The 122,376-nt window shown below is 38.9% G+C and overlaps 5 protein-coding genes and 3 long non-coding RNA genes across 10 annotated transcripts; 5 read left to right on the top strand and 3 right to left on the bottom strand.

Annotated features, from left to right (window-relative positions):
• Positions 1-7,654: 7,654 nt before the first annotated feature.
• On the top strand, positions 7,655-18,103 carry LOC139131230 (DOMON domain-containing protein FRRS1L-like). The gene is made up of 6 exons (XM_070697204.1): positions 7,655-7,975; positions 13,101-13,383; positions 14,085-14,186; positions 14,994-15,141; positions 16,141-16,410; positions 17,075-18,103. Exons 2-6 carry the CDS (start codon positions 13,123-13,125, stop codon positions 17,116-17,118), a joined length of 825 nt encoding a protein of 274 aa, XP_070553305.1. The 5' UTR covers positions 7,655-7,975; positions 13,101-13,122; the 3' UTR covers positions 17,119-18,103.
• Positions 18,104-23,907: 5,804 nt separating this feature from the next.
• Positions 23,908-57,072, top strand: LOC139131229 (DOMON domain-containing protein FRRS1L-like). Of its 3 annotated transcripts, none has more exons than XM_070697201.1 (6): positions 23,908-24,076; positions 30,910-31,188; positions 31,590-31,685; positions 35,642-35,789; positions 55,307-55,576; positions 56,225-57,071. In XM_070697201.1, exons 2-6 carry the CDS (start codon positions 30,931-30,933, stop codon positions 56,266-56,268), a joined length of 816 nt encoding a protein of 271 aa, XP_070553302.1. In that variant the 5' UTR covers positions 23,908-24,076; positions 30,910-30,930; the 3' UTR covers positions 56,269-57,071. The 3 variants fall into 3 exon arrangements, with proteins under 3 accessions (XP_070553302.1, XP_070553304.1, XP_070553303.1); XM_070697203.1 differs by lacking the exons at positions 55,307-55,576; positions 56,225-57,071 and adding exons at positions 36,738-36,908; positions 40,911-41,619 and having other exon boundaries at positions 23,928-24,076; XM_070697202.1 differs by lacking the exon at positions 23,908-24,076 and adding an exon at positions 24,277-24,374 and having other exon boundaries at positions 56,225-57,072.
• Positions 47,602-47,901, bottom strand: LOC139130459 (uncharacterized). The gene is made up of 2 exons (XR_011551860.1): positions 47,786-47,901; positions 47,602-47,669 (listed from the first exon to the last, which is right to left on the bottom strand). It is a non-coding gene; the product is annotated as an uncharacterized lncRNA (long non-coding RNA).
• Positions 57,073-65,121: 8,049 nt separating the features above from the next.
• On the bottom strand, positions 65,122-73,156 carry LOC139131227 (uncharacterized). The gene is made up of 4 exons (XR_011552082.1): positions 73,079-73,156; positions 72,261-72,440; positions 68,877-68,958; positions 65,122-68,250 (listed from the first exon to the last, which is right to left on the bottom strand). It is a non-coding gene; the product is annotated as an uncharacterized lncRNA (long non-coding RNA).
• Positions 73,157-77,377: 4,221 nt separating this feature from the next.
• On the top strand, positions 77,378-77,758 carry LOC139130458 (uncharacterized). The gene is made up of 2 exons (XR_011551859.1): positions 77,378-77,520; positions 77,687-77,758. It is a non-coding gene; the product is annotated as an uncharacterized lncRNA (long non-coding RNA).
• A 12,395-nt stretch (positions 77,759-90,153) lies between these two features.
• LOC139131228 (DOMON domain-containing protein FRRS1L-like) lies at positions 90,154-100,510 on the top strand. The gene is made up of 6 exons (XM_070697200.1): positions 90,154-90,173; positions 91,650-91,928; positions 92,296-92,391; positions 95,733-95,880; positions 99,413-99,562; positions 100,333-100,510. Exons 2-6 carry the CDS (start codon positions 91,671-91,673, stop codon positions 100,374-100,376), a joined length of 696 nt encoding a protein of 231 aa, XP_070553301.1. The 5' UTR covers positions 90,154-90,173; positions 91,650-91,670; the 3' UTR covers positions 100,377-100,510.
• Positions 100,511-104,864: 4,354 nt separating this feature from the next.
• On the top strand, positions 104,865-115,728 carry LOC139131225 (putative ferric-chelate reductase 1). Its single transcript, XM_070697199.1, has 6 exons — positions 104,865-105,083; positions 111,454-111,757; positions 112,307-112,405; positions 112,962-113,118; positions 113,805-113,972; positions 114,972-115,728. The coding sequence occupies exons 2-6, from the start codon at positions 111,491-111,493 to the stop codon at positions 115,025-115,027; spliced, it is 747 nt and encodes a 248-aa protein (XP_070553300.1). The 5' UTR covers positions 104,865-105,083; positions 111,454-111,490; the 3' UTR covers positions 115,028-115,728.
• On the bottom strand, positions 115,700-121,321 carry LOC139132170 (uncharacterized). The gene is made up of 5 exons (XM_070698560.1): positions 121,264-121,321; positions 119,942-119,989; positions 118,207-119,358; positions 117,982-118,017; positions 115,700-116,999 (listed from the first exon to the last, which is right to left on the bottom strand). Exons 1-5 carry the CDS (start codon positions 121,319-121,321, stop codon positions 115,813-115,815), a joined length of 2,481 nt encoding a protein of 826 aa, XP_070554661.1. The 3' UTR covers positions 115,700-115,812.
• Between the last annotated feature and the right edge of the window lie 1,055 nt (positions 121,322-122,376).

Below are 122,376 nucleotides of genomic sequence, written 5' to 3'. Positions count from 1 at the left end.
CCTACACACAATCTGGTAACTAACGTGTGCCACTGTGGCTTATATTCCATTTCACTTGTCAGTGTGTATTTCTTTTTTTGTTTAAAAAAAGGTCAAGAAAGAAGTACTTATTTATGATCCTTTGCATTCGGAAAATGTTATGCATCTCTGTACCAGATTTTTCAACTCAATTTTTAACAACATTTCTTATTTTATGACTGCAAAATCCATTTACTTCCGTTGTAGCACTTTACGGTCAAAGAGCATAGACAGCTCCCGCGATGGAGTATATTCATTTGCGTGTCCGCCGTTTGTTTGGGAATTAAACTATGTTAGGTATTTTATTTAATGTATCAAACAGGGTTAGAAAAACATGATGCTCGTGTCTCGAAGTGAGCGTATTTATTTGCTAAACAGATGTGACCTGAAAATGACCCCGTGTTTAAGTATGAGTTGCAGTTGTTGGAAAATTGACACCTTTTCCTGACCTTTTTGCCGAGGATTTGTAATTCATTAAAATTGTTATAATCAACATCAGGAAAGACATTCGTGTATTGCTTCAATTGAAAAAGTAATTACGTATGCAAATCAGTAATTAAGTGTAATTATAATGCTTAATTTCCTTCATTGCTGCCATACCATCACATCATAACTTTCTGTAGCAACTTTAAATTGCCTTTCGGACAAGCATTTCAAGTTTTATATGCCAAATTATCGTGTAGATATGGATATCATGAATTAGCTGATGTTAAAATGCAAAATGTCCTTCACTACTAGAATAACATTGACTTATCAATACACATAGTAATTTTCCACAAAGTTGGCCTGGTCCTCGTTAAAATTTTGGTTAAGGTCATTAAATACGTAAGTTAATAATTAGCTTTTTACCATTCCCTAACAGAATTGATTAATCAGATTTTATTCCGATTTGATGAGCCGTTCATGAGCTCTTGTGCCCATGCACGTACACACAAACACACAGACACACATACATTGGTACGGCATCAGTTCACGTGTTCGAACACGTGAGCTAAAAAGAATGAAGGTTGTGACACGTTAGTTGTTTTGAGACTTCATGTGCAGTAGTGAGAATAAACTAATTTAGAATTATTCTTTATTCTGGTGAAATAGAGGAAAGTGTAAAAATAAACCCAAACAAACAAAACTCAAAAGAAGGACGTCTACTGTGTCATATAGACTTGCTCCAAGTCTGTGGGGATGTAAGTATCAAAGCATATAATAAATTGAAGGACTAAACATCAGCAGACTGTCGCACTTATGGCTGGCTGTTCGTAGATCGTGGGGTGAACGCCTTGGCCAGCTAGTAACGCAGCTGCCGAGAAAAGCCAGGCGACTTGGGGCCAGTCTATCACGATAAAGTTTTCTCATTCTGAGTGCGTCTGGAAATCACGATGTATAAAGTGAACCTTCTCTCATTCTAATATTTCTTGTTGAATGTACATTTAACAAAGATAGAGGTGTTAGCTAGGGGCTGTTGTTTGTGGAACTACTGGATGGACCTCATCCCTGGTTTTTGCAAAATCGGTGAATAAACGAGCAATGGGAGCATGAGGAATATTAAAGATTTACAAAGAGCCCATGTTCAGAGGAACACAAATCCACTTCCAGGACAAGGTGCTCGCGTGCCACCTGTGCCAGATGTTGATAAACGCATGCATGCATTTCTGTCAATTGGTGTGGCCGTTTTAACTGAACATACAATAAATACATTCGACAAGAACTATGGTTTCGCCTCCAAACGACTTTTAAACATTCGTCGATATTATATGGTTAAAGAAGTCACCTGCTTCGTCCGAACTCTATGTCGACTCGTGATTCGGTCATTTACGTTCGCGTGGTAAGCATCAATTTTTGCACTTATAGATGAAAACATTTGGTTACTGGTCAACGTTTTTGGAAACTGTCAAGCGTTTACGGTTCCGAACAACTGTGGACTTGGCAAGCGTCTACACATCTACAACCTGCTTACCGGCACAACAGACGAACAAAAGTAGCCACATAATGACTGTAAACACATTGACCGGCGGTGATAGGGTCATGAAAGGCTGTCGGCCAAGGGGAACATACCTTTTGTGTTGACGCAAACGAATGCTAGTGACCAAATATCGAAAATTATTATTCTGAAATTCCTTTGGTATTAATGGTTAAAGGTCGCAGACGACACCGCCTATCTTCTTGTTAGTTTTCAAGAATGTACGCGCAGATTGCGCTTTCAAACTTACTTTAAGGTAAATACGATTGGAACTAATTTGGGATAATTGGATTTTCATATTTTGTGAATTTCTCAAAAGTGTTAGGTGCCATATAGCTGAATGTTTGCAATATCGCAAATTACTTATAGAAAAGTGTTTAATATAAAAAGAAAAGCAGATGAGATAACATTTGTAGATTAAATCGACATTACTTCACCATCCAATTATCCCAAATTAGTTCCAATCGTGTTGGTAAAAATTAACCAAACTGTAAACCGGCCGGTCAACAGTTTTGAAAACTGTCAATCGGTAACTAGCTATTTACATATACATGTATCTCCTCAAAAATTATGCATACCACGTGACCGTAAATTGACGAATGACGACAGATGTATTAGATGAGGTGTGTTACAACGTCTGTTATCTACTTACGATAGTAGCTCCTCTCATATATCGCAAACCAAGCGCAACTGAACTGAGTATTGTATAACACTGGATATTAGGTGTTGACGAGGTATTTAATGGGTAGATAGTCTATTGTACAGCGAAACTATTATTTTGTTCTCGTAAGCCTCGCGACCTCCTACAATTTGAGGTCACAGTTTATTTTAAGAAGGTAAAAAGATCACTTCCTTCCTGTAAAAGGATTATATTTTCAAGAAGGAAATCGGTTAAACATGGCAAAAATATAGCTAACAATTTGTCCTTCAGAGACCTCGGAATAAATCATAGCTAACAATTTGTCCTTCAGAGACCTTGGTGATATGTAACTTGAAAAAAGTCACACATTTGATGTTTGGCTTAGAGATGTGACACTTTCATACATTAAGTGTTCTGAATTGGAACTTCAGAAATGGATATATCCGGTAAAACTTGTCTTCTGTGTCGCTGCTGCTTTGCTGATATGTGCGGGGTTGTGCTGAAAGGAAATAGTGATTAATCGTGGTGGTGTCTATCTTCAGACGATAACTTTATCTCTGGTAGAAGCTTGTGCATTTGGAGGAAACCATCTGTATCATTGTATAGAACGAATCTTGATTTATGAGAGCACGACGAGCTTGCGAGTGTTTGCACGTATTATACGATATGACTGGGTACCAAGAATAAATATCGGTGGATTTACTGCTTCGCGTAAGCGTCATTTTGATGGTTTTGATAAACTCCATCACGCAGGCAAGAAGTTCATTTCAGAAGTAAAATCAAAGCTTCTTTGTAATTGGTTAATGTGTTAAACTATTGTATGGCAAACATTTTAGATATCAGCGAATACTCTAAAGGCTTTCATGGATGCCTGCACTCACCACTCTGTCCGACACACCTGAAACATGCACACACTAGCTAGTGGACTATTCTTTTCTGAAACAAATCATACTCTTGAAGAAAATACAGAATCGCAGACGATTTTACTTAAACTTTTGAAATATGAATATATGATCCAGATAATGTCATTCGTCTGTGTTGAGATTTATACTAGGCCTACACTTTTTAATTTTGAAGCAATACCTGCGTGATTAACCTAATCAAGACGGTTAAGTTTTTATGTACATATTTGTCGGTATCAGCTGTTCTGTTCTACTCAGAAAAGATTATTGTATGTGGAATTATGTATGAAAATAAATTCGTATTCTCGCGATGATTTCGACAGGGCAACTAAATCAGTCGTATAGTTTGTAGGATGTAATAAGTCACAGCGCCTGGCAGATCACAATCATGTATTTGGCATACGCTTGCGCTTAACAATAAGTGTTAGAAATAAGCTCTCTTAAAGAGGTGAGTCTTTCGCTCTATCTTGAAACTGCAGATATTCTCGGCTGAGCGTATCAGCTGTCAGTGTGATTCCACGGTTTTGAGGAACAGCAAGAAAAGAATGTTGCCATATAACTTGGGCCTTGTGCGAGGAACTTTGATTTGTAGGTTTGTATACAAGGTTTGATTGCTGACGTCTGCTTGGGTTGTAGAGTTCGATAAGTTGGCAGGTTATGTTGTATATATTTATTAAAGTGTCATGTCTGGACATATATATTGCCACTCCAAGCCCTAGGGCTTACAAGACACTGAAGTAATATAATTTTCGATAGACTTCGAACTCACAACGTACGGCAGCTAGTCACCTGGCGAAGACGCCACAGACAGAACGGCTCGGCCAAATTCCCACTCTTACAAAAGAGTGCACGTGGTTCAATAACCGAGCTAAGTGGTTAACACTTTTCTGACTGCGACCTCTTCGCACTGCTGTGGAGTTCATGGAGCACTCGCACTCACATACTCGGTATCACACATCGCACACAAACTTTATCGAAGCAATGAACACATTCGCTTAAACTGGGCGAAGGACAGCCTCGGGGACAATATTAATTATGTCCTCCGGCAGACCTTTAAGGTATGAATAGCGTATAATACTTGAACATTATACATACATTCCTTTCTTTTACAAAAGTCGTTTGTTGACGAAATTTGCTGGGTCTACTGGCATGGTTGTCATTAAAAATTCTAGATTTTCTTCAACGCCTCTCATGTCGAAGTGTGGGGATATTCCCTTGCATTCGAAAACAAAAACTCTTAAAATTCACAATATAATCCACAGTGAAAAAGAAAATGCACCTCATCTTCAACTGCATCTTAACAGAACTCGAATAATCTTTCCCAGAACTCGAATAATCTTTCCCACTCCCTATCCATATTTTAAATTTTTCAAAGTAGAATACTTAGTCTGATCTGAGCTAAAAGTGATATTTTATCACGTTACAAATTATATATTAAGTAATTTTCAAGACTGTAATGTATTTTGATTGTATCGTATGTTTTTAACTTCGTCGGCTTTTCTTTTACTTCAATTTCCCAGTTATTACTATAGAAGCTGCTCAGTTTTTCTTTGACTAGTGAAACATGACATGTCTCGACATCATGATAAATTCCTTGTCTGTAAATAATTTCAAAACATCCCGGAGCCCATTTTGTTTTGAATTCAGCCCATATTCCCCCATAAGAAAACTTGTTTAGTTTTCAGGTCATGTGATATTGAGAATAAACGGCTCCATTAATCTGACCGTATTAAGCTAGTGCCTTGATAGACAACAGTACCGGCCAAAGTGTCTATGAACGGCAAGTATCGGAGCGACTTTGTGAACATCGAGAAAATATCTATCTAATGGCTCGATTTTGGATGGTGTCACATTTCGTTTTTGATCTAGATCCGCAAATGGCAGGTATTCAGGATCATGGTTCATAAAGTATTTTGATCTGAATTCTTTACGGCCAAGGCAGGGGATCCAGTGGAGATTAATTCATAACAAGTATTAGCGTAATCTCTTTTCTGAGTTCGTGTGATGAGACGGGCCAGCTGAATTCTGGGGGTCCTTTGTGATAATTTGATCTATGAGTACTTAGCCGATATAACAACGGATTGTTCAGTCAAGTTTCGGCAGTGTTGAATACATGAGTCTAAACAAAGTTGCCGAATAAATAAACACACTCAGACAGACAAGTCTGAAATAATGTTCCACAAAAACAAGAACGTTATCACACATGAATCAAATGTAACAGTTATGAGCAGCGTCAAATAGTAAGATAATGCTTGATGTGTCTTGATTGATGTAAATGATCTTTGGTAACTGATCTAAGCGAGAATAAATCAGCATTTTGTTGTTTTCCATCGTTTAACTTTAGTTTGTAAAGAAATTGTTCATGTTTTGATATCTGCCGAGCAGTCTTTCATATGAATCGATCGTTGCCCTCGATGTTTTGAACTTTGGTTTTATACGCCAAACAAGGATTTAATAGCAAACTCGGTCCTTTTGCAGGAAGATACGTGATTGCGCTTTGCAAACAAACTGTCTCCCTGCTTTAAATTTATTGACCGCATTTAGCAACATCGGTTGGCAACGGGTCATGCCAAGGGCAGAGGAATAAAATCGGGAAAGAGATGACGTGGATGGCTTGTGTAAGGAACTACTTTAAACAATATAAGGGATGAAACGTGGAAATTCAGTTTTTCCATTTTATTTCGATCAAGTTCAATGGATGTATGTACCGACTAGAAACTGACTCCAAATGTGTGCATATCTTCAATGTATTGCTTTGGTTAAGTTTTTGGGCGACATACTGTGACGCTTACGTATATGCAAGTGCTTCATTATTCGACTGTATGTGGACGGGGTCGTGGTCATACAACAAGGCTCTGTTAATAGATCCACCATTTTTATGGGTGGGCATCTAGTCGAGCTACTTTGATTGCGATGTCTTCACTGGGTGGTGGATGCCTGACGTTGTGAATTTGAATCCGATAGACAATTTACTGACCTAGGAAAATGTTAGGTATGCGATTTATTCGTTGCACAGGGCACCGCAAATGCAACTTTAAATTGTCGTTTTATTAGAGAGATTAGTACTATCGCTGTCTAATCAATAAATTTAAAGAAAACTAGAGTACCATTGTCTTTCTTTTCTATTCTTTGTTTTAGTGCACAGTGCCTCTATAGAGGGATTGTCTTTAGTGTTATGATGTGAAACGTCTATAAGCTGTCAACAAATAGTGAATTGGATGAATATAGGGCATCAAAGCATACAATTTGTCATGCGGGGTAAGAATACATATGGCAAGTTTTGTCGTATACTATGATTCCCAAGACAGAACGAAGCCGAACAATGTACCCTCCAACCGCTTTGAAGATTTCCGTTCCTTTTGAATCAATTTAGGAATTACTTGAAATTCCGTAGGACCAATTACAGTGTAAAATATTCTTGAGTCAACGACATATTGCTTAGGTCAGTATGGAAAACTTCACAAAACTTGTGACGCTCATCGAAAATTGGAGCAATACTTTTTATAATACATACGAGCAATGACTCACCCTCACTGTAAATGTAGGCGGGTATAAATTCGATTTTGTTACAATTCGACCCAAATCTCGTGAATACCCGCCAAGGACTTCTTTCGACACAGACATAGGCTGTATTGACAAGACCAGCACAAGGCATTTCAACGTGACGCTTTTGGGAGCAAAAGAATATGTTGCATTTTACAGACCAAATAAACAAACAAACAAACAAACAAACAAACAAAAAACAAAACAAACTGAAACATAAATTTAGCTTTCAGGAAGTATACGCCTTGAAAGACTGAAGTATTTCGTCAAAATTTCCCGGCCCATGGGAAAGTTAAGTTTAAACCATTCTCTTTCGTAATTGAGCATAAAAATCAATGATCGCCGTGCAAATATTGGTATTAAAGTCAGAATGTAAAATTTACTGGTATTTGAAATTCAAAATGGCCGCTATTCCTTTGTTAACTCCGCGGAGAAGAATTGAATTTTCGAGTTTCACAAAAGCTTGTGTAAACTTGATTAACGCTATTATCCTCAAGTGACTCCACCTCACTTGGAATGACGGGATTGAGCCAGCTTTGCCAGAACCTCGCCCTTCCTCTACCAAGGGTGACGCAGTAGCTGACGGAAACTGATAACAAAATTCTGTGTCTCCGACTCCCTGGCCAAAATTCTGAGACCAAGAATTCATTATATTTCACTACCATGTTTAACATTGGTGTAGTATTACTGGACAAAAGTAAATGAACACGTAGATGCACTAGTAATCTGGAGACATAGCGATTCTATATTTTAATGCGACGCATCAGCGCTTGTCGAATCTATTTACGGGCGGCACTGGCAGATGTTTGGAGTGGCACCCCGTCTGAGGTGAAAGTACAAAACATAATTTTTCTACACTCGACGACCGATAGGACCGAATACATCGGTAAACTGTCCTGCCGGCGACTCCTGATCGAGGTGAGAAAATGTTTTCAACGGTTATATTCAAATTCATGTAGGTACGGGCAAGCGGACTTCCCAGTGGGTCAATTCTGCACACTGTCTTATTTAAGTGCGAGTTCCAAGACAAAGTGTTTTGTGGTAACATTGCATTACCGTAACGAAAACATCGTGAACAACTCTTACAAGCGAACCCGTCATTGAGAGTCAATCGTAATGTTTGTTCCGCGTTTAATTTCACAAATAATCAACATGTTATTTGGCCAATCTTAACTTCAAGTTGTTGGGTTATCACAAGCAAGTTTCAGGAACGTTTTGAGACTCAAATTTGAACATGACAAATGTTGATTACAGTGACAGATCTAGAGCGAGGGTGCAGTTGGTATGACCCTTGCAAACCCAAGTATTCGGAGTGTCTGAACTGTGCCTCATTTTATACCGCACAACGCTGGAGTGTGTTTGTATCAAGATGTTATATATCACTTTGATCATATATTCAATCATCCTTACATATTATCAACTACAATAAGTGCTGGTAAGCAAGAAACCAAACATGTAGTTGAGTTAAAGCTCAGTTCATGAATTTGCAACTGCTTTTGTTTCCAGCCTTGAGGGGCGATAAGGTATTAAAGTTTGCAAAATGGTTCAAACCAAATTTACTTCGCAAATGAGTCAATACACGTAGCATTGCATTATTGTAAAAAATTGAATGCTCTAAAATCTGTCCCCGAGGACTGGATACAGCATACTGGATACTGGATGAAGAGAATATCTCTCAAACCCTTTGCCTAAGGAGGACCCTGACCTTGCTTGTACTTTAAGCTATTGTGCAGCACCTAAATAAATCTTCCTCGCTATTTCACATGCCAAGCTGGATATGGTTGGCATTTCTCTCCATTAAAGACCACTAACCCGGACTGTTCATCGTCAATCCCACACCCTTTATCATTAGAAGTCGCATAATTTCAACTTTTGCTAAACTTTGAGTGGCCTTGGAGTAATATATCCAATCTCCAAAAGTTCACAGTAACATGCGCGTAATATAAATGTTGACTTCGGTTCACTCTAGCTATAAATTTCAGTTCCACAGGAGTCTACGCGCACACTTGACATTGCTCAACTCAAGATATAAAGCGAATGTTTGTGTCATAAGCTTCCCTTGATACTTCTGTTGTTCCATTAAGTTCTAAAGTGAGGTGGAATACGTTGAAGGGCAATTTTAACAAGAGGGAAGCCTCAACTGTCACTGTAACCAAGATTGTGGCTAACGTTGAGGCATGTTTGAGCAGGATGTTTAAGTTGGTGAGTTGAGAGTTACCGTTCAGATTTCGACTTAGTGGTATATTATTTGGGTTAGTGGTAAGTATATCGTGGCTGCCCGTTGCTCAGTGATAGTCATTGTTGTTGCTTTTTTGTTAGTGTCAGTTATTAGGGTTATTATTCGGTTAGTGGTAGTTATGAGGGTTGCTCTTCGGCTAGTTTTTTGTGGCCCAAAAGAAAAAATAATTACACGTCATGTAACAAGCTTGAAGGTTGCTGTACTTCATATATGTTAGGGCCTTCCATATATACGGTCCCTATGCGATTCTCCGAAATGTGACCCTCCCTCACCTTTCTACTTTTGGTCTTTAATGAGGGTACCAATGATGACTTTTTTTGAGAAGCACGGTTCCAAAAAAAAAAAGATTTTTGTTCCTGATCATTGTGCATGTTATTTCAAAACCTAGTATCATGTTTTCGTTTCTTCTTTGGCGTGTTTGAACATCATTTTAGGCATAGTATTGTTTTCTGAACAAAACAATTATGATGACAGAAGGATTAATGAATTCGTATCAGAAAAAGCTACTCACTCACATTTGGCTCTAAATGCACAAAGATTCCTTCTCTTTATACGCATAAAAATGCTAAAAAGAAAGAGTATTTTGCAGTCTGTGATAAACTAAATGTCAGCTTGATGTAATATCACACCAAAGTCATTCTGAAAAAAGGAAAAGTAACATCATAGAATCAGTGTTTCTTACATGTTATGTCAAGAACCAGAAAACATTAAGTTATTTTCTTTGCTTTAGTAACAAGCACACATAAACACACGAATAAAATGCACAGGTTAGGATTCTTGACATTTTGGTTAGGATATTCGACTTTTGAATAATGTTGGAAACTCTGAGTTGGCTATTAATGACCGTGTGATTACGGATAAAAGTGGTTTCCATGACGCTTGATATTTCGAGCCAAGTTCCCAGCAGCTGTTGTACGTGAGTAGGGTGTGGCTGACAGATCATGCTACCTACTAAAAACTGTAAAATGTCTGAACAAGACCAAGTTCCGATCCTACATAAAGGATCCACTGAACTGGCAACAATTGCAAGTTGTCAAGTCAAGACACAGTTTTCTTTTGGAAAATGTAGAGGGTATGTTGAGCACATAAAGACCGCATAACTGGTACTTGACTCGCAGGTACACGCAGGTCCCATATTCACATTGTGCTTATAATAACAAAACACTCATTGTGGAGTGTATGCGCCCCGAAATTGAAAGACTTAAACTTTTGCCAAAACTTTCCCCAATGAAACTTTCAACTGTACTTTTACCAAATTAAGAAAAAATATCAGGGATCATCATGCAAAGTTTACTACTAGAGAAATACATAACCTTACATTTACCGATATTTTGACATTCAAAATGGACGAACAACTATGACGGTGGAAAATTTTCTTACTCGAATAACTTTAAAATGAGCCCCTGCAAGTGGTAGATCCATCAGAAATTTTAGTCCGAATATATGTGCACGAATAAATAAATAAATAAATAAACCATAAATAAATAAATAAACAAACAAATAAATAAATAAATAAATAAATAAATGTGCATTTTTCGCAAAAACTCCACTCGGCCTTCACACACCGTGACGACAGCAAGCCGATCACCGGCCTGTTGGACATATCAATCATTGGGCGTTTGGGCGGTGAGTAAGCTTTCAGTTCTTAGGATGGGTGGACCGGAGGAATCGGGGGGTCCATCATCATGTAACCGGTGCCCTATTCCCTTTCCCATTATGTGACCCCTTCCCCGAATTGTTGAACAATATCCTCCCTTGCCTAAATCTAAAGTTGGAATATACCCTTATAGATGTGCTGACTGTATATGATCTGACAATCATGTATTTACTAGCTTCATCAATGATTTACCATTTACTTTACATAACTCTCAACTTGATATGTGCACTGATGACCAGACTCTTCTTACCTCAGGAATTTCTGTTCCGCATCTTAATGAATCCCTTCAAAATGATGCAATGTTGTCAAATAAGTGGATTCAAAGTAATGGAATGATGATAAATGAAGTCAGATCTCGTCAAAAAATAAAAGACATTAATATTTCTGGTGAACAATTGGACATCTCAATTAATAACAAACAAATTTCATTTGTCACATCTGGAAAGATTTCGGGACTAACATTAGATAATTTTTGCATGGGATAAACATATTGATAATTTGTGTCTTACTTTGAGCCGGAGAGTTGGATTACTTAGGCGCCTGTGTAATTTCATTCCTTTGCACCTTAGAAAGGTTTTGATATTACGGTTTGATTCAATCTGCCATTGATTACTGCTCTATTGTTTGGGGAAATACGACTTCTAAAAATATAGATAAGGTTTATAAAATGCAGAAGCGTGCCTTAAGAGTGATACTTAATGCTGATTTTGATACCCCAACTGAAGTACTTTTTGAAAGATTCAATGTTCTATCTATCAGACAACGTATTTTTTTATCTTACTTGTATTATGGTTTACAAATGTTTCAACAATACTGCTCCAAGTTATCTTATCGATACAATTATTACGCTTAATGACGTCCACGCTATGGAACACGAGGAGCCTCAACTTGCCAAATATTACTGCCTCCATTTCGTACTGAAACCGGTCAGAGGACTTTTGCCATGCGTGCAGCTCGAGCTTGGAATTCTTCGCCTGACATGATTAGATGCAGTACTAACTTGAATAATTTCAAATCCCAGTGGAACTTTTACATCAGAGACAATGTAAGCAGATAGACTACTTCCCATTTCAGCACTGTTTTTTATATTGTTTTATCTGTAGTCATCGTTTTGAGAGTTTAAGTGTTTTAAGAGTTTACCCGTATTGACTTTACTTTTTTATTTTACTAATTTTCATGTTGTAAACTTTAATATTTTTTTTAACTTTATGTAGGACCCAATGATAAATTACAACCTTATAGGAGACTTTACCCCTATTTGAGTCTGTAAATGGGAAATCCTCTAATGTGAAATAAATAAATAAATAAATAAATAAATAAATAAATACATGCATTTAATAGATGACTCGTGCATATTTCGCTTTCCATGCAACGACGCTGGCGATACTTCATAAACTAGCCTGTCGTGGAAATTTAGAAATAATGTGTCAAAAGCACGGAAATATAAATTAGATCTCCACATACCATGATAGTTGGATCGCTGAACCTACTGTAAAGGATTTCAGAGTCAACTGGAGTTAAGAGATCAAAGTCGAGTTTAAATGATTTCTCAGACCAAGCATGCAGTTACATGTAAAGAAATATTGGTATATCGCTGTGCTACCGTTGACGTTTGTTGTCGAAAATAGTTTGAACTACTATATTTATATACAACAGTCTAGTATTTCATGATTTGTAATGAAGCCTTCACCACTCAGAACATTGAAGGTATACAGTCACCTGTAATCTAAATATGCCCATATATGGTTAAAGGGACGTTCCTTGATATTCAAAATGCCAATTTGAGGGGGCTGTTTTTAAAAAGCGGCCATCCGCTTAAAACCTGTGATTGGTCAGATTTTTTTCCCAAGGTGACTGTGGCAAACTTGGAACAGGTGACAGTATACCTTTAAGTCATGGTAAATGACTTAATTTAACCGGGTTATGATCTATTACGTTTAAATCCGTATTCCCTTCAGTCCATAGGGTGGTCATCAAAATTTACTGGAAACAAAGTACAATCAGGAATTCTCTCGAAAATCTCATACAGACAGACAGACAGACAATCAGTCAACCAAAGCGTACAGTGCACGCCAGCAAATGAAAACCGTGGGATTTATTTCGGGCGCAAGTGAAGCTTGATCGTTTGTCATTTGTTTTCTCATCAGAACAGTAACAGCAACGTTGACCATGGGGTTTCGTCTGCCCGTTGTGTGCTTGCTGGCTTGCTATGCAGTGCTGGTAGACGGTACCGTGACCGGCACTGGTTGTGGAACCAGCAAGGCTTGCTACTCGGACCCGGAACACTGCGACCCGAGCGTAGACGAGTGCGAGTTCTTCCTCTCGTATAAGGAGAACGCAGCGGACGACACCGTTGACTTTGAGATCCTTGGAACATGGTCAGACGGCGAAGGTTGGATAGCTGTTGCGTTTTCTTACGACAAAAAGATGGTGAGAATTTGATTTTCCCAGTAATTGTAGCATTTATAGGAACTCAGCGTCTACGGAAAGTTTAAAATAGCTACCATATAAATATTGTCATTAAAATAGAAATTCCGCGTAACTCATCTTTAGTGAAAGCCTGCAGATACAGTGTAAGTTTAGGAAAAAGACAATTTTATGATTTTTCATAATCGTGCCCATTATCAATTCAACTTTAGTTAACAAATTATTCATGTTTTTTACTTGTTCAAGTTTGGGCCTGATTAATATTTGAACTTGTGTGTAATCTCGAAATAGGGTTATTTTTGACTTGAAGTACGCGCCTCGAAATTGAAAGTCTTAAACTTCTGCTTGACCTTTCCGCAAGGAAACTAACGACCACTTTTTTTTTTAACTCAAAAAATTAAAATTAGGGCGTCAACCTAAAAAGTTTGTTACTAGAGATTCTGAAACAAAGTATCTAATATCGATCTTCGAAATTCAAAATGGCCACCATTCATGCGTCAACTCTCTTGGGAATAATCAGAATTTTCGAGTTCAGAAAAATCAGCTGATGAAAATTTTATTTAGTTCACGAGCATCAAAATAAGCCCCCACAAGCTGTATACCAAAGAGTATTGTAAAAGTTATAGAATCCGAATATCTCCCGCCGAGGTGCATTCCACCTTCAAAGTTTTAGATATAAATTCTTTTTAATTTCTTGAATGCAGGGCAACGACAGTGGGGTTATGTGTATCAGCGATGGGTCGGGTATGTCCGGATCCGTTCGGACCTTTTACAACGACGGTCACGTCAGCATTCTTGGTGGTACGGTAAGTGAGCCGCCCTCTTAAAGAGGCAGGTTTTTTTACCAGCTTTATAATTAACTGGAGACAACTTTCGACGGAGAAGAAAGGACGAAAATCACGTACATGGTCAATGTCAGCAAGCACTGGTGCGAGAACCAGGGGTTGAGAACTGACGCTTAAACCGTAGATCCTCGAGGGTCTATGCTACACCCACTGCATACTCAGTATGACATTCGGTCATCGTGTGAAATCCTATACACTCATTGATGATCAGTAAGTTTGGCAAGCGCCAGCCACTGTATAGAGAGAGACAAGGTAGTGTCCACCAAGCCGTATCTAATTTGCATGCTGCTACCCCGGCATAAGCGTCTGAATGACTAATATCAATAGTTATCTACAGCAGTAGACTGCTGTACGCTGAGGGACTGTGGGACTGTGTCTACAGTGAACTAAACCCAGTCTACGCTTTACCTGATCACCTATTTGAATGACGGACAAATGTCCTCGTATTACAGCACCTTTTGGTATGAGGCATATTAATGACTTAAAAATAGACAGTCAAAACATATAAACAGATGATTAAAGGGAAAATACCTTTCAGTGAACAACGGTAGAATGAAGTAAAGCCGTGCTATTGTGCGCATTTGATATGATTTAAGATGATCCAAGCGGTACATGTACAACCCTCATCTCAAAATGTGACAGAGTCGTTTGACATATGCTATGCGTTAAGGTACATGTATGTCTTTACCTTGGTGTGTTTCTTGCCTTTAAAAACTCGCTCTTAATGATTGTACATTGACTCAGCGCGACTGTTTGTTTTGTTTGCAGGATGGATTGTCGGACGTTTCGTCCACTGTCGAAGATGAAACCATTTCGTGCTCCTTCACGCGCGACAAGTCTCTGCCGGGCGACCCTCGATTCTTCGACTTGGCTATGGACTTCTATTTGCTGATGGGAACCGGGCCCTGCAGCGGCGGTAATCATTTCCCATTTCGCTTCAGGTTTTAAAGTCACATATTACGTACATCACATGTCCTTGAATGTCCATACAGCCTGTTTGAACACCGAGCTAGCATATTACAATATGTGATTATCTAAGGCAAACGTTTTGATGCCTTTCTCTGCAATTCACGGTACTTCGAACCACTACTAAACCACCACAGAAATTGCAACAGCAACTAAGTAATATTCTTCAAACGTGACAGCCATCATCTGAAACGACGCGGCGCTATAGGAAAAAAAGATAAACAAATTCATTCACGGTAAAAAGTCGAACGGCGTTATTTCTACTGATGATTTTGTTTTCAGCGCCAATTTAGTTTATATACTTTAATAAGTGACTGATGCGGCATTTTCATTTAGTCCTCATGAGTTTAGAAATCTCATAATGACGGTACCAGGTTGATAATTTATCAATGGCTTGAATCTTCACCGGAGCACGTTCAAGATATAAGTTGCGCGCAACTTCTTTTGCAAATATGTTAGCGTTTGTGGTTTCGTTCTCGACTTTATTATGACCCGAACGCATCTTAGTTTGAACAGTTGTACGTATTACGACACCATCAAAACAGTAAAGCATCAGTAACGAATAGGAGAGCGAGAGCGCCAGCCGGTACCCGCGATGTGATCTTCACGGCGACGCTAAATGACGATATTGTTCGCCCTTTTCTATCAATATTGAGAGAGAGAGAGAGAGAGAGAGAGAGAGAGAGAGAGAGAGAGAGAGAGAGACTACTGCTATATCGACCAATCTTTTCAGTAGTGAACAATAAATGGCATGCCTGTGCAGTGACTGCAACGACACAAATCAAAATGTCATACCATGTAGTTTTATTTCTTTTGTATGAAAATATAACCAGTAATGCATGACTAATTACACATAGTCCTTAACATTTTGAGGAGCTACCTGTCAGGAAACCTTTTCCATAAGATTTGTTCAAAACAATATAAGACGAACTATTGTTTTTCACCACAGGAACATGCACTGAACACGCGGATCTGCCAAGGGCCTCAACAACAAAAGTTGATTTCAGCAGCACTGATGACATCATCGCCGGTGAACCAGACCAATCTTCGTCCGAGTCACACGAACATTCATCATCCGAGTCACACGAACATTCGTCGTCCGAGTCACACGAGTACGACCATTCGTCATCCGAGTCACACGAACGTTCGTCATCCGAGTCGCATGAAGATCAAGGCGTTGGCGCAGGCGCCACAATCAACGTATCTGATAAACTTTCAGGTAGGGATTATTGAAAAAAGCTTCATGGGTATATCTTTGCCGATTCTACAAGAAAAAAATAATCCTTGTTCACCGTCCCTCCAGGACGGTGCCTTGTTTTATATTTGAGGAGAAAGAAAATCGACGAAAGCGATCAGGTTTTTAAACCCGCACGCCGTACAGCTTCTGTGACCGTCACGAAGACTAAAGAGGGATCTTTTTGCCTCTGAGAAGAAATGACTAGTAACATGTGATTTCAGACCAGAAAGATAGAGAGAGAGAGAAACCAGTTACAAGAACAGGGCAAAAATGAAGAGTTTACTAAAAGAGAGAGAGAGAGAGAGAGAGAGAGAGAGAGAGAGAGAGAGAGAGAGAGAGAGAGAGAGAGAGAGAGAGAGAGAGGGTTAGTGCATAAATGCATTAATAAATATATTAAAGAATTAATGAATTCATGGATGTATAAATGAACGAATGTACACTGCACAAATAAGGCAACAATGTTACGGCACATATATACAACTGATTGAAAGTATGATAAGCATTTAGAATGGAGATTTTCGCTGCAAAGTTTTTGGTGCAAGGGCTTGAAGAAAACAAGGCTCATTGCGTTTCTAGAATTCTGAGGACCCATTTTTTTTAATCGTATCACTGATATCATTGATGTTATATTTTTTCTCGTCTGCAGTTTTGGTGGCGATCATGGTTTTGGCTGCAGTGGTAGGATTTTAACGGTAAAGGACTCGATAAACAGTTTACATTGACCGACCGGCTACCAGGAGCGTTAACATCTTCTACACCAGACGTTAGAGTCAAAGTAGCTCCTCCTATAACGAAACTCTCGCTCCAATGACTTTGACTTCAGTACGCTTATACTTAGCCGTTGAGGTCGCGTGGTGATTTTGATATTGTCATCAGTCAGATTGCTTGCGTATGTTATTCAAGTTAGGGCATTGGACTCCAATTGTTCTCTACGTGGAGGGTCATGTGCAAGCATAATCAGAATTCATAGTTAGTACCTGAAACAGTACGATCAAACTTTTACGTGCACGAACCCTCTTTCTATGCGCCATGTTTGGCACTATACGGTAGTTATTGATTAGATTTTCTGTGCCATGGTATGTTCTGATTTTGGAAAACATCATACGTCTGAACCTTTATCGAGCTGGCGAGAGGTGTGCCTCCAAGGCTGATTTTGCCCTGTGTGATACAGAACGCTATACTTTTATTCTTGAAACACTTTAACTAGGGGTCAATCTTGTCACTATTGCTAATACTGTTGGTACAGTGCACTGTGTGTTCGATATTATTGAAGATGTACTGTAGACCGCTCTAAAACTTTGTGTTTGCATTCATGATGTGATTCCCCTCTCTGTTCACATCATAGATTTATTCTCGATACGTACTGATACAGGTTTACTACATGTAACTAACGGTTCTAATAACCATATTGTGTATAACATCAGGAAAATAAAATAATGTACAATTACTGTTTGTTATGAGAAATCAAAGTTTTGTGAGTTGAATATGTGTTATTATACTACCTCTCTGAGCTCCCGTATTCGTATGAGGACACATGATGGCATTCACAACAAGATCTATCACTACTTGCCGCCAGAGGGCGTGTGACCGGAAAAAGAATCTTTATGGAAAAAAAACCCCGCAAATTTATAACTGTGTTCTGTTCTTGAAATAAACTACAGAAAAGGCACGTCTGAATGGTCGATGTTTAAGTTATCAATGTCCCAATGTCATTGTTGACGACTGATTTCCTGCCTAGAGGGTCCGGTTGAGTGTCCGGCAAGAAACGCACAATCTACGTACATAATGATTAATCTCGGTATGGCAATATACAAATTTCTTGAACCTATCGATCCAACACCTATACAGCTGGCTCCACTAAGAAAATCTCTAGACTACAAATACCTGGCAACTGATGCTATTTTTTTCGACTTCCAAAGAGACAAAATTTAGGAATAGTTTTTCTCTTAATCTGATTCGGACTGTAATTTGCCAAGAATAACATTACATATTGTAGATAATGAACTGTAAGGCATATGCGCCTCGAAAGTGAAAGTCCTGCTCTCTCAAACCCAGGTCGAATTCATCCCGCCTGAAATCGTCCACTATGTCCACCAATTCCTTTTGATAAAAATCTCGGAATGTCGGTCAGGAGATACGATGATAGGTATGTGACAAATTACACTGAAAGATCCGCCCTTTCAAGTTGAGGACAGACGCTCTGGCTCTACGAGCGCCCTCGAGCGACGGATCTTTCAGTCTAGTGACCGATGTATAAGTTGGACTCTTTGATGAAGTTATGTGAATAGTAAAGCCGGCATTGTGAAGATGTTCTTTCGTTCTTTTCTTGCTGGCACAATAATTGGGACGATAATAAATGTCTAGTTGCCATGATAACAAATTGCCATCGGTCAACGGTTAGAGCCAACACTGTATATGTTGTGCATGTGCAACTCTCATTTTTATCCGCTGTCCGGCAGTATTCTATTCAAACCTATATACCGGGAATACAATGACCAACTGCAGTATATAAGTCACTTTATGGCAAGGGGGCATTTGGCCTCTTCGGGGCGAGGGAGCGGCAATCGTAACTTAAAGGCAATAGAAAAAAGCAAATAAAAGTTTTGACAGGTTTATAAGGTACATCGGGTTTCAGTTCGGTGCCACAACTCTGTGTGAGACAGTTTTAGCTTCAGCAAAAATCATATCTCCTAACTCTGAGCCGAAATTTTTTACTATAAACAGCTACATTGTATGCAAGTGAAATAAACTATTTTGCTATCGGACAGAGTTGTCCAGTGCCGGCTTTCTGTGACTAATCAATGAGTCAGTGACTTTGAAATGTGTGGTGATACCTATAGACTGTCGAAAGTCCCTTGTGCCTTTTCTTTTCTTTCATTGGTATAGTCTCTCGTATACACGGGGTGGGGGATGCCGCAGGCATAACTGTGAGTCCGAAGGCACGAGGGACTGTTCTTAATTGCTTGGTGTGCCTTGATATTAATTATTCATGAGATATGACGTCTCAAACAGGGTGGAGATAAAAGAAAGAAATTTGCACAGGGTTCATAAGTGCAAGGGAGGTCATATAATATGTTGATTTCTCTTGAGTTTGAGAAAAGCGGATCGGGCTAGAGCTGTAAAATGCGCGCTGTATCCAGAAATGTATGCATTCAATCCAGTAACGACTTTTCAGCTTCTTTCAGACAAACACAGCGCCAGATCGCGCAGGTTCGAAAACGCGCTTATCCAAGCGACGGCAATTTACTTTCCGACTTTGACGTCAGTTGTTCTGGCCCTTACTTATAGGGCCGTTGTTTTGGCTGGCCCGTTTTTTCCAGCTGGCCATGCAATGACCGTCTGACCTACGACCCGATTCACCTGTCAATCATTTCCTCTGCTTCCGACATGCCGGGTTTTCCCTGATGTTGACGGCGAGGGCGCAGCGGCTTTGTGGAGCTTTGTCCTCTGATTTTCACCATGGTCCTTCCGTTGACCTGGATATATATACGGTATGTTACACATCAGAATGACAAAGTTGAGCAACACAATGGGCGTTGTTGTGGTACAATGGTGCAGGAGTGATATTTCGCTCTGAACAAATCGAACGGCACGATTGATTTAACTTCTCGTCGTGGGACTGTAATATCATTAAACGATGACAGCATATAATGTTCAGCATGATATCGGGGATGGATTTGACCTGACTTTTGTAAAACGGGGCGGGGCATTAAACCACCAGGCAACTTTTGTTGATCATTATATGGTTGACCTATTTACGGTAACACGATCAAGTATGACAACAGAGATGGCCTAACTATTGAAAGTTTGGTTAGGGCATGAGACAAACCAGTGAAGCAACTTATGCATTCCCTAGTTCAACTTTGACCTACATAGGGTGACACGTTCAGCCGGAAACATCTCCCAATCCGTTCGTTCCCTTCTGTTACACAGACGTTCGTTAATATTGTTGTGACCCCTTTATCGTGCATAGGACTGTTCATGGCAAGTTCAGTGAGTTCTGTGAGGATTGAGAGTTTGTTTGGATAAAGGAGAAAAAAGGGGATCTTTTTTACTTAGTTAGATCAGGACGTATCTCCATGGTTAGATACATGTATCAAACGTCATTGAGGCCATCAAAGGTCATCTGAGGCCATCATATGTACAATGCGATGACCTGATTTTGCAAGTTGTTTAGTAGTCGCACTGACATACTTGTCAGCATACGGTTTCGCTTGAAGTTGTAACTATAAACCAATCAACTTTACATTTGTTTCTGGTCTATGACATTTGGCAAAGGTTATGCGCTGATGTAATGTTCTTCTTTTCATTTTTTTCCGCCTAACTTTTTGAAAGGTTTTGTGTATACTGCACGTAGATGTCATGTAACACATATAATGGTTTGCAAAATTATTATTGCTGCATGGTAATCACCGGAAAATGAAAATTTGAAATAAAACGGCAAATGAGAGTATTCAAAGCTTTCTTCATTTCTAGGTTGACATTTTTCACTTAGCACATTGGAGAATACTTCATTTCTGTGGTCAATGTATGCCTTCAATGCATCGGGTGTACCCGAGTCGGGTCTGTATGCTTCGGCCTAACACCCATTGCGTGTAACTCCGTATCAGCCATGAAGTGAGAATAATGTGTAAAAAATTAACGGTAACATCAATTATAAAGTCGAATGGTGGAAATGTCAAGCTACCTGTATGATTCGTCGCTGTGCTGACACAGAAGCCGCAGAAACAACGGTGCTACTTTGAATTAGACCCATTCGACTTTATCATTGATGTTATACTGTGCCTTTTTCAGGCATATTGTTCTGCTCTGTACAGTTCACATCTTTGGAGTACATACACTGAGAAATGTATCAATGATCATAAGAGTTTCATGCAATAACGCTTTTAGAATATTGTTGGGTATTAGACACCGATTGAGTATATCAGAAACCTTTGTCAGTCACATTGCATCTTGATATTTCAAAGTAAACAACGGATGACCCGTTCTAATTTCTACGTTCGTTTGATGGAAAGCAAAAATTATCTGATCGAAGCAGCTTTTTCCTGTGATATAATTCGACACAGCAACTTTTGGCGCAAGATTTTTTCTGTACTTGTGTCCTGAGTGAAGATACTATGTCTAGCTTTTTTATTTTCTTGCCGAGCATGTTTTGTGTCTTGTTTATGTTTTCTCTGGTTTTATGAGCACGTTCTCGAATTAAAGAACAAATAAAAATAAAATTTACAGTTGTCCCTGTAAGGTATGCCCCAGTGCCATGAATAAATTAAAATCGATTTTCACAGCTCAGTGTGTTAAAAAGGCGCCCTTCTCAATCCCAGGTTCTCGCATTAGTGAAAGTGTAAACACCCCATTAACAGTTTGTCATTCTTTTGTTTTCCATTGAATATTTTATCAAGTAACTAATATTTATATTAGATAAATCTGATAATTGAGTGGGGCTTTAGCCCCACCAAAAAAAGGTGGTACGCAGACTTCCTTCATGGTGAGAATTAGTTACTTTGTAGATTTTTAACTGTAGTTCCACCAAATTTTTGATACCGTGCTTGTATTTCTAGATCACGTGCCACTGGTATCATAGCCCGAATCGAGTGGACAATAATGTTGCGAGAACCGTTGTAATTTTAGAAAGTGAAGAAACAATAGCAAGAAGGAAATATAGAAATATCACATGACAGTCCGTTCATCAGTAGGCGATGTCTCCGCTGAGACTGCGCCCACTATTCTCTTCGTCCTCTGTCTACAGCATGAAACACGTGGCCCCTACTTAACCTTACGGGTTCACTGCTTTCCTAATGATCAAAACCGTTTCAGAAATTTATTGCAAGCATGCAGACACACAAATCTTCAACTCTCTCTCGCTCTTAGCCTCGGCAGTTACACTGTCAAAACCACCATGCCTCACTGTGTCTATGACGTGAGTGTGTTAGTCTGTCGGCCCCATGTTCGTGTGTTTAATCTGTTTGTCTGTCTTTGTTCGGTCAGGTCCTGGACAGCAGAAGCGCTCCGACCGGTATGAACCAAATATTAAGTCCTTGTCTATACTTTTAAGTTGACTTGTGACAACATGACGAATTGTTACCCTTTGCGTACGACCACCATCTCTCTGCTTCAGGTCATGGACGGAATTTTATGGCGTCGGTTTGCAAATGGGCAGGTCATCAGGGCACAGGAATAAATCGTGAAAGAGCCTTTGTAGACAATGACACTTTAATGTCACTCCTTGAAATAGTAACCTCGACCATACGCGAATATTCATTTCGTAACATTTCGAACAGGTATACTAAAATATGCGTACCGTTAGAAACTGACCCGAAATATATGTAAATTTCAGAAGATGCAATAAAGAAAGCGCCTCCGGGACAGATATTCGGACTCTCAAACTTTCATTATATCTTTTTGGTATACCACTTGAAAGGGGGAGGGGGCTCATTTTGGAGTTCTTGGATTAAATTATGAAAATGAAAATCGAAAATTTAATTTTTCCCCAAAGAGTTAATACATGAATGGCGTCATTTCGAATTTCAAGGGTCGGGAAATATTAGATAATTAGATTTTTATTATTTGGTTTCCGAATAGAACGGTTTAGCGTTATCTTTACGGAAAGTTTGAGCGAAAGGTTAAGTATTTACATTTCGAGGCGCATACTATACTATACCTAATAGTCGTCGCACAGGGGCGACGCAAATGCAAAAATATTTTGCTTGGTGTTCTGGAAGAGGGGATAACGCTCAGTCCAGGTAACCAATGAATTTAGCGCGAGCATGTGGTGACTTAATTGTAAAACGCCCATTTGGTACCAATGAGTTTTATCAACGGGAATAAAAAGTAATAGCGCATGAAAAAATATCTTTCAAAGATTTTAAGTATTTCTGAAACCTTTGAATCTATTAAGGAATTTTTTAAAATTATATTTTCGATTTCTATTCAACTCATGTGTGTGGAGGGACTGAACCTATGAGAGCAACATGTAAAATTTTAATTAAAAGTCTGGCGCATAGAATAAATGCTCCTCGAAAAATTGATTGTGTGTGTTATTAGTGCATATACGCTGGACATCATCGCAAGGCTGTTTTTTCTTGTCTGTTCGTCTCACATAGGCGATGTAGCACCATCGCGTGTGGGCAAAATCCTCACAAACGCTCAGGGATGTTCATTGAAATGCCGAAGTCCGAGCCATTTGGAGATGTATGCACATATCTACAAATATGTATGATAGCTGTGGCTACTCCTTGACACGGTCGTTGATCCTCAGTGAAAACGACTAAATATACTTGTCTTTCTCAATCAACTCCACCCATACAGAAAACGGCATTGCTTGTGATCAGGCCATTGTGTATACAGGACAATCTCGGGGATGCCACAGTGCGTCGGTGGAAACCGTTTACAAAATTCTGAGTCTCCGACTCGCGTTCTGAAAGTTCTGATGATGAAAGGTATATCCTATCGTTATTCATCGTCTATAGACGAATCACAGAGAGATGTATTTGCACGTGGCAAATACATCTTTCAGCGTCGTTGAAAGAATCGATTTGGAGCGGTTCGGAGTGGCACCCCGTCTGAGGTGAAAGTACACAACATAATTTTTCCTGCACAAAAAGTTCCATAGAACATTGGTAAGCTCTGCTGCCGGCGACTTCTGATTGAGGTGAGATAATATTTTCAGTGGTGAAAAATTCACTTACATACCAGCACTCGAACCATCCAAGTGGACATACAGTACACTCGCATATTTCAAACTAGTGTAAGTTCAAGGATTTCAAAGTGTTTTGTCAGTGGTAGTTTTCTGCGACCAAATCGTTGTCCTCAACACTGATACGCTGACTGTCCTTGAAAGTGCATTTTAAGAGACCTTCCATTTTATTTTGTAAATTGCACGCAGAAATCAGCACTCGTTATGTTCAGTATGTTACGTTGTAGCTGAATGGTTTGGACAATATCGACAGGTAAGTACTCTTCGAGACCCATGATTGAAACTGACAGACCGTGTCCATTGATTGCACCGACAAAGAAAGGGTGCGATAGATGACCCCTGCGTACTCGAGCAACAGGATAGTCCTTCGCAACTATTCTACTGTGCCCAACTATGTCCATATCGTATTTGAGAGCACCGTAGTATGTTATGCACTGAATTTGGTTACGGTGTAGTTTCGATCACTGGCGAAAGAATGACCATACTGTAGCAACGTTTGACATATAAAAACGCAAGCGCTGCAGCGGACACTTTCAATTAGCATGGATAATTTTGTTTATGTTTCAAATCTCAAGGCGTGGCTAGGGGATTGGAGTTTGCATGCCTTTAGACTCAAAAACCCCGTCGCCATAACCGTTCGCGTACAAATGCAAATTATTGTTGTCAGTGTTAGGGATGTGTAGCTATAGACAGCTTAAAGGTGAATGGGTGTATTACAAAGCTTTCGTTGCTGAAAATAGTGTCCTTGTCGTAATGTTTTTCGACAGCTGATGATGTCACCATTCCGACGTCACGTGAAGACGTGACGGAATGTAAATTCTGCTTATACGAGCTCTCGAAAAACGTCGCCCCGTGCTTGAACGAGTAGTTATAAACAACGTTGAAAATTTGTCGATTCGCTTTGATCTTTACTGGTCGGCGATATTTACACTTGACATTGACATTGACATTGAGCGACGATGAACTTGCCGCCTTCAATTATAATCTTATTGTGAGACGACGTTTCAGAACGGATATGACATCATGTGGTACGTCTATGCCCTGACCTAACCCCTGTGCAGTTTTGTGACAATTTTGAGGACAGTCGGCTAGACTTACGCGAACAAAACAAACATTGTGTGGCAGAGCATTACATCATAGGTAAAACAAAAGCTTATACTCATTTAGATTCCTGTGGGCGCTCGAAACGCATGTAGGTTTACTTGTATAGCTATAGTGTTTCGTATTCACGGAGTCAACAATAAGACTAAGAGAATAACACCAAAGAAATGCACCGAGAGCTTTGAATTCAATGCAAGTGATGAGCGATCGGTACAGGTACGTACGGGGAGAGGGGGGGGGGAAGGGAGGGGGAGAGAATTATGGGCCTTAACCAAATACGGTTTCTCGGAGAATGTTTGTGGATCAAAACCATTTGATACCGACGATACTGCTACGGATATCCAATGCAAGCTTTATGAAAGACATAAACAAGCAACCAGCCGACGTTGCTGCAGTTTAAGATATTTGCCAGTTCCATAAGACCAAGACATATTTTGCTGGCAGTATAAATCTTCATTGGCAGTATCATACTCCAACGTATTAAAATAAGATAAACAATAACAGCAAGAAACCTGTGCTGGGACCACGACAACCCTCCCCCGCCCCCATCCCTGGGGACGGACATGTGAACTACCCCGTATGGTGTACCGAAAGACGGAGAATTCCTCTTGAGTTTTCATAGACATACGTCTATGGGGTAATGTTTGGGAAGTATCGTGATTTAAATCAGGTATGGTTTTAGAGTAACATAATTAGGTCACAGAACAAGCACTGCTGACTCCAATTAATCTTACTTTAGCTTTCATATCTACCGGATATCGTGAACATTTTCAATCAATTAAAGATCACATGTACACATACGTCTATACGGGGTACGAAATTTTATATGTGGAAAGTGTCACTTGATTTTAATCAGGCATGGTTTTAGAGTACCATTGCAAATAGGTTCACAGAATAAGCAATGCTGACTCAGACGGTTCACTCTTAACACCAGAAAAAAAATGAAGTCGGTACAGATGTGGTCTAAAGAGTTTTTGGCGCGTTGTGACCTTGAACTCGAGTTATTGTACGCAATGATGTCGCCATGAACTTCCCTCAATTCCTACATTGTTCCAAGGTTGGGTGAAATAATTCGTTGGGCCTTCAGAAACAATGATAGGGGAGACTCGAGGGATCAAAGTGTCATTGTAACGTACTCTAATTGTTTTTAATTATAATTTTTATTTTGTTGATGCTCATTATAATATGTCATGATTTTTCCCCTTACTTATTATTGTTTTAAATGTTATTGATTTTTCTGATATGTACAGCTATTTTATGAATTTTCAAGGAGCCTTTGGAAGATGACGGTCCAATTGGGAAACTTTCACTCAATTGGTGTCTGTAAATTGATTATTCTTTCATGTGAACAAATAAAATAAATACTCGTAGAGGTGTGGCGAGAATGTGATCGTTCGTGTTCAGGTGTTAGATGAGCTGTGGCAGTTTTATTGGTGTTCCTATGTATATTATTCCGTAAGATTGTTGTGGCTCAAAAACAATTTTGCGCACAGACGGACAACAAAAATACCGACCAGTCATGATGTAACAAGCTTGAAGTGAGTACAAGTGGGCAAGCATCGATAGTACCTGTGTTAGGATTCGGCAAAAACATGTTTCTGCTCATCGCAGCCATGTAACTTTAAAACATGCGCGTAATATCTTTTTCTAAGTGGCTGGAAAGGAAAGTACACATATTAAAACTGTTGGCCAGTTTTATTTTGAGTTTTCAATTTTCGAAAATTCTTCTTTTGCTGCCAGTGACCGTGTGATTACGGATAACTATGGTTCTCACCACGCATGATATGTCAGATAAATAGAACGAGGTCTCCATCGTCGGACTACTACATGCACGAAAGCGTGAAAATCATCTTGTTTCTAATGTGCCCACGAAACCAAATCCTGACTCTGTACATAAAGAATCAATGGACTGCGACCGAGGGGGCTGCAAAACCGGTACTTTGCTAGTAATAAATGGGCCCAACTATTTGTGAATGATGCGGCGGAGATAAAGGCGATGGTACGGTATACTTTAAAATCAGTCCGAACAAGAGTGGACATTCAACCAACTGCGCAGGGATCGATCCGTGCCGTACCCCATTGTGTACTATTCGCAAATTAAATTGAAAATCCGAAACTTTCTTTCGTAGAAAATGAACAGTTTTTACGGCGAAGACTCCCATCAAAATGTTGGAAATAGGTGTCTTAATTTTTATAATTCCGCCGATTTTGTCGTGTAGTCGATAACTCGGAGAAGTTTAGGGACCGTTCAGTTTTTACGGCCGGGGAGGGGCGGGCAAAATCCAACGGGTGTCATTGTAATTTGGAATCCGAAAAGGGGGGGGTCATCGCTTTTTCACTGGTAGGAAAGGGGGGGGGGGGTCACCACATTTTCAAAAACATAATACCTACAATAAAGTTCACTTTATGCCATGGCCATGATCAACCCTCTTTACCGGCGGGCCGCCTTCGGCGGCCCACTACAATAAATTGACTTTATGTAATGGCCCATGACCCTCTTAACGGGCGGACGCCTTTGGTGGCCCACTCCAATTAGGTTTACTTCATGCAATGGCCATGATCGACCCTCTTTACCGGCGGGCCGCCTTCGGCGGCCAACTACAATAAATAGGTTTACTTCATGCAATGGCCATGATCGACGTCGTGGCCCATGACCCTCTTTACTGGCAGGCCCAGACTTTCCCAATCAACTACATTAAGCAGCGGGCTGCCTTCGGCGGCCAACTCATATTACAGTAGTATCTGGTTAAGTGCCTATCTCATCTTTGAAAGACCATTTACATGCTCGCGACCCTGAATGGTAGCACTGAGACAAAAAGGGGGATTTGCATAAAAGTGTGATGGACATAAGTTGTCTATGGAAATGAAGTTAAAAATTGCCTTACAGTTGTCCTAATTAACAGACGTTTGCATGGATGTGGCTGAGAAGTTTGTGCACTGGCATCTCTGCTACACGGATAAAGTGCACCGCGCGCCGGAGTTCAAATCCAAACCGTGCGGGTAAATTTGACATATTTTGGTTATTTTCAGTCGGGGGGGGGGGGGTCATCAAATTTTTTTGTTTGACAAAGGGGGGTCATCTTTTAATCACGAAAAATGCAGGGGGGTCTATACTTTTTTGAACACCGGCGACAAGATTTTTCCGCCCCCCAGGCCTTAAAAACTGAACGGTCCCTTATTAGATGAACGTGCCGGAAATTTACACACGTCATTTGCCCATAATACATTGATGACAATATTTGTGTGTTGACAGAAAAAGTTCTAATTCTCAGGCATTCCAGACTTCAATGTTGCGGTAATTCTCCATCGTGACAACTTATATAGGGTTCATCATCAAACTAAAAAAATGATACTTTAAAATACAAGTTTATGGTCACATGTGAAATGGAAGGAAATAAAGTCGGTATGTTTTTCATTGGACTCGAACTCGCAACACACGGTACCAATGCAGCCTTGCAAAGTGGTCGGCGTCAGATTATCGAGGATCGCATGATTTACCGACACGCTACGCTAACTGAATTAGGACACGGTCCCTCCACGAGGGACTGTGATTAGGACAAAATCAACCGCGGTCGCTTTCTTAACATTCGGAAAGTAGGTGCAGTTACCTCGGCGCATCAATGACCCTTCGTATAACAGTAGTTCGTTAACCCCTTGTACCACACTATTTAACATGTCTCTACACAGTTAGCTTCTGTACAGCGACGCCTTTTGTTTAGTGAGTAAGGCGACATTATACTCTAGAAGGAACTATACGCTTTGAAAAACGAATTTTTAAACTCTTAAGTGGCTCAAACTTCTCCAACGAAACTTTAAATTAATTTCTTGTATGTATGTATGTATGTATGTATGTATGTATGTATGTATGTATGTATGTATGTATGTATGTATAATAATAATAATATTGGGTTCTTCTTTAGCGCACATATCCACAAGTACATGTGCTCAAGGCGCTTTACAATTATTATTACCCCTGGTCACTGGACCTAATATGATACCACTCAACTCCCTGGGGAGCAAACTACAGCTCACATGTGCAGCCAATAAGCGCAGCAGAGCTAAACACACACATTACAACCACTGTCCTACCAGGTACCCATCACTCCTCTGGTGGGGGAGGAGCAATGAGGAATAAAGTGCCTTGCTCAAGGACACAACACCATGGCCATGCCGGGGCTCGAACTCACCATCCTGTGATCGTGAGTCCACTGCTCTAGCCACTGGCCCATGATGCATGTATGTATGTATGTATGTATGTATGTATGTATGTATGTATGTATGTATGTATGTATGTATGTATGTATGTATGTATGTATGCATGCATGCATGCATGCATGCATGCATGCATGCATGCATGCATGCATGCATGCATGTATGTATGCATGTATGTATGTATGTATGTATGTATGTATGTATGTATGTATGTATGTATGTATGTATGTATGTATGTATGTATGTATGTATTTGTATGTATTTGTATGTATGTATGTATGTATGTATGTATGTATGTATGTATGTATGTATGTATGTATGTATGTATGTATGTATGTATGTATGTATGTATGTATGTATGTATGTATGTATGTATGTATGTATGTATGTATGTATGTATTTATGTATTTGTATGTATTTGTATGTATTTGTATGTATGTATGTATGTATGTATGTATGTATGTATGTATGTATGTATGTATGTATGTATGTATGTATGTATGTATGTATGTATGTATGTATGTATGTATGTATGTATGTATGTATGTATGTATGTATTGTATGTATGTATGTATGTATGTATGTATGTATGTATGTATGTATGTATGTATGTATGTATGTATGTATGTATGTATGTATGTATGTATGTATGTATGTATGTATGTATTTGTATGTATTTGTATGTATGTATGTATGTATGTATGTATGTATGTATGTATGTATGTATGTATGTATTTGTATGTATTTGTATGTATGTATTATGTATGTATGTATGTATGTATGTATGTATGTATGTATGTATGTATGTATGTATGTATGTATTTGTATGTATTGTATGTATGTATGTATGTATGTATGTATGTATGTATGTATGTATGTATGTATGTATGTATGTATGTATGTATGTATGTATGTATGTATGTATGTATGTATGTATGTATGTATGTATGTATGTATGTATGCAATGTTTTTGCTTTGTATATCTCACAATGTCGACATCTCTACCGTAAGGGCGGATTGCATTTAAAGGAAAGGGGTCGTCGGAACTTCACTTGTGTGGCTCTCTTGTTGACAACAATTATATACTTCTTCGTTGCACGATATCTAGATGCAAGTCAGCATAGCAGCGACATTTTACGATGCACATTATGGACATTAATTTGGCCATTGTGGATCCAAACGTACCTCAATTGCATACAGTGTTTAAATTGGTCATATGGGTCCACAAGACCTTTAAGCACAGTTCCGACTACATCTCCCTTTATAAGTATTAGTATACTGAAATAAAATTATAAATTTAAAAAATAGCCCCTGTTTCGAAACACCGTCGCTTGCTGATTACGAGACCATAATGTGCTTTGCTTTTCCTAGATTTGGACGCTGCTGTCCGGTGGCGAGCGTACAGTGCTCGTGACGATGGCAAAATTTCGGCTGCAAACTTGACGTGTGTGACGTGTCATTTGCTTTCTCAACAGAATCCAACAGCAGCGTCTACCATGGAGTCTAGTCTACAAAGTGTCTGCTTGATGATATGTTTTGCCGTGATGGCCAACGGCACTGCGATCAACAGGACTGGTTGTGGAACCAGCAAAGCATGCTACTCGGACCCGGAGCACTGCGACCCGAGCGCAGAAGCGTGCGACTTTTTCCTCTCGTACAAGGAGAATGGTGGCAACGTTGACTTTGAGATCGTTGGGGAACGAACAAATAGCGAAGGCTGGATAGCCGTCGCGTTTTCTTACGACAAAAAGATGGTGAGAGTTTGATCAGCCGCCCTGGAAATGAAAATCGTTCATCCGTTGAGATATTATTAAAGTGACAATTTGCACGATATCTGCATAACAAACCGAAAATTGACAGTAAGTCATACGTGTCAATCGCAAGCTTCAGTTTAGGAATTAGTCCGTGATAATTTAAAAATGAAATGCTGAATCATGCCCGTAACCACATATCATTATAATCAGTTCATGGTGCCTGCATGATCATGATATTGCAATTATCGTAATTGTGCATTTTTCTTGTTTAAATTTCCCTTACGCTAATACACAATTATGAGCTTATCACCTGCCGTATCGTCTCTGTAACACGTAGACTTGTTTGTCTGTGTCAAATAAAAGTACTTTTCTTTTGAAATGTCTTTCCATTTTTGACGCAGGGCACCGACAACGGGGTGATGTGTATCAATGATGGGTTCTCCACGTCCGTTAAGACGTTTTACAACCAAGGTAAAATGAACATGCCCGGTGACAGTGTAAGTGAACCGCTAGCTTATATAGAACTTCACGCATCTGACATATGTCCGAGATACAGTAACCTTCGAACTAGTCTGGTCCCCTGCTCCATTTCTACAGCTGGCTGCTCTGCTCACGAAAAAAGGCATTCGCCTGCATTTCTGAACTACTTCCATTCTAGTAGTATCTACTTGAACAGCATCACTTTACAAAAATGTCCCCATTTGTACAACTCAAACCAGCGCCCAGATTCGGTCCATGTCAAAACGTCGTGGTGGCAACAGTAGTGAGCGGTCGATCGACATCGGTTGATAATTTTTAACTGTTCAAAGCAAGTGTAAAATTAGAGCGTAAGTCGTGGTTATCGCCGTTTGTTTTGAAAAGATGAGGCATTGAGCTGAGTACGGTCATCATTCAATGCTACATGAGCAAAGCCATTAACCGTCGCACAGTTGGTACTGTATTTCGACAATGAAATGGTTACAAACTTTACCGAATGGTATCACCTTTGATGTCCATCTGCAAGCTCGGATCTTGCTGTCTGTTGAAGACTATATTATATGACATGCAGTTAGCCGCCTTACACTTTGATTTCAGCTTATTCTTTATAGTTCTACAGTTAAACCAATGACGTCATATCTAGATCAATCCATGGCCGGATGCGGATGCGTTTTAATATTTGAGAAAAAAAACCTGTTGCTTGAATCGTTATCTCAAAATCTCTGCAGGAAATTAATTTTAAACCCATGCAGCCATGATACGAGTTTTACGGAGCTCAGTCATGAGGCGTACTGGCCCGACCCTTGGGAGGGCCCTGCCGCTGTACGATCGATATCGGTCCGAAAAACTAATACCAGGGTCGTAACGATTAGGGAGCCTTCAGTAATTACAGGGGGGTGGGTCGGGGAAATTGGGGGAGGGTCACTTTTTAGAAACCTATCTTGGGGGGGGGGAGGGTCACTTTTGACAGAAGCTGATATTATGGCCAAAACTTTGATTGTCCGTGTGATATTTCCTGAATAGGAAATCACCAACAAAATACGCACACACTTATAGACGGCCATGCATAGTGAATTGACATTTGGTGAGATTCCAAAATTAAATTTCTTACACAACCATAGACTTGTAACAACTCTAGTCTAATCAAGAACAATAATCTTAATAATCAAGCATACATAAATGCACAGATTTATCTAATTTTGTACTGAAAAAAAAATTATTCATAGTTTCATCATAGACCCCAATGCATAGTGAATCGACATTTTGGTGAAATTCCAAAATCAAATTTCTTGCATACCATGGACTTGTAACCACTCTAGTCTTATCAATGTGAATAATCAGGCATGCATAAATGCACAGATTTATCTAATTTTTTACTGAAAAAAAATTATTCATAGTTTCATCATAAACACCATGGATAGTGAACCAACTTTTTAGATGAAATTCAGAAATAAATTTCTTTTACACAAATGCTCATTTTACTTCCCTATTCAAGCAAAGTACATTTAAATACATTATCAAACATATATAAAATACAGATATAGCATGTTTTGTAGGGGTAAATTGTCAATAATTTGCCTGATAGACTCCATGTATTATGATTTGATATTTTTGGATGAAGCACTAAATCAGCTACATCTTGCCTTCTTATAGTTGCACAAAATATGGTGACCCTCCCTAAACTATATGAAATACCATATCTCTTCAAAAATTCTTGCGTTATAAATTGCGACTGTCCCTCCAAAAACACCAGCCCTCCCCTCTGTAATTTGTCCCTAACATAACAATTGAACCAATTGTTATGTAAATTAGCTGATACTGTTTTAGTTATTCCCGGGGAGAATACCGCAGCGGGTGGGGGGAGGGTCAAGTTTTAGAATGTCGGACAAGGGGGAGGGTCACATTTTAGACAGGAGGATTGGGGGGAGGGTCACATTTTACGGTACAGGTGTTCGCGAAATTCCCCGGCCCACCCCCCTGTAATTACTGAAGGCTCCCTTACCGAAATTGCAGTTACAAGGAGACTATTCAATCAGTAAGACCCACAGTTGCGAGATTGTTTCGTGTCGCGTCTCGGCAGGCTGTCTCCTTGTCAGCACGCCACCTAGTGTCGACGTCCGATCAGTGGCAGTACACTGTGTTTACATTACACAATCTCAACACACGCTTACCCGCACCCCTCAATGAAAATAGCTACATTATCTTTGTTCGTATCGTAATCAGTGTTAATTTGGCAAGAGGCATATTAATGATAATGGGATGCCAAAAGACAAGACAAAAGTTTAAATCAACCATCATGTGCACTTGCAATAGCCTCCACGCTACAGCAGTACCTAATTATACATGTCCCTAAAAACATGTAACATGGTCACTTTACATATTCTAGGTGCACGTGTCAAGTTATGTTTATGTTTGTACTTGTGAATAAATTTGTTGCAGTTGGTAACATACAGTACATGCACCTACGGCCGATTTTTGCTCACGTGTTTACACACGTGAGCATATGTCGCAGCGATGTCTGTCTGTCTGTCTGTCCGTCTGTGTGTCTGTCTGTCTGTTAGTCCGATATCTCAAAAACGGCTTATCAGTATCAGAATCAAATCTGGTACATATATTCAGTTAGCAAATGGCAAGAACTGATTAGTTTTTGGTGGGTGTGGCTTGCACACTTTTTGCTCATTTGCATAATTAATGATTTTAGAAAAAACGGATATACATTAAAAACGACTACAAACAATTTGATGAGATTTGCTACAAATGTTGATCACACCAAGATATATCAGCAGTGGGAACCATTAAGGGGTGACATGAAAGATAAATGCTAATTTGCAAATTTAATGATTTGACTCGATCAAAATTAACCAAACTTGGTATGTATATTAAAGATACTATGATTTAACATTATTGAAGTCATTAGGCGTTTTAACTTCAGCCAATTCCTAATTTGCATATTTCATGAACTTTGTTAATTAGGGATATATATTTGAAATGACTGGACCAAAGTTGATGAAACTTGCTACATGTATTAAAGCCGCTATGATACAACGTTTTTGAAAGTCATTAAGCATTTTTACTTCAGCCAATTCCAAATTTGCATATTTAATGAACTTTCCCAATTAGGGATATAGATCTGAATTAACTTGATTGTAGTTGTTGAAATTTGCTATATACATCAAAGATACTGTGACATAACATTATTTAAAGTCAAAAGACATTTTTACTTCAGCCAAAACCTAATTTGAATATTAATTAGGGATATTTATCTGAATTGACTTGATCAAAACTGATGAAACTTGCTATGTACATTAAAGACACTATAATACAATATTATTGAACGTCATTAAGCATTTTCTCTTCAGCCAATTCCTAATTTGCATATTTAATGATCTTTCCTAATTAGAGATATATATCTGAATTTATGACCAAAGTTGACAAAATTTGCTACACATATTGCAGATACCATGATACAACATTAAGCATTTTTACTTAAGCCAATTCCTAATTTACATATTTAATGAACTTTGCTTATTAGGGACTCACCGGGATTTACTTGATCAATGTTGGCAAAACATGCTATGTACATTGATGATTATACCAGGTACTAGGTTAAAACAATATCGAAAGTCATTTCACATTTTCATGTCAGCTAATTTATAATTTGCATATCTAATGAGCTTTCACAGCTCGGCATATATGGCTTGGAAGACTTGGCCAACGTTAATTACACTTGCTATATAAAGTGATGATACAATAAGAGCAGTCAAATAACTTTAATATTTTTATTTCAGCTAATTACATATTTGTATACTTAATGACCTTTTCGAATTAATCGCCGGTGATTATTGTTCATTATGTTGATCATAATAATTTCAACGAAGTTTAATAAAAGTGGCAAAGGTTCAAATTTACACATAACTTCAATATATAATGAAGCACGTGAGCATTTTCAGTTCATATCTGGTCTCTTCATTTGCAGAATGGGCTGTCAGACATGTCGATCGCCGCCAACAATGGAATTATATCATGCTCGTTCTCGCGGAGCACGTCTCGGCCGAATGATTCTAAATTTTTCGACTTGACGATGGACTTCTACTTGCTGATGGGAACCGGGCCCTGCAGTGGCGGTAATCATTTCATCTTTATTACCAGTTCAAGTGTGAAGTGCATCGCATGTTCATGACTGTCCAGAGTGATCTACAGTCAGTGACTTAGCTGTGGAAACGCAGCTATCTGTTGGCGGGGTAGCGGGGATCGCTATGCGGGTCAAAGGTCAACCCAGTAACGCAGCTATCTGTTGGCGGGGTAGGGGGGATCGCTATGCCGGTCAAAGCTCAACTCCGCCACGGATAGCTGCGGGCCAACTGCCATCGAAAGTGGGTCTATTACGACGACACAACATGTATCGGAACTTTGAACGGCAAAATCAACAAAAGTGAGCGTAATTCAATAAAATGACCTATACCTGATATGCTAATAAGGATGTCGCTCGTTCGAACGTGAATAGCGTGACGGCCGGTCAGATCCTCATGAGCATATCAATAGAAGTCAAAGTTGCCTGCAGGAGTGAAAATCTTGAGTACTCCTTGGAAAATCAGTCGAATTACGTTTCACAAACGAACCAGAAATTTTGTTCACTAAAGGAGTTAGGGAATGAGCAATAGTCAGAGTTCAGGCAGGTATAGATCATTTTATTGAATTACGCTCACTTCGTATTTACGTTAAATTGGCACACTCCGTGTTCAAAATATCGTACGAAGCGCGAAGCGACATATTACCGCGCGCATGAAGTGCGCTGGCTAAAGTGACTCCCCAGGGTATTGCTAAAAAGAGTTTAGTCAGATAATCACGTTTTGTCAAATAAGCGCCGTACACTCCCCTCCTCTCAAAAGGGGGAGCGTAGAGAGCGCCCTCGAGCGACGGATCTTTCAGTCTGAGTATGTGCGTGTGTCTGCTATGAGTGCATGTAAAATACGTTGAACGTTTTGAGCAAAGCAAGTATTTGATACTGCTGCAAGAAATATATGTTTGTTTTGAAGAGTGAAATAAAGTCTTTACTATATTTTTCATCACAGGAAGATGCTCTCAACACGAAAGTTTGCCGAAAGCCTCTTTAATGAAAGTCGATTTCAGCAGTACCGATGACATCAATGCCGGTGACCCGGACCATTCGCATTCAAGTTCTTCGTCCGAATCGCACGAAACTAGCGACAGCGCCACCATCGACGTATCTAGTACATTTTCAGGTAGGGACCGTTTCTATTGATGCCGGCATTGCAGACTGCCAGTAGTTTAAGAAAAGTGCATGGGTGGGGGGAGCTCAAGACTTTTTTCACTCTTCAGGCCAGAATAGTCTTCCTCTTCGATACGTTAGGAGAGAAGTTCGATGCAAACAATTTGAAATCCACGTAGAGATTCTGTGACTGTGGACCCAACGCGATTCGTACACTGCGTACGACTGATTCCGTGTGAGTGCAGACGACAGGATGGGAGCGAAGGGGGAGGGGGAATACAGATAGGGGTAGATGGGTAATAACCGAATAAATGAACGAATGAATGTGTGGATGATATCGCTAGCACATCTCACTGATAAGTTGTTGGTGTTCGTCGAAACTTGAGCAGACCTGCGCGCGATAAAGGAGGCGTGTTCATCAGTCGACTGCAGCCAACTACTAGCACTGCTTGTCTGCAAGAGTATTTGTTTAACAAGATTAATATCCGTGTGAAATCTTTTAGAATTCTTGTGGATGATAATCATGTAAGTAAATTGTTAGTGCCTTCCCTCTGGCCTCAACATGTGTTGGCTCGACGTTATTTTGATTGAGTAGCTTCTAGTGTCTTTTTGTCTGTGCTCGATTACGTTTTCCTACTACAGTCATGATCGGAGGCCTTAATATTGCAAGTTTTAATTGTAAAAATGTGAAAACGTCTGTTAACGAAATCAATTTATTATGTAATTCTAATGATATTGTTTTACTTCAAGAGACTTGGTTAGCTGCCGATGAACTCAGTTTTCTTAGGAATATTAATGACTCTTTTTATGCTGATGGTATTTCAGCCATGCCTGTTGATAAAGAAATTCTTATTGGACGCCCCCATGGCGGCCTTGGTATCTTGTGGAGAAAGGATTTTGGAAATGCTATTAAAATTTTGAAATTTGATAATGAAACTGATAGGATTATGGGTGTGCTGTTTGAATGCAATGATCAAAAATTAATTATTCTTAATGTATACATGCCATGTGATGATAGAAGTAATAATGAAAACTATGAATGCTTTTAAGTCATCTTGGACTTGTGCATTCTATAGTTACTGAATGTAATACCCCATGTGCATATATTGTGGGAGACTGGAATGCTTGTGTTAACAAAAACAGCTCTTTTGGTAATGAACTCAAGTCTTTTTGTACTGATCATAATTATGTACTCTCAGATGTTAAGCTTTTAGATGTTGGAGACCATTTCACTTATTTCAGTGATTCTCATGCCACCACATCCTGGCTTGATCACTGTTTATCAACTTTTCAGGGTCACAATGCCATTTCTATATTTCCATTCTTCATGATTTTCATACTTCGGACCATTTTCCTCTGTGTATTTCTATCAATACTGGTAGCCTCCCGCATTTTGATCTTGATTCTGACAATCATGTAAGTTGCTGTAAATGGCATCTTGCCAACGAACACCATATTGAAGCATATCGCTTAAATTGTGATGATTTGCTTAACGAACTTGTCATACCTTCCCATCTTTTACATTGTACTGATGTTAATTGTAACAATACCAACCATCATAATGATATTGATTTGCTGTATAGCAATGTTGTACAGAGTCTCGCTCAGGCAGCTGAGATGAATATTCCTCATTCGAAAACAAAGAGAAATTTTAATATTCCTGGATGGAATGAATTTGTTAAGACTGCCCATGATGAAGCTAGATTTGCTTTTAAACTCTGGATGAGCTTTTCAAAGCCTAAGCAAGGTCATATATTCGCAGGATGCAGACTACCAGAGCCCATTTTAAATATGCTCTGCGTTGGTGTAAAAACAATGAGCGTACAACTAGAGCAGATGCTCTTGCTTCAGATTTAATCAATAAGAACGACATTCAATTCTGGAAACATGTAGAACAACAAGCGTCTAGTCGGGTGCCTCTTGCCAATACAGTCGGGGGAGCTACGGGACATAAAGACATAGCTAACATGTGGTATAGCCATTTTAAAGATTTGTACTCTTCTGTTAAGACAGAGAGTAATAAGTCATTTGTTGAAGAACAATTGTCGAATATTCAGCTCAATGGCTCCCATAAAATGTTTTCTGTTAATGATATTAGGAATGCTGTCAGTAAGTTGGAAAAGAGTAAAGCTTGCGGTCCTGATGGTATTTCATCTGAACATATACTGTATTCTAGTCATAGACTTGCTGTACTTCTGACCATTATTTTCAATGCTTGTTTGTTACATGGTTATTTACCTTCTAGTATGATTTCTACTGTTTTGGTGCCTATTATCAAAGATAAGGCCGGTGATATAGCTGATAAGGGCAATTATCGACCCATTGCGTTGTCATCTGTATTTTCTAAGATTTTTGAAAATGTCTTGTTAACTTATATCGAGTCATATTTATATACATCAGATAACCAGTTCGGTTTTAAGGCTAAACATTCTACAGATCAATGTATTTATCTCTTAAAGGAAGTTATTCAGTTTTATAAGACACATAAAACTCCCATGTTTTTATGTTTTATGGATGCCTCTAAGGCGTTCGACCGTGTCAATCATTGGACACTTTTTCAGAAGCTTTTATCGAGAGGAGTTCCTGAAATATTCGTACGACTGATTGTTTTTTGGTATAGATCTCAACAAGTGTGCGTCAGGTGGGGATCTACACTATCTACTGCATTTAATGTTTTAAACGGTGTTCGTCAAGGGGGCATTCTCTCGCCACTTTTCTTCAATGTTTACATTGATGAACTTAGCTATAGTTTATCCAGTTGTAATGTTGGCTGTCTTTTTGGTGGTAGAAGACTTAATCATATTTGTTACGCTGATGATTTAGTTATCTTTTGCCCGACAAGCAAGGGCCTGCAAAAACTTATTCTTATTTGTGAGGTTTACGGTGCTGAACATGATATCATTTATAATCAAAAGAAAACTGTATGTATGATTGTAATGCCCAATAGTTTTAAACTTATCAATATGCCTGAAATCTGTCTTAGTGGTATGAAGCTTTCTTTTGTCCACTCGTACAAGTATTTGGGTGTTTTATAATTAGCTCTTTCAACGATGACGATGACATTAACAGACAAATGCGGCTATTGTATATTCGTGGTAACTTTCTTTTCAGGAAGTTTGCTTACTGTTCTATACAGGTGAAAACCAGATTATTTAAATCATTTTGCTCAAATTTATACTGCTGCCAGCTTTGGTCCACCTTTACAAAGCGCTCTCTAACGAAAATTCGAGTGGCGTATAATAATTGTTTCAGACGACTTTTTAATCTGTCAAGACGTTGTAGTATTAGTACCATGTTTGTTGTCTATGATGTTTTGTCTTTTGGCGAGTTACTGCGTAAAAACATTTTTAACTTTATGAACAGAATTAAGAGATCTCAGAATTCTTATATTAAGACTATTTATGCTTGTACATATATTGACTCACTACAGTGCAGGCACTGGCGAACTATTTTATACTGAAGTTTTTTTTCTGTATAGATGATTTTTTGTGTGTATCTGTTATTTTTCTTTATTTTATGGTATTTTTCTATGGGCCTAGAGCCTGATTCAAATAAATAAATAAATAAATAAAAATAAATAAGAAGGCAAACGGTAACAGCACATTTACACTTAGGCCATCTAAAGAAAATTCTTTGTTTGCCGTCCTTGGATTTCGAGAAACCTACCAGCCAGGCAGGTTAAAGAAAACATGGACAAAAATCACAAGTGTATTAAGATAAGCTCATGTTTGATTTGGTTTCTCTTGGTAAAAAATATTTTTTGTAATAGTATTGACATTGTGTTTTTTTTCCTTAATTTCTCTGAAAACCTACCAGCACGCGGGCGGTAAAGAAAGAATTTTATTTAAGCGCCTTTTACAATGGATGAGGTGTATCCGGTATCGGCAGACCTTGGCTGGACAAAGTTTTCGGCAGACGGGCCAGAGGAATTTGAATGTCTTAGTGTTTCTGAGTATGAATTCTTTTTCATTCATGTTATCAAAATTGCTGATATTGCATTATTTCTTGTTTGCAGTTTTGGTTGCGGTCATGGTCTTGGCTACAGTAATAGGATTGTAACTATCGAGGACACGATAAACAGATGACATTGACCGACGATGGAGCTTCGTGATAATCCTTGCTGTGGCCTTACGCAGCCCTCCGATGGCTTCGGCAGACTCACTTTGAACTTTAGGATATGCGATTTTTTTTTCTGCACAGATGCTTTTTGCAAAGAATTCAAAATTCCTACTACTAGTATGGCAGAGCCGTAGATTACCTTTTTAGTGCATGCTGATGACTTGTTGATTTATGAGCGCGCCCTCAAACTGTCGGCCGTATGCTGACCTGCTGGGGGAAATACGACATGTTTGATCTTCACCGTGCGTGCGAGATTAGGTATTTTAGTTTAGACTTTTTCTCGTATGATACAAAGAAAAAACAGACTTTAATTCAGTAAATCTTAAAAGTTGTAAATAATATCCAAGAGTTTCTAACTTACTATTTTTGGTACTCATTATTGCTTGTCTTTTCGGTCAAGTTCAATTACAAACATGTTGACGAGCCTGTAAGTTTGGTTGAGTCTGTTCTTCGATTCAACATGCTACCTTTACTGTTTTTCGTATTCACAATGCATCCCCAATGTGTACTGATACAGACTTACTAACTTGTGGTTCAACAATTATTGTCTGACTCTTCTAAATTGTACATACTATTCGAAAAATAAATTAAACTCAAAAACATAATTGTTAACTGCTTGTAGTAAATAAGTGCTGGGGCTGCCAATTTGCATACTTGTTTCATTTCGAGTCAAATTTGCCATGAAGCCAAGAGGAATTCTGAGCTTATTATGAAAAATGTAAGGCTGCTTTCATACTTCGTAACACGTGGGTGTGAGGCTTGTATATATGTCTTCTTCGTTTTCGACGTCAGAGAGAGAGAGAGAGAGAGAGAGAGAGAGAGAGAGAGAGAGAGAGAGAGAGAGAGAGAGAGAGAGAGAGAGAGAGAGAGAGAGAGAGAGACTGAGACAGAGAGAGAGACAGAGACAGAGAGACAGAGAGAGAGACAGAGAGCACGTGGCGTAGATTCTACCGTAACGATCTTATCAAGATTGGAACTTCCCAGCAACGAATAAATTTACTTGTAACTATCTACAACGTCACAATAATTGATGTTTCGGTTTCATTTTAAATTTCATTTTAAAAACAGCGTTACTATGCGTTTCTTGTTCTTTTATACTCTCGAGACCTGCAGTCTTTGTGTGAATCGAAATGCAAGTGCTAAATTTAACGGTTCATATAAATCTCCAGGGTCAAATTTGCGTGACTACTGGAAATATTTCAACTCACAGACAACGCTTTCAGTTTGTCAATCGCCTGGGCAATGTTACCCTCATGTTGCAGAAACGACCTTCGGAATGCCTTTATAAGTAACACTATTATAAGTAACACTATGGCTTAAAATAGCCAGATGAACGACATTTGTATATGACATGGTCGAAAATCTTGATATTTTGGTTTAAAAAGCCTGGAAATTTAAAATGTTAGGATGAGTGAGGCACATTATCTATAACATGCCACAAATGCTCATACCGTGTTGCAATTCGTCAGAACACGTCACGTGACAAGAAATAGATACGACTTGTCCCTAATGGTTCGAAAAAAGTGACGTCAGAGATTATTTTTCCAAACACTATTTCCCTTGGGAAATATTTTAGCGGTCAGGTGATCATCAGTGTCGTCCCAAGCTTCGAAACAATGGCGAGTGATTACCGATTACCGCCCGGGAGAAGCAACCAGTCAATGACTAAAACGGCACGTTTCAACATCGTACCGTAGGAACTTGAACAGCTCATTGACAACAAAGATTCAAGTGCAATCAAGGACGTTACACGGTATACTAATATAATAATAATAATAATAATTTATTTCTTGTAAAAGAGCGCACTACACTGCGTCTCAGTGCGCTTTCCATAACAATACACAGATTTGATTAAAAAGTACAGTTGTTTAAGGAAGATATAAAAACAAAGCAAAACACACACCAACACACACACACACAAACCCGGAAAATTTAATAAAAATGTTGTTTAAAAAGGTAAGTTTTGAGTGCGGACTTAAAATTGACAATGGTCTTTGAATTTCTAATATCTAATGGAAGTGAATTCCAGAGAGAGGGTGCACAGACTGAAAATGCTCTCTGACCGTAAGTCTTATTGAAAATACCAGTGGGTCTGACTAAAAGCAGCTTTTCCGCTGAACGAAGATTTCTTGTAGGTACATATGTACTAATTACACGGTATACTAAGGACACTTTGCCTCTTTTTATGAAGAAGAAACTGACACAACTATTCCCACTGTGGAGAATCGCCCTGCAAACTTCTCTTAAAGTTGTTTCAGCGCCCATACAGCAAAGTACATCTTAATATAAGCAATATAAGCAATATAAGCAAGAGCGTGGAAGAGCATGAGCATGTGGTGTGTTACAAAGCATCTGTACCCGGTACCCTGGTCTTAATTCGGGCATTATCACCCCTAGGCTACCCTTCGCAACCTTGCGTTACGAGAAACACATCACTATAACGTGACCCCTCGGCCTTCAGCCTCTCGGAAGAGCGTTGTATTTTTGGTAACTCATATCTATATATATCTATCTATCTATATCTATATCTATATATATATAATATATATATATATATATATATATTTATATATTTATATTTATATATATATATATATATATATATATATATATATATATATATATATATATATATATATATATATATATTATGCAGATGTCCTCGGGGGAAATTACACTGCTCGATGCTAAATCAGAGCTATATAAATAATAACACAAAACTACTTCAAGTACAAAGTAATGATATCTGTTACTTTGTACTTGAAGTAATTTTGTGTTATGTATATATATATATATATATATATATATATATATATATATATTATATATATATATATATATATATATATGTATATAATGTAGAACAAAGCAGGTCAAGACGCACCAACTCAGGACACCAAGCTCTTCATTTATAAAATTTATTACACCGACGTTTCGTGGGAGTAATCCCACTTTATCAAGGTTAAAACAATCTGAAATAAAATAACAACGACAAACTTAAAGTAAAATACACATGCTAAAATAGATTGAATCATACAGAGACTGGAAAACGTGTAAAGTTAAAAATAAAAATTGGCGCCAACTTACAAAAAGCCGAGCAGAAAACTGCTCCGCTTTCCTTCAAACCCAGGAGTCGAATGGTCAAAGTGTGGGTATTGTTTCAAAACAACGTCAAGGCTTATTTATACTTGAAAGACATTTGCATATTAAAGTGTAGGAAAGGTGGCAGTGCAAACCACACAGAAATGACGTACTAAAAATATCCGACTCTAAAAATACAGCTCAAACAGGTGAAATTATGAACCGTGGACAATAGCGTACATCCAAGGACACTTATGTAACAACTGAAATTCTACAATACATCAAACTAGAACAGTTACAAAGAAAACTAAAAAAGAATACTGCTGAAAGAGTGATGCCTACTAAAAATCGTCCAAATGAAATGAAGAAAGAGCTGTAAAATCTGCTTACACATCTAGAATTTTTGTGGTGTCTCTCTGTTCAAACCCTGAGGATACATTGTGTTGAGTTGAAATATCCACTTGGACTCTGTGAAATCTCTGGAGAATTTGTCATCTTTGTGTACCTTTTCAAGAATTACAACTTTCATATTTTTGACGGAGTGGTTAGATGAATTAAAATGTTGGCTCACGAACATTGCAGGATTATTAGGGTCAGACTTATTAGATTTAATCATACTCCTGTGTCCAGCCATTCTATATCTGATTTTATTCTTGGTTTGTCCAACATATTGACATATGCATTTATCACAGTAGATACAGTATATAACATTCTCAGTGTTACAATTATAATTCCCTTTTATTTGAAATATTTTCCATTATGGATATTAGTATTTTGTCCGTTTTTACCATATGTGAACACATTATTTTACATTTACTATCTCCACATGGTCCTGAACCATAATTTATATTGTCACTACGTTTCAATGTTAATTTATGTCTAACAATGAGTTGACCAAGGTTTGCGCACACTCTTTGTGAAATAAGAGGTGGGTGGGGCACGACTTCACGCATTCTTTTGGAAATTTTTAATATATCTTGGTGTTTTTTGGCCATTTCTTTTATATTTGGGCGCAGAGGATGAAAGTCACTGACCCATGCTACTCTCTTTGTTGTCTTAGGTTTGTTATATTGAAGAAAATGTGTCCTAGGTTTATTACGAACCTTCTCTATGATTTCAATTATCTTATTTTTATTATATCCTGATTTAACCAATTTATCTTGAAACTCTTCTATTCGCTGATCAAACCATTTGTCTAGGGAACAAATGCGTCTCAGTCTTATGGTACCACTGTAGATAATGCTGTTGAATATATGCTTGGGGTGAAAAGAGGATGGAGGCAGATATCTACCGCTATCGGTTGGTTTAATATATAGATCTGTCTCTACTCTTGAATTAATTAGGCTGGTGGACATATCCAGAAAATGTTGCATTTTTGTTCCGTATTCTAAAGTAAATTTGATTGACGGGTGAATGCTATTGAGGAAAGTGTGATAAGTTTGGAGTCTATTTTCACCAAGTGTCCAAATACCGTACAAATCATCAATGAAACGTTTAAGAAAGTCTGCTTGATCTTTATAAACACTTGTTTTTCTCCAAAACCAGCTCATAAATATGTTAGCATACATGGGTGCAAAGGGAGTACCCATGGCTGTACCATGTGTTTGAAGGTAGTACTCTTCACAGAATTCAAAGTAGTTATTTTGAAGGATGATATCTGCTAGATCAATGATATCATTGATGTTTTTGTCATTTAAATTAGAGCAGGTTTTGAAAGCATGTTTTAAGCTTCTAATCCTTCTTTACGGGGAATATTAGGATAGAGGCTCACCACGTCAAGACTAAAAAGAATGGTATTGTCTGGCAAGTTTGACAGCTGTGATGCATTATAATGGTGCAAATGATTCAGAAAATCGGTGGAATCTTTGACCAACTCTACACAGTATATTGGCACGATATTCATGAGTTGATAGTGAAGCCAGAGCGAGGCTCTACGAGTGGGACTATTGATCTGTGAGATTATTGCTCGTACGGGTGGTTTAACGTCAACCGTGATGTCTGGATTTTTCAATTTATGCCATTTAGCAAGCCCATGAATATAAGGAGTTTTAATGTTATCATTGTGGCAAATAGCTAACTTCTCTGTATCTGAAATTGTAGAATTGTGATGCATTTTATCTGCTTGTTGAATATTTTCGCATGAACTGTGGGTGTAAAATCTGTACTCATCTTTTTGTAAAATTTTGTATCTGATAGGTGTTCCTTCATGACTTCAATGTAATTCTGTCTATTCCATACAATAACTGAACCACCCTATCTATCTTACTGATATATATGGACTGATCATTTCTAAGCTTATTGATTTCTTTTCTTTGTTCAGTTGTGATATTGTCATTGCGTTTAGAATATTTACTTTTACCTGTGGGATCATACTGTAAAATCTCATCCAATTGAATTTCACAGTATTTGTCCAGCATGGGATCTCTGCCCGTAGGTGGTGTCCATTTACTTTCAATTCTCAGTTCTTTTGGTAGCTCTCGTGAGGCAGTGTCAGAGTTATTTTCACGATCAAAGAAGAATTCTCTAAGTCGTAAGCGACGATGATATAGCTGTGTGTCGTTTATGAACTTCCATTTATCCCATGTTTGGGCACTGGTATGAATCCCAACCCATTACTTAATAGTGATCTAGTTGCTGTAGAAAGTTCCTTACCGCTGATGTTGACGATCGAGTTTTCATTTGTTGCTATTATTGCCTTCTTGACCATATTTTTTCTTGCTCGTTTCTTCTGTTTTCTAATGTTCTTGTCATATCTACGATTTTTCTTCTTGGCAGATGTATTACTTCTCTGTATGGATTTCTGATCGGGTAGTTGTTGAGCCGTTCTTGGCGTAGTCTTCTTGTGGGACACAACAGATGCCAGAGACGCAAACTTGTTTTTGTGTGTTCTGTTAAGTTTTATCTCAGTGTTTCTCACTTGATTCTGTAGCTGTTTATTCAAGCGACGATAAGTGCGGTTACCTGTATTCTCTTTGAGTTTCTTTCTGTAAGTTTTGTGTTCTTGTTTGAAGTTTTGGTTCTAGTTCGTGTTTGTAGAATGAAATAAGCATATCTTGTAACTTTGTCGATGTTTCACGTAAAGTGCAATGCCATTTATAGTTCAAATTCGAATTCTGCATAGGCGGCTTTTTGAATATAACGAGACCTGATGGTACTTTCTCTTCCGAGCGGCATTGTTGCAAATAATTTAAATGCGATTTGTAACGAATAAGTCTATCTGTTGTATTTCTCAGATTGCTATAGAGCTTGTTCAACTGCATGGTCAGAGTTCAACAGTTAGCTAGAAGATTTACCTTGGATCTGAAGAGATTCACAGGGGTTCCGATCATCAATATGGAATAGTGTAGCACGAAGCCGATGAACCACCAACAAGATAAGCTCTAGCTTAGGGTGGAAATATGTCCATAAGGATCCAGTGGATTCACAGGGCTGTCTTGATATAGGCAGAAGCCGTAATAATGTAGAACAAAGCAGGTCAAGACGCACCAACTCAGGACACCAAGCTCTTCATTTATAAAATTTATTACACCGACGTTTCGTGGGAGTAATCCCACTTTATCAAGGTTAAAACAATCTGAAATAAAATAACAACGACAAACTTAAAGTAAAATACACATGCTAAAAAAGATTGAATCATACAGAGACTGGAAAACGTGTAAAAGTTAAAAATAAAAATTGGCGCCAACTTACAAAAAAGCCGAGCAGAAAACTGCTCCGCTTTCCTTCAAACCCAGGAGTCGAATGGTCAAAGTGTGGGTATTGTTTCAAAACAACGTCAAGGCTTATTTATACTTGAAAGACATTTGCATATTATGTATATATATATATATATATATATATATATATATATATATATATATATATATATATATATATATATATATATATATATATATATAAAGAATCTCTCGGATCTTGCAATAAAATATACTGTATGGCTACGCTCCTCATTTTTGTGGAGACAGCTAGCCGTATATGGCTCAGGCAAGTAGACATTTTAGGTAAGTGATTGTTTGAGCGAAAACAAAACTTTTAGGGACTTAAAAATGCCCATTGTATCCGCCACTTGTGTTTGGGCTGTGATGAACTAATCAGAATTCAAAGTCTCAAGGGCAGATTATCTGCTTTGGAAGAGTGCATTGGGTAATATTACGTCATTTTCAATTCTGTCGTCTATTGTGATAAAGTCTGGAGGCGTATAAAGGCCCTGCAAAGCATCATACAATAGAAAGGACAGCTGATGTCTAGAAAAAAAAGACTTGCCTGCAAATCTTTGCATAATTAACCATTGCTTCCTTTACAGTACCTTGACCGTTAAAAGCTGAATGAGTGGTAGCCTAACTTTTGCGCAGACTCATTCGCGCGCAGATGGCGCGTGCCCGGTGCACATTATAGGCTGATTCGGTCGAGGAAAGCCGGGAGGCTAGCTAGCCAGCACTCATCGACAGTACTATATAGGAGATTTATCAAAGTTCTGGATCCCAACAGCTGCTTCCTTAAAGTTAGACTCATCAGACACAGCCGCTGCACATCTCAACATGTAAGTTTTGATATCCCTGAAGGCTTAACCTTTCATCGCTCTTTCACACTAGTCTAACGGTCATTCAATGACAAAAGTCCGTCTCATTCCCGTGCAATTTGGGGAGTACCAACAACCAGAGCAACCACGTGGCGATGCAACATGGCTTATCATTTCACATTGCCACGAGCTTCAGAGGGTATAGATATGGTGTTCGGCGTCCCCCTAGTCAGCTGGCTATCATGTCCCAGATGATCGTGCACTTTGGCGTCAACTTGACCGTTCAGTTACTGCATTGACTCTGAACAATGGATAGACATCATTTAAAATGAGGGCTATTAATTATTATCAAAAGCCGTCTGGGTCAAAATTCATTTGACAAAATAGAAAAATGAACGACGATTCAAATTTTCGATGAGGCATTCTCGACATCGTCATTTCTGTTTTGTCATCACCGGCACTAGACAATAATGGCATTACACCACTCCCGAGTTACTTGTAAGGTATAATACCAGTTCACAACTTATGCACACGAATGACAGCAAATGCATATTGTATTAATTAGCCGGTGAAACTTGTGGTACACACGGCCTTGGTTTGCTTGAATATTGCTGGTACCTGTATTAAATATAAGCCTGTGCGCAGAAAATTTTCAAACGTTTGAAACAGTGAATTTTCTTTGAAAGAAAAATCTAATAAACGTTGCGAATTGAACCCGAAATATGTGAAATGACCGACAAGTTTTCAGTTACTGTCGGTCACATTGATCACTACTTACGAAATATGCATTGTTTCTCATTTCATTCATTTATTTCAAGATAAAAAATTACTATACATTCCCATCATGGATAAAATAATACATTTTTTTTATTCCGAAGTTACTCAGTAGAAAAGTAATTCACACGCAGAACATCTTTGGACTGTGGCATATTGCAAATACAGTACAGTAACAGTTGGGTTTGCCTCACGCCCGATCCAATCTCTGAACTTTCACTATCAATTTACCGCATAAAACGGTAGACGATAGACAACATTTATAATGAGTATAGATGACTTACAGACTTGTCATCGTATATTTTTGAGAATTCTTTGAGTACTACCACGCAGATAGGTACATTTTTTGCATAACAACTTGTTTGAAGAAACGTTTGGCATGCATGGCAGTTTGAACAGTCCATTACTAACTATCGTATGTCAGATTTTAGAAACGAATTAGCATCTCAATGAGGAGCACTACACAAACGATGAACCAAATCAACTTCGAGTCGCCGCTTCTGCTTCAGGACAACACTATAGGAAAAAAATTGCGAGGCTGGAGCGAGAAGGTGACGCTTTCTCGCAATTGGTGAGAATCTCTTGCTATTCTCACTGCTATCAGAGAGAATTTTTTTTTAATTCTCACTGGCACAGAGTATATCATGGACACTTGCATGCCTTTTGTTTCCATGGTCGTCTCGGAAGACTATTGGCTTTTCATATTAAAATGAGCTTCAAAGGTGTTAAACTTTTTGGAGGCTTGGTTTGTGGTTGATAATTACACGAGATTATGCGAAACATACGACGAGACGGCATCGTACTGCCAGTCGCGTAGCAACCATAGTTACTTTGTGAGCTCTCAGGCCAGAAACACTGCCTCACGCCAATCAAAACATAACACGCCAGCAGTTTCATAAACATGTCCTTTCTTGGCGCACGTGTAAAAGACGGTGTGACTGACCGTAAACCATTGAGTAAAACCAGACAGTATCGATAAAAGACTTTCAAATTTGGTTCAAACACACTCATTATATATTCATGAAAATATGAGAGGAATTTTAAAACGGTAAAACCCACTTTCCTGAAGCTCAAAACACTCGCGTTTTCGCCAGCACATCAATTCCGATCAGCACCACACGACAACTACAACACAAGCTTTGTCGAACATACTTTCGCTTAACAATTGGTGAAAATCCGAAATTACCGAAGGATGCATGGTCGGCACTCTTCGGAAAAGAGAGCCAAGAGCTTCGTGAGGCGAGGCAAACATGGATTGCTTACGTAACCGCTTCACGCCTTAAACAATAGCTGTTGCCACTCTGTCTAGGATATTACTCTGATTCTCACTGGTGAGCAGTGAGAAATGCACTCCTTGATGAGAATCAAGTGTGATAACAGATTCTCACCAGCGAGACTGGAAATTTTGATAAACTCTTCAGTCACGATCTTGAAAGAAGTTGTAACACCCTGCAGAATGTTTTCTGTGCCTTCGTGGGAATTTAAGATTATGAAACGTGAACGAATAAACGGGTGAATGAATTAATGAACGAATAAACGAATGAACGAATGAATGAATGAATGAATGAATGAATGAATGAATGAATGAATGAATGAATGAATGAATGAATGAATGAACGAACGAACGAATGAATGAATGAATGAATGAATGAGTGAGACGAATTGTAAAGTAGCAATCTTAGGACCAGGAGTGTCCATTTTCACAATATCATTGAAATGCCCCAGTAGTAAAATATATCTTTGGGTCGAGCATCCTCTTTTGGAGAAAAGAGGACCCCGAAAATTCGTGAGCAGGTGCTTATTAACCCTATTTCAATTTTCAGTGAACACCGAAAGTTGCAGACAGTCGCTGTTGAATCTATGTTAAAAGGCATGCTCTACATCACTGGACTTCTTTTGCTGTGCCTTCATGCCACAGCATACGGAATAACTATGACAACAGTAGGCTGTAATGTTACAAAAGCTTGCTTCCAACATCCGGGAGGCTGTGAGCGAGGAGTTGACTGCGAACTATTTCTTTCCTATGAAGAGTACGGCGAGGCTCACAAATTCGAGATGCTCGGATCTAGGAACGCCGCCAACGGTCAGGGTTGGGTATCTCTTTGTTTTTCTGGTGATAGGAAAATGGTGAGGCGCTGTCGTTTGCAACTTACATGAAATCATGGTGGAGGGGGGGGGGGGGTTCCACCGTTTCTAACCATAAACACCCCTTGCATACATATCTATGCGCAATGTATGCCGAGTTTTCATGATTAAAATCTTGAAATCCGAACAATCGACAAGCTCGTGGGTTAAAGACTTGAACAATTGGCATTATTATATGCGGTACTTTTGTTGCTTTAATTTTTTACCATATGAAAAGCGAGCATCTATATGTACAGCAAAAATCTTTTGTTATCAACAGTCGCAAAATTAAGTATTATTTCATAACATAAAAGACTGTCTCAATCTAGTATTTCAAAGTGGTTTACCTTATGCCCGAATAATATAAAAATTTAGTTGCAACAAGCTATAATAACATGTGTCATTAATATGAGTGTAGCTAGCAGTGCGAAAACTGGGTATATGCTGGTAATTTCTGAATATATTAATTTTTGGAGAACGTGACTAGAGTATATATTACGGGCGTTCGGTGTAAGGAAAGGGGACAGGGAATTTGTATTACTTCCGGTGCAAATTAGTGTGCTTATTTTTGTTTCGCACATTGCATTTTTTGATTATAACAATAAAAAGTTTAAACATGTCTGTCTGTTGTGTGACCACGACAAAGATAATATGTCACAGATATGTAATAACAGCTGAAATTTAAACAAAAACCAAAGTGTAAGTGTAATATGTGGAAATATGAGGAACATTCATGCCTGATGTAATTATTATCACTGCACATAACGATACTTGATCACCTTTTATATTCGCTCTTTGAATTCCATATCTGAGGGCAGAGTCTTCATTCTGCTTACACATTGTACTCAGAGAATCCATTGTTAATTTGTGGAGCTGAAGGCATTTTCTGTATCAAGTATGTTATGTCCTGGACAATCTGTTGAAAAAGAAACAAATAATTATCTATTACCGGTAAGTGGAAGTCAATAGTCACATTTGTACAGGAAGTTATTTGCTGGAAATGAATCACTTTAATATTTACCCGTCTTGAGTGACAAGATGGCTCACAAAATTTGTGTAAGCAATGTTGAAGGACCCAAGTTCAAATCATGCTGTGGAAATATAAATTTGCTTTGAATAACAGAATCAACCATTACATCGTTTTGGTATGTTTGTGTATTAAATCATCTAAGTTGCCAGTTTGAGGTTATAATCAACATAAACAAGAAATATCATCCATGAAACAGTATGTTTGTTATTGAAAGAATGGCATGAGGATACCTGCTAATAAGCTGTGGCAAGTCAGTTTGCCTGAAAATCACACAGAAAGGTAGCGTGAAACAAATTTGCAGTTTTACTCACTTTTTCTGGTAAAATAGGCATCTCTTTACTGTGGCAATAGCTCTTGTTGCAGCTATTTGTTGGTGTCTCCGTCCTATACAATAATGACAAAGGGTTATTAAATGCAATTTTCCTGTGAACTGATGGATGACAAATTTTAAATGATTGCCATCTTTCCGTTCAGGATGGACAATGGCAAGGGGTTATTAAATGTACAGCGAACTACGGACTACGTACACCGGACGACGCATCAATGATCCACCTCTTAGAATAGCCCTGCATACAGGTCTGTGTGTTCCCGGCATTATAACTTATTTATACGGCCTCCGCCACAGCCCTGCAACGGTCTATGGAGATAACTTGGGTCTCTGCGGTCCGGATGAGGACTGCAACAAAAACGCTGTCTTTTTGGCCGAAATTCTGCTCTATCGGGACAAAATCCTTTCCCTGCCTACCTTAACCTCCTTACCGACCCAAGGAAAGATGCGATTAACTTCTCCTAACATCCAAAACCGCTCGTTTTCTGAAACATAACTTACCCGACAAGTTGTTTACCCACGGGGATCGCCATTTTGAATCTCGCTGCAACAACCCCCGTTATCTCCATAGACCGTTGCAGGGCTAGCTAGTGGTGGAGGCCGTATAACGCCGGGAACACACAGACCTGTACTCAGGGCTACTCTTAGAAAGCTCCTCGTCGCTGACCATCTGACACAGTGGAGCTAAGAAAACGCATTATTATTCACCGACCACGGACGATTTCGGGGAAACTCATTCATTCGCGGTCGTGAAAAGCCATACAAACACGATAAACATACAAAAGGGACAAACACACATCAGTTCAGCCTGATAAAAGGAAATTGAAGGCTAATTTGATACATCCTTGGCAATGATCATTGATAATGTCTATGAGTAGCAAGCAGTGCTATCAATTTTCGGTGGTGCACCAGTCTATGGTGTAGCGGTATGTCGAAGACAATGGCGAATAGTTGTGACAAGGAAATTTTCCCTTTTTCCGACAATACTCAAACGCATGTATGTTACTTAAGAATGGTTCAAGCTAACCGATATGCTTTGAGGAAAAAACAAGCCCGGTTTAAATTAGTCCTGCGTACAGGTCTGTGTGTTTCCGGCGTTAAACGGCCTCCACCACAGCCCTGCAACGGTCTAACGAGATAACTGGCGACTCAACGGTCCGGATCAGGACCGCAACGAAAAAAAGTCTTTTTGGCCGAAATTCCTCTCTATCGGGGCAAAATCCTTTCCCTGCCTACCTTTACCTCCTAACCGACCCCATTAAAGATGCGATTAACTTCTCCTAACGTCCAAAACAGCTCGTTTTCTGAAACATAACGTACTCGACAAGTTGTTTACCCATGGAGATCGCCATTTTGAATCTCGCCGGTTTAGAAATTCTGGTTTAGAAATTAACCAGTGACTGATGATGACAATGGCTTGAAAACAGGCCGTTTAATTTCATAAACTTGAATGGTTTAAACTCAAACCATGCCCACAAAGTTACCACTTCTGGTTGGCTTAAAGATGAGCCAATGAATTTGTCGGTATATAAACAAACCAACGATGCCAGTGGCTCAAATTTAAACCGATAAATTATATTGTCACTGGCTTAAAAAGAAGCCATTCGGCTTAAATTTATACCATGACGGGCTTGATAATAAGCCGTCAATGTATTGGTATGAATACACGCCATCCATACTCTGTGTGGTGGCGTGACTTCAAACCATAAGAACCTTAGTGGATTTCGGGCAAACCGAAATATTTCAAACATATACACACTGGTTCACCCGCAAGCCACCTACAAACCAAGTGGTTATATTTCAAGCCAGAAGAATTTGCAGACGGTGTACCAGATTGATAATTTGTCAATGGCTTGAATCTTCACCGGGGAACGTTCAAGATATAAGTTGCGCGCAACTTCATTTGCAAATATGTTAGCGTTGCCGATTACGTCTCTTCCGTTTGTGGTTTCGTTCTCGACTTTATTATGACCCGAACGCATCTTAGTTTGAACGGTTGTACGTATTACGACACCATCAAAACAGTAAAGCAGCAGTAACGAATAGGAGAGCGAGAGCGCCAGCCGGTACCCGCGATGTGATCTTCACGGCAACGCTAAATGACGATATAGTTCGCCCTTTTCTATCAATATTGAGAGAGAGAGAGAGAGAGAGAGAGAGAGAGAGAGAGAGAGAGAGAGAGAGAGAGAGAGAGACTACTGCCACGTCGACCAATCTTTTCTGTCGTGAACAATAAGTGGCATGCCTGTGCAGTGACTGCAACGACACAAATCAAAATGTCGTACCATGTAGTTTAATTTCTTTTGTATGAAAATATAACTAGTAATGCATGACTAATTACACATAGTCCTTAACATTTTGAGGAGCTACCTGTCAGGAAACCTTTTCCATAAGATTTGTTCAAAACAATATACGATCTATCGTTTTTCACCACAGGAACGTGCACTGAACACGCGGATCTGCCAAGGGCCTCAACAACAAAAGTTGATTTCAGCAGCACTGATGACATCATCGCCGGTGAACCAGACCATTCTTCGTCCGAGTCACATGAACATTCGTCGTCCGAGTCACACGAACATTCGTCGTCCGAGTCACACGAGTACGACCATTCGTCATCCGAGTCACACGAACATTCGTCATCCGAGTCGCATGAAGATCACGGCGTTGGCGCAGGCGCCACAATCAACGTATCTGATAAACTTTCAGGTAGGGATTATTGAAAAAAGTTTCATGGGTATATCTTTGCCGATTCTACAAGAAAAAAATAATCCTTGTTTTATATTTGAGGAGAAAGAAAATCGACGAAAGCGATCAGGTTTTTAAACCCGCGTCACAGTCCCGTGGAGGGACGGTGCCCGCGTACAGATACTGTGACCGTCACGAAGACTAAAGAGTGATCTTTTTGCTTCTGAGAAGAAATGACTAGTAACGTGTGATTTCAGACCAGAAAGAGAGAGAGAGAGAAACCAGTTACAAGAACAGGGCAAAAATGAAGAGTTTACTAAGAGAGAGAGAGAGAGAGAGAGAGAGAGAGAGAGAGAGAGAGAGAGAGAGAGAGAGAGAGAGAGAGAGGGTAAGTGCATAAATGCATTAATAAATACATTAAAGAATTAATGAATTCATGGATGTATAAATAAACGAATGTACACTGCACAAATAAGGCAACAATGTTACGGCACATATATACCACTGATTGAAAATATGAGAAGCATTTAGAATGAAAATCTTCGCTGCAAAGTTTTTGGTGCAAGGGCTTGAAGAAAATAAGGCTCATTGCGTTTCTAGAATTCTGAGGACCCATTTTTTCAGTCGTATCACTGATATCATTGATGTTATATTTTTTCTCGTCTGCAGTTTTGGTGGCGATCATGGTTTTGGCTGCAGTGGTAGGATTTTAACGGTCAAGGACTCGATTAAGAATTTACATTGACCGAGCGGCTACCAGGAGCGTTAACATCTTCTACACCAGACGTTAGAGTCAAAGTAGCTCCTCCTATAACGAAACTCTCGCTCCAATGACTTTGACTTCAGTACGCTTATACTTAGCCGTTGAGGGCGTGTGGTGATTTGAATATCGTCATCAGTCAGATTGCTTGCGGATGTTATTCAAGTTAGGGCATTGGGCTCTAATTGGTCTCTACATGGAGGGCCCTGTGCAAGCGTAATCAGAATTCATATAGTTAGTATCTGCAGCAGTACGATTAATCTTTTACGTGCACGAAAAGGAACCCTGTTTTTATGCTGCGTGTTTTTGCACTATGCGGTGGTCGTTGATTACATTTTCCGTGGTATGTTCTGATTTTCGAAAACATCAAACGTCTGTAACGGTACCTTTATCGAGCTGGCGACAGGTGTGCCTCCAACACTGATTTTGCCCTTTGTGATACTGAACGCTCTACGTTTATTCTTGCGACACTTTAACAAGGGGTCAATCTTGTACATGTTATCTAAATGCTTCCGACATTAATACTACTTTTGATAACCACGATTGCTAATACCGTTGGTATAGTGGTAAAGTACACTGTGTTCGATATTATTGAAGGTGTACTGTAGACCGCCCTCAAACTTTGTGTTTGCATTTATGCTTTTATTCCCCTCTCTGTTTGTTGTTCACATCATAGATTTATTCTCGATACGTACTAATAAAGGTTTACTACATGTAAACGGTTCTAACAACCATATTCTGTATAACATCAGGAAAATAAAATAAATGTACAATTACTGTTTATTATGAGAAGTCAAGGTTTGGTGAATTTGATGTGTGCAATTATACTATTTCTCTAAGCTCCCGTATTTGTACCGTGACGAGTACACATGTTGCCATTCAGAGCAAGATCTATCACTAATTGCCGCCAGAGGGCGTGTGACCGGAAAAAGAATCGTAGTATAAAAACACAAATTTATAACTGTGTTCTGAAATAAACTACTGCAAAGTCAAGTCTAAACGGTCGATGTTTAACTTATCAACACAGCCTGTAGGGTGTTTGAGACCCAATGTCATTGTCGACGACTGATTTCCTGCCTAGAGGGGCCGGTTGAGTGTCTTAGTGGTGCGGCATAACCAAAATTTTCATAACAATTGTGCATTTTGTGATAAAAGCATGAAATTTGGTACGAATGTAGATTATCATAATATAAATCAATTTGGATACCGAGCCACCACAGGTTGAGCCTCGTTCTGGTGTGGCGGCCATTTTTAAATATGGCGACCATCAGTCACTATAAAATCCCATAGTTGCTGCTCTACAGATGATTCTGTGGTGAATAGAGGACGTATTTCCATCATAAATGCCTTTTAAGATTACCTTTGCATATTTATTGTTTAAAAATCAATTTGAATACCGATCCCTTACAGGTAGAGCCTCGTTCTGGTGTGGCGGCCATTTTCAAATATGATGACAATCAATCCCATAGTTGCTGCTCTACAGATGATTCTGTGGTGAATAGTGGATGTATTACCATCATAAATGCATATTAAGATTACTATTTGCATTTTTATTGTTTTATAATTTCATTTTACTAGAAAAACGGGTTCTCTTAATAAAATTATTGACAATATGGTTGAAACAAGGCAAAAGTGGAAGATTCAAAATTGTCAAATTGAATGTTTTATACGATGATCAGCTGTCAGCTGTTCTGTGTAGTTAGACTATCAGAAGGTATGTTAAGAGTTTATTTATTTTATTCTTATTTTTAATCGTTGGTGCACCAGTTTTAAGCATTTTTAGAGTTGTAGCTGGTGCGTGCGGCGACACTCACCAGGTTTTGCAAATAGGCCTAGATTGGCCCATGGCTGTGGTGGGGAGGGTATGATGCGTCCGAGTGTAAAAACAGCCAGTTCCATGTTCCATGTTCTTCCAATGGATTGAGTGTTCTTGAGTAGAAATGTTGAATATGTGCAATATTTTGACATAGACTAATTATCTTTTCTAATTGTTATAAGTCAGCCATTGACAAGTTTTGCAGGGTGTTAAATCACAAGGCCTGACATGGAAATTGTGCGGGGAATTTAACCCTATCTCTCACTCTTGTTCATCTACATTCACGCGTAGGCCTACATACAAAAAGTACAATAATATTTACTGTATAACAACCCTTCTAGTTTTAACGTTAAAAACAATAACATTTGGGGGAAATCTCTTATATAATCCCATAATTGTCAATGTTAGAGATTTATCATGTAACTACAATTAGTACATAAGTGCAGCCGTTTAAAATTTGACCACGTGGAGAACACGATCTATTTTTTATATTATTTTTCGGCTATATGTACTATATTTTATACATAACTTTTCATAATTCATTTCACATGAAACTTATCTTCTGTAATTTGATATCTATTTCATGATTTAGATATTGGTTTTTAGAGTTATTTCAATGTCGATGGTCTATTGCATAAATAAATATATGGATTCATGCCTATAATATTTTGAACATCGTATATTTTGGTACTAATTTCTTGGTCGTACATAACTTGTTGTTGAAATGCAAAAACATGGTACCATAAATTAGATTGTATTACTCCACTTTCTTTTGTTTTAACAACATGGAAGGTAGGGAAAGTAAAGCTAAAACACAATCCTGCACTTTTGTCCGTCACGTCCGGGCTTGGCACTCCCCGGATCTCTGCTTGCTTTCTCCCCGGATCTCTGCTTGCTTTTGCATAGCTAGTCAGCTTGCCAGTATTTTATTCCTTTCCATGGTGTTTACATAGGCTAAGACAAGAAGTTTAAACGACAATCCTAAATATTTGCCAATCATTTTCTTGTTATCCACTTGACACATACACCCAAGACCTAAGCAAGGTAGTGTTGGCTGGCCAATTATCTGATCAAATGGGAACCTTCCTATACAAACAGTGACACTGTAGTCCAGATTGAAACATAAATCTCAGAGAATTTACGCAGTTTTGTATTCACAATAAATCATTTGCACATTCAGTGACATACAATTACAGAAAAGCTATTACCAAATTTTGAACGTTTTGAACATGTCAGCCCAGCTAAATCTGAACTACTTTATAAAGTATACTGAGTGTATAAGCAATAATGAGGTCGATCAAGTATCAGATACATGCTTTTAAACTATTGAACATCATTTGATTTAATTCGTAAAGATTAGAAACGATAATTAGATCGGTTCAATATGGGATATATCCTGAAAATATTTTACTGAAGAATGCCAGCTAAACTTGAGCCAATTTATAAAGTTTAGAAACGATAATGAAATCGACCAAATATCGGATATATCCAGGAATAAAGTACCTAAGAATGGCTAGCTAAATTTCTGCTTATTTATGAAGTTTAGAAATTATCATTAGAGCAGCTAAATATTGGACATATCCCTATTTTTGTTATTGAAGAAAGCCAAGCTATATGACATATCTTTAGACACTTGTGCTAATTTATGAAGTTTGGAAACGATAATTAGAGCAGCTAAATATCAGGTATATCTATTCCATAATATTTTGTTTATGAAGAAAGTCCAGCTTTCTGATATATCTATACAAGTTTTTCTTCAGGAACGCCCAGGTAATTTTGATGTAATGTATAATGTTTAGAAACGATTATTGGATCAGCTCAACTGTTGAATTAGCTGTGCTCATTGATACAGTTTACAAAACAAACCTGAAACAAAATAATTTAATATACGATGCTGATAATATTTTGAGATCATCCGTGACTATGATTTTGGCTGAATTCTTTCATAAAGACGTGTTTGATAAAAATTTATATGTTTCAGGAAATTTGCCGTATCTGTGTACCCCTAAATATGATCCCAGTGGCGACTAAATTATATTAAGTTCACTTCATATTTTGACATACGTCTGTTACAATCAAAACGGATTTCATATAAGCATTATATTGCCTTCTGTATTGTGGGAGCAAAAGCAAATGGTAAAACGTTAGATAAGCCGTAATTTGAAATGTAGTCCTTTGGGGTATTAGGTAAGTCTTGGTCCTATTTCATGAAAACTGTAAAGGATATTTGTATATTACAAAAGTTCACCTTAAAGAAAATAAATCGCTTTGCTAATGATACCCCACAACCAGGCTATGTATAAGTTAGGCTCGGCATATGACTTAAACAAAGACATGGTTAATAAAAATTTTCGTTGGTCTCAGCTCAAAATCGTGATTTTGCGGTACCCTTCAACACATGACTGTGACAGCTGTTGCGTCCCAATATTTTTTCAGTTAAAAGTCTATTTCATATTTGTGACATGGCCTTCTAGCAAATAAAACAAATTTCACACAAGGCATTGCCCAAAAGTCTATTTCGTATTTGTGACAGGTCCTTATAGCAAACAAAACAGACTTCATACAAGGCATTACCCTTTATTATATGTCTAGGTTAAAAAATGGTAAAATTTGACGTTTAACAAGGTGCGATTCGCAATACTTTGACTTTACAGTTTCCTTTTCCAATATTTTTTCTGTTAAAAGTCTCTTTCATATTTTCATATGTCTCCTTAGCAAATAAAACAGATTGCACACAGAGAATTGCCCTTTTAATATGTTTAGGTAAAAATTGGTAGAATTTGAGATAAGCAGTGACAGTGATTTGCAATATAAAGTTTTGGGTATAGGGTAAGTTTGTCATATTTTATAAAAGCTATGGAAAATATTGCATATTAAAATATGTCATCTAAAAGAAGAATAAATCCGTTACCAATGTTAGCCCACAAGCTAGGTTATGTCAAAAAATAAGCTCAGCAGATGACTTACAAGAAGACAGGTTTAACGAAAATGCATGCGAGTTGGCAATACTGTAATTTTGCGGTACCCTTCAAAGTATGACCGGTAGACCTATAGCATTCCAATATTTTTCCTATCAAAAGTCTATTTCATAATTTACATGTCCCTGTAGCGAATAAACAGATGTCATACAAAGCATTGCCTTTTGTGTTATGCCAAGGTAAAAAAGTGGTAGAATTTCAGATTTTTTGGGGTATTGGGTAAGTTTTTGTCCCATTTCATAAAAAGCTATCGAAGATATTGCATACTACATATGTCATTTTAAAGAGGAATAAATTTCCATTCTAATGGTATCCGACAAGTCAGGTAATATTAAAAAAACTTTAGCAGATGACTTACAAGTACTACAAGAAAAATGCACGTGGGGAGCAAAATGGTTATTTTGCAGTACCGTTCAAAAGTCGACCATAACAGTTATTGCATCCCTATATTTTTTCTGTCAAAATTCTATTTCGTATTCTAGGGATCCCATGGCTTCTACAAAGACAGGTTTTTTATTCTAAGGGTGCAAGTAGACCCTTCTAGCGCGCCCACGGCCTAACATATCTTGACTGCTGACATAGCGTCATCCTTTTATAGGATCTAATACCCTGCATTTTATGCATAAGACTGTGTTTTTTGTCTGTATTTCCCCGTTTAACAAGTCAGGAGGTGAAGAAAATTAAAAAGAATTTTCAAATAACTCTTTTCACAGTTGCTTATTGAAAATATCCAACCTAAAGCTACCCAAAAACTTCTGCAGTTGACATTTACTAGGTGAGAAATACCTGTCTGGCAGCCATTTTGAAAAAATGGTTGCCATGGCAACGCTTCGGTAGATTTTCAGTGGCTCGGTATCTGAATTTGTTCAGCACATATTAAGACACATTTAAGCCAAGTTTGGTGCTTTTATCACAAAATGCACAATGGGTTTGCCATGCCGCACCACTATCTGGCAAGAAATGCACATGATTAATTGGTACGGCAATATATAAATTTCTTACACCTATCAACACTTTAAGATCTCCTCTATGTTGCTGGCTACCCGTAAAAAAATCTCTACGCTACTGGCAACAGATCTTATTTTTTAGACTTCAAACGGGACAAAATTTACGAACAGGTTTTCTCTTATTCTCATTCGGACTGAAATTCATTTGCAAAGAATAATTAGAGGTTATTACCCAATATCGCCTGTTCCTGTGTCGTATCAGCATGAGTGTCATTTGTGCTGCGTCAGACACGAGACGAAGTCGAATGTCTGACGCAGCACAAATGACACGAATGCTGATACGACACAAGGAACAGGCGATATTGGGTAATAACCGATTTATCATATACCCATGCCCATAATTTTACTAATAGAACGAAAAACCTTAAATTTTGAGGCTTTACTTTATTACGCCTTGCGCATAAATATCAGAATGTTTATGTGAACAGGCTTCATTCATAAAGTGTACGACGAAGCTGTCAACATCACGCGCGACATCGCTGCAAGTCGTCCATATCTAAATGAAACCCATGAAGAAAGACACTTGGATACAAAAATCGTCATACAGAAGGAACTTTTTAAGGTGCAATATGCTATTACAATTGTAACCGATCAAAAACTGTGCTCAGCTTTAAATCTATCCTGATTTCGATCGTCGTACGGCACGGAGCTCGCGACAATATCGTCGTCGACATCGCTTCGCAGGCGGGGAGCGGCAGCCATTTTGTTGTTTACGTTGTTTACCAACAAACTGCTAATGTAGTTCGGGAAAACTCTAAAACTGATGACGTTCATCGTGCATATCTCGACGTTTACCGTGAAATATCACGGCTGATATTTTACGGTGAACGTCACTAGGATGTAGCAATATGGGCATGGGTATATGATAACATTGAATATTGTAGATAATGAACTGTTGTTAAGGCATATACGCCTCGAAAGTGAAAGTCCTGTTCTCTCAAACTCAGGTCGAATTCATCCCGCCTGAAATCGTCCACAATATCCACCATGATTTCTTTTTGACAGACGTTCCGGAGGAAATACCATGATAGGTATGTGGCAGATGTATAAGTTGGACACTTTAATGAAGCTACATGAATAGTAAAGCCCGCGCTTTTGTTAAGGAGTTCTTTTCTTACTAGAGTATAATAATTAGGACGAAAGTAAATGTCCAGCTGCCATGATAACAAATTGCCATTTGGTCAACGGCCCATGCTGTACATGTTGTGCATGTGCAACTCTCATTTCACACTTTGTTTGGCAGTATTCTATTCAAACCGGTGTACCGCAGATACTGTACACTCCATGGCAAAAGGGGCATTTGGCCTCCTCGGGGTGATGGCGCAGCAGTCGTAACATAAAGGCAATATAAAAAAGCCAATAAAAGTTTTGGCAAGTTTATAACGTACACCGGGTTTCAGTTCGGTGCATCAACTCTGTGTGTGAGACAGTTTTAGCTTCAGCTCCTAACTCTAAGCCGAAGTTTTTACTATAAACAGATACACCGTCAGTTTAAAAAACTATTTTGCTATCAGACAGAGTTGTCCAGTGCCGGTTTTCTGTGACTAATCAATGAGTCAGTGACTTTGAAATGTAACTGTCGAAAGTCCCTTGTGCCTTTTCTTTTCTATTATTGGTATAGCCTCTCGTACACACGGGATGGGGGATGCCGCAGGCATAACTGTGAGTCCGAAGGCACGAGGGACTGTTTTGCATGGTTTGCCTTGATATTAATATTCATGAGATATGACGCCGAGAACAGGGTGGAGGTCAAGGAAGAAATTTGCATAGAGTTCATAAGTGCAAGTGAGGTCATATAACACAGTAAGTGAGGCTACCCACAATTCTCCATGATCCGTACACACGGAGATCACTCACTGAATTGAAGCAAATTTCTTCTGTACACAGAATAGCTCGGTCCATATTTCAAAATTCTGCGACCATAGTTTTGATAATCATAGTTCTCTAATTTCTCACTGTGAATAATGAGAAGATCAACCCCTTTTCCGCAGAGGAGATAGCAATTTTGTGATTTTGTCAACATAGATTTTTGACAGCCATATGCAATATTTTCAAGAAAACTAAGGGAATAAGTTGCATCTGTGTTGGCGAGAAAGGGTATTGATTTTTTTAAATGTTTGTAACAAAAGAAATTTGCATGTCTGACAGGTGGTATATGAGACCATCTTAGTTGCTGATAACTTTGCTTTGACAATTGTACAATTTTTAGCACCTTCAAACATCGAATACTTATTCAATTTACTCTTGCATTTTAAACATGATCAATAATTTTGGAACATACTTTTAACCAATAATCCTTAAATTAAATTCTAAGTTTCAAATTGTTCAGAAACTGATAAGAATGAAGAAGCCTTTAGCAAATGATGTCTGAGCACACAAATCGAGGGGAATTGTGGGTAGTCTCACCCAGGGGGTATAATGTGTGGATTCTCTTGAGTTTGAGAACATAGGCTCTACTCGGGCTGCGGCTGTAAAATGCGCGCTGTATCCAGAAATGTATGCATATAATTCAGAAACGACCTTTCAACTTCTTTCAGACAAACACAGCGCAAGATCGCGCAGGTTCGATCCAGCGCTTATCCAAGCGACAGTAATTTATTTTCCTACTTGGACGTCAGTTGTTCTGGCCCTTACTTAGCGCCGTTGTTTTGGCTGACCCGTTTTTTCCAGCTAGCCATGCAATGACCGTCTGACCTACGACCCGCTTCACAATCATTTCCTCTGCGTTCTGTACACCAGTACGCGCGCACCCGGAGTATGTCATGTGGTTGCAAGCCTGTCACACAAGTACCAGTAGGACGTACGCCCTCTATGGTCAACTCTCTCGTCCGAACATGTTATGCAGAGTTGCTTTGAACTTACAAGTATTACTGGTGAGACGTCGCGTGTTTTGCCTGAAAAATGTCAATAATTTTTCTGTTTTGGTAGAACAATGGGGTGTGAATTTATTAGAATCTTTTTTTTCTCTGATGGTGAAACAAAACAGGAACAACAGTGACACAGCATCATGTTTTACTTTCCAAGATTTTATTCATTTCAACAATTCAAGATTACAACAAGTAACAACACAATTTTACATAATCAAACTTTCTAAGGTTGACAAAGGATGAAGAGTGAATAAAATTAACGTTTTCCTGTGGTAAAAATCTTACTTAGGGAGTCGTCATTATTTACGACCTGGGGGAAGTCTGGGGAATTTCATGGTATTCTGAAATTTCGAGTAAACCCCCTGCCAACCCCAATGCATTTGAGTAACCCAGTCTCTAACACAGAAATTTTGACTGATCCCTCCTTCCCCCCCCCCCCCACTTAGACCAGTTAAATACCAAGACATGTATTTGTAACATTTACAAAACTACAGCAATAGTACAGACCTTTCACATCCTGCTAGAATATCATCGGTTACCTCATGACAGTTGAAAAAGAGGAAACCAGCAAAAGGAAATTCAAAGTCACACTAAAATGTAGATACAAAAGCTCATGCTGTAACCACTATCCAACCATATAGTATTGTTTACTTTGGATGGGTATCATGACAAGGTTTTCACTAAGATATCTGACAGGGCAGAATTTGAAAGTACAGGAGAACAGTCAGGAGGCTGGGGGGGGGGGGCAGTGTCAGAGGAGTTGTACCCTCTCGTGTTGAAAATTTGAGAGATTGATGTGTACAATAATGCAGTCTGGTGCAATATGAGAGATGTTATCAATTTGTGTAAAACTGTTAGAACACCCTACAGGGGAAAAGTGTGAGAGGCGTGTCCCCTCTGCCACGTCGGAAATTTTGAGAAATTAATGAGTTCAATGATGCAGTCTGGTGCAATATTAGGTGTTTTCTATTTGTTTTTACTAAGTAAAACTGTTAGAACACCCCAGGGGGAGAGGAAGTGACAGGGGGCCGCATTAAGAATTTTGAGAAATTGATGAAATGGTACAATCTGAGAGGTATTTCAATTCATTTTGTACCAAAAATTGAGCAACCCCCTTCTTTCTCTCCAATTTTGAACAACCCCCTTGTAGCTTTCAATTTTTTGAGTGACTACCCTCACATTCCTCTGACCCCCCCCCAGGCCCTTATGTTAAATTACACTAAAAGACCCATAAAAATATTCTTGATGGCCTTAGAACTAAATTTGTGAACAACATGTACAGTAGAAGTGGTCAACTTTGATGCAGTCTTGCTGATGCATTTTTATGGGGCTTGAACTCACAATATCTACATACTAATTCGCCTAGCTTAGCAGTCAGTTAAAACCCCTACAAATAGGCGTTTCAACTAGCAGCGGCCTGGTGCCTCATAGAGCTGTACTGTGATAATATTCAAGATAATCCATAGGATAGCTAGGTGTGTGCCTCAATCAGGCAAACAACAATTAGCAATAAAAGCAATAATAATAAATATCAATTTCTGCAAGTCATTTAAAAATATACCACCAAGGGCACAGTATTGCTCCTATCTGACAAACAAAAAGAGGTATTCCTTTTTCCACTTATTCACTCAAAATGCTATTGTGTTTGCAAAGAGTTTGAACTTTCAATTTTCATCGGCAGAATTCCGTTTTAACACCCACTTTTCAATTTTGTAGATCAACAGTAAAAATTTGATGGTCCTTGCTTGAAATGTTAAGATTTACTCAGAGTTAAGTTATACACAGATGAGCCAAGAATACAATGTGCAATATACACACCAAATAACCTGGTGATAAACTGGTGAGAAGGAAACTTACAACAGCTCAATTAACTTTCAAATGTTGGACGTCAGAGAAAAATTGAAAGATTTCAATAACTTCCTAGTTGTATGAGTAGTATGTGTAACATTAAATGTGAAAACTTCTTGGTTTCAGATAAAAATGAGCAATTATATTTTGACAATTACTGCAAGCAAGATATATTGTAAGTCAACATTGTCTACTGCAAGTTCAAAGTTGTAATCAAAAGCAGGCAACCACTGGTAATTGGTCGATGATAACTGATAAATTCGAACCTTGGAAAGAGTAAATATATGCAGTGTACTGATCAAAAAACAATATGGTGTCAGAGGGATAGGTCGTCAACATTAATATCGTTGTTTATTCTGTTTGTGTGGTGAAGTGAACTGATATTATCATTCATCACTCATCTTATTCAAACTACACATGATTTCACTCGGCTGCCTTCATCTTTGTGAAGATTTACTTAATTAAGTGATACCATGACAGGTTTTTTTGTTTATGTAACAAAATGATTGGAACTGATACAAATAAACTGGAGTCTGTTTTAATGGTATGGTGCATCTTGCCATATGCCTTCTTGTGGATTGAAATCCCTTATCGGTGTATGGGGTTTCCTCCATGAAATATTTGCTATAGTTGATCCACTACATAAACATAGCCTCACAACTTTTATATAGATCATATTTCACTACAAATTGGCACCAAATAAAACTACATTATTTTCAGTGTCTTCAAAATTGATTTACAAGGTATTCAGGGTTTGAATAGGTCATTCAAGCTTGCAGACTAATATATTGGCTCCAAAAATAAAAAATCATGGGTTCCCTCAGTTTGAAAAATGATCTGGCTTAGGTAGTCTCCAGGGATTTTTATAAGAAAATGCAAAGCTATCAGATAAACACCAATTAGACAAAAGCACTTTTTGACCAAAATTGACAAAAATTGCTCCAAAAATATAAAATTTTGCATTTTCTCACTGTATAAAAATATCTGACTTAAGTCATCCTAAGGACCTGTACATTAAATATCAAAAAGTCTGACAAGGAGTTTTGAAGAAAAAAATAGATCTACAATGACAAAAATAATCTCAAAAATACAAAGTTGCATTTCTTGGCACGATTTTACAAAATCTTATTGCTGTCATCCTATGGGACATGTATAATCAATATTAATGTGTCTGACCAGAACTTTTGAATGATATTTTTGGTTAAATATGACAATAATTGCCTTAAAATTTAAGTTTTAAAATATTTCATAACAATATGGACAAATGTCAATAAGGTTATCCCTGCAAAACAGTATATTTAGATTTCTGTGGCAATACTAGAGTTTATTTGTTTCTTCAAGCATACCATTCTTTTCCTTGACATAAGGTAAACTTCAGCCTCCTCCAACAACACAATTGTGATGTAATCTACAACAAACCTGAGTGAGAAAAATAGAAATATAGATATACTATTAATACATTTTTGTATATTTCTTTCACCAATGAAAACCTGTGGTAGATAATGTCATAAAATGTATGATATCATGATAGGGCTAGCCCATAAACTTGTGCACAATAACATTGGAAATGTAATTCAATAGAATGTAATAGTTCAATAATTATATGAGTTGTGTGTGCAATAAAAAATATTTGTTAAAATACTCTTATTTAGCACTGGTGTTGATGACCTCCACTGTTTATGCATGTGGCTCCTTGTTGAGTCTGATTACCCAGTATACTGCGCACTAGGATGCTGATGTTTAAAACAAGTCCTTACGGCTGCTTTCCAATACCAGTGCAATCACACATACAAGTGCTATGTTGACAAGCTAAATATTGATTTTTAGCAATCTTTTTGTAGTAAAATAACAACTTACAGTGGGCAAATATAAATAATGAAAAAAATATCAAAAGTAAGCATTACAGGCCCTCTAAATTTTTGAGAGTTGTAATATAATAACTTACACAATTATCCCCAAACCATTCACAGGATACAGCTCAAGTTGTAACTACAAAATGGTACACCAATGTGAGAAGCAACATATGAACATAATACCCTACTTACATTGACGTTTCTTTCACATTCCTCTTCCAAAACAAACTTCTTACCATCTGTTGTCAAGGCAGTGTCATAGCATTCAAAGATACTGTCAAAACAAACAAAAATCCATTATTATATCAGAATGAATAGACACTGTTCACAGACGTTTCATATTAAAAATTAGTCTTTTTTTAATACTCTCTGTTTTCAACAGACATGCCATAAACCTTCAAAAGACACAGTTTATGTTTTACTTTGCATATAAAAAATGATATCAGTCTTGCAATGGTTGTATATAAGTGGAGCTGACAACAGTTGCCCTAAATGGGCAGTGACACATATGATTTGAATAAAATATCACTTTTAACATGGTCGTCATTTCCTTCTTTTGGCAGGTTACATCTGAACATATTTTACAGTACATGATCCTCATACAAATTTAAATGCATCTTATTCAAAATGTAAGAACTTTATTGCCAATCAAAAAAGGTTTTGTTTAACAACATTTAAAAAAAAGTAATGTGAAAATTTAAGAAAGTTTGACCAAGTCAGTATGGAGTTAAATTGTTTGGAAATCTTGAAATTGGAAGAATAGTGAAGCCAGGAAATTGGATGATTTGCAAACATTTGCAAAAATTAACACTTCTTCCTTCATCAAGCAACCTACGACTGCTTGACAACCTTGAAAATAAACCCAAATAATAATATTTTTTAATCTTGGGTTAACAATTTCATTAAATTACATGAATGTCTACAAAAAAGTGATTTTGGTGCAAAATACCCTGTGTTGGGTGCAGCGCCCCCTAATTAGCAAGTTTTATACCACTGCAAAGTCTCTGTGCAACCAGGTGACACATTCTGACTCAGCATGATCTAACAGCAGATTCCTGCATAAAATTTTGATTTGAAAACTTGAATCACTTTTTAATAGCACAAAAAGAGCAAAACCAAGAAGAAACGTAGATGACAAAGCCTTATAAGGGAAAGAGAGATGTACCACATGACTCCGTGCAACCAGATGACACATTGTGACTCAGCATACTCCTAAAGCAGACGATTGCATTAAATTTTGATTTTGAATCACTTTGTAATAGTATAAAAAGAGCAAAACAAATGAGAAAACTTAGCAGTCACAGCCATAGCACACTAGGAGAGATGCACCAGAGTGTCAGTGCAACCAGATGACACATTGTGACTCAGCATATGAAAAATGCAGATTCTGCAAAAACATTTGATTAGACAACTTAAATCAGTTGGCGATAGCATAAAAAGATGAAAACCACTGAGAAAACTTAGAGGTCATAGCCATAGCACACTAAGAGAGATGCGCCTGAGTGTCCATGCAACCAGGTGACACGTTGTGACTCAGCATATTAAAAATGCAGTTCCTGCAAAAAGTGTTGATTAGACAACTTAAATCAATTAGTGATAGCATAAAAAGATGAAAACCAATGAGAAAACTTAGCAGTCACAGCCTTAGCACAGTAACAGAGATGCACCAGAGTAACCGTGCAACCAGGTGACACATTGTGACTCAGCATACAAAAAATGCAGTTCCTGCAAAAATTTTAGATCAGACAACTTAAATCAATTAGTGATAGCATAAAAAGATGAAAACCAATGAGAAAACTTAGAAGTCACAGCCTTAGCACAGTAAGAGAGATGCACCAGAGTGTCTGTGCAACCAGGTGACACATTGTGACTCAGCATACGAAAAATGCAGTTCCTTGAAAAACTTTACATTAGACAACTTAAATCAATTAGTGATAGCATAAAAAGATGAAAACTAATGAGAAAACTTAGAAGTCACAGCCTTAGCACAGTAACAGAAATGCACCAGAGTAACCGTGCAACCAGGTGACACACTGTGACTCAGCATGCAAAAAATGCAGTTCCTGCAAAAAGTGTTGATTAGACAACTTAAATCAATTAGTGATAGCATAAAAAGATGAAAACCAATGAGAAAACTTAGAAGTCACAGCCTTAGCACAGTAAGAGAGATGCACCAGAGTGTCTGTGCAACCAGGTGACACATTGTGACTCAGCATACGAAAAATGCAGTTCCTTGAAAAACTTTACATTAGACAACTTAAATCAATTAGTGATAGCATAAAAAGATGAAAACTAATGAGAAAACTTAGAAGTCACAGCCTTAGCACAGTAACAGAAATGCACCAGAGTAACCGTGCAACCAGGTGACACATTGTGACTCAGCATACAAAAAATGCAGTTCCTGCAAAAAGTGTTGATTAGACAACTTAAATCAATTAGTGATAGCATAAAAAGATGAAAACCAATGAGAAAACTTAGCAGTCACAGCCTTAGCACAGTAAGAGGGATGCACCAGAGTGTCTGTGCAACCAGGTGACACATTGTGACTCAGCATACGAAAAATGCAGTTCCTTGAAAAACTTTACATTAGACAACTTAAATCAATTAGTGATAGCATAAAAAGATGAAAACTAATGAGAAAACTTAGAAGTCACAGCCTTAGCACAGTAACAGAAATGCACCAGAGTAACCGTGCAACCAGGTGACACATTGTGACTCAGCATACAAAAAATGCAGTTCCTGCAAAAAGTGTTGATTAGACAACTTAAATCAGTTAGTTATAGCATAACAAGATGAAAACCAATGAGAAAACTTAGCAGTCACAGCCTTAGCACAGTAACAGAGCTGCACCAGAGTAACCGTGCAACCAGGTGACACACTGTGACTCAGCATATGAAAAATGCAGTTCCTGCAAAAAGTGTTGATTAGACAACTTAAATCAGTTAGTGATAGCATAAAAAGATGAAAACTAATGAGAAAACTTAGAAGTCACAGCCTTAGCACAGTAACAGAGATGCACCAGAGTGTCCGTGCAACCAGGTGACACATTGTGACTCAGCATACAAAAAATGCAGTTCCTTGAAAAACTTTACATTAGGCAACTTAAATCAATTAGTGATAGCATAGAAAGATGAAAACCAATGAGAAAACTTAGAAGTAAAAGCCATAGCACACTAAGAGTTATGCGCCGGAGTGTCCATGCAACCAGGTGACACATTGTGACTCAGTATACAAAAAATGCAGTTGCTGCAAAAAATTTAGATTAGACAACTTAAATCAATTAGTGATAGCATAGAAAGATGAAAACCAATGAGAAAACTTAGAAGTAACAGCCATAGCACACTAAGAGAGATGCAACAGAGTGTCCGTGCAACCAGGTGACACATTGTGACTCAGCATGCTCCAAATGCAGATTCTGCAAAAAGTTTTGATTAGACAAATTAAATCAGTTTGTGATAGCATAGAAAGTTGAAAACCAATAGATACACAGGAATTATACAGGATACATATGAATTAATTTATAAAAGCTTATACAGCAGAACACATTGGCAATAAAGACGAACATATTTAGCCTACCTCCACAAGGTACTGAGGATTTTATGTGAGCCTTAATGTGTCTTTTCTGCCTCCACTTATATTTTGTGGGACTGAACATCCTCACTGGGCACAGCTTGCATGACATCAGCTCATCTTTCCCACAGTTTATAATGCTTTGAGCATTTGTGATTGTTGTTACTGAAGCATGCATCCTAATTCCTATCAAGAGAAAAGTGATAATATAAAATAAGGCCAACCACCTTAATGTTTGTAAATAAGTAGACTTTGATGTGTTTCAAGACATCTCTTTGACTCTTTTGACACAACTGTGAAACATCCGGCGAATTTTATGAGACACGTACGATAACAATCATTGCTCTTAACGATTGTAGAAGAGTGTATACTGCTGTGTGTTACACCCCTAAGGTTAAAGTGATCAGTCTGATACAGGCATTTTGTCTTACCTATGGTCCTTCGAACTGGTTTGTTTTTAAACTGAAAAAGTCAAACCTCCATTGGTTTCAATACGGATAAAAAATGTTGCTAAGAGATTTGCTATTGATATTTAGCAGTGCCATGAATACAAAAGCAAGCACAGTAGCTTTGTACGGCTTTTGACCATAACAATCAAGCACTAAAGTGCTGAATTTGTCGAGGTCGATCATGATGACTGATGTATGTAGACTCAGTCAGAGGCGGACTGTCGTGTTGACCTGGTTTCGTCTGACCTCTGAATTTTAAAGACCTCTGAATTTTAAAACCGCCTGCATGCTAACACCAGAGACATATGAGAAATCGTATCCTTGTGTTACAAGCCTACGATCAAGAATCGAACAGACTACTATACTTGTACTCACTTGCTTCGAAATGGCACAATTGAAAACGTAACCAGAGCAGCACGAGGTACCAAGAATATTGCAAGGAATTACCCATGCCACAGGCGACCCAATAAGTTCTGGGTTTTTCACACTGTTTTCTCTATCATTTTCTCTTCTTTCTTCATGCTCTGAATGATCGGAATAAATAAAATAAATGGTTTATATAACCTAACCTAGCCTCTGTGACTCTTTATTTATTTTACACTCCATTACAAGGACGTATATCTCTCAAACACACATGCTGTAATTAATTAGTCAACACAACTAATTATGCTAATCCGTGGACTTATCAGAGGTTGGTCAACATCGGAAAGATAGTGATGTTAATGAAAAAGGAGTTTTAGTAACCATTCCTATCTTCCGCGATGTTGACCAACCCGTAAAATCCCTGATAAGTCCACGGATTAGCATAATTAGTTGTGTTGACTAATTAATTACAGCATGTGTGTATGAGAGATATATGTCCTTGTAATGGAGTGTAAAATAAATAAAGAGTCACAGAGGCTAGGTTAGGTTATATAAACCATTTATTTTATTTATTCCGATCATTCAGAGCATGGAGAAAGAAGAGAAAATGATAGAGAAAACAGTGTGAAAAACTCAGAACTTATTGGGTCGCCTGTGCCCATGCTTGGACTTTCAACTCTGACCTTTGATATCGAAACATAACCAAATATGGGTGTGTCATAGCCAGCAACCACATGACATATTTGCAACCAGATGACAGAACTCCCTAACGCGCGTACTCCCGCTATCTCTGCGTTAGGTTACGATTGACAGGCCGGGGTTTCCCTGCTGTTGTCAGCGAGAAGGCAGCGGCTCAGAACAGTACCCCGTGCCTTCGACACTCAGGGTCATGCCTGCAGCATTGATACCTCGCGCCATCTGCGCTATGCTTGCAGACCCCCACCCCTACCCCGTATGTGCGAGAGACCATATCAATAATAGATAAGACAAGGGACTAGGGACTGTCGACAGTCTAGTTATACCCAAACTAATCGTGTATATCTTGTCGATGTCTATGTTCTCACACACAGAATTGTGGCACCGTATTGTGAGAAACAATATTGGAACTAATTGGGGGTAATTGGATAGTGAAGTAAAGTTGCTTTAACCCTTTGAACGCCAATGTCAATTTTTGTCACCTTTAAAAATATTCCCTATTCAATTTTTTCAGATTTTTGCCTAAATATTGATAAAAAACTGCAGCCAATGAAATGTGATGTCCATTTGGTCCACAATTATCCAAAAAATAATAGAAAATTAACAAAACTAGGGAAAATGTTGCAACAAAATCTTGATGGGAAAAATAACAGCACTCAACATGCTCAAAGGGTTAATCTGCAAATGTAAGCTCATCTGCTTTTTCTTTTTTTGCAATACACTTGTTTTGATGGGTAGTTTTTAATATTGCAACTTTCAGCTATAGGGCACCTAACAGTTTTGATAGATTTGAAAAAGTGAAAGATCCAATTCTCCCAAATTAGTTCAAATAGTGTTCAGTAAAACGTACATTGTAAGTAGAAGTAAAAATGCGAAAAATAGGTAGTAAAACTTAAATTTCCTTCCAGGCAGTAAGCGCCACAAAAGTGAAAGACTTCAAATTTTGCTCAAACATTCCTTTATGAAATTAGCAACCCTTCTCTTACTATATCAAGAATACAAATCGGGGTCAATGTACTCAGTTTGGTACCAGAGAAACAAATTACCTAATATTTAGCGATGTTTGAAATCGAAAAATTGCAGCCGTGAGATCCCTCTGTATTGACTCTATAGGGAAAAAAAATAAATTCTCGATTTTCGAAGAAATGAGATGATTATTTTTTTTACTCCAAGAGCCCCTACAAGTGGTAGATCAGAAAAGTATTGAAAAAAATTGAGATCCCGAAAGTCTATCCTGGAGGTACATTCTACCTGAAATAGTGCTTTCAAATTACAGCGCGCCCTCATTCGTGGCCTCAGCCTGGTCTGACAGTACGTCAATATTTACTTATGAGGGCGCTTTTCCCAACACAGCGTGTTTTGCTCAAACTCATTTTTTTACAAATATTGTACTCAATTGTTATTAATTTGTTAACCAAAGATTAGAATATTGAATGGGTTCACTTTTTAGCCATAAGCAGTCGTAAGTTGAGTGATAAAGAAGTGTTACTTTACGCAAATATGTATGCAAATCATTCGATTTCCTGTGGCTTCTCTTTTCTTCCAATTTCAAGATATCCAAAGAATTTAACTCAACTCTGGCTGGGTCAGATTTTCTTAAATTTTTGCATTATGTTCTTTAAATGCAATTTAACAAAATTACTATTTTTTGGCGATAAATTTCTTACATTTTGAATAAGAGGCATTTTAATTTTGCTAATCATGTTTTTAATTACTTTTTTGAGTGTCAGTCTTTCAACCCATGCATTTTAGAATGAGGATAGATAATGCAAAATAAAATAGTCTTTCTTTCCTACACATATTCTTGTTTCAAGTGAATTATTACATTTCAGAGAATGGTATGAAGTTTACCCAAAATATACACCCCTTCATTCTTCAAGTAAACTATAGCTACCATAGTAAACTTTAGAGTCTCTGCTTTTTGAAAATATATAGTATGAGGGGATGTCCTTGTCATCTTACATGAGAAATATTCTTTTGAAGAAAAAAAACTGTGTTGACAACGTGCAGCTCCACCTAATGTGTATATATGTTGAAGTTTCATGTCACATGTGGATCGTTTTCGAGGGAGTGGTTCGTATCATTACCGCCTTGAAAGCAACTTACAACGCAAACCCCAACAATTTACTGATATTTGTAAATTATGTACTATGGATGCTAAAGGTAAATTTCGACAAGGGAGTTTTAATTGTCAATTTTATCTTTTGAAAGTGAGGGGTAGTAATTATTTGGGTGTGTGGAGGGTTCATCATTCTACAAGGAGACATATTAACTTTCACCCCGGTCATAATAAGTGTATGTTCCCCGTAACGTATTCTATCGCCCCGTTTCCAGGACATGGCCTGGATACCGTACACGACTGCAAATGGCCCGTACGAAAGTGGAGCGCCCATTCCTAACAACTGACTCATATTCAACGTCCTTGCCCTCAGATTAGCTTGTGGAGCTTTGTCATCTGAGTTTCACCACGGTCCTTCCGTTGACCCGGTATGTTACACATCAGAACGATAAAGTTGAGCAATACAATGGGCGTTGTTGTGGTACGCTGGTACGTACAGGAGTGTTATTTCGCTTTGAACGAATCGAACGGCACGATTGATTTAATAACTACTCGTGGGACTGTAATATCTTTAAACGATGACTGCATATAATGTTCAGTATGATATCAGGGATTGATATGACCAGACTTTTGTAAAACGGGGCGGCGAGGCATTAACCAACAGGCAACTTTTGTTGATCATTATATAGTTGACCTTACGGTAACATGATCAAGTATGACAACAGAGATGGCCAAAGTTTATAGTTATGTATTGGAAGAGACAAACTACATGTAATAAGGCGAATCGCAAAGCAACTTAGCATTCGCCAGTTCAATTTTGGACCTGCATACGGTGACACGTTCAGCCGGCAACATCTCTCATTTCGTCCGTCCTCTTCTCAAGTGTTACACAGACTTTCGCTAATATTGTTGTGACCCCTTTATCTTGGAGAGAGTAGGGTTGTTCTTGGCAAGTTCAGTGAGTCATCATGTGAGGATTGCGAGTCTGTTGGGATAAAGGAGAAAAAAGAGGGAGTCTTTTGTACTTATTAGATCAGGACGTACCGGCCTCCATGGTTAGATATGTGTATTGAAGGTCATCTGAGGCCATCGTATGCACAATCCGATGACCCGATTTTTTTGTGTCGTAGTGGCACTGGCATATATATTCTGATTTCTTGTCAGCGTGCGGTTTCGCATTAAGTTGTAACTATAAACCAACCAACTAACATGTAATACACGCAATATCATCTACGTCATTATCTGTGATAAGTGTAACAAATTATACATAGGCGAAACGAAACGTGAACTCCGTACTAGAATTAATGAACATTTATACAGTATCAGAACTCATAAACATACTCTAGTAGCCCACCATTTTCATGAACCCGGGCACGACATCAATAATTTTCGTTTCTCTGGCCTTTGTAAAGTGTATTCAAAAGCAGATAAAATAAGAAAGCAGCTTGAACTTCATTTCATTCATAAGCTTGGTACTCTGTCACCCAACGGCATCAATAAAAAAGGACTGGTAAATAAATTACAGTTCCTATAGGTTTTCAAATCCGCTTCACCTACAGCTAGGGAGTCCTTTCCTCATGTCTGTAAGTTGTTTGTTCTGGGGAGCCCTCCCTTCATTGTATTTCGCGCCATTGGCTTTGTACGATCCGGCCGGTCAACATCGCTACTTTTAGACTGAGTGTTCACTCGTCTTCTGTTTGTAAGTTCAAAACTTTTTTCTTCCCGTCTGTACAGATTTTTAGCTATAGTTCCTTTTATAAACCAACAACTCAGTTCTTCGAATAGTTTTTAAATGGTTTTACGCCAGTGTTGCTCGTTTTCGTTTTTACTAGTCCCATATTCACTGTAATTTTGTTGTTTTTTAGATTCCTGATGAAGATTCCCTGTGTGGAATCGAAACGTCGAAGTTTTAGAAATAAACTCTATTTTGGAACAGAGTCTTGTTTTTTCATCCGCTCAATACTACTCTCAAGACCAAGTTTCATTGCCACCTAGTACCTGCTACTGTAGTTGGACTGACACCAGTTCTAAAAACAAACTCAACTTTACATTTGTTTCTGGTCTATGACATTTTGCAAAGGTCACGCGCTGATGCAATTTTCTTCGTTTCTTGTTTTGCCTAACTTTTTAAAGGTTTTGTGTATATTGCACTTTCATGTAACACATATAATGGCGTGCAAAATCATATTGCTGCATGGTAATAACCGGACAATGAAAATGTGAAATAAAACGGCAAATGAGAGTATTCAAAGCTTTCTTCATTTCGAAGTTGACAGTTTTGACTTAGCACATTGAAGAAAACTTCATCCCTGTGGTTAAAGTATGCCTTCAATGCATCGGGTGTACGTGAGACGTCGGGTCTTTACTCTCCGGCCTGACACCCATGGCGTGCAATTCCGTATCAGCGATGGAGTGAGAATAATGTGTAAAAAATTAACGGTAACATTAATTATAAAGTCGAACGTTGGAAATGTCAAGCTACCTGTATGATTCGTTGCCGTGCTGGTACATAAGCCGCAGAAACAATGGTGCTACTTTGAATAAGACGCATTCGACTTTATCATTGATGTTACTGACAGTGTGCCTTTTTCAGGCATATTATTCTGTTTGTACCGTTCACATCTTTGGAGTACATATACACTGAGAATTGCATCAATAATGTAAAAGTTTCATGCAATAACACTTTTAGAATATTTTTGGGTATTAGACACCGATTGAGTATATCAGAAACCTTTGTCAGTCATTGCATCATGATATTTAAGCAATAAAGCACACCCAGCGACTGTATACCACGAGATTTTGACCAGTTCACGACATATATGCACTCGCTATCGCTCGTGCATATATGGCGTGAACTGGTCAAAATCTCTCTTTGGCATAGAACGTCGAAAACGGATCTTTTCTCAAGCTGAGAGCTCGCGCGTGTGCCAGCCGTGGTATATCGCCAATATATCGCATTTTTTTTCGCGTCTCGACCAATCAGATCGCTGTATTTGCGCCATCAATATACTGGTATGATATAATTCAAATTATATCGTACCAGATGGTTCGTTCTAATTTCTACTTTCGTTTGATGGAAAGCAAAAATCATCTGATCGAAGCAGCTTTTTCCTGTGATATAATTCGACACAGCAACTTTTGGCGCAAGATTTTTTCTGTACTTGTGTCCAAAGTCTATATCTAGCTTTTTTATTTTCTTGCCGAGCATGTTTTGTGTCTTGTTTATGTTTTCTTTGGTTTTTTGAGCATGTTCTCGAATTAAAGAATAAATAAAAATAAAATTTACACTTGTCCCTGTGAGGTATGCCCCAACGCCATGAATAAATTAAAATCGATGTTCACAGCTCATTGTGTTAAGTAGTTGCCAAAAGAGGTGGTACGCAGATTTCCTTCCTGGTGAGAATCAGTTACTTTGTGGATTTGTAACTGCAGTTCCACCAAATTTTTGATACCGTGCTTGTGTTTCTAGGTCACTTGCCACTGGTATCATAGTCCAAATCGAGTTGACAATAATGTTTCGACAACCGTTGTAATTTTAGAAAGTGAAGAAACAATAGCAATGCGGCGCAATGCGGAGATATAGAAACATCACATGACGGTCCGTTCATCAATAGGCGATGTCTCCTCTCTGAGACTGCACGCCCTACTTTCTTAGTCTTCTGTTTACACCCATAAAACATGTGACCCCTACTTAATCTTACGGGTTCACTGCTTTCCTAATGTTCAAAACCGTTTCAGAAATTTATTGCAAGCATGCAGACACAACTCACTCTCTCTCTCTCTCTCTCTCTCTCTCTCTCTCTCTCTCTCTCTCTCTCTCTCTCTCTCTCTCTCTCTCTCTCTCTCTCTCAGCCTCGACAATTAAACTGTCAAAACCACCATGCCCCACTGTGATAATAAGAGTGTGCTCCTCTATCGACACCGTGTTGGTGCGTTTAACATGTTTGTCTGTCCTTGTTCGGTCAGATCGATATCCTGGACAGCAGAAGCGCGTCGACAGTCTATGGTCATAGAAGCAAGGTTATATATGTTGCATTGCCATAAACCAACATCTATAAGTCAGACAATTTGGTCCCTTTCAAGCATAGTCATGACTGTCTGTGCTTCACACTACGTGTAAAAGTAGCCTTTCTCAGTACAGGGCCGGTATTATTACTATTAACCGTACCTCCTGACATCGCCAACGGTCCCGCCTTGTGGGAGGGACGGCGTGCATCATAAACAATCAAGACACACTGAAGGCTGAAACATAGCAATTGAGGGTGTTCTATGCACTATACTCTGTAAAAAAAAAACCCCAGACCAAAACCTACGTCCATACCACCCCTTCATCTCATCGTCATGGTTTCAAATGTTAGGGCCCAAATATTCATCCTTGCCAATACTTTTACATGTAAGTTGCCTTGTGACAGCATGACGAATTGTTACACTTTGCATACGACCTCCATCTCCCTGCTTCAGGTCATGGTTCGAATTTTATGAAGTCGATTTGCAAATGGGCAGGTGACCAGGGCACAGGAATAAATCGTGAAAGAGCCTTTGTAGTCAATCACATTTTAAAGCCACTCCTTCAAACAGTAACCAGGACCATACACGGATATACAGTTCGGTCGTTTCTAACAAGTTTACTAAAATATGCGTACTATTAGAAACTGCCCCGAAGTATATGCAAATTTCAGAAGATACAATAACGAATGCGCTTCCTTTTTGGTATACCACTTGAAGGGGAGGGCTTATTTTTACGAGGCGCCAAATGTAAAAAAAATAATTTACACAATCAAGCTTTTTTTAGAGATAGAAAAGGTGGAAAATATACATATATATGTGTGCGTGTGTATACACACATATACAGATACATTGCCCGACATATATGTTTGCATATGCATACATATACATACATGCACATAGAAAAAAAATACGCGCACGCATATAGCGTATTCATTCATACATGTAGAATACATACATACACACATACATAATAAGTACGCACATACACACATACATATACACATACGTACATACATACATACATACACACACACATACATACATACATACATACACACATACATACATACATACATACATACATACATACATACATACATACATACATACATACATACATACATACATACATACACACATGCACACATGCACACATACATTCATACATACATACATACATACATACATACATACATACATACATACATACATACGTACATACGTACATACGTACATACGTACATACGTACATACGTACATACGTACATACGTACATACATACATACAACATACATACATACATACATACATACATACATACATACATACATACATACATACATACATACATACATACATACACACAATACATACATACATACATACATACATACATACATACATACATACATACATACATACATACATACATACATACATACATACATACATACATACATACATGCATACATACATACATACATACATACATACATACATACATACATACGACAATCGAGCCTCGCCACGAAAACTTACTGATACAGCTACAAAATTTTATATACATAGAACCTCTTTCTGACTTACTGATACAGCTGGACCTCGTTCTGACATACTGATAGAGCTGCAAAATTTTATATACATAGAACCTCGTTCTGACTTACTGATACAGCAGCAAAATATTATATACATAGAACCTCGTTCTGACTTACTGATACAGCAGCAAAATTTTATATACATAGAACCTCGTTCTGACTCACTGATACAGCTGAAAAATTATGTATATATAGGAACTTGTTCTGGCTGACTGATACAGCCGCAAAACGATGCTGTGCGTTCCCGGCGTTGAAGATGCTTGACAGGACGCGGTAGGCCTCTCGTGCCGCGCTGGGAAAACAGTATCGTACACAGGGCCATGGAGCTAAGAAGGTACCATGGCAGGGCTAAGAATGACCCAGGCTAGGCGCAATTATTGTAGCCCATATGCCGTGCGCTGGCTTTTCGGACCTGTTTTCTTTGCAGCGCTGGCCTGTAGTGGCTGCTGCTTCACAGCAACACCTTAGGAAAAGACCGCGCACAGCCCGCCCGGCCGTGAGCTGCCTTTTTTGCGGCTAGACCCTGGCAAGACTAAAGCTAATACACGCATATTGCTAGCGCTTATGCTATTCAAGTGCATTTGAACTTTGAGGTTTATTTTGTGCTAGCGACAACAATATTGACAATATTGCATGACCGTGGTATTGCTATCAGGAGAGATCACCACATCGGATCTGGGCTGTTCGTAGAACAAAGGACATGCGCTAGGCGTCGACCACACAATGCTCGTTCACTGCAGGTCACTGCAGTCGGCTGTGCAACCTACTTTTGCGGTCTACAGAGTTAAGAGAATAAAGACAAAAATATGCTCGGAAATTTTGGTGCAATAAACCCATGCACTATGATAGATGAAGGCAAATTTGGGTAACAAGACAGCAATTCTTGGTCTTGGGCTTTCCTTGGGGCTTTCGATGCAAGGAGAATGGCGGTACATAGAGCATGGTGTTTGGTTGTGTTTACGAGAATTATAAATGATCAGACATTCCCATTCATCAGTCAATCAGCGACACTCAGCCGATAGAGTATATGAGATTCATTGAACATGGCATGGAGGTAGACAGAGATCTCTTGCGACCTCCACGCCGTCTTCAATGAATCTCATATACTCTGTCGGTTGAGCGTCGCTGATTTACTGGTGTTTGAGTGTCTGATCATTTCTAATGCTCGTAAACACAACCGTTGTATTAGGGACTAGTCAGTTTCTTCGGTCTAGGGGGGGGGGTGCGGTGGATTATTTTTTGCCGACGTCAAAAAGTGCCCCCCAATTCAAACTTACGAAAACAGGGTGACCCCCGTGTGAAACATAGGTAAAACAAAAGGAGGAATATAAATTGAATTATATATATATATCCGGTCGATGTAATTTTTTTTGAGGTAGATGCTTTATTTCGTTTGTTTCGGGCCACCAGTCGATTTTTCTGTGTCATACCTTGGTATTCTTATACAGTACCGAGGTTCGGCCTTCAGCCTCACAGTGTCAGTCACTTCCCATCCGACGACGATCTACGAAATGTTCCGTGGGCCTGTGAAACTGCGTAGACCGCGAAAGTTCGTTGCACATCTGATGGACTGCAGCGGTCTCAGTGAACGATCGTTGTATGGTTGACGCTGTTGTATGGTTGATGAGTAGCCCTGCGTACAGGTCTGTGTGTTCCCGGCGTTATACGGCCTCCATCACAGCCGTATAACGCCGGGAACACACAGACATGTACACAGGGCTAGGCTACGAGCAGCCCAGATCAGTGGTGATCTCACCTGATAGCAATACCACGATCATTGCTGTGGCTAGCTTACTAGATCGAAATAAACCGGAAAGTTCAAATGCAACTGAATAGCACAAGCACCAGCACTATGCGTGTATTAGCTTTCGTCTTGCCAGGGTTTAGCCGCGTACGATACCGGGCAGAGTTCAATCACGCTTTCTGATCACAAGCATCTCTAGGTATTGCTGCGGATCCGTAGCCCTACCACTCCCTTTGCTGGTTGTGTTGCAAAGGGAGTGGTTGGGCTACGGATCCGCAGCAACACTAGGTATTACACTTAATCCAAGACGAGTCTGTATGTAAAAGTTTCCCATCGAGTCTGTGTATAAAACTTCCCAGCGTGCTGTGTCTTCAGAATGACTTTGTATGTAAAATTTTCCCACCAGGTCTTTGTATAAAACTTCTCAGCTATAGCTCTCTTCAGAACGAGTCTGTATATGTAAAATTTTCCCACCGAGTAAGTGTATAAAACTTCCCATCGTGCTGTGTCTCCAGAACGAGTCTGTATGTAAAATTTACCCACCGAGTCTGTGTATAAAACTTCTCAGCTATAGCTCTCTTCAGAACGAGTTTGTATGTAAAATTTACCCACCGAGTCTGTGTATAAAACTTCCCAGCTATAGCTGTGCCCTCAGAACGAGACTGTTTGTAAAAAGTTGCTGTGTGTAGTTGTATCATCAGAACGAGGCCCGATATATATAAACTTTTTGCAGCTGCATCGCTGTATCAGAACGAGGTTCTATATGTAAGAAACTTACTCAGCACAGCTTCATCAGAACGAGGCTGTATATATAAGATTTTGCAGCGCTGTCAGATACTGTAAAAGTCAGCAGCTGCCTCGAAAACGAGGCTCAATGTAAAATCTTCGAGCTGTATCAAAGTCCGATGTATGTATGTATGTATGTATGTATGTATGTATGTATGTATGTATGTATGTATGTATGTATGTATGTATGTATGTATGTATGTATGTATGTATGTATGTATGTATGTATGTATGTATGTATGTATGTATGTATGTATGTATGTATGTATGTATGTATGCATGTGTGTGTGTGTATGTATATGTATGTATGTATGTATGTATGTATGTATGTATGTATGTATGTATGTATGTATGTATGTATGTATGTATGTATGTATGTATGTATGTATGTATGTATGTATGTATGTATGTATGTATGTATGTATGTATGTATGTGTAGTGTCTGTGATTATGCACTGTGATATATATATATATATATATATGCGTGTGTGTATGTATGTGTGTATGTATCTATGTCTGTATGTGTAGTGTGTGTGTTTATGCATGTTTGTGCGAAATTATGTGTTTACGTGTATACCTATGATGTATGTATGAACGTATGTATGTATTATACATGTCTGAATGAATACACTCTATGCGTATGATTATATATATATATATATATATATATATATATATATATATATATATATATATGCGTGTGTATGTATGTATGTATGTATGTATGTATGTATGTATGTATGTATGTATGTATGTATGTAAATTATTTTTTTACATTTGGCGCCTCGTATATTTTTGAGCTGTTGGATTAAATAAAGTTTTTACCTGCTGATTTTTATGAACATCGAAAATTTAATTTTTCCCAAAGAGAGTTGATACATGAATGGCGTCATTTCGAATTTCAAGCGTCGGGAAATATTAGGTAATTAGATTTTTATTTTTTGGTTTCTGAATGGAATGGTTTAGTGTTATCTTACGGAAAGTTTGAGCGAAAGGTTAAGTATTTACATTTCCAGGCTCTTGCTACCCAATGTCGTCGCACACGGGCGACGCAAATGCAAAAATATTGCATGGTGTTCTGGAAGGGAGGGTAACGCTAAGTCGTCTAACAAATGAATCGCTAAGTCGTCTACTAGAACCAATGAATTTAACATGAGCATGTGGTGACTTAATTGTAAAACGCCCATTTGGTACCGATGAGTGTTTTTGACGGGAATAAAAAATAATAGAGTATTAAAAAGTATCTTTCAAAGATTTCAAATATTGCTGAAACCTTTTAGTCGATAAAGAATTTTTTTAAAATTATAGTTCCGATTTCTATACTTTAGCTTATGCGTGTGGAGGGACTGAACCTACACCAACAAGAGTAACGTGTAAAATTGTAATTAAACATCTGGCGCATCAAATAAATGTTCCTCGAAAAAATTGATTGTGTGCTTTTTGTTCTTATTGCATACGCTAGACATCATTGCAAGGCCATTCTTTCTTGTCTGCTCGTCTCACAAAGGTAATGTATTAACTTTTAACACGGTATTGGTGTAACCACGTATCAATGCACCATCGCGTTGGGCAAAATCCTCACAAACGCTCAGGGATGTTCATTGAAATGCCGAAGTCCAAGCCATTTGGAGATATGTACATATAACTATAAATATGTATGATAGCTGTGGCTACTCCTTGACACGGTCATTGATCCTCAGTGAAAACGACTAAATATATACCTGTCTTTCTCAATCGACTCCACCCGTACAGAAAACGGCATTGCTTCAGATCAGGCCATTGTGTATACAGGACAATCTCGGGGATGCCACAGTGCGTCGGTGGAAACCGTTGACAAAATTCTGAGTCTCCGACTCGCGTTCGAAAGTTCTGATGGTGAGAGGTACTTCCTATCGTTATTCATCGTCTATTGGCGAATCACAGAGAGATGTATTTGCACGTGGTAAATACATCTTTCAGCGTCGTTGAAAGAATCGATTTGGAGCGGTTTGGAGTGGCACCCAATCTGAGGTGAAAGTACAAAAACATATTTTTCCCTACACTTGAGGACCGATAGAACATTGGTAAGCTCTTCTGCCGGCGACTTCTGATTGAGGTGAGATACTATTTTCAGCGTGAAGTTCAAATTCACTTACATATCAGCACTCGAACCATCCAAGTGGATATATAGTACACTCGCATATTTCAAGACCTAAGTTATTTTTTAAATTGCGCACAGAATCAATACTCGTTATGTTACGTTGTAGCTGAATGGTTTGGACAATACCGAAAGGTATAGTACTCTTCGAGCCCTACGATTGAAACTGACAGACCCTGTCCAATTGATTGCACCGACAAAGCAAGGGTGAATAGATGACCCCTGCGTACCCGAACAACAGGATTTTCGCAACTATACTACCGTGCCCTGCTGTGTACATGTACACATGTCCATATCGTATTGGACAGCGCCGTAGTATGTTATCCACTGAATTTGGTTACGGTGTAGTTTCGATCACTGGCGAAAGAATGACCATACTGTAACAACGTTTGGCATATAAAAACGCACGCGCTGCAGCGGACACTGTCAATTAGCAGGGATAATTTTGTTAATGTTTCAAATCTTAAGGCGTGGCTGGGGAATTGGAGATTGCATGCTTTTATACTCATAAAACCAGTCGCCATAACCGTTCGCGTAAAAAATGCAAATTATTTTTGTCAGTGTTATAGGTGTAGGCAGCTCCAAGGTGAATGGGTGTATTACAATGCTTTCGTTGTTGAAAATAGTGTCCTTGTAACTGCTCTTATCGTAATGTTTGTTGATAGCTGATGATGTCACCATTGCGACGTCACGTGAAGACGTGACGGAATGTAAATTCTGCTTGTACGAGCTCTCGCAAAACGTCTCTCCGTGCTTGAACGAGTAGTTACAAACATCGTTGAAAATTTGTCGATTCGCTTTGATCTTTACAGGTCGGCGATATTAACACTTGACATTGACAATGAGCGACGATGCACTTGCCGCCTTCAATTATAATCATATTGTGAGACGACGTTTCAAAACGGATATGACATCTTGTGGTACGTCTATGCCCTGACCTAACCCCTGTGCAGTTTTGTGACAATTTTGAGGACAGTCGGCTAGACTTACGCGAACAAAATAAACATCGTATAGCAGAGCATTACATCACAGGTTAAACAAAAGCTTATACACATTTAGATTCCAGAGGGCGCTCGAAACGCACAGGTGTACTCGTATAGTGTTTTGTATTCACTGAGTCGACAATAAGACTAAGAAAATAACACCAAAGAAATGAACCGAGAGCTTTGAATTCAATGCAAGTGATGGGCGATCGGTACCGGTACGTGTATCATAACGACAACGAAGAATCGACAAATTTTCACCGTTGTCTACATTATGTACAGAATCAAAAGATTAGAAAAACATGCAACGCATAGCGCAGTCAAACGAGAGAGAGAGAGAGAGAGAGAGAGAGAGAGAGAGAGAGAGAGAGAGAGAGAGAGAGAGAGAGAGAGAGAGAGAGAGAGAGAGAGAGAGAGAGAGAGAGAGAGAGAGAGAGAGAGAGAGAGAGAGAGAGAGAGAGAGATTATGGGCCTTAACCCAATACGATTTCTCAGAGAATGTTTGCGGATCTTTTCTTGTCAGACAGGCAACGACTTGATCACAGTTAAAAAGGAACACAAAACCATTTGATACCAACGATATTGCTACGGATATCCAATGCAAGCTTTATGAAAGATATAAACAAGCAACCAGCCGACGTTGCTGCAGTTTAAGATATTTGTCAGTTCTATAAGACCAAGGCATTTTTGGCTGGCAGTATAAATCATTATTGGAAGTATCATACTCAAACGTATTAAAATAAGATAAACAATAACAGCAAGAAACCTGTGCTGGGACCACGACAACCCTCCCCCGCCCACACCCCTGGGGACGGACATGTGAACTACTCCGTATGGTGTACCGAAAGATGGAGAAATCCTACTTTAGTTTTCATAGACATACGTCTATGGGGTACGAAATTATATATTTTGGAGGTATCACGTGATTTTAATCAGGTATGGTTTTAGAGTAACATAATTAGGTCACAGAACAAGCACTGCTGACTCCAAGTAACCTTACTTTAGTTTTCATATCTACCGGATATCGTCAACATTTTCAACCAATTAAAGATCACATGTACTAATGTAGACATACGTCTATGGGGAACGTAACTTTATATTTGGGAAGTGTCACGTGATTTTAATCAGGCATGGTTTTAGAGTAACATTGCAAATATGTTCACAGAATAAGCAATGCTGACTCAGACGGTTCACTTTTAACACCAGAAAGTAATGAGGTCGGTACCGATGTGTTCTAAAGAGTTTTGGGCACGTCGTGACCTTGAACTCGAGTTATTGTATGCAATGATGTCGCCATGAGCTACCCTCAATGCCTACATTGTTCCTTTTGTGTGAGTTTAAAGTTGGATGAAATAATTCGTAGGGCCTTCAGAAACTAGGATAGGGGAGACTCGAGGGATCAAAGTGTCCTTGTAACGTACTCTAATTGTTTTTAATTTTAATTTTTGTTTTGTTGTTGCTCATTATTGTTTGTCATGATTTTCCCCTTACTTATTATTGTTTTAAATGTCATTGATTTTTCTGATGTGTACAGCTGTTTTATGAATTTTGTAGGAGCATTTGAAAGATAACGGCCCAATTGGGAAACTTTCACTCAATTGTGCCTGTAAACGGGTTATTCCGATCATGTGAACAAATAAAATAAATACTCGTAGAGGTGTGGCGAGAATGTGGGGTCGTCCGTGTTCAGGTGTTAGATGAGCTGTGGCAGTTTTATTGGTGTTCCTATATAATTCTGTTAGATTGTTATGGCTCGAAAACAACCTTGTGCATAGATGGACAACCAAAATACCGACCAGTCATAATGTAACAAGCTTCAAGCGAGCACAAGCGGGCAAGCATCGATCGTAGCTGTGTTCCGATTCGGCAAAAGCATTATGTTTCTGCTCATCGCATGTAACTTTTAAAAATGCGCGTAATATCTTCTTCTAAGTGTACGGAAAGGAAAGTACACACATTAAAACTGTTGGCCAGTTTTATTTTGAGTTTTCAATTTTCGGAAATTCTTCTTTTGCTGTCAGTGACCGTGTGATTACAGGATAACTGTGGTTCTCACCACGCAAGATTTGTCAGATGAGTAGAACGAAGTTTCCATCGTCGGACTACTACATGCACGAAAGCGTGAAAATCATCTTGTTTCTAATGTGCCCACGAAACCAAATCCTGATTCTGCACATAAAGAATCAATGGACTGCGACCGAGGGGGCTGCAAAACTGGTACTGTGCTAGTAATAAATGGGCCGAACTATTTGTAAATGATGCGGCGGAGATAAAGGCGATGGCACGGTATTCTTTAAAATCAGTCCGAACAAAAGTGGACATTCAACCAACTGCGCAGGTACGCGGTCCGTGCCGTACCCAACTGTGTATAGCATTCGCAAATTGAATTGAAATCCGAAACTTTCTTTCGTCGAAAATAAAAAGTTTTTTTACGGCGAAGACTCCCATCAAAATGTTGGAAATTGGTGTCTTAATTTTTTATAATTCCGCCGATTTTGTCGTGTAGTCGATAACTCGGAGAAGTTTATTAGATGAAAGTGCCCAAATTTGCATACGTCATTTGCTCATAATACATTGATGACAATATTTGTCTGTTGACAGAAAAAAGTTCTAATACTCTCTGGCATTCCAGACTTCAATGTTGCGGTAATTCTCCATCGTGACAACATAGGGTTCATCATCAAACTAATAAAAATGATACTTTAAAACACAAGTTTATGGTCACATGTGAAATGGAAGGAAATAAAGTCAGTTTTTCATTGGACTCGAACTTGCAACACACGGTACCAACTCGTCTTGCAAAGTGGTCGGCGTCAGATTGTCGAGGATCAGTTGCCTTGTGCATGCCATTAGCATTACGTGATTCACCGACACGCTACGCAAGTGAATATTAGGACACGGTCCCCCCATGAGGGACTGTGATTAGGACAAAACCAACTGCGGTCGCTTTTTTAACATTCGGAAAGTGGGTGCAGCTACCTCGGGGCATCAGTGATCCGTATACAGCCTTCGTATAACAGTAGTTCGTTAATCCCTTGTACCACACTGTTTAACATGTCTCTACACAGTTAGCTTCCATACAGCGACGCCTTGTGTTCGGTGAGTAAGGCGACATTTATACTCTATAAGGGACTATACGCTTCGAAAAACGAAGCTTTTAAATTCTTAAGTTGCTCAAACTTACCCAACGAAACTTTAAATTATTTTCTTGTATATATATATATGTATGTATGTATGTATGTATGTATGTATGTATGTATGTATGTATGTATGTATGTATGTATGTATGTATGTATGTATGTATGTATGTATGTATGTATGTATGTATGTATGTATGTATGTATGTATGTATGTATGTATGTATGTATGTATGTATGTATGTATGTATGTATGTATGTATGTATGTATGTATGTATGTATGTATGTATGTATGTATGTGTGTGTGTGTGTGTGTGTGTGTGTATGTATGTATGTATGTATGTATGTATGTATGTATGTATGTATGTATGTATGTATGTATGTATGTATGTATGTATGTATGTATGTATGTATGTATGTATGTATGTATGTATGTATGTATGTATGTATGTATGTATGTATGTATGTATGTATGTATGTATGTCTATGTATCTATGTATCTATCTATGTATCTATCTATGTATGAATGTATGTATGTATGTATCTATGTACGTACGTATGTATGTATGTATGTATGAAGTATGTATGTATGTATGTATCTATCTATGTATCTATCTATGTATCTATCTATCTATCAATGTATGTATGTATGTATGTATGTATGTATGTATGTATGTATGTATGTATGTATGTATGTATGTATGTATGTATGTATGTATGTATGTATGTATGTATGTATGTATGTATGTATGTATGTATGTATGTATGTATGTATGTATGTATGTATGTATGTATGTATGTATGTACGTACGTACGTACGTACGTACGTACGTATGTATGTATGTATGTATGTATGTATGTATTTATGTATGTATATATGTATGTATGAATGTATCTATCTATGTATGTATAGCTTTGTACATATCTCACGTCGGAGAATGTTTACGTATCTATACCGTTAGGGAAGATTTTATTTAAAGGGAAGGGGTCGGAACTTCACTTGTGCGGCTCTTTTGTTGACAAACAATATACTGCTTGCACGATATATAGATGCAAGTCAACATAGCAGCGACATTTTACGATGCACATTATGGAAATTAAATTGGCCATTGTGGATCGCAAACGTACCTCAACTGCATACAGTGTTAAAATTGATCATGTGGGTCCCACACGACCTTTAAAAAGTGCAGTTCTGACTACCTCTCCCTTTAATATTAGTGTACTGAAATAAAATGATACATTTAAAAAATAACCCCTGTTTCGAAACACTGTCGCTTGCTGATTTATGGACCATAATGTGTTTTGCTTTTCCTAGATTTGGACGTTGCAGTCTGGTGGCGAGCGTACAGTGCTCGTGACTCATCAAATGCGTGCGACGATGGCAAAATTTCGGCTGCAAACTTGACGTGTATGAAGTGTCATTTGCTTTCTCAACAGGACACAACAGCAGCGTCTACCATGGAGTTTAATTTGCAAATTATCTGCTTGATGATATGTTTTGCCGTGATGGCCAACGGCACTGCGATCACCAGGACTGATTGTGGAAGCGACAAGGCATGCTACTCGGACCCGGAGCGCTGCGACCCTAGCGCAGACACGTGCGACTTTTTCCTCTCGTACAAGGAGAATGGTGGCAACGTTGACTTTGAGATCGTTGGAGAACCAACAAATGCCGAAGGCTGGATAGCCGTCGCGTTTTCTTATGACAAAAAGATGGTGAGAGTTTCAAGTTGAATTTATTTTCGCAGTAATTATTACATCTAACAGAAATTTGCCAGTAAGTCATATATTATGTCAATCGTAAGCTTCAGTTTAAGAATTTGTCCATCACAATTTAATAATAAAACGCTGAATCATACCCGTACCTATACACATATCATTATGATCAGTTCACGGTGTCTGCATGATCATGATATTGCAATTATCGTACAAAATTGCGCATTTCTTCTTGTTGAGATTTCCCTTATGCGAATGCACAATTATGAACTTATCACCTGCCGTATCGTCTCTGTAACGTGTAGACTTGTTAGTCCGTGTCAGATAAAAGTACTTTTTTTCTGAAATTTCTTTCCATTTGACGCAGGGCAACGACAGCGGGGTGATGTGTGTCAATGATGGGTCCTCCACGTCCATTAAGACGTTTTACAACGAAGGTCAAGTTAACAGACCCGGTAATACGGTAAGTGAACCGAGCGTTAACATTAGAACGAACGTTACACGTTAACTTCACACATGTGACATATGTCCGAGATACAGTACCCCTCGTATAACTTTGTTGATATTATTTCCTCAAAAGTATAAATAGTCCGAAACAAGCTAAAGAAAATCTTCTTTGAAAAAAAGATACAGCATAGGTTAGTAGTGGATAAGTTATGTTTTTTTACACACACTAAACGTTTTCATATTTAATTTATTTATTAATTTATTCATTCTGACATCCAACAGGCATAGCCCAATAACTGGATGCAAACCGAGAAAAATTAAAACACGAAAAAGACAAATTACAACATGCAGAAACTAATTAAAAAAGGCACTAAACAAGTAACAACAGAGACTGACAAATATCAAAAACTCTCGGTAGTAAAATAACTATCAGCAAGAGATAATAAAACAGATGACACTTTGATTTTAAAAGAGCTAAGACTGGTAAACAAATCAATATCAAAACGATAGACACTATTTAAAAGTGACATTGCCCGAGACGAAAAACAATATTTAGACAGGTTAACGCGGTGATTTGGTATCCGGAAAAGGTCAGAAGACCTGAGACGCCTTGGGGGCACAAAGAAATTGAAGGAGCTATTAATATCTGGACAATCGGTGATGAAATTGACACACTTGTGAATAACACAAAGATCTAAAACTTGACGACGAATAAAAAGAGGCGAAAGTTTAAAATAAGAACATAATGTAAAATAATTATCAACATTGTACTCCATACCCTCCTTAAAACAAAGAAATTTAGTATATTTCTTCTGAACTCGTTCAATTTTGTCAATGTACGACGTCTGGTGTGGAGACCACACTACCGAACAATACTCAAGGATACTCCTAACAAGTGCAATGTAAATACTTTTGATGGCAGTGGTATAAGTGAAGTCGCAGCAAGTCCGTTTAATAAAACCGACCAATTGATGTGCTCTTTTGATTGTTCAATTGATGTGATGTACAAAGCTTAGATTTTTGGAGAAATAAACGCCAAGAGCCTTGATGACATCAACACGTGTGATTGATTGCTTATAAAGCTTATAATTGGAATGAACCAGAATACGCTTGTTGGAGAATGAAATAACAAAACATTTTTTAAGATTTAGTTTAACTTTCCATGCTTTGCACCAATTACCAACAAGAGAGATATCTGATTGCAGTAGCCTGCAATCCGATTCAGTTTTGATGATCCGAGAAAATTTCGAATCATCGGCATACAGAAACATGGTCGAATGATGGATAGACATGGGTAGGTCATTGATATATAAAATAAATAAAAGCAGACCCAGTAGTGAGCCTTCAGGAACACCAGAGGGAACACACATCTCCGCAGACTCGTGCCCACCGATGACAACCCTTTGTCTCCTACCCTCTAGGTACGAACAAAACCAAGAGAGTAGGTTTCCATGTATGCCGTAATAATTTAATTTGTGAACCAAAAACTGATGATTAACTGAATCGAAATCGAATATCATTAACAGAAAGGAATCTAATGACTGGACATGATAAACATCATGTTTCTGTTACATAAAAGTGTGCCTGACTATAATTTGGATGTGTGTGAGTCAATAGCCATCTGGTCATAAAGACATTAATTTGCACCCTAGACTGGTGATAGTAATCTGTCTCAAGGGTTACATGTCAGATATATTTCGGTGTCGGTTTTCTGCCGTTTTCCTGTACAAACAATCCAGTCATTCAGTGTGTGTTAAAAGCATGCATACCAGGCATCGAAGTGGCAAGGCTTGCCTGTAAGCATTGTAAGTATTTTCCATAGATGTGAAATCTCAGTCTTGAAACTGTTCAGTGAGCGGCGCCATCAGCGGGTGCCCTTGTCAATATGCGGGCATTTGCCCGCATTTCTGAATTACTTCCATCCTGCTAACTACTTGTACAGCAACGCTTTACGAAAATGTCCCCATTCGTACAACACAAACCAGCGCCGGACTCGGACCATGTCAAAACGTCGTAATGGCGACAGTAGTGAGCGGGCGATCGATATCGGTTGATAATTTTTACCTGTTCAAAGCAAGTGTAGAATTAGAGCGTGACGCGTGGTTATCGCCGTTTGTTTTGAAAAGATGGAACATCGAACTGAGTACGGTCACCATTCAGTGATGTATGAGCAAAGCCATTATCCGTCGCACACTTGGCACTGTGAAATGGTTACAAACTTTACCAAATAGTGTGACCTTTGATGTCCATCTGCACTCTCGGATCTTGCTGCCTTTTGAAGGTTACAACTAACACCATGGCCGTCTAGAGCCGCTTCCTGGCATGGTCGGCAAGAACGCCTTTATTTGACATGCACAGAAATTAAAGATGTTGTACATAGCCCAGGATCATTTCAACTATCTGAACGAACTTCAAACAGACTGCAACTGCCCCCGATTGGGACGGGCGGTGGTGGGTTAAGCGCTTTGGTCCCGGGGACCCTCCCTCTCCGTGCTGTTGTCCCTTCCGGGCTCTGCACCAACTCCCAACTCCAAAGATTTTATTATTCCTTGCTAGCCAGAGTGTATCAGTTTATTCTTTAGAGTTCTACAGTTAAACCAATGACGTCACATCTAGATCAATCCTTGGCCGCCGGGATGCGGATGCGTTTTAATATTTGAGAAAAAAAAAACTGTTGCTTCAATCGTTATCTCAAGACCGTTGCAGGAAATTACTTTTGAACACATGCAGCAATGGTACGAGTTTTACGGACCTCACTCATTCGGCGGGCGTGCACGTGTACAGGCCCGACCTTTAGGACCTGTACGATAAATTTCAGTCCGCAAAAGCAATACCAGGGTCTTTACGATTGCTGGATTACCGAAATCGTAGTAATGAAGAGACTATTCAATAAGTAAGACCCACAGTTGTGAGACTGTTTCGTGTCGCGTCTCGGCAGGCTGTCTCCTTGTCAGCACGCCACCTAATGTCAACGTCCGATCTGTGGCAGTACACTGCGGTTAATACAATCTAAACACACGCTTACCTGCACCCCTCAATGAAAATAGCTACAATTATCTTTTTTGTATCGTAATCATACCAATTTGGTAAGAGGCATATTAATGATAATGGGATGCCAAAAGACAAGAAATAAAGTTTAAATCAACTATAATGTGCACTTACTATAGATTCATATCATTGCATTAACAACCTCCACGCCATAGCAGTACCCAATTATACATAGCCCTAAAACCTGTAACATGGTCACCTCACATATTCCACGTGTCAAGTTATGGTTATATTTCTATCTGTGAATGAATTCGTTGGTGTTGGTAACATGCAGTACATGCACCTACGGCCGTTTTTCTTCATTTGCAGGTTGGGCTGTCAGGCATGTCAAGCGCCACCAACGATGGAATTTTATCATGCTCTTTCTCGCGCAGCAAGTCTATGTCGAATAATCCTGAATTTTTCGACTTGGCGATGGACTTCTTCTTGCTGATGGGAACCGGACCCTGCACTGGCGGTAATCATTTCATCTTTATTAAGAGTTCAAGTGTGACGTGCACCGCATGTTCATGAATTAATGTCCAGCGTCACATATGTAGTTACACTAACCGTGTCACATGCATGTAAACCTCCGCCTGAATTTGGATCTAGCACATTGGTGATCTAGACACCAGAGGAAATGTTTTGACACCTTTCACTGCAATTCGCGATGCTGCAAGCCACTGCTGTGACACCGTCACAGACTTTGTCAAAGCAGCTCTTCGGTAATCGTCGAAAATTGACACTATTATGTGAAATGACGCCCTTTTGCAAAACCGATAAAATGTGCTTCTTCTATCGATGATTTTTGCTGTTCATTTCATTTTGTTTCAGACAATATAATTTTAATTAGTCACTGAATACGGTTTCTTCAGTGGCCCTCCGAACTCAGGAGTCAAGAAACCCCCAAAAAGTTTTCTGGGGACGTTACAATCTGACAACAGATAATTATATATAAGTCTTATCCCGACTCTTATGCAAATAAGAAACACCAAACTACACACATACTATATGGGTGATGCGGTGTTCCTTACTGACTGCAAGCTCCCGCGTTAATTGAAAAAACAGCACTTAAATAAAGAAACAAGAAAACGGAAGACCAAACAAGGATACCATGCAAATCGCTCAATAACAAACTACGAGCATATAGCCGTCCAAGAAAAACCAGAGATAAAACCCTAAATACAAAACAAAACTGGGAAAAACTCTGGAAACATGTACCCGAATACTATGCTACATATGCTCGCAACAGATGTCGGGTATCATCTTGAAAATTAGGACCAAGATCCTAATGGTAGTATTGACATGACAGAAAAAACAATCGAAACAAAATAAGAAAATTCATAACTACAGTAGGAAAAAATAAACCTTACAATGTCAATGTCGTTTATAACTACACTAAACATGCACGAAGAGAAGCACTGCTAGACTGTAATCACAAAGCTCTCAAAACTTTATAAATACACCACAACAACACCTGTACTGAACAGCAATCCAATCACTTGATTGGCCCCGCACTGGCACGTGACGTCTTAACAAGACAATAATTTCCCGCTTTACTGCGAATCGCGGGAGATTTAATTTATGATCATTTACGAAGTTCGTCAGTTTACCACGTTCAACTTGAATGTCCTAGGCACCCCTAATTCAGGGGTTTCATTAAGTTTTGAAGTAGGGGGCCAGAATGGAAAAGTGGGCGGCTTTCAGCTGGCATGCCAACAAAGCGGTCGTCGTCGGGGTAGGGTCCGGGAGGGGGTGTCCCCCTCCCGGCCGAAGGCCGAAAACCCTGAAAAATGAGCTAAAATTCACTTTTTACAGCTCACGGTCACTTGAATTTCTAGTATTTTTAGGAGAATTGTCAGCAGTGTTCCAGAGCAATTTGTGGTCATATCATAAAAGCCATTTTCCTCGGAGATTAGGCCTAAATATAAATCCCCTTGTTGATGCCATCCTGGATGAAACACTCATATTTTAAGCACAGTAAATGAGAAACTTTTCAATTTAATGTACAATGTTATGCTGAAAATTAAGAACCCTGATGTTTGGTATGGAAATCTGTAGATGAAGAACTTTTATACCACTGGGGAGGTAAAAAGGATAATTTATATGACGAATAATGATAAAAACTTACAATCATTACCATATTTCGCAAATAGAATCAAAGACCCTCAAGGTTATTTGAATATGGGTATGCAAAGTAAGAACCTTGATATAGGATATGAAAATTTGTACGTTCTGAAGCTCACATTTGGATTTAACCTGACGAAGTGAAGTGAATTTAGAGGTCTGATCTTATTTTAAACCACTCTGGGCGACATTCTTATTCAGGCAGTCGTGCGTTGCACTGCAGTAGGCGTAAATGTGAAGGTATATATAACCAGCTGGACGTATGATATGTACTGCTTTTCGGTCTAGCTAATTGGCGTGGCCAGACCACAGAGAAACATAGACAGAGTGGCAACACTTGCATGCCTTTTGTTCCATGGTCGTCTCGGTAGACTATTGGCTTTTTATATTAAAATGAGCTTCAAAGGTGTTAAACTTTTTGGAGGCTTTGTTTGTATTGTGGTTGATAATTACACGAGATTATGCGAAAAATACGACGAGATGGCATCGTACTGCCAGTCGCGTAGCAACCATAGTTACTTTGTGAGCTCTCAGGCCAGAAACACTGCTTCACGCCAATCAAAACATAACACGCCAGCAGTTTCATAAACATGTCCTTCCTTGACGCACGTGTAAAAGACAGTATGACTGACCGTAAACCATTTAGTAAAACCAGACAGTATCGATAAATGACTTTCAAATTTGGTTCAAACACACTCATTATATATTCATAAAAATATGAGAGGAATTTTTAAAACGGTAAAACTCACTTTTCTGAAGCTCAAAACACTCCCGTTTTCGCCAGCACGTCAATTCTGCTCAGCACCACACGACAACAACAACACAAACTTTGCCGAACATACTTTCGCTTAACAATTGGCGAAAATCCGAAAATTACCGAAGGATTCATGGTCGGCACTCTTCGGAAAAGAGAGGCGAGAGCAACCTGAGGCGAGGCGAACATGGATGGGTTACGTAACCGCTTCACGCCTTAAACAATACCCGTTGCCACTCTATCCATGTTTCTCTATGGCCAGACCGACAAGCCGCGGCCTACATATCATACGTCGGCACGTCGGCCTACTAAAATTCGAACTGTAATCGGGAAGTTTTTTCGTGAGAAAAACATCAGGTCATTGCCTTCGAAAACAGGTTAAATCCACGTAATTATCCTTCTCCTGTTTCTTGGTCCACTGCAAAACCGAAGATCGCACAGCGAAGCTTGACCTTGCGATCGCTCCCGTCTTCATTTGTTCATCGACCATTTTGCGTTGAGCTAACAACGGCCGACAGGTGTAGTATGCACGATTTCATTGGCGTATATAAAGGTCACCACATAGGAATCAGCAATCAGGTAGCCAATAGAATCGTCCGTTGCAATTCCGATTTTTATTGAGGCAGTATACGCAAGACCGTACTGCATCGTAGTATACAGGCGATCGTGGTAGTCGCTCGTCTTCTAAATTTTCTTTCACTTAAAAGCCGTTGAAAAGTTTGATTACACAGCTTGTTAAACTTGTCCGTATCATTTCAGGAGGTAAACAATACTTTAGCTATGAAAGAGTTCAAATTTTCCGAAAAAGTAGCCGGCGAAATCGTGAGAGTAACCGGTCAATTTCGCCGGCTGCCGGCTCTTAATGAAACCCCTGACTAATTCAGAGACAGGGAGAGTGTGTGCTAGACTGAAAGATCCGTCGCTCGAGGACGCCCTCTATGCTCCCCTCCTCTCAAGAGGGGAGGCGTAGAGAGCGACGGATCTTTCAGTCTAAGTGTGTGCGTGTGTCTGTGAGTGTATGTAAAGTACGTTACACGTTTTGAGCAAAGCAAGTAATTGATACTGCTGCATAGAATATACGTTTGTGTTGAAGAGGGGAATAAAGTCTTTACTATATTTTTCATTACAGGAACGTGCACTGAACACGAAACTTTGCCGAAGGCTTCTTTAATGAAAGTCGATTTCGACAGTACCGATGACATCAATGCTGGTGACCCGGACCATTCTTCGCACGAATCTCACGACAGCGCCACCATCGACGTGTCTGGTAAAGTTTCAGGTAGGGACCGTTTCTGTTTATGCCGGCATTGCAGACTGCCAGTCACGTAAGTTTAAGAAAAGTGCATTGAAGGGGGGGGGGGGGGGCTTAAGCCTTTTTTCACTCTTCTGACCAGAATAGGCTACCTCTTTGATACGTTAGGAGAGAAGTTCGAGCAAACAATTATATTTTGAAATCCACGTAGAGATTCTGTGACTGTAATGGCGACCCAAATCGATTCGTACGCACTACGTATCTGGGCAAAAAAAATGACTGATTCCGTGTGAGTGCAGACGACAGGATGGGAGGGAGGGGGAGGAGGAATAGACAGAGGGGTGCGAATGAATTTGTGGATGATATCGCTAACATATCTCACTAACAAGAAGGCAAAAGGTAACAGCACATTTACACTTAGGCCATTTAAAGAAATTCTTTGTTTGCCGCCCTTGGATTTTCGGAAAACCTACGAGCTAGAACACAAGAGTATTAAGATAAGCTCATTTTTGATTTCGTTTCTTTTGGAAAAATACTATCTTTTTGTAATAGTATTAACATTGTGTTTTTTTTCTTAATTGTTGTGAAAACTTACCAGCACACGGACGGCAAAGAAATAATTTTATTTAAGCGCCTTTTACAATTGATGAGGTATATCCGGTATCGGCAGACCTTGGCTGGACAAAGTTTTCGGCAGACGGGCCGGGGGAATTTAAATGTCTGAGTGTTTCTGAGTATCCATTCTTTTTCATTCATGTTATTTAAATTGTCGATATTGCATTATTTCTTGTTTGCAGTTTTGGTTGCGGTCATGGTCTTGGCTGCAGTAATAGGATTGTAACTATCGAGGACACGATAAACAGATGACATTGACCGACGATGAAGCTTCGTGATAATCCTTGCTGTGGCCTTACGCAGCCCTCCGATGGCTTCGGCAGACTCACTTTGAACTTTAGGATATGCGAATTTTTTTTTCTGCACAGATGCTTTTTGCAAAGAATTCAAAATTCCTACTACTAGTATGGCAGAGCCGTAGATTACCTTTTTAGTGCATGCTGATGACTTGTTGATTTATGAGCGCGCCCTCAAACTGTCGGCCGTATGCTGACCTGCTGGGGGAAATTCGACATGTTTGATCTTCACCGTGCGTACGAGATTAGGTATTTTAGTTTAGACTTTTTCTCGTATGATACAAAGGAAAAAGATTAATTCAGTAAATCTTAAAAGTTGTAAATAATATCCAAGAGTTTCTAACTTACTATTTTTGATACTTATTATTGCTTGTCTTTTCGGTCCTTCAATTACAAACATGTTGACGAGCCTGTAAATTTGGTTGAGTCTGTTCTTCGATTCAACACGCTACCTTTACTGTTTTTTGTTTTCATCATAGATACATCCCCAATGTGTACTGATACAGACTTACTAACTTGTGGTTCAACAATTATTGTCTGACTCTTCTAAATTGTACATATTCGGAAAATAAATTAAACTCAAAAACATAATTGTAAACTGTTTGTAGTAAATAAGTGCTGGGGCTACCAATTTGCATACTTGTTTCATTTCGAGTCAAATTTGCCATGAAGCCGAGAGGAATTCTGAGCTTATTATGAAAAATGAAGGCTGCTTTCATACTTCGTAACACGTGGGTGTGAGGCTTGTATATATGTATTCTTCGTTTTCGACGTCAGAGAGAGAGAGAGAGAGAGAGAGAGAGAGAGAGAGAGAGAGAGAGAGAGAGAGAGAGAGAGAGAGAGAGAGAGACAGAGACAGAGAGACAGAGACAGAGAGACAGAGAGAGAGACAGAGAGCACGTGGCGTAGATTCTACCGTAACGTTCTTATCAAGATTGGAACTTCCCAGCAACGAATAAATTTACTTGTAACTATCTACAACGTCACAATAATTGATGTTTGGGTTTCATTTTAAATTTCATTTTAAAGACAGCGTTACTATGCGTCTCTTGTTCTTTTATACTCTCGAGACCTGCAGTCTTTGTGTGAATCGAAATGCAAGTGCTAAATTTAACGGTTCATATAAATCTCCAGGGTCAAATTTGCGTGACTACTGGACATATTTCAACTCACAGACAACGCTTTCAGTTTGTCAATCGCCTGGGCAATGTTACCCTCATGTTGCAGAAACGACCTTCGGAATGCCTTTATAAGTAACACTATGGCGTAAAATAGCCAGATGAACGACATTTGTATATGACATGGTCGAAAATCTTCATATTTTGGTTTTAAAAGCCTGGAAATTCAAAATGTTAGGATGGGTGAGGCACATTATCTATAACATGCTACATAAGCTCATACCGTGTTGCAATTCGTCAGAACACGTCACGCGACAAGAAATAGATACGACTTGTCCCTAATGGTTCGAAAAAAGTGACGTCAGAGATTATTTTTCCAAACACTATTTCCCCTAGGGAAATATTTTAGCGGTCAGGTGATCATCAGTGTCGTCCCAAGCTTTGAAACAATGGCGAGTGATTACCGATTACCGCCCGGGAGAAGAAACCAGTCTTTGACTAAAACGGCTCGTTTCAACATCGTAGGAACTTGAACAGCTCATTGACAACAAAGATTAAAGTGCAACCAAGGACGTTATACGGTATACTAAGGACACTTTGCCTCTTTTTATGAAGAAGAAACTGACACATCTATTCCCACTGTGGAGAATCGCCCTGCAAACTTCTCTTTGTGTATCGTTTCAGCGCCCATACATCAAAGGACATCTAAAGCAAGAGCATGGAAGAGCATGAGCATGTGGTGTGTTATAAAGCACCTATAACCTGGGCTTTATTCGGGCTATAGCACCCCTAGGCTACCCTTCGTAACCTTGCGTTACGGAGAAATAAATCGCTATAACGTGACCCCTCGGCCTACAGCCTCTCGGAAGAGCGTTGTATTTTTGGTAATATATATATATATATATATATATATATATATATATATATATATATATATATATATATATATATATATATATATATATATATTAACAGATAGGTCAAGCAGCACCAACTCTAGGACACAGTGTTCTTCACTACAAACTAAATTTTATTGTCCGACGTTTCGTGGGCTTAATCCCACTTCATCAGGTAAAAACTGAAATAAACGGATAACAGACTATAAAGCATGTGAAAGGAAATACAGGAAGCTAAAAAATTGAAACGAATTTGAAAAGCGAAACTCTATAAAAAAGTACTTTTACTGGTAACTGGACCTCGGGCTCAACACGAGGATCTATACTACACAAAGAGTTGTGGAACAACGCAAGACTGTACTCACTTGTTGACTGTCAAGATGGAAATGACACTGAACCAACCAGAGCAGAGGTTGAAATGTATTGGGTGATTGACACCTACAAGCTGATTGACATATGTTGAATGCGATGTACATCACATGCAGACGTAAGAAATGTGCAATACGGTGTAGAATACAAATGAACCAACAATGTCTTAGAAAGTGGAGAGACAGCTGTAGGAAAACCAACCGGTACTGAAATATTTAAGCCAGGAGAAAATAGAACTCTACTGAAGTGAAAATTTCACCATCAAAATAAAAAACTAGTAAAAGTACAGGGTAAAATTCAATGTCAATATTCTAAAAAGATGTAAAAGTCTTAAATAATAATGATCACCATCACAATAAAAAAGTGGTAAAAATACAGGGTAAAATTCAATGTCAATACTTAAAAGATGTAAATGTGTTGAAAAACAAATGTGATAAAAAATGTGATAAAAATAAAGGTATCACCCGTATGTAGTCAAACTGACAGGGAGGGTGAAAAATACCCGAAAGTCAATGATTGAATAAAAAGTTACACTATAGCAGGAATGGGTGACTCTCTATTGAGTCCCTTTGGATACATGGTGTTAAGTAAAATATCCACTTTGTTTCAACAATGTCCCTAGAATTTTTACCATTGTGATCACTGTTATGAACCGTTTCCAAGATAATGACTTTCATATTCTTTACTGAATGGTTGGGAAGGTTAAAATGCTGACTTACAAATAGTGCTGGATTATCGAGATCATTGTTTTTACATTTTATCATGCTTCTGTGACCGGCCATTCTGTACCTTATTTTGTTTTTAGTTTGGCCAACATACTGACATAAGCATATATCACAAAATACACAATAAATGGCATTTTCAGTATTACAGTTGTACTGTCCCTTTATTTTGAAGGTTTTACCGTTGCTATGACTTGTTATTGTGCTGTCCGTGGTGACCATCTGTGAGCACATTACTCTGCATCTAGTATCATTACATGGCCGTGAGCTCCGTTTATTCTGTTGTTGTTGTTGTTGTTGTTGTTGTTGTTGTTGTTGTTGTTGTTGTTGTTGTAATCTGTGTCTTACAATCAACTGGCCAAGATTGGCACAAACTCTGTCCGAAATGAGGGGAGGTGTAGGGGAAACCATAGACATTCTTTCAGAGAGCTGCAGGATTTTATGGTGTCTTTTGGCTAGTTGTCTGACGTCTGGTCGCATAGGATTGAAGTCGTTGACCCAAACCACTCTATCCATGAATTGCTTTTATTGTAACGGAGAAAGGATGATCTTGGTTTCTTACGAACTTCATCTATAATGGTTTGTATTTTGTTGGCCTGGTAACCAGATTTGATCAGTCTGTCCTTGAATTCACTGGCCCGTTGATCAAACCACATATCGAGTGAACATATTCTGCGCAATCGGATAACTCCACTGTATACAATGCTGTTGAAGATGTGTCTTGGATGGTGTGAAGAGGGAGACAAATATCTTCCACTGTCAGTAGGTTTGGTGTAGAGATCAGTCTCCACTTTCCCGTTCACTATGCTTGTAGAGATGGATATATATATATATATATATATATATATATATATATATATATATATATATATACATATTTATATGCGTATAAAGAATCTCTCGGATCTTGGAATAAAATATACTGTATGGCTACGCCCCTCATTTTTGTGGAGACAGCTAGCCGTATATGGCTCAGGCAAGTATAGACATTCAATGTAAGTGATTGTTTGAGCGAAAACAAAACTTTTAGGGACTTAAAAATGCCCATTGTATCCGCCACTTGTGTTTGGGCTGTGATGAACTGATCAGAATTCAAACTCTCAAGGGTAGATTATCTGCTTTGGAAAAGTGCATTGGGTAATATTACGTCATTTTCAATTCTGTCGTCTATTGTGATAAAGTCTGGAGGCGTATAAAGGCCCTGCAAAGCATCCTACAATAGAAAGGACAGCTGATGTCTAGAGAAAAAAGACTTGCCTGCAAATCTTTGCATAATTAACCATTGCTTCCTCTGCCGTACCTTGACTGTTAAAAGCTGAATGAGTGGTAGCCTAACTTTTGCGCAGACTCATTCGCGCGCAGATGGCGCGTGCCCGGTGCACATTATAGGCTGATTCGGTCGAGGAAAGCCGGCAGGCTCGCAAGCCAGCACTCATTGACAGTACTATAGGAGATTTACCAAAGTTCTGGATCCCAACAGCTGCTTCCTTAAAGTTAGACTCATCAGACACAGCCGCTGCACATCTCAACATGTAAGTTTTGATATCCCTGAAGGCTTAACCTTTCATCGCTCTTTCACACTAGTCTAACGGTCATTCAATGACAAAAGTCCGTCTCGTTCACGTGCAATTTGGGGAGTACCAACAACCAGAGCAACCACGTGGCCATGCAACATGGCTTATCATTTCACATTGCCATGAGCTTCAGAGTGTATAGATATGGTGTTCGGCGTCCCCCTAGTCAGCTGGCTATCATGTCCCAGATGATGCGTACAATTTGGCGTCAACTTGACCGTTCAGTTACTGCATTGACTCTGAACAATGGATAGACATCATTTAAAATGAGGGCTATTATCCAAAGCCGTCTGGGTCAAAAGTCATTTGACAAAATAGAAAAATGAACGACGATTGAAATTTTCGATGAGGCATTCTCGACATCGTCATTTCTGTTTTGTCATCACCGGCACTAGAGAATAATGGCATTACACCACTCCCGAGTTACTTGTCGGGTATAATCCCAGTTCACAACTTGTGCACACGAGTGGCAGCAAATGCATATTGTATAGTTAGCCGGTGAAATTCGTGGTACACACGGCCTTGGTTTGCTTGAATATTGCTGGTACATGTAATAACCCTGTGCGCATAAAATTTTCAAACGTTCGAAACAGTGAGTTTTCTTTGAAAGAAAAATCTAATAAACGTTGCGAATTGAACCCGAAATATGTGAAATGACCGACAAGTTTTGAGTCGGTCACATTGATCACTACTTACGAAATATGCATTGTTTCTTATTTCATTCATTGATTTCAAGATAAAAAAAATACTATATATTTCCATTATGAATAAAATCATGATGCAATTTTTAATTCCGAAATTACTCGGTAGAAAAGTAATTCACACGCAGAACAGCTTCGAACGGTGGCATATTGCAAATACAGTACTGTTGTTGTGGTTTTTTTGCGTCACGACCAATCCAATCGTTGAACTTGCACTATCAGTTTACCGCATAATACGATAGACGATAGACAGCATTTATATTGAGTATATTTGAGAATGCTTTGAGTACTACAGCGCGGGAAGGTAAATTTTACATAACCTGTTTGAAAAAACGTTTGGTATGCATGGCAGTTTGAAAAGTCCACTACTAACTATCGTATGTCAGATTTTAGAACCGAATTAGCATCTCAATGAGGAGCACTACACAAACGATGAACCAAATCAACTTCGAGTCACCACTTCTGCTTCAGGACATCACTATAGGAAAAAATTGCGAGACTGGAGCGAGAAGGTGACGCTTTCTCGCAATTGGTGAGAATCTCTTGTTATTCTCACTGCTATCAGAGATGATTTTTTTTTAATTCTCACTGAGGAGCAGTGAGAAATGCACTCCTTGATGAGAATCAAGTGTGATAACAGATTCTCACCAGTGAGACTGGAAATTCTCATATACTCTTCAGTCACGATTATACAATGCAAGATCCGAGGTACATGGATATTCCACATTGATTAAGGGTCATTAGCATAGAATTTTAATACCGAAACCATGCTCATTAATGTAATCTGCATATTTGAATATCATTATACCTCGCATCTTGCACTAATAGGTTACGATCTTGAAAGAAGTTGTAACACCCTATACAGAATGTTCTCTGTGCCTTCGTAGGGATTTAGGATTATGAAACGTGAACGAATAAACGGGTGAATGAATGAATGAATGAATGAATGAACGAATAAACTAATGAATGAGCGAATAAATGAATAAATGAATGAATGAATGAATGAATGAATGAATGAATGAATGAATGAATGAATGAATGAATGAATGAATGAATGAATGAATGAATGAATGAATGAATGAATGAATGAATGAATGAATGAATGGATGAATGAATGAATGAATGAATGAGTGAGTTGTTGTTGTTGTTGTTGTTGTTGTTTCTTTATTCCTCCTCAAGAAAGAGAAGAGTTACAACACACAAACTCATACAGATGCAAAGTAAATGAAAAAATAAAGAGGTAATTACATTTGAGATCGTTCTTTCAGCTGAATAAGCTAAAATGTTCAAACATCTAGAGCTCGTTTACATCAAAAAGATACTGATAAATTATCATTTGCGATGTATTTGGTTTACCACATCGGACGCTTACCAAGCATCCAAGCACGCACTTATAAAATCAAAGGCAAGTTCTTGGAATATGTCGTATTCTTGTGGTTGTTGAAAGTTGTGGTTGTTATCTAGTAAAATACAGGAAACAAACCCAATATCGTCTAAGTTAAATAAAGTAACAGCAAAATGTACATTGACCTTATCAAATACTGTTGTCCAAAAAGCATCTCTCAATTCAGTAGTATCAATACAGGAAGTGAGCAAGTGGGTTAAATAATTTTCTACAGCACACTGACAATTCGTACATAGAAGTTCTGCTGGTAACGCAAGAGCTGCTACAATTCTATAAATAGTAAACCTGTGATGCGGGGGGTTACGTAATACAGTATATAAATAAAGAGGTTTGATAATTTTGTGTAGTTAAGAAAAAAGAGATAAATCTTCTCTTCCTTCAAGCCTTTGTCTCCAAGCAGTATACTCTTTTTCATTCATAGCTTCCTTTACAATAGTTTTCCATATTGCTTTTGGAGGAAAAAACCCTGTTGCACAAAATTCATCAAAAAACACAGAAGGTTGTATTTTGACAAAATTCTCGTAATATCAGGAATAAATCCCCGAAAGTTTTGAACAGAAGCAAGCTTAAATTCAAAAAGACGTTGTAAAAATATACATTTTCTAATGGCTGAATTATCACAGTTACAAAGCATTCCAAAAAAAACGCAGTTTACAATTATCCATGTAAGCTTCAACTGATATCAATCCTAAAGCACTTAAAGCTAAGTCAGTGGGTGTTCTGGGAGGTAAACCTTGGATAACTTTGGCAGCATAACGCTGACACTTTTCAGGCATTTGCAGTTCAATATTTGTAATAGTCTATAGCTCACAAGTACGTAAGGCTGCTGGAAGACACATGCGTTTCCACACTTCCGTGCTTACAATGGGATTTAGACCGTGGGGTCCAATGCCAACACTACGTGAAGAATTAATTAAACATCTAGCTTTTTTACTAGCAGAAAGTGTGCGTTCCATTGTTGATAATGTGTTTGTGAATTGCATGCCAATAACAGTGATGTCATTGACTTCTTCAAGACGACAGTTATACAGAGAAATATTTCTATGCTTACACAGTCTTTTGCGTTCTCTTTTACTTTCTCCAAAAGCAATGATTTTGCTTTTTGACAGCGAGAGTTTTAATCTCCAATTGGAGCAATATTTGCAAACTATGGCCAGTAATCTCTGGCAAGTAGTGCGTGTAGTCGATAAAATCGAAATGTCGTCAGCTAAGGCAGGTGACCCTACAAATGACGAACCAATATAACATCCTAAACCAGTATTTTCCAGTTCAACAAACAAATTATTTACATAAATTAAGAATAAGGTAGTTTAAAGAACGCTACCTTGTCTTACACCTTGGAAAACTGGGTTTATTTGACACATAAGTACCAAGAGCGATTTGACAGTTTTGTCCATGAAACATGGTACGCAGAATTCGCCAAGTTTTGTATTGAGGTTCATGGTGTATAGCTTGTAAAATAAACCATTCCACCATATAGAATCAAAAGCTTTATGAAAATCTAGGCTACACATGAATATTTTACTGCGTCTTTCAATATGGTAATAAATTGTCTCAAGAATGCAAAAAGCTGCAGTAATGTTGCTTTGGCCGGATTGATAACCAGCTTGTATATGGAGTGCGGTATTTTATTTTCAATTAGCCAAGGCTGTAGGCGTTGAGAAATACATAATTCAAATAATTTGTGCAACGATGGGAGTAATGAGATTCCCCTATAATTGGAGACGTCAGAACGGCTTTTGTTACTACCTTTTAAAAATGGGTACCAAATACGCAGACTTACAAGAGGAGGGAATATATTCGACAGTAACCATTGCATTGAATAGGCGCATCAAGCAGTTAACTAGAGATGGTCCCCCCAAAATAATGTGTTCATATGTTAGGGAGTCCGGTCCTCCAGCTTTCCCACGTTTGAGCTTTCTAATTGCACATAAGATTTCTTCAACTGAGAAAGCTGTTGAAAGTATAATCTCGGTATTGTTATTGCTTTCTTCTACAAGGTTGTCGAGTACGTCATCAATGTGAGCTTTAAAATCATTTGAAAAATTCTCATCTTCTGTTGGCTCGTACAACTTTTTAAAGTGTTCCGCAAAAGTATTAACAACAGAAACAGGCTCGGAAATTGTAGTATCGTTCACTTTCAAGATAGGAAAACTATCGTAGTTGTTTTCCTACACAAATTAACATTGCGCCAGAAGAGTGCTTGATCGAGCTCGATAGAATTTTCAATAAATTCATACTTTTCACGTTCGTCGTTTCGCTGTGGACGTCTCAATTCACGCCTAAACTCTCGTTTTGATTCTTTATAATTGCGGAAAGTATCATGTTGCAGTCCTCTCGGTCTTCCAGCTTGAACCCATTTATTACGCAACTCCCACGCTTTTTTTGTGAAAGGGTTGTACATCTTTCAAATAAGGCTTTAAGTATGGTTTGAAACGAGAGGAGGGAATATTGCTGTCGGCAGTTTCACGTAGAACGTTAATTAATTTTGATGAGTAGCGATCAATGTCAACTGGACAAGACAGTATTTGTTCAGTGAAGTCGGAAGCGTCTAATTTTTCACGTAGTGAATTAGTGTACGATTCTGTAATTGCGATGCGGTCTAGTTTTGACCAAACTAAGCGTTTTTTGGAAGGAGCAAAATTCCGATTTTTTTTTCGTAATGAATAAGCTAAGAGAACAGAGAATTGGGTAATGATCCGAAAGTTTTAAGGTGTCGTCATCAATTCAAGTACTTTACACATTGTCAATAAATCGATAAGGTGAAGTGGAAAGAGGACAAAGTCAATGGTCGACTTGCTCCGTCCACTAAAAGAGCAAAAAGTTTCGACTGGACCAGTGCATAAGTTCCAGAGATTTGCTGGTTGCAGAATGCATGAGTCTATGAATTGACTAAGCGTCTTTTCACGTGTTGAGGTTGGGAAACTTGGCATACGAGGCCCAAACAAATTAGCATTGAAATCGCCAAGGAATATGACGTGACCAACAGGTGAGTATGTAGAGTAAAGATCTTCCAAAAAGTGAACATAGTCGACATAGGAGTCTACCGTGTAATTAACAGGCGGTAGATACACAGCAAACATAAAAATACATTTTTTCAGACGTTCACAGTTACTACAGTTAATTCGCAGACCAATGACACGGTCATCTTCTAAGTTTAAATAATCAACAGAAGGTAACATGGACTTTCTAATGAGGAAAGCTACCCCACCTTGTCCACGTTAAGAGAAGTCGGTAGTGCTAGCATCTAGAGCTCTGTCAGTTAGGCTCCAAATGAAGTAAAATTACAATCAATAGTGTTCAGAAATTTCAATGAATGTGGGAATAGCCAGTGTTCAGTGATAGCCAGAATATCGATATTTTGCAAAATTTTGGTAAGGTAAGGAACTGTAGATATAACACCACAGACATTCCAGCAACCCAATCGCAATGCATATTGTTGTGTTACAGGACCAGTCATTAACAATAAAACAGAAACGAGCAGAATCAGAAGAATCAAGCTTCTAGTAGTCTCCATCGTCATTTATACGATAATCATTACTTGCTTTATCTATCTGAGTATCATTTGATTTCATTTTTTCGGAAATATTTTGTTCTGCCAGCCATGGCCTACAGATTCTCACCAGTGAGACTGGAAATTCTCATATACTCTTCCTAACGATTATACAATGCAATATCCGAGGTACATGAACATTCCACATTGATTAAGGGTCATTAGCATAGAATTTTAATACCGAAACAAGGCTCATTAATGTAATCTGCATATTTGAATATCATTATACCTCGCATCTTGCACTAATAGGTCACGATCTTGAAAGAAGTTGTGACACCCTACAGAATGTTTTCTGTGCCTTCGTAGGGATTAAGGATTATGAAACGTGAACGAATAAACGGGTGAATGAATGAATGAACGAATAAACGAATGAATGAGCGAATGAATGAATGAATGAATGAATGAATGAATGAATGAATGAATGAATGAATGAATGAATGAATGAATGAATGAATGAATGAATGAATGAATGAATGAGTGAGTGAGTGAGTGAGTGAGTGAGTGAGTGAGTGAGACGAATTGTAAAGTAGATAGGACCAGATCTTAGGACCAGGAGTGTCCGTTTTCACAAATATCATTGAAATGTCTGGGTCGAGAATCCTCTTCTGGAGAAAAGAGGACCTAGAAAATTAGTGAGCAGGTGCTTATTAACCCTATTTCAATTTTCAGTGAACACCGAAAGTTGCAGACAGTCGCTGTTGAATCTATGTTAAAAAGCATGCTCTACATCACTGGACTTCTTTTGCTGTGCCTCCAAGCCACAGCATTCGCAATTACTATGACAACAGTGGGCTGTAATGTTACAAAAGCTTGCTTTCAACATCCGGGAGGTTGTGAGCCAGGAGTTGACTGCGAACTCTTTCTTTCCTATGAAGAGTACGGCGAGGCTCACAAATTCGAGATGCTCGGATCTAGGAACGTCACCTACGGTCAGGGTTGGGTATCCATTTGTTTTTCTGATGATCGGAAAATGGTGAGTCTCAATTGTTTGCAACTTACACGAGATCATCAATAAAGTGGGGTCCACCGTTTCTAACCATAACACCCCTGCGCACATATCTATGCGCACATGATTATGTGTCGAGTTTTCATGATTAAAATTTTGGAATCCGAACGATCGACAAGCTCGTGGGTTAAAGACTTGAACTATTCGCATTGTTTTTCAAGGTCCAGTATGATGTATTACGGTACTTTTGTTGATTTAAGTGTTTACCATATGAAGAGCGAGCATCAGTCGCGCAAAATTAAGTATAACTTCATAAAATATAAAATTGTCAATCTAGTATTTTAAAATAGAATGGCGTACTTTATGCTCAAATATGAAAATTTAGTGGCAAGCTATAATAACTTGTGTCGTAAATATTGGTATATGCTGGTATTTTCTGAACGTATTTCTACGATTTTCATCTTTTTGGAGAACTGACTATAGTCATATCTTATTGGCTTTCGTTGTAAGGAACGGGGATAGGGAATTTGTATTACTTCAGCTGCAAATAGGTGTGGTTATTTTTGTTTTTTACAGGGCGAGGACAGTTGCATGATGTGTGTCAACGATGAGGGCGACACATCCTTGCTGTTCACGTACAACGCTATGAAAATGAATACAGTTAGAGAGTCATCGGTAAGAGTGTATTGCTGATTCTTCAAAGCTATGCCGGTATCTGTCGATAGTACTCGCGAGCTAAATCGCATTCAGTGGTATTCTTATCAACTGAAATATTATAGACACTAATCCACTTTACAGTAACAGCAGTAAGGAGATCACTGCCCATGCTAAATGTATTATTTGCATGAATAGTTAGACTTATTTGTTTTCAAAGATAATTTATCTTTGAAAACCAATAAGTCTAACTACTTGCATGCGACTTCTCGCTGTACATACCAAAGTCATGAAACACCGTATAGATACGGAATGGATACAAAACCGTCTTACAAAGGCTTCAGGCGATTTTATATTACGGAGAGTAAAAAGCAGTACAGGATTAGAGAGTGCGAACAGAATGAATACAGGATACTAACTTTGCTTTCATCCACTCATAACAACACTCTAGTGGTGACTCTAAGCCGACGTCTTGTTTCTCTAATACTCTACCTCGGTGTCGACGCCAATTTCAGGCTCTCGAGTTGGTTTCTTACCCTAATTATCTCTCTGCACCATGTTACTATATTTTTCGCAGGGATACTTTGCCCCGGGTACCCAGATCAGTGTTGACGATGGGGTGATATCATGCTCCTTTACCCGAGTAACGATGGACGATGAACAGCGTGACGAAGCCTTCTTCGATTTGAATAACCCATACTACATTCTGATTGGAAGCGGACCTGTGAGATCAGGTTAGACATGCATATTGTGTGGAAAAGAATTATCGTGGATTTTCATAAGTTTCAGTAAATGTCCCCTTGCAGCAAAATATACTTATAGTACATCTGAACGTTGTTAGCATCATAGTGCCGCAGTGGGCTACCTGCTAACAACAAGAAAATGTTACATTGATAGATCGGTGAGGGCATCGCGTTTATCGACAGCCCTAGGAACATGTACCTTGAGATACGCGTCCAGCTAAAGAACTTAAAAAAATACTCCATGCTACGACAGCAAGTGTCTTGAACTTTCCATTATAATAAGACGGCTTCGTGATATTTCCATTTCGTTCTCTATTTCAACAATCTTGCGCTCCGCATTGTCTGGAAAATATACGGAAGATTCCAATCCAATCATGCTTTGTATGCTGAAATGCATGGGATTCGTCATGTCGCTAAAATGCGATTATCGCGTTCTGCAATTTTGAAAAACAATCGTGGCTTGCGGTGCATGCATACACAACTCAAAAAAAGCCCCCATTCGACCGACATTAATGTGAATATTTTACATTTATTTTAAAAATCAACATATGTCTGTATTTTTAAAGTAATCTTTGCCCTGCAATTATTTTCCAATCCTTCATATACTGAATGGCTATTTACTCTCAGGATCTCACAGTCGACACTTAAAGTAAATGAATTTCTCAATTTACGTCTAGGCGTTCGGCTCATACATGAGAAGCACCCCTTTGCTACCCACCATAAAGTGGACTTCTCCAGTACAGAACAGATGAGCGCAGAGGAAACAAAGGATAGCGGTGAAGAACACAGCCACGAGGACGACACCGGCCAAGTTCTTGCCGACGACGCTAGTTCCGCGCTTCGAGGTAAATGTGAATGGATGCAAAGTGGTGGGGCTCGGGCGGGGGGGGGGGAGGGGGGCGTTCCGTGATGATGTCACGGTCGGACGTGTGTGTTGTTTGGAGGCAGTGTAGCATGCCCATGCATACGAAGCGTTTCCTCGACGCTTAGAATATCCAAGCGATTTGGCCGAAAGAGGTTAGACGTTTCCAAGCCAAACCAAAACTCCCATCAGCCAAACCTGTGATTCATTTGAATGGCTTTAAACGACTTTTTCCCCTACCTATATCGGAAAGATTGGCTTTCGGTCCAGATCGTGGTTAATCTATGATCATACTATGACGTTTAAAGACTCCACAAATTAACCGAAATTTCTCTCTTTTTTTAAAATGATGGGTGGTGCGGTATAGCCAAAAAGATGAAAATCTTCTGGTATTCAACAGAAGAGTACTGATTATGCAGCCAGACGCACATTAATGCAATTTTACCAATTGTGAAAAGAGTTTCCAGCTGACGTGTTGACAATGGATTGCAGTGCGTTCAAGTTACATGCCACCAAAGTTCAGCTTTGCCAATTCCGTTCATCCAGGGGGCGAATCTCATCAACAAACTCGATTTTTGGTCGCCTTTTGCGATTTGGCGGGTGGGAAGCGAAAACACTGCCCAGGTCAATTGGCTCTTGACAAGTTTGCACGCTTTATTAGCTTCTTTATTTATCAACGACATCGCTACATATATTGTGCGCAATGACAGTATTGCAGTTGTGATTACAATGCTAGTATGGGATAAACGATGTAACGCTCTTTCAAGCTTACTCTCACATGTATGATAAAATGCTATTACTTGCTACGTCGTCATGGCGTTGTATTCCCTTTGTATATCATCATTTTCCGTCGTATAACTGTCTTAGTCTGAAATGATCAAAGTGAGACCTCAACGACATCTCATGGCTACACCTGTTACAGTAACTAAAACAATATTGTAATGACTTTATTCTAATGAATTCCTTTTTTATTATGTTTCAGTGCAAACGTTGACAATATGTATTATATCATCAATTGCAATGGCTCTCTCCAGTTGACAAGACTATTTCATGTGTGACGGTACTACGCTCGTCGCTGTCGTCCGTAGTATTTCTTATTCAACATCATAACTCAATCAAGGACCCTTTCACCGTGGTACGCACTCTTTACAAGTGATCATGCACTTTTCAGGAGTTAAGATATTGTCCCATTTTAAAAAATTATTAACACTTAGGATAAGAAGGCTTTTTATACAAGAGAATGACTGCTTCTGTTTGTTGTTTGTGTATATTTCATCTGAATTATTGTTTTTGTATCTGAGGTTAAATTGCATGTGTGCTATATTGTTTCTAAATAGTGCCTCCAAATAAAGAGTATGTGATTTTACAACTGTTTCAGTTCGACGCAACGGCCTGCAGTGATATATTTTTACAAAATATCTCTGTGGATGTGAAGCTGACAGAGTCGTACATTTAAGTCAAATAATTAAAATTATTTGTGAAACGAAATATATAAAAACACTACGTAACGTATAGAGGTCATTCACCTCCTTGTCGTTTGAGTCTCGCATAATCCAGTATAGCGAAACGAATTGCAGGCTAGGATTATAATGTATCATTATTTTTGAAAAGTTATGATGTGATTGAGTTTGTTATCGAAGTACTGAAGACAGGTTGCAGTCTTCTCAAATCCACTGCCAACAGACAGCTTGAATAAACGAGCGTTTGAATTGAAAAAAATAAAGTTCTTTGATGCCGTACTATTTGAGTTTACATTCGTGTTACTAATTATGATGATGGTGAGATCGTTTTGGTGAAGCAGATATAAACTTATCTTTAGTAACTTAAACAACCTGACCAAATACAGCTATCAAACTTAGAGTTGCGATTACAGGAGAAGCAGATGTGAGTGAAATACCCGAAGTGTATTCTTCCACATACTTAAAGTCGCCGAGCACAACGTAATGGTTTGATAGATCGGTGATGGTCTTGGCGGCGTCCTCGCACTCATAGTAATATTTGTGACCACCGAAGAGCTGAACGTCTTCGATGCATATTGTGAAAGGCTCGTCGGCGACGTACTTCAGAGCTTCCTGGGTGGCTGTCAGGGGGGTGCGGTGTGCGTGACTATAGAGTACATAGTCGATCCATGAAGCCGTCCCATTGCTGGGTGCGATGATGTCGTTATTGTCGTTGTCGTTGGTGTAGTTGAGAGGTCCGACAATAGGGGGCGCTGTGGCGTGCAGGATGTCCAGCAGGGCTACCAGCTCGTCGTAGCGTCTGTGGTAGTCCGTGTTCAAGTCGCCCGCGTATATGACGGGCTCGTTGTCGGGGATGTTCTGTCTCAGCATCAATTCGTGCATCTCCGTCGCTTGTTCCTCTCGCACTTCGCTGCCACCACGGCTCCTCTGGCCAGCCTGCAGATGTGTCCCCAGGACGTGGTAGACCATGGTCTGCCCGTCCACTGTCTTTTCTATGCGGGCATACATCGCGCCCTTGCCCGCCAGCATGTCACCAGACCCGACTACATAGCTCTCGTAGACCTTACCTTCCCACTTTGTGATCGGCCAACGCGAAGATATAAACACCCCTCCGTTTTCTGGTTGGGGTAAAACGGGCGTGTCATCTCCTACCGTGTTCGTGTGGTACTTGAATCCGTAGTAGTCAAGGATGTCCCTGAACGACGCGCCGTAGTCATGGAAACAGCCTCCCATGAAGGCCTCGTTGAAGACGATGACGTCGACGTCGCCGTTCAGCGAGAACATCTCCGTCAGCATCCGGCATGTGCGCTCGCGTTGGCCGCACTGGTAATACAGATATCTCAGCTCCCAGATATTGTAAGCCATGACTTTGAACCTATCAGCTGGCGTTGGCTCCCAGAGGTTTAGCCGAGGAACCGTACACAGTACGTTTTGACCCGACGTCTTGAAGTGACAAACGTCCCAAATTTCGTACCTCGCTGAGCAAGCATATTCCAGTCCAAAAATGTCGCAATATTCAGGCGTAAGGTCACATTCGGAAGTTGCCCTGCCTGTGTGATATCATACGAAAACGAAAACGAGAAGTGATATTTTGTAATCAAGTAAACATCCCAGACTATTAGTAACTATTGCTTTGAAATAGCCCCGTGGTACCACAGTAACACTGACAAGTGAAAGCAATTTGGCACTCCTATGTAGGAGACTGGGCCACATTTTGTGTGTTTTGGAAGAAACAAGTGCTTACCTCAGTGCTATTGCTTTTATTTTAGATAAATATAAATACACTCCCACCACGATGCCGCAGCTCCGAATATTCTTAAAGGGCCAGTAACTCTAACTTTCGAAAACATTTTGCGAAGTTTTTTTTTACTGCCAACCATAATTTCTTGTTTTACTCCCCAAAGCATGTTGAGCTACACAGTAACTTATAGCAAATTGTGAAGGTAATGGAAAATGTAAACTTTGTTGTGACGAAATAGAAGACACCTACCACTTTCTTTTTACGTGTAATTATTTCACTGAAAAGAGAAATTCTTTTTACCTGCATTTAAATGAGGTACTTTCACAGTCTGGTAACAGTATCGTAAAATAAGTTTCACTCTGGAAGCTTGAACTTTAGGTTCAACGTTTTATTTAGCAAGGCCTTGTGGGAGGTAGACCACAACTTGGGAGAAAATGTCTCAAAATTGACCAAGACGCACATAAAAACTCGAACACTGCTCTTAAAGACTCACAATTTATTTGTGCTTAACGATGGACACTTTTTCCTTGGCGTTTTCTTGTGTGTGTGTGTTTTGTACTTAACGACACTGCTTTTCTGCAGTCTTTACCTTTACTTTTTAAACCGTTTCAAAGGTAAATAGATAAAAATAGAACCAGTTTATCAATCAGTTTATACAGTAGTATACAGTATAGTACAGTACAGTACAGTACAGTACAGTACAGTACAGTACAGTACAGTACAGTACAGTTTGCTCACCCGGGAGTCATGAGATAACGCCTTCGTACAATTAACAGGAACAGATTACTCACCGAGCCAAACACCGGGTACGTCATCACGGCATTCCGCTGAATAACAAAAGTGAAATCATAGCATTAATATAGAAGATGCTTATGAATAGTATAGCATAGCTACCGATGGCAAAGCAATCTCGGTTATTCTCTTACAAACCCAAGGAATTGCAGCAGAATAAACTTGATTTTTTCTGCGAATCAAAGATGCATGAGTTTCATTATGAAACCAAAATATTAACCTACCTGGCAAGGGCGCTGGCGTTGGATTCAATATCGGGTCGGTTGGTTCTGAAAAATCGAATCTTCCCAGCACTGCATAATGGTCGGAGAGATCGGTGACGTACCAGGACTGCTGACACATCACTTCATACGGATAGGTGTGTCGTCGTGCCGGCAAACTGCTCCTCATGCACACCTCAAAGGGCTCGTCTACGTACTTGATGGACTCCTGACTGGCGTTGTTAGGGATGAGGTGCTGGTTGCTATAGATGACGTAATCGATCCACTTGGACCAGCTGGTATCGTTTGGGTGGATGAGGTCGTTGTTTTGGTTGTCGTCGGTGATGTTGAGTGGTCCAACAATCGGTGGCATGTCAGCTTCTAGAATCTGAAGAACCTGATCCCATTGATCGGGAGACGTGTACATGTCAGTGTTCAAGTCCCCTCCGTAGATCACAGCCTCGTCCACGGGAATATTTTGTTTCTTCATGAGAGTGTGCATCTCCTTAGCTTGAAGGGCCCTCTGTTCCGCGTACCGATCACCCTCGTGCGCTTGCAGGTGGGTTCCGAATAAGTGATAAAATCTGGTTTGGCTATCGACTGTCTTCTCTATTTTCGCGTAAGCCGCGCCCTTCGACATCAAACTATCAGGCGATGGTTCAGTTGTATGCTTATATATCCATTCATCTTCTTTCACGATCGGCCAGCGCGAGGAAATAAAGATGCCGCCATTTTCCGGTCGTCTGTACATATCTCTCGTGCCATTGGCCAGCAACTTTGTGTGGTGTACGAATCCGTACTGATTCAAAACTTGACGTAGTGATATGCCGTCATTCGGAAAACAACCGCCCATGATGACCTCATTCCAAATGATCGCGTCGACATCACCATGGTGCTCAAATATCTGTTGTGGGATTCTGCAGGTTCGTTCTATCTGACCTCGTTGGGCGTACAGGTATCTCAGCTCCCAGATGTTATACGCTAGAACTTTCAGAGTTGTCGCCGGCGAGGGCGGTGATAGCTGCTTCTTTGGGGAGGCGCAGAGGACGTTCTTCCGCTCTGGTCCTGTTGTTCTGTAGCAGTCGTCACCTTCGACGTAGTCTGCCATACAGACGAATTCTAATCCAAACATGGCGCAGTGATCTTCCGTCAAATCGCATTCAGAAGTCGCATAACCTGGCGAGTAAAAAAACAAAAGCTTGACTAGCATAGTTGTGGGAGCGTATAACCTACATGCAAACGTTGAGTAATTCTATAAAAGTAATGGAATGATTAATATTTTAATTGTTGAATTTTCTTTAGGCGGGGCTTAAAGGGAGTCAGTCGTCAGAACTCTGCTCAAAGGTTGCAAGGGACCCCTACGACCGATGTAAACACTGTATCTAGGATACTTTGGCCATTGATGAAAGTTAACACATGTTTGTTAACAACGAATATCTTTAAATTTAAATGTGGCATATATGTTGACTTGATGAATCTAGATATCATGCATAAAATACATTGTTTGTAAACAACAAGAAAGGCTCACACGCGCAGTTCAGACGACTGTCTCCCTTTAATGTCATACAGAACACACTCGAAAGTAGCCGAGGTTACCCTGCAGACATGCATGACGTGACTATGTGATGAATAGTTCCAATTTGACAGCAAAGAGGGTATTTTAGTGATATCCCAGTCACTAGAATGAATCAACGTATATGTAAGGTTTATTCAGAGTCAATTTTTTTCAGAATGTGACAGTCTCGATTTTGCTACTCACCTAGCCACACATGCGGTCGATCATCATCACACTCATTCGACAAAGTTCCTGAAGAAGAAACATAAACAGGTTGTTGTTATATGACGTCATTATGCGTTGTGCGGGTGCAGTGAGTCTCTAGCTAGGCTAGGCTATTAGGGAGTCTTTACAAGTCAAGGCCAATGACAGTGTATGAGGTTTGAAAGCGGAATCGGCATTTTTCTAGCATGGACTGTTTAAAGAATATGAATGAACTTTGGCAACCATTCGACAGACCAGGCAAGAAAATATTCAGCTATCACCTCATACATAACCGCGATGGCTAATTTACTCTCCTTGTCTGTGGGAACCCGCACCACAACAACTCGACAAATTAACTCTTTGAGCGCCAAAGTCAATTATTGTTGCCTTTATTAAATATACGCCACTCAATTTTTTTTTTCAGATTTCTGCCAAAATTTTGGTAGAAATCTGTAGCTGATAAAATATGATTTCTACTTGGTTAAAAATTATCAAAAAAATACAGAAAAATTTATAAAAATTGGTAAAACATGGCATTAACATTTTGGTGGGAAAAATTAAGCACTCAAAGGGTTAGGATAGTCACAACTACAGAAAATGTAGCCATTTCAGACAGTTTCAAGATATCACAATGGTTGTAACTCTCGGTAGTTTTCAATATCCAGCGATACATCTTTATTTTTTTGTTTTCTAAGTATTGATATAAGCTTGACGAGTATGGCATGGCCTTAAAACAGCGCATTGTCAACCAAACACTGCTAAAATATCCGGCCCGATTCTGAATGAACACATCTGCACAAACATATAGCTTAATGGGGGACTCTATAAGGAAGACCAGACGACGTCATATAAAATGGGTTTCTGAGCGAAAATCACCAAAACTAGGATAAATCAAGGTGTACAATTGGCATATTAAGTAAGCAGTTTTGAAAATGAACCATGCATTTTATACATTCTTTGCTTTCTCGATATGGGGCTGTACTTGTTTAAACATTTCACTTCGTGAGCCCTGAATTCATTTCACCAGGCCGAGAACATTGACCCGAAGTTGAAATCAATGTTTTTTCGACCTGGATCAGAGTAGCAGTGGACAAAGATACCCCTGGTTGGAGTTTGGACATTAGAGCCTCGCCTTTGTAACCAAAATGGAGAACAGACGATAAGCAAATTCAACGCTGATGGACCACAAATTAAAAAGACCACAAGGAATTCATGAACTACAGACAGTCAGGGTTTTGTAATATTTATGCCACAAATGGTCTCAAGAAACACAGTGATTCCTTGTACTTCCAGAACAAGTATGATTATTGCACAATACTCACCTGTTGATATTGTGAGAGCGCACAATAGATATAAGACACATTTACTAGCGTAGTCCATGTTGGCATAAAATAACGAGGATAGTCACGTCAATTCAAGCATACACCTTGGAGCGAGATTGTCTACGATTCAAGCAAATAGTTCGAAGTGGAGGTTTCGCTGTCTTGAACAACTTTTGAACATTCTATGCGGTACATGACACCATAGCTTTGTTTTGGGCTCTACTCAAACGGGAGATACACAGATATATGAAACATTTCGCTCCGTGGTGTGAACTAATGACGCGACCGACCGAAGTTCCGCGGTGGAGTATCTGTCACCAATAAACCATGAGATAAGAGATGCGGGAACCTAATTTGTCGTCCGTCACCGGTATGCTTGAAGTTTTTATCGTGGGTTTTCCATATCGACAAGTGTTGCATGTTTTTACCGTAGACACGATTGAAAGATCTCATTGGCCGTGGGGTGTAAGATTGACAGCATCCAATCCTATATTCAGGCGCATAACTGATCGATCCAAGGACAAAAAGAATAAATTGCATCGGAAATCAATGACAGATTAAATTAGTAAGATCCAACATGGCTGCAGTCGAATATACCATTAAAAATTCGCGATCGGATCGCCAGATACGCTCATATATCCCAAGTGACGCACAGACACATCGCATTGACATTGCCGAAACTTCTGCCACAGTGATAGTGGCCAAAAGGCAGCTATTTGTTCCTTAAGGTAGTATGTGCCTCGAAAGTGAAAGACTTAAACTTTGGCCCAAGCTTTCCTTCAGGAATTTTCAACCATTCTCTTTTAAAATCAAGAATAAAAATCGGGGTTCACCGTGCAAAGTTTGGTACCAGAGAAACAAATAACCCAAGATTTACCGATATTTAAAATTCAAAATGGCAGCCATTCCTGTGTTAACTATGGAGAAAAATAATACTTTCGAATGAAAAATAAGCCAGACTGAAAAGTTTTCTTACACCAAGATTTTTAAAATGAGCCCCCACAAGTGGTGTATCAGAAAGGAATTGGAATAGTTTCAGAGTCACAATATCTGCCCGGAGGCGCGTTCTACCTTAAAATAACAAAATTGAGATATATGGTTAACCTACTAGCG

Source organism: Ptychodera flava, chromosome 4, assembly GCF_041260155.1.
Source record: "Ptychodera flava strain L36383 chromosome 4, AS_Pfla_20210202, whole genome shotgun sequence".
In the NCBI taxonomy this organism is placed as follows: Eukaryota; Metazoa; Hemichordata; class Enteropneusta; family Ptychoderidae; genus Ptychodera; species Ptychodera flava.
Note: the sequence above shows the minus strand (reverse complement) of the source record. Positions and strands in the feature narration are given on the sequence as shown.

Bases quoted from the DNA above. Each gene is read 5' to 3' on its own strand.
- LOC139131230 (XM_070697204.1), top strand. From the start codon at position 13,123: ATGGGGTTTCGTCTGCCCGTTGTGTGCTTGCTGGCTTGCTATGCAGTG. The intron at 13,384-14,084 runs GTGAGAATTTGA...TCTTGAATGCAG, and splicing joins TTTCTTACGACAAAAAGATG to GGCAACGACAGTGGGGTTAT. The intron at 15,142-16,140 runs GTAATCATTTCC...TTTTCACCACAG, and splicing joins AACCGGGCCCTGCAGCGGCG to GAACATGCACTGAACACGCG.
- LOC139131229 (XM_070697202.1), top strand. From the start codon at position 30,931: ATGGAGTCTAGTCTACAAAGTGTCTGCTTGATGATATGTTTTGCCGTG. The intron at 31,686-35,641 runs GTAAGTGAACCG...CTTCATTTGCAG, and splicing joins TGAACATGCCCGGTGACAGT to AATGGGCTGTCAGACATGTC. The intron at 55,577-56,224 runs GTAGGGATTATT...TCTCGTCTGCAG, and splicing joins CGTATCTGATAAACTTTCAG to TTTTGGTGGCGATCATGGTT.
- LOC139131228 (XM_070697200.1), top strand. From the start codon at position 91,671: ATGGAGTTTAATTTGCAAATTATCTGCTTGATGATATGTTTTGCCGTG. The intron at 91,929-92,295 runs GTGAGAGTTTCA...CATTTGACGCAG, and splicing joins TTTCTTATGACAAAAAGATG to GGCAACGACAGCGGGGTGAT. The intron at 99,563-100,332 runs GTAGGGACCGTT...TCTTGTTTGCAG, and splicing joins CGTGTCTGGTAAAGTTTCAG to TTTTGGTTGCGGTCATGGTC.
- LOC139131225 (XM_070697199.1), top strand. From the start codon at position 111,491: ATGTTAAAAAGCATGCTCTACATCACTGGACTTCTTTTGCTGTGCCTC. The intron at 112,406-112,961 runs GTAAGAGTGTAT...TATTTTTCGCAG, and splicing joins ATACAGTTAGAGAGTCATCG to GGATACTTTGCCCCGGGTAC. The intron at 113,973-114,971 runs GTAAATGTGAAT...ATTATGTTTCAG, and splicing joins CGCTAGTTCCGCGCTTCGAG to TGCAAACGTTGACAATATGT.
- LOC139132170 (XM_070698560.1), bottom strand. From the start codon at position 121,321: ATGGACTACGCTAGTAAATGTGTCTTATATCTATTGTGCGCTCTCACA. The intron at 119,990-121,263 runs GTGAGTATTGTG...TTTCTTCTTCAG, and splicing joins CGCTCTCACAATATCAACAG to GAACTTTGTCGAATGAGTGT. The intron at 118,018-118,206 runs GTAGGTTAATAT...TTTGTTATTCAG, and splicing joins AACGCCAGCGCCCTTGCCAG to CGGAATGCCGTGATGACGTA.